Consider the following 144179-nt stretch of genomic DNA (forward strand, 5'->3'; position numbering starts at 1 on the left):
TAGAATTCAATATTACATATGTTAAAATACTCTATAAAATTGTAAGACTTAATTCATTTGAAAAAAATTATTATTTTGTTTTGACATGAATAAAATCGTACAATGTCCACAAAATTTAAGATTTAAAATTCACACAATTAATCGCTATTTCCTAATAGGCTCTTAGGATAACACGTAGTTTCAAATATCAATCATGATATACTATGAATTGCCTTAATTTTTCTTTTATAGAGTCAGTCATAATATCCATTTGCAAAGGAATATCGGGCAAGTGCCCAAAGATTCAGTCATATTCAATCCATGATTCTGTTAATGAATAAAAAACAGATTGTAATTTAGTAAGAGTCATTATTAATAAAGTGCAAGTGCATTACAGTACATCTGATTTATAGTGCAACATTCTTAATTTCTGTGCAAAATAGCATTTACAGTAAAAAAAAATATTTTGGTACAACATTTTTTAAAAAAATGTTACAAGTTAAAATATTTGTATAATTTTCCTAAATGAGTTGTATAAAAATGCTTCAGTGCCTATAATAATAAGTATAAGTATAATTATTATCACAGTATAACTCCACGGAGTTGTATGGGACATAAATGAATACATCATACTGCTAGTGCAAATATTTATATGCTCCACTTCCGTTTTGTTATAGGCACATAGCATTAACATTTTGAATTTTTTTTTTTATTATTTATTTTCATCAAATGACTCAATATACCACTTTAGTTTATCATGATGGTACAGACTTATTATTCAATAAAATACAACTCTTATGTGACCTATATGTTGTTTCTAGGTGTTTACTGTTTGGTGTTGAAAATTAAAAAATTATAAAATTCAAGTAAAGAAATGGATCATTGAAAAAATTCTTCATATCAAATGTACATGTAAATCCTCCTCAATATTTAAACCATTCGGAATTTTGGTATTAAATAAGAGTATGTACTTAGACTCTAATTTGCGCAACCTTTTCTCTCTATCGCCTCCTCTCAGATTTTTGGGAATTTGATCTATTGCAAAATAAGTCAGGTCATTGATGTTCCCCTTATGTACTTCATTAATGTGGCGAGCTACCACATAGTTTTTATCATTATTTTTAATTGCTCTCAAATGTTGAAGTATACGAATATGAACCATATGTATGGTACTCCCAACATACATTTTCGGGCATGAGCATTGTAGTACATAAACAACATATTCACTTTTACAGTTCAGTGAGGTTCTTATCTTCCATGGACTACTCAACAGAGGAGATATTACTTGTCTTTCATTTTTGCCATGCTTACAGGCCTTACACTTGAAGCATTTGTGGAAACCTGGGGTGGTTTGTAACCAACTCTTTCCTCCCTTCTCCACACTTGGACTTATTTTAAATAAATCCTCTCTCATAGATCTTGCTTTATTAAAGGTTATCATAGGCCTTCTCGATACAATATCATGTAATACCTGATCATGTTTGATTAGGTGCCAGTGCCTACACAGGCTATCTCTCACATTAGCCTGGTAGGCACTGTACCCTGTAATCATTCTGATCTGATCTTGTGTTCGTTTTTTCTTTTCAATTACCTTCACTTCATCTGGTTTTAATAGTGTATCTCTGCATATCCTGTTTACTTTTTCTTTAGCCTGATTCAAGATTTTAGGAGTGTATCCTCGTTGTAGAAATCTCCTAGTTAGAGCTCCCTGAGCTTCTACCAGAGATTCTGTGTCACTGCAATTTCGTTTCATCCTTAGATTTTCTGCGTAAGGGATACTCATTTTAAGACTTGGAGGGTGGAAGCTCTCTGATGCAATATCGTATTGCCTGCAGTTGGCTTACGATAAGTTTGTGTGTGTATTTTACCTTGAGAGATAAACACCTCCAAATCTAAATATGTGACACTAGTATTACTTATGTGCTCAGTAAACTTCAAATTGAGATTATTTACATTAATTTGGTCAATAAACTCATGTGCCGATTCCCTGGAGCCGTTCCATATTATAAATAGATCGTCTATGGGTGTCCCACTCAGTATTGTAGTCAACTTTGAGCACCTGCTCCTCCCACCAGCCCATATGCAAATTAGCATAGCTGGGGGCGAAGCAGGTGCCCATCGCAGTCCCTTGTAGCTGCCTATAGGTGTCGCCACCAAACAGGAAATGGTTGTTACTGAGACATAGTCTACACATTTCAATCAGCATGCTCGTGTATTGATACATGTTGATAGGTCTTTGATTTAGAAAGTGTCTAATTATATATATATATATATATTAATATATTATCTACTGGCGGTCGCCAGTAGATAGTTATAGTTAGGACCGTGTTTCCATAGGAAATCTGAAAATTCTATTTTGAATAACTTTGGTGCCGGTTGATGAATCCTCGCGAAATTTTCAAAACTAATGGGGCGCTCCGCTCAGCTCCTACCCTGAAAGTCTCGGGGTGATTCGTCAAGCGGGGGCCGAGAAAAAAGGGGGGTCCCAAAACGCGTTTTCTCCATGTTATTTTCCATAGGACCTTTAGTTGAAGGTACAGCCTGAACGGCTGAACAGAATGACTTGAAATTTGGCAGAGAGGTAGTCCTCAGGTCAGGCATGTGCCTTTTGCATATATGGAGTCAATCTGTACAGTAGTTCCTGACAAAATTGCAGTTAAAAGTACATAAATATCTATATGCGCGCACGGTGCCGTGCGTGAGCGTAATTCTGATTGGTGGTTACATGTCAGTCAACATTCGAATCGGTCGAAATCAGGAAGTGTTCTCCGCCATTTTGTTTGTTTTGGGTGTGACACTGAAAAAGAGAGGTGGCGAACGTGAAAAGGGGGCAGGGTAGAGAGTTCCTGACCCTCTAGCCTTTGTCAGGGGGTCCCTGAAGGACCCCGAAGGGTGAAAAAAACATTTTTTTTTTTTTAAAGTCGCGGGGTGCGCGCACGGTGAAAAACCTTAAAAAAAAATATAATACATACATAACTTAGCATTTAAAAAACCGTACAAATTCACTTAAAAAACCATAGGTTTCACACACGTTATAGTTAGGAATTAGCATTTAAAAAACCTTGCAAATTCACTTAAAAAACCATAGGTTTCACACATGTTATAGTTAGGTGGACATTTCACTCGTAAAAAACCAATGAAATTCCCCCGTTATAGTTAGTTCAGATAACTATAATTCGCGCGACCGCCACTTTATCACAAGGATGATGTCATCAGTGATGTCATGAGTGATGCCTCTGACCATGTCATGAGTGATGTAATATGTGACGTCATGAGCAGTGGTTTGCGGGCGTGCGAGTTATAGTTATCTGAACTAACTATAACGTGGGAATTTCATTGGTTTTTTACGAGTGAAGTTGCCACCTAACTATAACATGTGTGAAACCTATGGTTTTTTAAGTGAATATATATATATATACCTACACAAACAGTCCCGTAATGACTTCAGCCTTTCGCAAAGGACACAAGGGCACAGACCACAGCAGCGGGTGAAATCCAGGATTTATTTACAAGCCAAGAGCGGTCCACATGACGCGTTTCGGTCGCTGACCTGCGACCTTGATCACATAAACACGCTACGTGCAAGTAGCAACTTAAATAGGCAGGTAAGTGAAAAGTGTTGTAGTATGCAGTAAAACGGAAAAAAGTGATAGTGCTTTACGGTAATGTAAACATATATGTAACCGTGTCCGTGCACACTGGTGCTTTACTGTAATTATGACAGTTTAGAGGCAATGCCTTACTGATTTGCAGCTATATCATGTTTCCAGTAGTAGTAAAGCACCACTAAGCTGCTTCAGTGCCCTTAGAAATAGTAGAGTTAGGTTCCTGAATATGTAGGAGAACAGACTCACAGAAGTAAGAAAAATAGAAGTGAGAGCAAAATAGAAGTGAGAGCAAAAACTCACGGAGACATCGTGGTGCCAATATGAGAAAAAAAGATAGTGAGAGATAGAATAAAATATTAATGGGAATGAAGAGAGACAATAATGAAGTATTTAACACTCTCAATGAAAGCTTAGTGCTGTAAGCTCTCGGTTAACATAGCACTGATGCAGCCAGCAGTGGATGGCTATGCCCCAATGTCTGCGTAATACGTGACCATCTAGGGTAGGGCAAATGAAATAACAAAGTGTTAGTGCCTCCGGCTAGTGCAGTGGAATAGACTGCTATACACAACAGTATCAGATAAAAAGAAGTAATAACACGAAAAAAATATATACAAACTTACAGCGCGATATAGTAAGTCTAAAAAATTATTGCGTGGATTGATGTGGACCAAAGAAAAAGGGCTATATAGGAGCAAGACAAAGGGAGTCATAATAGGGTAGTATGAATACTAAATAGTTACACAGCGCCTCATAGATTACCGTACAAATTAGTGTGTGAAATAAGTGAAGAAATAGTGCAACATATTCTATAGTGACAAATAAATGTGATGGGAAGTGTTCAAGAATATATATCTCATACAAATGAATATATAGACCATGCGGTAGGATTCACTGAAATATATACAGCGTTACGAAACCCAGACGGATTTCCAAAGTAACGTAGAAAACTACATTGATAGGTTCCAATAAAGTCCGCATAATGTGTAAGAAAACATAACTCCAAAGATGGAGGAGAAAATCAGGCCCCTAGTGTTCAGGAAAATTAGAGGTAAGACAGAAAGCACTCAAACAATTTAAGAAGAATAAGATACAGAAAGTTCGAAAATAAGGCAAATAACTGAGTACATGGAGCAGTACACTCAACAGTTGGAGGCGAGCAAAGGACAGACATACTTGGGTGGAACGGTTTACAACAGGATATGTATTATAATAGAGATAGGGAAAAATATATCAAACATATCAAAGATAATTGTACAGATCTTCACTGCTATTTAAACCATAAGGGACCTTGGTGTCGAGTTCAAGGATGTAGCGACTTTCTAGTTGTCGCAATAGTTGTCGCAATTTCTTTTCTCGGTTACCACCACATCTAAGGATTGGAACATTGTCTATCACAAAGTACTGTAGGTGATCAAGATTGTTATTGTGTGTCTCTCTGAAATGTCTGGCCACAGGATAGTTAGGGTCACTATTGACAATCGCTCTTAGATGTTGTAGAATCCTAACATATACTTGGAGCTTAGTACTTCCAACGTACATGAGATTACAGCTACATCAGAGGATGTAGATAGCGAAGTCAGTTCTACAGGTGTACTTATGTTGTAGAGTAATAGGCTTGTTGCAAAAGTTAGCAGTGACTTCGGTGGTGTTGACATCAAATTTGCAAGCTCTACATGAATTACACTTGTAGAAACCTTTAATGTTGGAGAGCCAGTTGGATTTGATCATGACCTCTGGACTTCTCTTGACCAGGGCATCTCTCATAGAGAATGCCTTGCGATATGTAATGGTAGGTTTTTTACCAATTATGGGACCCAGAACTGGATCAGTTTGTACAATGCACCAGTGACGATTAACGATGGCCTTAATAGCTCGTTCCTCTCTACTGTATGTAATGATTAAACGTGTGTCAATAGTGCCCTTCTCATCATTATCAGTATTGATATCTATGCTGTCTGGATCTGTTCTAGGGTTGGGAGCTAAGAGTGTTGTTCTAGGTATAGCATTAGCCCTAGTTCTTGCTTTATGGATAGAGGCTGGGCTGTAACCCCTGGCTACAAAACGAGCGAGAGTCTCATCCTGATGGAACCTCAAGTCAGATTCTGTGCTGCAGATTCTTCTCAGGCGGAGCATATCCCCATACGGTATACAGTATATATATATCTTTATATATATATATATATCTACTGGCGGTCGCCAGTATATAGTTATAGTTAGGACCTATTTTCCATAGGAAATTCGCAACATTCTATTGCCAATAAGTCTGGTGCTGGTTGTTGAATCCTCGCAAAATTTTCCAAACTTTTGACCAGCTCCGCTCCACTCCTACCCTGAAAGTTTCGTGGTGATTCGTAAAGCGGGGGCTGAGAAAAAAGGGGGGTCCCAAAACGCATTTTCCCCATGCAATTTCCCATAGGATCTGTTGTCGCAGCTACATCCCGAACCGCTGAACGGAATGACATCAAATTTGGCAAAGAGGTAGTCCTCAGTTCAGACTCGTGTCTTTTGCATAAATGGTGTGAATCTGTTCATTAGTTCCTGAGAAAATTAGGGTAAAAAAGTTAGTGATATCTATGGCCGGGGAGGATCCGCGGACCCTACCCGCACCGGAAGCGCACCCTCCCCGAATCGAGCACGCACCCTCCCTATCGCACGCTGAATGCTAATTGTCTACATTCGAAACTAGGAACTGTTGGCGGCCATTTTCTGCCTCGGTAGAAGCGAGGCTGATGAAGCAAGGTGAATAAGTGTGTAAAACATATAATGGGGCAGAGTGGAAATACTCTGACCCTCTAGAGGTGCTTAGGGGGTCCCAGAAGGACCCCCTGGGGCCCCCTTTAAAAAAAACAAAAAACAGCGAAATGCGCGCAGGGTGCGCGCATCCTATCACGTTTGGTGCACGGATCCTCTCGCGTTGGGTGCGCGGATCCGAGGAAAAGAAAATTGAAAAAAGACAAATCATTGGTTGTATGACAACTTTCTACACTGAAAGGTATGGTGTATATTTCTGTTTTTTAAAGGCATGATTGTTATTGGTTAACAAAAACAGATTGTAAGGAATATTATATATGATTTAAGCTGATATGTTGAAAAGTCAAGCACACTTCCTGTCTTGTGTAGGAACATTGTGTGCTGAACTTGTGACCTGTGTGCTCAGTGCAGTTTTCCATGACCTGTTTCTATGGTAACAGGCAGAAGGCAGATTGGGGGAAGGGTTGAAATATATTTCATTTGGAAAGGGTTGAAATGTTTAACCAATAGAAATGTGTGTTTGCTTTTGAATTTATGTGTGAAGGATTGTGATTTGATGTTTACATGTATATGTGTGGAAAATGAAAGGGAAACTTTTCCATTCTTTGTTTTTGCTGAGAGGTGCAGAGTGCAGAGATTCTGTAAAAGAAAATCTGGTGTGTGACTGATATCTGGTGTGTGACTGATATACTTCTTAATCCACAAAACAACTTGAAAGGTGAGTTATTTAATTGTGAGGGGATGTATGTAGACTATTTTGATTTTGATCAGACTAATGTATTTCTCCTGCTAAAGTGTAGGGAGTATTTTTTTTCTCTACAATCTTATTGACAGTGTGTGTGCATGTAGAAACCATTCTGTGATAAGCATTTGTGTTTTTAATGTGTTTGCAGACAGATAACCGTGCTGTTTTTATATTTTGGTAGAATTAGAAACCAGTCATTGTTTATGAATTTGTGAAATGAGTTATGTTTCTATACTAAAATGTAGTACTCCTTCTAGATGAAGAAATGTGTTTTGGTATAGTGCAAGGGATAGTGTTGTTTATCTAGAATCACACAGTGAGTATGTGTGCATTTGGGAACCACTGTGAGAGAAGTATTTGGTAACATCGTGTATTTGCTGACAGATAACTGTTTTAAAACCTGTCATGATGTCAAGTTTTAGTAGCATTATAAGCCAGTCTTTGCTTATGCATTGATAAAATGAGTCATGCTTTGACACTAATGTGCTGTACTTTAATATATAGATTGTGTGTAGTCTCCTTACCCCTTGCACAGTAGTGAATGAGTTTTTGTAAGCTGCTAGGGATAGTGTTGCTTGTCTAGAATCACACTGTGAGTCTGTGTGCATTTGGGAACCACTGTGAGAGAAGTATTTGGTAACATCGTGTATTTGCTGACAGATAAACTTTTTTAAAACCTGTCATGTTGTCAAGTTTTAGTAGCATTAGAAGCCAGTCTTTGCTTATGCGTTGATTAAATGACTTAGGCTTTGACACAAAAGTGCAGTCCTGAAATATGTAGATTGTGTGCAGTTCCCTTACCACTTCCACTGTAGTGAATGAGTTTTGGTAAACTCCTAGGGATAGTGGTGCTTGTCTAGAATCACACTGTGAGTCTGTGTGCATTTGGGAACCACTGTGGGAGAAGCATTTGGTAACATCATGTATTTTCTGACATAACTTTTTTAAAACCTGTCATGTTGTCAAGTTTTAGTAGCATTAGAAGCCAGTCTTTGCTTATGCATTGATTAAATGAGTTAGGCTTTGACACAAAAGTGCAGTCCTGAAATATGTAGATTGTGTGCAGTTCCCTTACCACTTCCACAGTAGTGAATGATTTTTGGTAAACGCCTAGGTATAGTGGTTGTTGTCTAGAATCACACTGTGAGTCTGTGTGCATTTGGGAACCACTGTGAGAGAAGCATTTGGTAACATTGTGTATTTGGTGACAGATAACTGTTTTAAAACCTGTCATGTTGTCAGGTTTTAGTAGCATTAGAAGCCAGTCTTTGCTTATGCATTGATAACATGATTCATGCTTTGACACTAATGTGCTATACTTTAATATGTAGATTGTGTGTAGTCTCCTTACCCCTTGCACAGTAGTGAATGAGTTTTGGTATGCTGCTAGGGATAGTGTTGCTTGTCTAGAATCACACTGTGAGTCTGTGTGCATTTGGGAACCACTGTGGGAGAAGCATTTGGTAACTTCGTGTATTTGCTGATAGATAATTGTTTTAAAACCTGTCTTGTTGTCAAGTTTTAGTAGCATTAGAAGCCAGTTTTTGCTTATGCTTTGATTAAATGAGTCAGGCTCTGACACAAAAGTGCAGTCCTGAAATATGTAGATTGTGTGCAGTTCCCTTATCACTTCCACAGTAGTGAATGATTTTTGGTAAACTCCTAGGTATAGTGGTTGTTGTCTAGAATCACACTGTGAGTCCGTGTGCATTTGGGAATCACTGTGAGAGAAGCATTTGGTAACATCGTGTATTTGCTGACAGATAATTGTTTTAAAACCTGTCATGATGTCAAGTTTTAGTAGCATTAGAAGCCAGTCTTTGCTTATGCGTTGATTAAATGAGTCATGCTTTGACACTAATGTGCTGTACTTAAATATGTAGATTGTGTGCAGTACCCTTACCTCTTCTAGACTAGTGAATGAGTTTTGGTAAACTCCTAGGATAGTGTTGCTTGTCTAAAATCACACTGTGAGTCTGTGTACATTTGGGTAAGGATTGTGATAGAAGCATTTGGTAACATTGTGTATTTGCTGACAGATAACTGTTTTAAAACCGGTCATGTTGTCAAGTTTTAGTAGCTTTAGAAGCTATTCTTTGCTTATGCATTGATAAAATGAGTCAGGGGTTGACACTAAAGTGCAGTACCATGTACTATTCTCTTCACTGTGCCAGAACTGAAAATGTAAAAGTTTTACGCAGGCACTGTCCTAGCAGTATTCTGATGATTTAGTCAGTTTCCAAGTACTCATGTTGTGAACCATACATTACCACATAGACTGCTTCAAATGTCTATGCAGTATGCATGCAGTCTTCTAACATACTATACACTTGTCTTTCACATCTTCAATTCCCTAGTCAGTATCCATACAGTCCAGCAAACATCCTGTCACTCCCTTTGCACTCCTCTAGTGACCCATTCAGTACCAAGTACTAATCCATTCACTGTGTCAAAAGCCAACCACTTATAAATTCACCCAGGCACTCTCTTTGCTGTACTGTAATCATTCCGTAAGTTCCCAAGTACTCATGCAGTGAGCCAGGCCTTAGCACATAGACTGCTTCAAATGCCTATTCACTATGCATGCAGGCCTCTAACCACCTACACAGTTGTCTTTCACACCTTCAATTCCCCAGTCAGTATTCATACACTTCTAGCAAAAACTCTGTTACTCACCCAGTGTGTCTCCTTATAGTACTGTAATCATTCAGTCAGTTAGCATGTAGTCTTTTAGTGAGGTAGGCTTTAGGGCATGAACTGCTTCAAAGTAGTATGCACTATGCATGTAGTGTTTTAACCATCGTCACACTTGTGGTTCAGGGCTATGGTTTCTTAGTCAGTTTTTATATAAAATGTGTTTGTACAGTAATGGAATAGTATAAATTTGAAAGTTATTAATCTACATTTATTTGTGATTCTTTTTTACAGATACAGAACAGGAGTGTTTCTCATCCGTTTGCACTCTTCTCGTGCAAGATTGTTTGGATGAAGGGTCCTTAGGTGTTTCATCATAATTGCCGTGTCGTACGAGTATTTCTTGTTAGGATCCCCTCGCAACGGAATTCTTTTGCAAATCTTGCACGTGACCAAGGTGGCATTGATCTTTGTTTGCCCCTCGGGAAAAGTAAAACATTTCCACACCACTGAAGAAAAACGTTGTGGGCGTGGCGCCTTCTCCAAAAATTCATCCTTAGATTCTGTGAATATTTTAAAGCGACAACATTTACAGTTTTTGTAAGTTAAACTTATAAAATTTTGTTAGCCGTAAGCATTTTAGATATCTTTGATTTGTATCTTGTGGTATTTTGCAGAGAATAGCATGTTGGTGTTTTTTTAACAATCTTTCTGATTGTTTTTTTTTTGCCCGCTGTTAAGTGATGAGTACGATTGAAATCACTATTTTTAGTGAAATTCAATATATTCTGAGAACAGCAAAAAAGGCAAACAAATTACTTTGTGGAAATTATGCTGTGTTGTAAAAAATGTATTATTACATGTTATAATTTTGTTTTCCTTTTCTTTCACAGATCCAAATTTAAAAATAAGCAATTTATATGAATTTAGATTGCAATGAAAATCTGAAAAAAATGTATACCATATTTTATTGCTATTACTGTGAAGGTAAGTTTAACTAAGTCTCAATATGCAGAATGAGGAGGTCTGCAAGAAACTACAAAGTTGAAACACGTTTCTAAAAACACTCTGTTTATACCTATGTAGTTTTGAAATCTGACCATAATCAGATATCATGTGACCTGCAAAAAAAGAGATTTGAGGGCTTCATAATATTTCCCGTTGTAGCTATTGAAGGACCGCAATCATTTCAATCATTCTTGTTTGAACATCTTTGCAGACAAAACTCTGTGCTTACCTTCTATCATTCACAAGGAATTTTAAAACTGGAAATATCTCACTTTTTGTAACATAGTTATTGCGCAAGACACTCTTTCATGTTTACAAACAGAGGAAAAAGGCCCTCTGTGCACTTTTTATACTCCATGTAAATACAACCTCATTATGCACACCAGTTTAAGTTGAAAGGGTGTTCTTTAAGTGTTGTTGTGCATGATTGCACTGAATACTCATAGAACAAGACACATGTCTAGATTTGTCAGAAATCATAAATCTCGATATGTGTGTGAATGCTGCACCATTCTAAAATTGGTGTAGGAAAGCACAACAAGGAGAATTGTTTTCATTTCTCCACATTTTTATATCTTCAATGCATGCTACAATGCTCAGCATACATTGAAGGAGAAAAATGCCTTTACTGATTGTTTTTGTGCAGGAAGGTGTGTCTTCCTGCACAAAAACAAACAGCACATGACACAGATATCCTTGCACTATGGTGCAAGGGTGCCTGTGTCAACACATGGCTGCAGTTAAGCTGCCGTGCAGAGAGAAGCATAGATTTGCAACATATTTATGTCGATATGTTGCATCCCTGTGCTTCGGAAGTACTACAGCACACTGCAGTTAAAGAGGTTACTGTGTGATGCTGCAGCACTTCCTCATAGTTCTGCACTTATACATTCTCCATATGCTACTAATGCATTCATTCAGTCAATTACGTACTACACATACATTCATCTAAACTTTCACACACTAACAAATAAATTTAGCTCTTTTTTTAAACCAGGAAAGTTAGTACTTACAAGAACTTTTTTTTTTCTTCTTTCTTCTTTTATATTATTTTGGGGGTTTTCTGAACAATTTTTAATTTTTTTTGGTTTTTCTGCAAAAAAAACCCCCCAAAAAACAAAACAGGAGGAACCAAACAATGAACTTCAGGGAACAATAAACAGAAAACTAGCAAATGTGACTTTCTTGCCGGCGGCAGATCATATCGATCGACTGCTCACCGTAGCACAAAGTCGCATTGCACTTAGTGCAGAGCACTTTTAAAAATTCAAATTGAGGACGGATGTCCAAATTTTGGGCTGATGAATGCACTCTTGAAGTGCTCGGCTGCGATGAGGTGGAAGGCGCAGGAGCAGAAGTGTCTCTCATCCGTCGGCATTCTTCTCGTGCAAGATTGTTTGGATGAAGGGTCCTTAGGTGCTTCATCATACTAGCTGTGCCACACGAGTATTTCTTGTTAGGATCCCCTCGCGACAGCACTCTTTTGCAAATCATGCATGTGACCAAGGTGGCATTGGTCTTATTCTGCCCCTCGGGAAAAGACAAAAATTTCCACACCACTGAAGAAAAACGTTCTTTGCATGGTGCCTCCTCCAAGAATTCATCCTCAGATGTATGAGGAGATGCAGGTGATGCCTGCTGCCCTGCAGCCATTTTTAGTAGAAAAAAGTTAGAGCTAAGTGTAAACTTAGTCAAAAAAAATCTTCTTCTCTGCAAAGAGATGCTCCTCCAAAGAAGGTCAAAGAAGAATGATTGAATTGGGTGGGGTCTTTCAATAGTTAGAAGAGGAAGTGTAATGAACCAATCAAATCTCTTTTTTTGCAGGTCACATGGGATCCGCGCACCCTGCGCATGGGCAGCACGCACCCAGCGAGCATCCGCGAAATTGAATTAAAAAAAATTATAGGATTAGATGTAAAAATATATTAGTTTTAAGACTAGTTTAGTGTTTGTCTTCAATTAATATTCACATGAAATGCATATATATATGTTTTTTTAAATGTTAAATATTTCGCGGGATCCGCGCACCTACCGCGTCATAGATGCAGATGACGCATTGCGGAAGCGTGTAAACGTTGTGTTACGTACATCGAACGTGTCGCGTATAGGCTGGGAGTAGCGTACCTGTAGCATTGAGATCACGCACTAAACACGTACCCAACGCATACCATGCGCGGATGCTAACGCGTAGGGATCGCGAACGGTGCGCATAGGGTGCGCGGATCCAAAAACATGGGAAAAAAATATATAAAATAAAGTTTTGAACATCTACTTAAAGAAATATTTTTAAAAATATAACAAAAATGTTTGAAAAACCCAATAAAAACAAATAATATTTAGAAATCCAATGAAAATCATTAAACATATCTTTAGAGATAAGTTATAGATAGGAATTAGCATTTAAAAAACCTTTGAAATTCACTGAAAAAACCATAGGTTTCATGCACGTTATAGTTAGGAATTGGCATTTAAAAAACCTTAGAAATTCACAAAATACATAGGTTTCAGGGGTGTTATAGTTAGCTGGATATTTCCTAACTATAACTCGCGCCCCCGCAATGCACTGCTGATGACGTCACATATTATATCACTCATGACATGGTCAGTGACATCACTGATGACATCTGAAATGACATCACTGATGACATCATCCAGTGAATGTGTGTTTTTCTGAAAAGTTTAAATATGTTTTATATATTTATAGTGAAAGGCCTATGGAAGAATGAGTGGGTGTATAAGTGTGTGAATGGGTGACTTGAGTGATATAATATGTGACGTCATCAGCAGTGCATTGCGGGGGCGCAAGTTATAGTTAGCTGAACTAACTATAACAGGGGAATTTCTAGGGTTTTGTACAAGGGAAATGTCCAGCTAACTATAACACCCCTGAAACCTATGTTTCCGGAGAGGAGTATTTGACGGCAGCCCCCTGCAGCAGCCGAAATCGGTGACACCATTTACGGGACAACGGAGGACGGGTCGGAGGACTCGCCAGTACGTGGTTCCTGGCGGTGAGTTACGCGGCATTGGTGCGCAGGTGGGGAGGTGATTGACTATCGGCAGTGAGTACGTAAGCGGCGGACGCCAACCACGTTTGAAACTTCATCTGCTTGTTAACATGTCTGCCAATACAGATAGAGAACGTGAAGCAGCGGCAGATATATTGTTTGGAAATCTGCCCAACGTAACTGCAGGCGTAAGAAGCATGCACGATAATGGGACTGACGCTGATAAAGATGTGAAAAGTCTGTTGAAAACTTTGGAGAAAAAAATGAGGAGTGAGACTACCAAGTGGTGGGAGCACAAGTCTCTTTCCAAATATGAAGAAGCAGGCAAAGTCCCTCGTGGACTCAGAATTTTATTGGCACCTAGCTTTGAAGAACCTAACCCTGAGATGCTTAAGGAATGGGGTGAAAGTAATTTGATTGCTTCAATGAATCTTGTGAAAATTCTGATCAAATATGCAGCTATTGATCGGCAAAAATTACTTAAAGATATAGAACAAATCAATGAGGATCTGGCAAAATCTGATCTCAAGGAATACATCACTAAAACCAAGGCAGAAATCGCTGAAAGACTCGTGAAACATGAGGATAAAATTAAGAAACGCAAAGTGTTTAAATTTGCCCGTGATCTAATGGACTACCAACAAGGACAAATATACACATTTGCGAGAAAATTTGAACCTGCCAAAAAATTACGCTTTGAAGAGAGACGTACTGGTAAAATTCCTCAGCCAACTCACACGGACATGAATAAAGATGATGAAGCCTCAGGGACAGACGGCGAATCTCTAACAAGCGATACTGGCTCAGAAGGTGACATTTTGGTCAGTAACATGGATGGAGGTGTCTACAGCCTGGGAGAAGAGGTTAATTTTTTAGCCATCGACAGGCGCCACACGTTGAGACCGAGGAATCGGAACAATCAACCAAACGAAAAAAGAGGAATGCCAGAAGAAAAGCAAGACGGAAATGTCGGAAAATCAACACAAAAGAAAAAACAACAATGGCAGAGAAAGAGGCGATAATTGAACAAACAATAATCAATTTGTCTAATGTCGAACTATCTAAAGCAGAAAAACAGCTTCTTTCCCTAGGACTCAGCTTCTGTCCTGAAAGCTCTTTCAATTATGCCAACACCAGGATTGATATTTTCTGCTTCATTCGCAAATTAAAATTAAAAAAATTCTTTGCGGTTAAAACTGGCCTGGATACATGTCAAACAACGCAAGACAACTTGCCTGGGAACATGCTGGGTTTACAAGCTGCTGATATGCCGACCCTTTTAACTTTGCAGGAATTGAGCAATGAACAAGCGGCGGTACAACCTGATACAGAGGCTGTTTCTAACACCCAAAACAGACTGTCCAATGAAGGAATTGTTCAATATGGAGCTGGGATCAGTCCGTTTAAACCAAAGAGCACCTTCATTCCTATGATGCCCAAAGACTCAGTGGATGTATTCCATGACCGTGTGACAGATGATATTAAAAAATTGTATATCCAAACCAGAAAGAAACCAAAAAAATCATCTTATATGAACAACCAATATGATCGTCTGATGACTAAACTGGGGAAGAACAATGAAATTATCATTATGGCGTCTGACAAAGGTGGCAACATCGTACTCTGGCCAAAAAAGGAGTATATTATTGAAGCAAAAAGACAACTAAGCAATCAAGAATGCTATGGTAAATCAAACCTTAAATAGTACAACCTTGCCAAAGAATCACTAAGGAAGCAATTATTAAAATACAAAAGGGAGAGTCTTATTTCTTCATCGGAATACAAATTTTTAGACATGGACTTCCCTGTGATACCCACACTTTACTTGATCCCAAAGGTGCATAAACTAACTCAACCAGTACCAGGAAGACCGATTATTTCTGCCATCAACAGTGTCAGTGAACACGTTTCCCAGTATATTGACTTTTTTCGACAGGACTTTGTAAAAAAACTTCCCAGCTACATTAAAGACACTGGTGACTTCTTAAATAAGATCAAAGACATCACATGGGAGACGAATTTCTTATTGATTGCTCTAGACATTGAATCGCTATATACTAGCATCAATCACGCGGATGGGCTGAATGCTGCTAAATATTTCCTTGACTCAAGGGGGAGTGAATTGTTTCTTCATAACAGAATGCTGATTAATTTGATAAATTGGTGTCTTAATAATAACTTCTTTTTATTTGGGAATGACATTTTCAAACAGCAAAGGGGCGTGGCTATGGGATCCTGTTTCTCCCCCAGCTATGCCTGTTTACATGTTGGCTGGTGGGAGGAACAGGTCCTTAAAAAACAACATTGGGAAATTTTTAATCGTCATGTGGTGCATTGGCTACGCTATATAGATGATGTTTTTGTGATTTGGAGAGGAAATGAGGAAAGTGCAATCAGTTTTATTTCTACCATCAACCAGAATCATATGAATTTGCACTTCACATCACAAATCAGTACAACCACGGTCGAATTTTTAGATGTTAGAGTGCTGATTGAAGATAATATACTTGAAACAACTCTATTTAGGAAGCCCACAGCAGGCAACAGCACTCTACATGCTAATAGCAGCCACCCTAAACATTTAATAGAGAGTATTCCGTTTGGTGAACTACTGCGGATCAAACGTATCTGCAGTACAAAGGAACAACTTGACAAATGCACCAAGGATGTGTTACACAGATTAAAACAAAGAGGGTACAGTGACCAAATCCTGACCCGTGCAGTGTCGAAAACACGAGACAGACCTAGAGACACCCTTCTACATGGGACAGCCAAAGAAACTGACGTAACTGAAGCTGACTCATGTCCAAGGTTAATCACTACATACAGTAGACAGGAGAGAAAGATAAAAAATATTATCAAAAAAAATTGGCCCATAGTTCTTACAGATGGTGTTTTGGGTCCTCGTCTCCCTGATATTCCTACTATCACTTTCAGAAGAGCAAAGTCTATGAGGAGCCAGTTAGTTAAAAGCTGCCCAGAAACAGGAACCACTGGCACTTGGCTGAAACCAAGAAAGGGCTTTTTTAAATGCTCCACGTGTCGTGCGTGCAAGTTTGGTGTCAATACTACACATTACACCACCCCATTTTCGGAAGAAAAATGTGTTATCCATGGGAATTACAACTGCCGCACTGAGTTTGCGGTGTATGTTTTGGCGTGCACCTGTGGCTTGCGTTACGTTGGCAGCACCAAGCTACAGGTGCACGTCAGAATTCTTCAACATATTCGGGCTATAGTTAATAATGATTCTTCCTATCCTGTAGCCAGACACTTCAAACGAGAACACAACGACGATCTCAGCTGCCTCTCATACTTTGTTATCAATGCGATTCCCCCCTTAAGAAGGGGTGGAAACAAAGAAAAGAAACTAAGGCAATTAGAATCTCGCATTATTCTAGAACTGGATAGTAAAGCACCACATGGGTTAAATACAACTGAAGATCTGCACAACTTCCTTTAGTATTATGTGGCTGTTCCCTCTTTTACACTGTGATGACCTCTCTTTGGACCTGCTATCTTGTAGATTGTTTATGAGCTTTTATAAATAGTTTTTATAAGCTTTTATGAATTTTCATGATTTTTTTACGGGTTTTGGTGGATTTTTATAGTTGTTTTAGTCACATCTCTGCTTACCCAGCCCTCACTCCTTCGTAATATCTTGAAGGGTCTTCAACTGGCTCTATTTTGTCAGCACTATTATAGAATTCCAGCTGCTTATGCTCGTTTTGCACATTTTTGATTTTTTAGATTTTTTCAGGATCTTTTAGGGAATTTTCGTGGGTTTTACTTATTGTAGATTTCCCTTTTTTCAATAGAGATGAATATAACAATTTTTTTTGAAGGAAAGGATAAATCAGGTCATGCTTTCGCACATAATTGTGGCACTTTATATTTATTTTTACTTCAGACTATGCATTAAGACATGTAATAACCACATTCAAGCCATATTCATATCTATCACTAGCATTCAGGCTGGTATGTATCACCTTCGCTGGTTCATTACTGGATTATGTGGCACTATTATTTCTGTTGTATTAGTGATATTTTATCCTATTTATTAACAGTTTTTATACCGTGATACATTCTTTTATCCATTACCAGTGTTGTTGTAAATATATTTATATTTGTATTTGCATTATTTTTTCACTTTGAATTGCACTAAGTGAACCAAGTGATATATATTTAACGATGATGCTGTTTTAATTTTATTTGTATTTATACAGATATATTGCACACATCATCTAGTAATTGCGTGATGCATTTAAGCAATTTATGGCGATTGTATAATGAAATGTACATAATCTGTCTTCTTTGCAAGTCTTTTTCTTGTGTCTATGATCACCTGACACAGGAAGTGAACTCACCCTGCATGTTTAAATGGCTTTGGCAAACTGTTACCTGTGTGTGATCAAGGGCACGGCTGTGCTCGAAACGCGTTACTAAGCAGAGGAGCAGAAATAAAATCTTCCTGCCAGCAATTGGGGTCCGTTTACTCTGTTCGCCGCTGCTGCTGTGTGTTTGTAGCGGAGGTTCGAGGAGTTCAAGGAGTTGCATATATATATATATATATATCTATATATATATATCGAGGTGCTGTTTGTGTAATTTGCTGTGTAGCTCGTGAGAAAGGGAGTGATCCTGAAATGCGTTGAGCCTTTTAATGAATAAAAGCGGAGTTCCCACAAGCTGCCTTTGTCATTTTTGAGGCGTACGTTTCCAATGGGTCGACCTCACAGGGGCAACTCTTTTTGTGGATATGAGCGGCTAGCCTACGCCATGAGGCATGACCCGCCGTACGAAGCGGACCTGCAGCGCTGGGAGAACCTGGCACTGGGCCATAGGAATGGAAACTGCACGAAATGGTGGAAAATTAATGACAGACTGGGCATTCCGCTTGTGCCCACTTGGTGAATAAGACTGAATTTTGGCAAACAACAACCCCCACATGGGAAGTATTACAGTGAGAGACTGCAAATACCAGATGCCTACTCGGCAAGAGAACACGCCCACAATTGCGGGACCTGAATTTATGCAGGTGCTCGGAGTAGAGTTGCTGTTTGTGTCATTTGCTGTGTGGCTCGTGAGAAAGGGAGTGATCCTGAAACGCGTTGAGCCTTTTAATGAATAAAAGCGGAGTTCCCACAAGCTGCCTTCGTCATTTTTGAGGCTTAAGTTTCCAATGGGTCGACCTCACAGGGGCAACTCTTTTTGTGGAGATATATATATATATGAAATCTTGAGATGTTTTATCAGCATTGAGCATTGATTGTACATTTCCAGAAAATTATATTTATATTATTTAATGTGGACATATTTTATGTCTAAAAACATAGGAAATGTATAAAATGGCTATTATTAACATGCACAAGCATTTAAGAGAATATGTTTGTTACAAACTATAGTGCTATTACTATAATATTTTTACTATGTTCAAGAACTCTATGCACTGGCACTTTAAATAGCGGGACAGACCAGCTGAGCGTCGTCATGTGATCAAGTCCGCTTGAGCGGCCGAAACGCGTTATGGCAGAAGACTAAAGGAAAAATAAAATAATTTGGCACCATTGGAGGTCTGCACTCGTTTTTCATGCGCAAGCAATCACGAGGTGATACGAGCTGGAGTGATATATATATATTATCTACTGGCGGTCGCCAGTAGATAGTTATAGTTAGGACCGAGTTCCCATAGGAAATCTGAAAATTCTATTTTGAATAACTTTGGCGCCGGTTGACTTATCTTCGTGAAATTTTCAAAACTAATGGGGCGCTCCGCTCAGCTCCTACCCTGAAAGTCTCGGGGTGATTTGTCAAGCGGGGGCTGAGAAAAAAGGGGGGTCCCAAAACGCGTTTTCCCCATGCATTTTCCCATAGGACCTTTAGTCGAAGGTACAGCCAGAACGGCTGAACAGAATTACTTGAAATTTGGCAAAAAGGTAGTCCTCAGGTCAGGCATGTGCCTTTTGCTTAAATGGTGTAAATCCGTTCAGTAGTTCCTGAGAAAATCAAAAGTAAAATCACATATATATCTGGGCGGAGCCTAACCACACATCTCATCGTGAGATCTGATTGGCTGTCAGCACTTCACCCAAGAAGTGTTGGCAGCCATCTTGGGACCAATATACATGATAGCACCTCATTAAAAAGCATTGCAGTTAATAGAAGGTTTTAAGACTTTAGTTACATTATAAATCATTTGTTGATGGTACCATACTCATTTTAGGAATTGCGGTGTGTTCTAAGGTGATTTCACCATGTGAAAAAGCCTTCTGCTGTGATATCATGAATCATATTTGAGAGAAAACTATTTTCTCATGCTTTTCCCACAGAGGTTTGGAAGGTGATCTATAAGCTAACTGAGAGCATATTTTCTGTATATTCACATTATCTTTCTCAGTCATGTGAGAATTAAGTCTGACATTCTCAGTAAAACATGTACATCCAACAAGGGCAGAGACTGTCAATTGATTCCTTTGTGTTCTACTGCAGCTTCCCAGTGTGTTCTAAAGAACAACTAGAGCGCTAACAGTCCTCCTTATGACAAACGTATGACACACCTGAAGCCATCTTGGTTGGAATAAAGTGGTAATTCTTAAAACATTTAATTTAAAAAGGAACACAATGAGGGGGTTCATTTTGCCATAGAAAGTATGATTAATGCTGCTGATAGAAAAATTAGGGCACATTTTGAGTGACTTCTCAAATCCTCTTCTATTTCATTAAAAAATTCTGACATGCAGACTGAAACATGCACTTTCAATACCAGCAGCAGACTTCCCTGGTGAGCAGTAGCTTTACTACAGTGATCAAATAAGCAACTAGAGTGCTAACATTCTGAATTTATGGCAAATTTGTGACACATCTGAATGCCTTCTTGATGGAATCAAAGTAAAAAACTGAAAGTATTTCCTACTGAGGAGACTGTAATAAATGAGGAAATTAGGAAACATCATAACAAATAAGTCTCCCAAAATGGCCACCAGAGACAAAAGAGCCCAAATGTAGCCCAAATATCACCCAGATGTAGCCCAAGTATAGCCCAATGACAGAATGTCCCAGAGTGTTCTAACGAACAACTAGAGCGCTAGCAGTCTTACTTATGACAAAAGTATGGCACACCTGAAGCCATCTTGAATAGAATAAAGTGGTAACACTTAAAACATTTAATTTACAAAGGAACACCATGAGGGGATTCATGTTGCCATAGAAATTATGATTAGTTCTGCAGAAAGAAAAATTAGGGCACATTTTGACTTCTCAAATCCTCTTCTATGTCATAAAAAAATTCTCACATGCAGACTGAAACATGCACTTTGAATACCAGCAGCAGACTTCCCTGCTGAGCAGTAGCTTTACTTCAGTGATCTAATGAGCAACTAGAGTGCTAACATTCAGAATTTATGGCAAATGTGTGACACATCTGAATGCCTTCTTGATGGAACCAAGTAAAAAACTGAAAGTATTTCCTACTGAGGAGACTGCAGTAAATGAGGAAATTAGGAAACTTCATAACAAATAAATCTCCCAAGATGGCCACCAGAGACAAAAGAGCCCAAATGTAGCCCAAATATCACCCAGATGTAGCCCAAGTATAGCCCAATGACAGAATGTCCCAGAGTGTTCTAACAAACAACTAGAGCGCTAACAGTCTTACTTATGACAAAAGTATGGCACACCTGAAGCCATCTTGATTGGAATAAAGTGGTAACACTTAAAACATTTAATTTACAAAGGAACAAAATGAGGGGGTTCATTTTGCCATAGAAATTATGATTAGTTCTGCAGAAAGAAAAATTAGGGCACATTTTGACTTCTCAAATCCTCTTCTATTTCATAAACAAATTCTGACATGCAGACTGAAACATGCACTTTGAATACCAGCAGCAGACTTCCCTGGTGAGCAGTAGTTTTACTACAGTGATCTAATGAGCAACTAGAGTGCTAACATTCAGAATTTATGGCAAATGTGTGACATATCTGAATGCCTTCTTGATGGAACCAAAATAAAAAACTGAAAGTATTCCCACTGAGGAGACTGCAGTAAATGAGGAAATTAGGAAACTTCATAACAAATAAATCTCCCAAGAAGGCCACCAGAGACAAAAGAGCCCAAATATAGCCCAAATATCACCCAGATGTAGCCCAAGTATAGCCTAATGACAGAATGTCCCAGAGTGTTCTTAAGAACAACTAGAGCGCTTACTGTCTTACTTATGACAAAAGTATGGCACACCTGAAGCCATCTTGATTGGAATAAACTGGTAACACTTAAAACATTTAATTTACAAAGGAACAAAATGAGGGGGTTCATTTTGCCATAGAAATTATGATTAGTTCTGCAGAAAGAAAAACTAGGGCACATTTTGAGTGACTTCTCAAATCCTCTTCTATTTCATTAAAAAATTCTGATATGCAGACTGAAACATGCACTTTTAATACCAGCAGCAGACTTCCGTGGTGAGCAATAGCTTTACTACAGTGATCTAATGAGCAACTAGAGTGCTAACATTCAGAATTTATGGCAAATGTGTGACATATCTGAATACCTTCTTGATGGAATCAAAGTAAAAAACTGAAAGCATTTCCTACTGAGGAGACTGCAGTAAATGAGGAAATTAGGAAACTTTATAACAAATAAATCTCCCAAGATGGCCACCAGACACAAAAGAGCCTAAATGCAGCACAAATATCACCCAGATGTAGCCCACATGTAGCCCAATGACAGAAGTGTGCAAAACACTTATTTTTTGTGTATTTGCAGTTGTATATAGTGCAGACTTGTCAGGTATTGGAATGCTTTTACATGAGCATTGGTTACATCACACAAGATCAAATTCATTTTGGTTGTAGACATGGGGAGATTAAGTGATTTGACCACAATCACAGAATGTTGAGCTGAAGCAGAAACTCCAACCTGGTTCCCCAGTTGCAAAGTGTGCAGCTCTGGAAGTAACACCACATCCTCTCGCCAAGGTGCAACATTTAATCAAGTGGTCAACTGGATAAAAAAAACATAAAGATTACAAATAATTTAAAAGTTCTTTGTCGCTATTTGAAAACTCAGAACATATGTCCTCATTTTAGTTTTTTAGAGCACTAACCATAATTTTGATGCAAATAAGACCCTCTCATATATGTAATTTCTAAAGGAAATACTCTAGGTATTACAGTTTTGATTACATCAGGATGACGTCAGGCGTTCCACACTTTTGTAATAAATATAGAATGTTAGCAATCTAGTTGTTCATTGGGATACTGTTGAGAGGCAGAGGCCAGGGGCACAGACTCAGAAAATTGAAGGCAGGTAGGAGAGTGCAGAGGCGACAATTTGACCACACTGGGCAGGCAGGAAGGGCAGTGGCAGCACAACAGACTATGGAGGGCAGTGGAAAGGGGGGCAGGGGCAACAAACCAACAATACAGGACTGGCAAGAGAGGCTGTGGCAATATAATAGACCATTGTGGGCAGAAGGAAGAGGCAGTGGTAGTACAACCATACATGCCAACAGACCCGTTTCAGCCAGGAAAGCTCAAATGGGCTTTATTTGATCTGTCTCCTGTCTACAATCTCCTCTTTTTCAATGTAACTCAAAGGGGAAAATCAATACCCCAGTTTTTTTTTCAAAATCTCCCTCTTACCAAGTTCAAAATGTTCGCAAGTATGGTACATTGAATCATGGTAGACAGGAGGAATTGGGGTAGGGACATGGACTCGGATAACAGAGGACAGGAGGGACATGGAGAGGTGCACCAAACTGACCCTACAGGGCAGGCATCAGGATTTGCAGCAGCACAATACACCACACAGCGCATGCGGGACGGGAGTGCAGCACAACAATCCATAGAAAGCAATAGGGAGGGGACAGGACCATGCATATGGACAACAGAGAACAGATGGGAAAGAGGCAATGGTAGCTAGCTGACCATAATGGACAGACAGGAGAGAAAGCTGCAGCATAACAGACCATAAAGGGCATTAGGGACGGATCAGGGGCATTACAATGGAACAGACAAGCCAGGAGGGAGGGAATAGGGGGTCTGCACATGGAAACAGAGTGCTGGGGGCAAGGTGGCAGGGCAGGAGCAGCAAGATGACCATGGAGGTCAGGCAGGATGGGCACAAGAAACAAGACACACCATGGAGAGCAACAATGAGACTATGGTGGCATACACACAGATCATGGAGGGAAGGTGGGAGGGGGTCAGGGGCAGCTACCTGACCACACAGGGAAGGTGGGAGGGGCCATGGCAGTGCAGAAGACCATGCATGGCAAGTGGGAGGGTTAGTGGCAGCACAATGGCTATGATGGGCAAGAAGGAGGGTGCAGGGGCATGCACAAAGGACCATGGAGGATAGAAGGGAGGGTCAGGACCTGGGCACAGACAAGAGAGTTCAGGGGAAGGGGCCTCACAACAGACCGCGCGGGGCAGGCAGGAGGAGCAGTTGCAGCACAACAGATCAGGGAGGGCAGAAGGGTGTGGCAGTAAAATGGACCATGGAGGACAGGAGGAAGGGGATAGGGGCATGGCATGTGGACAGGCAGGGTGGAGGTGGCAGGGACAGGTTACAGTCATTTGACAATGCTAGGCAGGTGGGAGGGGAGTGGCAGCTCAACAGAACACTCAGAGTAGATAGGAGTGGCAGGTCCATGGAACATGGTGGGCAAAAAGGATGGAGCAGAGGCATGCACAAAGACATCGGAGGGCAGGGGGAAGGAGAATAGGGGCAGCAAGCTAAGCACAGAGGCTAAGCAGGAGGTCAATGATGGGCCATAGAATTGGGCAATGGAGGGCAGGAGGAGTGGACTGGTACATCATGCTAAATGGAGGGCAGTGGCAGCACATCAGACCATGCATGGCAGGAGGGAGGAGGCTAGTCCATGGATTCAGACAACAGAGGATAGAGAGGAGGTGGATGGGGCAGCAAGCTAACTGTTCAGAGAAGGTGGGTATTAGGAACTTTATTGTTTTTAAAATGTGTGTCTGTGCGAACTACTTAAAATATGAACAAGTATGCAGCATAATCTCACTTTTATTCAGGAAGAAGAGGACGTTTGTGACTGTGACTCCGGGCTCACTTGGCAGAAACACCCCCTGACCCTCCACCCCCATCGCAAAATGTAATGCCTGTGAAAAGGGTAGGTGGACGCAGTGTTATATAGAACATAGTCCTGAGAGCACGATTGAAAATGAAAACTAGATGTAGTATATGGTATAAACTATGCACCAAAAAGTGTGGTATAAGATGAACCGGGCGTGAAATATAATATGCAATACTTTGTGCGCAATGACAGATTCATTGGAGAGCGCGAGATAGCACATGCACTAGCGCGTGCTATGCGATATGCGCCTTGGAGTGTAATATGCACAGGGCAGTGTTGTGTAACATAACTAGTCTTTAAAATTGTAATATAAAATATGTGCTGGGGAGTGTAACGTTGCATATGCACTGTGACAAAGATATGGATCCCAGATTGTAATATGTATGGCATAGCGCTGTGCGTTATAACATACACATCAAGGAAGGCACGTTAGATGGGGCAATATAACCCGTGCGAAGGCAAGTGTGGCATGACATATTCACGGGGTGGTGTTACAGTGCACATGGGCTAGAGAGTATCATAGCATATGCACTAGCTGGTGGAATACAACACAGAGGTGTAAGGCAATCAGCGGGCACTGGTGGGTGTAACACAGCATTGGGCTCAGCCAGGAGCATGCTGTGACTCTCAAGTGAGGTTCGTCTCCTTTTCAGAGAGTAAAATAAAAAGTATTACACATCCGGCGGTGGATGTGTTTTTTATTAACCGTGAGGGGGGTTTCTTGCATAGTTTGGTCGAATTTTTTGTCGAATCCCCTTTGAATGGCTTGGTGTGCGTGTATATTAAATGTGCCCGTCAATAGCTACCCATGTTTGTATAAATAAATGACAAGGGTGTCTACTTCGAGAGTACCCACCGGCGGGGGCGCCGGGATTAGGCACGGTAGGGCGTCAGACACATCAGAGCTTCACTAGCCGTGTAAATACATTCCATGTGGATTCATTCTATGCATAGTCGCCTTTTAATAAATATCACGCAAATCGTCATGGTGATAGGTACATACGGTTTGTCCAGCATGTCCTAGGTGTTTCTATAAATATATATATTTTTAAAATAATAACAAACAAAGGCCGGCCCTGGGGGATGGGGTCCCCGGAGCCATAAGTGGCCTGAGGAGAGGGGCAACGCAGCCCCTCCTAAAGAATTTAAGTAAAAAAAAGGCCATGACCCGGGGGTTGGGGTCCCCGGGGCCGATTAAGGCCTTGGGAGGACCAAATGTATTTTTTTCAACCAAAAAAATTAGGGTGCAGGCCCTGGGGGAAGGGGTCCCCAGGGCCAGTAAATTAGAAAAAGAAGGGGGGCCACACAGCCCTCCTTCTTAAAAAAATAAAATAAATAAAAGACCGGCATCACGCTGGAGGCCACGCCCCCTCCTTGCAGCACTCTGCAAACGCGCCCCCTGGCCAGTTGTAAGTTGGGGAATTAATTCCCCTTCAATACTGAGGGTCCCTGAGGGCCAACTAGCCCAACAGGTATCTCCAGTGTGCGCTAGGGAGCTGCGTTGCAGACAGGTGTTCTGAGGCCACGCCCCTTTTTACACCTCTATGCAACGCAGCTCTGTGGCGCTTACTGGAGGTACCTAGTGGGCTAATTTGACCCTAGGGACCCTTAGGATTCAAGGGGACTTAATCTCTCAACTTAGAATGGCCACAGGGCGCGTTTACACAGTGGAGAAGGGAGGGGACGGGGCCTGAGGTGACGTGTGCAAACACGCCCTGCGGCGCATTTTAAGTTGGGGAAATAATTCCCTTTCAATCCTGAGGGACCCTGGGGGCCAACTAGCCCACCAGGTGCTTCCACTAAGTGCCACTGCTCTGCGTTGCAGAGAGGTGGTGCAGGCCATGCTCCTTTTTACACCTCTCTGCAATGGTGCTTACTGGACGTACCTAGTGGGCTATTTTGCCCCTAGGGATCCTCAGGATTCAAGGGGACTTAATCTCCAACTTAAAAAATTGCCACAGGGCATGTTTACACAGTGGGGAAGGAAGGGGACGGGGCTTGAGGTGACGTGTGCAAACACGCCCTATGGCGCGTTTTAAGTTGGGGAAATAATTTACCTTCAATCCTGAGGGCCCCTGGGGGCTAACTAGCCCACCAGGTGCTTCCAGTAAGCGCCACTGAGCTGCGTTGCAGAGAGGTGGTCCAGGCCGTGCCACTTTTTACACCTCTCTGCAACGCAGCTCTGTGGCGCATACTGGAGGTACCTAGTGGGCTAGTTGGACCCTAGGGACCCTCAGGATTCAAATTAACTTAATCTCCCAACTAAAAACGGCCACGGGGCTTGTTTACACAGTGGTGAAGGGAGGGGACGGGGCCTGAGTTAACGTGTGCAAACAAGCCCTGTGGCGCGTTCTAAGTTGGGGAAATTCCCCTTCAATCCTGAGGGCCCCTGGGGGATAACTAGCCCACCAGGGGCTTCCAGTAAGCGCCACTGAGCTGCGTTGCAGAGAGGTGTTCTAGGCCCTGCCACTTTTTACACCGCTCTGCAACGCAGCTCTGTGGCGCATACTGGAGGTCCCTAGTGGGCTAGTTGGACCCTAGGGACCCTCAGGATTCAAATGAACTTAATCTCCCAACTAAAAACGGCCACAAGGCTTGTTTACACAGTGGTGAAGGGAGGGGACGGGGCCTGAGTTAACGTGTGAAAACAAGCCCTGTGGCGCGTTTTAAGTTGGCGAAATAATTCCCCTTCAATCCTGAGGGACCCTGGGGGCCAACTAGCCCACCAGGTGCTTCCAGTAAGCACCACTCCGCTGCGTTGCAGAGAGGTGGTCTAGGCTGTGCCCCTTTTTACATCTCTCTGCAACGCAGTTCTGTGGCGCTTACTGGAGGTACCTAGTGGTTTAGTTGGACCCTAGGGACCCTCAGGATTCAAGGGGACTTAATCTCCCAACTTAAAACGACCACGGGGTGTGTTTACACAGTGGGGAAGTGAGGGGACGGGGCCTGAGGTGACGTGTGCAAACATGCCCTGTTGCGCGTTTTAAGAGGTAGTTTTAATCCCCTGCCCTATTATATACTAGGGGCTTACAGAGGAGGTCATGCTGATCACAGGGGGACCCCAACGCATAGTGTTCCCTAGTGTATGTATGTGTTTTCACTGTATTCTGATTGTCTTTTAACATAGCACTGGCTCTAGGACTGGTTAGTCAGACTCAGTTACTACCAGTATCCGTCTGAAAAATTTGAGGGTACAGGATGATTTTGCAACAAGGCTTCTTTCTGCTCTTCTGTTTGTTCTTTCTGCACGTTATCCTTCTTCCTGCACTTTTCTTCGTCTTTGAGGACTTCTGTTGCTTCTTTCTGCATTTCTTTTTTTTCTTTCTGTGCGTTTTTTCTTCTTTCTTCACATGTCCTATCTCTGTAGGCATAGTTAGAAATTAGCATTTAAAAAACCTTTGAAATTCACTGAAAAAACCATAGGTTTCAGGCACGTTATAGTTAGGAATTAGCATTTAAAAAACCTTAGAAATTCACTGAAAAAAACATAGGTTTCAGGGGCGTTATAGTTAGCTGGACTTTTCACTCGTACAAAACCATTGAAATTCCCCCGTTATAGTTAGTTCAGCTAACTATAACTCGCGCGCCCGCAATGCACTGCTGATGACGTCACATATTACATCACTCATGACATGGCCAGTGACATCACTCATGACATCACTGATGACATCTCAAATGACATCACTAATGACATCACTGATGACATCATCCTTGTGAGTGGCAGACCTCCTCTTCCCCTAATATAACCTTTTATACACACATTCAAAAATAGAAACTACAATGTTCAAAACAATGGACATACCAATACCAGTTACAACAACCTATTCAGTAATTCTAAGATACACATCCACTCATTCACCAACAGTCCTATACAGTCACTCATACATGTACTCACTCATCATATGTACTCACACACCTATACATCCTGTTACACAACGCCACTCATCCATAGAGTTACTTACACACATAGTCACTCATGCTAATAAAGAATCAAACATCCATTTACTTGCATATACAGTTATACACACACCACCACACTTACTTCTACAGATACTTACACATACTTAGTCTTTTAAACAATCACTTATAGAAACACATACTTATTCATACAGGAACTCTTTCAATCTCTCACTCTCACATATACTCACTTATATACACCAATAGTCACATATACTAGTTTAAAACATATGTAGTTACTCATAAAGACACTATTGAGACAGTCTATCACTCACTAACACACCCATGCACACACTCATCCACCCATACAGTCCTGCACACATGCTGTCTTCAACACATACAAACAATGAGTCACTCATTCATGCACTACGTAATACCCCCCACCGAACCATACAGACACTCAGACACTCATACTGATACTCAAAAAACCAACTAATACCTATATAGACACTCATGTAGCTACTCACCAACCCATGCAGCCACTTATGCACAAAGTGAGAGACTGATACAGATATTTACACATTTAAACATTACTCACTAAGCCATGTATTCACTAAGATACACTTAATCAGTCAGCTATACAATCAATTTTATCAAAAACAAATCATCCATTTAGACACTTATATACCCATTTATTCTTCCATCGACCTTGAGATATACATATATAAAACATATGTAATTTTCAGAAAAACACACATTCACTGGATGATGTCATCAGTGATATATATATATATATATATATATCTATATCCATATATCCATATATCCATATATCCCCTACTGGCAGTCGCCAGAAGGTAGTTATAGTTAGGACCTCGTTACCATAGGAAAATCGTAACATTCTTTTCCCAATAACGTTGGCGCCGGATGATGAATGTTCGCAAAATTTTCAAAACTGGTGGGGCGCTCCGGTCAGCTCCTATCCTGAAAGATTGAGGGTGATTTCTCAATCGGGGGCCGAGAAAAAAGGGGGTCCCAAAATGGGTTTTCTCTATGTTATTTCCCATAGGAAATTTTGGAACAGGCTACAGCCCGAACTGCGAAACGGAATTACGCCAAATTTTGCAAAAAGGTAGCCCTTGGTACAGAAAGAGACCTTTTTTTTAAATGGTGTAAATCCGTTGAGCAGTTCCTGAGAAATTCAAAAAATAGAGGTCAAAAAATCAATTTCCCATAGGAAACTTTAGACACAGTTATAGCAAAAACCGCTGAACGGAATTGCACCAAATTTGGCAAAAGGGTACTGCTTGGTTCAGCAAGCGACCATTTAAAAATGGTGTAAATCCGTTCAGTAGTTTTTGAGAAATTAATAAATAAAGATAATGATATCTATGGCTGCGGTGGATCTGCGCACCCTCCCGATCACGAACTTCTTTAACTGGCTGTCAACACTCCAAACCAGGAAGTGTTGCAGCCATCTTGTGCTTCGGTAGAACCAGAGGCACAAGACAAGAGAAAAACAAATGCGCAAAACATGAAAAGGGGGCAGGGTAGAAACACCCTGACCCCCTAGGCCTGCTTAGGGGGGGCCCACAAAAAATGATATATATATTTTTTAAATCGCGGGATGTGTGGAAGATCCGCGGATCCGGTCACGAAATTAAAAAAAAAACTAAGCGTGGGCTCCCGTGCTTCGTTTAAATAAAGCCCCCGGGTGGGTCAGATTCCAGGGGCAGAAAAAAAAAGAGTGGGGGGCTCATGCAGCCCTGGGGACCACCACCCCACGGGGATTTGCTCAAAGATTTGCGGGGGGACATGGCCCCCGCCAGCCCCAGGGACTGCCACCCCCGGGGCTTTGATTTTTAACATATTGGGGCATCCAAGCCCCTCCAAGCCCTGGGGACCGCCTTGCGGCTCCCGCCCTGCCATAGCAAACTGTCCCTTGGTTTTTGGAAGAGAGAGCAGGGAAACCTGCTCTCTCTTCCAAAAACTAAAGCAGATTGCTTTTCCACACGGGGAGCTGCATCTTAGCAGCTCCCCATGTGGAAAAGCAATGCCAGCTCCCGCAGAAGGCGGGGAGCCAGCGGGACTGTGGGGGGAATTGGGGAACCCTCCACGCTCCCCAACGGAGAGGGCTAGTCCCACGAGATGGGGTCCCCGGGGCTAGAAGTGGCTTGGGAGGGGGGCCACGCGGCCCCCCTCCCCCATAAAAATTTTTCAAAAATGAAATTTAAAAAACAGGAGCTGCGTTGCAGAGAGGTGTTCAGAGGCCACGCCCCTTTTTACACCTCTCTGAAATGCAGCTCTGTGGTGCTTACTGGAGGTACCTGGTGGGCTAGTTGGACCCAGGGACCCCCAGAATTGAAGAGAAATTAATTCACCAACTTAGAATGCACCACAGGGTGTGTTTGCACACATATCACCTCAGGCCCCGCCCCCTTCCTTCACTCCTGCCCTATTATGTACTAGGGTCTTCCAGAGGAGGTCATGGTAATCACAGGGGTACCCCAACGTATAGTGTTCCCTAGTGTATGTAGGTGTTTTCACTGTATTCTAAGTGTCTTTTAGCATAGCACTGGCTCTAGGCCTGGTTAGTCAGATTCAGTTACCAGCAGTACCTGTCTGAAAAAGTTGTGGGCACAGGAGTACTTTCTGCTCCTCTGTTGGTTCTTTCTAAACATCTCTTCTTCTTCCTGCACTTTTCTTCGTCTTTGTGTCTGTATGGTTCGGTGGGGGGTATTTCTTAGTGCATAGATGCATGAATGAGTGACTCACTGTTTGTATGTGTTGAAGACAGCATGTATGCAGGACGGAATGCGCGGATGAGTGTGTGAATGGGTTAGTGAGTGAATGACTGTCTCAATAGTGTCTTTATGAGTAACTACATATGTTTTAAACTAGTATATGTGAGTATTGGTGTATGTCAGAGTGAGAGATTGGAAGAGTTCCTGTATAAATAAGTATTTGTTTCTATAAGTGATTCTTTAAGAAAGTAAGTATGTGTAAGTTTCTGTAGTAGTAAGTGTGGTGGTGTTGGTATAACTGTATATGCAAGTAAATGGATGTTTGTTACTCTGCATATGTGACTATGTGTGTGAGTAACTCTATGGAGGAGTGTCGGTGTGTAACAGGATGCATACCTGTATGAGTACCTATGATGACTGAGTACATGTATGAGTGACTGTATAGGACTGTTGGTGAATGAGTGGATGTGTGTGTAGATATTGGAATTACTGAATAGGTTGTTGTAACTAGTATTGGTATGTCCATTGTTTTGAAAATGTTAATTTCTATTTTTGAGTGTATGTATCAAAGGTTATATTAGAGTGAGAGGAGGTCAGCCACTATATCACAAGGATGATGTCATCAGTGATGTCATTTGAGATGTCATCAGTGATGTCATGAGTGATGTCACTGACCATGTCATGAGTGATGTAATGTGTGACGTCATCAGCAGTGCATTGCGGGCGCGCAAGTTATAGTTAGCTGAACTAACTATAACGGGGGAATTCACTGGTTTTGTACAAGTGAAATGTCGAACTAACTATAACGCCACTGAAACCTATGGTATTTTCAGTGAATTTTTAAGGTTTTTTAAATGCTAATTTCTAACTATAACGTGCCTGAAACCTATGGTTTTTTCAGTGAATCTCAAAGGTTTTTTAAATGCTAATTTCTAATTATAACATGCCTGAAACCTATGGTTTTTTCAATGAATATATAAGGGGAACCGGAAGTTAATATTATGCACTTGCACTTTAAAAGGGTAAAAAATGCCCATGAGCGCTGTCATGCGATCAAGATCCAGGAAGGATCGAAACGCGTCATGGCCGACTGAGCACTGAAAAAAAAAAGACACTTGAAGCACTGAACCGTGGTCCGTGTCTGCTTTCCGTCACCCATAGGGACCTTTGGAACCGGGTAGGAACAGTTAGCAGCTTGTGAGCATATATATATATATATATATATATATATATATATATATATATATATTCACTGAAAAAACCATAGGTTTCACACATGTTATAGTTAGCTGGACATTTCATTCGTAAAAAACCATTGAAATTCCCCCGTTATAGTTAGTGCAGGCAACTATAACTCACGCGACCGCAATCCTCTGCTGATGCTAATACTGTATTTAGACACTTATTTGCCCATGTCTTCTTCCATTAAATTTTAGCTATACATATATTGCAAATATTTTTTTTTCATAAAGACACATATGTCATCAGCAGAGGATTGCGGTCGCGTGAGTTATATTTTATTTTATATTTATTTTTGCATTTGTACTGCGCATCGGCTACCCAAAAGAGTTTCCCGGCGCATTTAGCTGTTGCAGGTGGAGAGAGAAGGTATTGTTTTTATTTATCGAATAACCAGGTTTTTAGCAGCTTTCGAAAACTGGAATAGTTAGGCTCATTTCTCAATGAAATAGGGAGAGAATTCCAGTGAGACGGGCCTAAGTAGGCAAAGGATTTGCCTCCTATGCGGGTGCGTTTAAATTTTGGAATTCTGAAACGGCCCTGGGTGGCTGATCTGAGGTTCCTGGATGGAGTATATGTGTTTACCAGTGAGCAGAGGTACCTCGGGGCTGTATTGGCTTTTATTTTATACATGTAGGACAGAGCTTTAAATTTCACTCGATTTTCAATGTTCAGCCAATACAGTTTGCGCCGGAATGTAGAGACTGATTCCCTTTTAGGTATATTGCACAGTAATCTGACTGCCGCATTTTGAGCCATTTGTAGACGATGGAGATTAGCTTTATTTGATCCTAGATAAAGGACATTCCCATAATCTAAACGGGATGTTACTAAGGCGTTCACCACTGTTTTCCTAGTTGACTCTGGGAGCATCCAGCAGATTTTTCTCAGCCATCGTAAGATGGAAAAACAAGTGGCTGCCACACCCAGATTACACACTTGTGAAACAGGGTTTGGGAGATTGCCCATTTTCTCTGGCCAATGTTGATGGCTCCATAGATGTTTCTGTTTCCCTAAAATGATCACCTCTGTTTTTTCACCGTTTAGTTTTAGGAAATTTTCCTTCATCCAAGTTGCGATGTTGTTCAGTCCAGTTTTAAGCGCAGAGATGTCATTTATTTTTTGGGCCGTCAAAGAAAAAATAATTTGTGAGTCATCTGCATATGAATAGATCGTGAGTCCCGACTCCTCAACTAACTCAGCCAAAGGCTTAACGTAAATGTTGAAGAGAAGTGGACTCAGGATAGATCCCTGTGGTACACCATGACTGAAAGAATGGATCTTGGAGCATGTGTTTTGAGAAAAAACTTGAAATGTCCTATTCGAAAGGAAGTCCTGAATCCTTTTCAAAGCATCCCCACTGATACCTACGTTACTCAGAGTGTTTAAGAGCACCTCGTGAGAGATGGTATCGAAAGCAGCGCTCAAATCCAAAAGGATGAGCGCTACTGTTTCTTCATTATCCAATTTCTGGCGAATTGTCTCCGTGACACCCAGCAGCGCAGTTTCCGTTAAAAAACCTGCCCTAAACCCAGACTGTGATTGGTGAAGAAGTTGGTAAGTGTTCGCATATTGTGTCAACTGAAGGTGGATGTGTTTTTCTAAAATTTTAGATAGAATTGGGAGTAAGGAGATGGGACGGTAGTTTTTTATATCCATTACATCCGCATTAGGTTTTTTCAGCAGAGGGTGGATCATAGCATGCTTCCATATGGGAGGAACTTTAGCCTCTTTAATTGACATGTTAAGTACCTGCGTTATAATAGGTATCACCGATGGATTTAACTGCTTAAGGATGTTAGCTGGAATAGGATCCTTAGGAGACCCCGATTTGATAGAATGTAATAGGTCTTGAACGGTGTTTGTAGTTAATAGAGGCCCATCTTTAAGTTCATGCTCGATCTTTCTTCGATTGGAAGGTTGTGTACCCTCTGATGCAGTAACTTTTGGCCGCTGGATCCTCCTGACCTTGTAGGCATGAAACATGTCGACCACCAGAGCAGAGTAGAGTAGTCCCTGACCCATTTAGTCAAGACTACCACCTCTCTTTTCATTTTAGCAGGGTGGTTTACTGACCAAATAAAATCATTTATTCAGACTAACCGACCCTTTTTAACCACACTCACTTAACGTCTACACCTCCCTGGCCCTCACCTGCACTCACCCTCGGCAAGGAACAAAAGATCTCCGCCAAAGAGCCCCATCTCTGGGTGCCCGTCGGGAATTGCAGCGCCGACCCGACGAGGAGCAAAACCCAGATGATGAAGCATGACACCTAGCTTGCTGGGTGTGTGAGGGTTTTAGTTCCACCAATGTGGGTTCCCCAACCCACACAGTCCTATACACTTTAGGCTTATTGAACACCACCCCCCACTTAGTCTAATTCTGAGGAGAGTATCCTTCATTCTCTCCATTACGAACAGAGGAACTGTATACCCTTTCCGTTTAAGCAGTAACTTTTGGCCCTGGAACTTCCGTATCCTGTAGGATGATATCTTGATAGATACCTTCCACTTTATTTATGAAGAAGTTTGCTAGTTCTTCACATTTGGATAGGGATAAAGTGGGTGGTTTGGCAGTTGTGTCTGAGCCAGCCAATGATTTCACTGTGTTAAAAAGTGTTTTAGCACAGTTAGAGGCCTTATTGATGGTTTGATTTACGAAGGTGGCACGTGCAATCTTACATTCCTTATGATATTCGCTTAGGGCTGCTTTATAAGCTGCTTTATCTATGGGGTTATAGTTTTTCCTCCAGTGTCTTTCGAGAGTTTTACAGCTAGATTTTAATATTTTCAGAGAAACAGTATACCGTGGTGCTGGGGTATGGTGAGTAATTTTGTTTTGTTTACAGTTAGAAAGGCATAGGTCCACAGCTTTAGTAAGCCAGCATTGGATATCATTTGCTAGTGGGTCTATTTGTTGCTTCATCGATGGTATATGTGCCTCTAGACATCTGTTCATTTTCTCTACATCTAACCTCTTCCAGTTTCTTGACGACTTCTTTATGCGAGTTGTGTCATTTCTTTTGTTGGTATTGTAAGGTGATATCAAGGAGAATTTTATTAGATAGTGGTCAGACCAGATTGTAGGTAATGCTGGGGAGCAGGTAATTGTATCTAAATTGGTGAAAATAGGATCTAAAAAATGTCCTGCTCTGTGAGTGGGCCCTTCATTTACCAATTTAAGGTTTTGAGAGGCCATGTCCGCGATAAGTCTTATACTATTTCTACAGGTAAGATCTTCTAGATGGAGATTTAAATCTCCTAGCACGGTAAAATTGGCCTTATTTGTTATCTGGAAAGAGATTTGTTCCATCAATGCAGAAATCCAATTAGTCATCAAATCGGGTGGTCTGTATATAAGTATCCAGAAAAAGTAAAGTAGGCAGATAGGGTAAGTTTAAAGAGGGCAGCTTCACCTGTTGTAATGGGAAGTTCTTCAAGAGTGCAACTAAAGTTTTTTTTGAAGATTACTGCAATTCCCCCCCCCCTATTTTATTAGTACGATATACTCTTACTATAGCATAGTTCGAGGGTAGGGCTATTGCTAAGTTAGGTCCTGAACTTTCCTGGAGCTACGTTTCAGTAATAAATACTGCATCCGGTTTTTCATTAAAAAGGATGTCAAACATATTAGCACTATGTTTGGAGAGAGACCGGCAGTTTATGCTTATCATGTTATATGTTATAGGATCAATGCATTTTTTCATCTGATAGGGATTTTCAGTACATTTGGCATTGAGTGTAAAGCCGCAACAATTGCAGAGAAATGGTTCCAATATATTGTGGGCTCTGGCACACTTAATCATTCTGGTTTCTCCGATGGTTTTTAAGGTATCAGTGTCATATGTATAGGTCCTTATCTTACCTAGTTGTTTCTGTGGGGAAGGGTTGGATGGTAATTCTCCTGAATCTCTAGCAGGGATTTTGGCCCTCGGCCCGGGCCAGGCGCAGACGGGCGCAGACGGGCTTGCCTTTGGCGCGCCTTCGGCACGCCGCCGGCACGCCCGCTGCGCGCGTCCGCTGCGCGGACCTACAGAGGAGTCCATTTTATTTCAGCAGCGCCACAACAACTAGCCCGCTGCCAGGTCCGATTACCTCCCAAGATGGCGGCAGAAATCGATCGGCAGATTCTGGGGGTGTTTTCGGCATCCCCTGTCCAGAGCCTAATCGTCTGGATCAGGTAGGATTAAAAGAGCAGCAAATCAGGCTTGACCTCGCTATTAGGGTGTATTTAATTAAAATAAGCGGCTCCAATGTCAGCGCGAGTTTTGTTTCCAAATTCAATTCGGTTTTCAGGTAAAACAGTTATAGTAACCTTGGTTATTAGAGACAACTAAAAAACTCCCGGCTTTACGCCTCAGGAGTTACACACACACAAACTAACAGCAAGGGAAAAGCAAGTGCTAAAGGGCGTCTTTTATTTCAGCAGCGCCACAACAACTAGCCCGCTGCCAGGTCCGATTACCTCCCAAGATGGCGGCAGAAATCGATCGGCAGATTCTGGGGGTGTTTTCGGCGTCCCCTGTCCAGAGCCTAATCGTCTGGATCAGGTAGGATTAAAAGAGCAGCAAATCAGGCTTGACCTCGCTATTAGGGTGTATTTAATTAAAATAAGCGGCTCCAATGTCAGCGCGAGTTTTGTTTCCAAATTCAATTCGGTTTTCAGGTAAAACAGTTATAGTAACCTTGGTTATTAGAGACAACTAAAAAACTCCCGGCTTTTCGCCTCAGGAGTTACACACACACAAACTAACAGCAAGTTATAGTTGCCTGCACTAACTATAACGGGGGAATTTCAATGGTTTTTTACGAGTGAAATGTCCAGCTAACTATAACATGTGTGAAACCTATGGTTTTTTCAGTGAATTTGCAAGGTTTTTTAAATGCTAATTCCTAACTATAACGTGTGTGAAACCTATGGTTTTTTCAGTGAATTTGTACGGTTTTTTAAATGCTAAGTTACTTTACGCCGTTCGTGGCGTGCGCGCCCACTTCACGCAGTTCGTTCCGTGCGCGCACCGTGCGCGCACCGTGCGCGCACAGTGAGCACGCGGTGCGCTTCGCGCACCGCGCGCCCACTTTACGCAGTTAGTGCCGTGGACCATGCCGTGGGCCATGTACGTACGATGCGCTTCGCGCATCGTCCACACACGGAGGACATATTATGCGCTTCGTTGTGAAAGGTTATCTATTAAATGATCAAACTTTAGATATGCCATGCACAAAAGGAGCCCGTCGGGCACCTTTTGCACACGGGGTGTGGAAAATGTGGATAATTTTTTTTAAAAAATTTTTTTTACCGTACGCGTACGGTAAGCGCAATCGGCGTTTAAAAAAAAAAAAAAAAAATGAATTTTTGGCCTTGGGGGTCCTTTGGGGACCCCCTGACAATGGCTAGGGGGTCAGGAACTGTCCACCCTGCCCCCTTTTCATGTTCTCCACCTTTATTTTTCACCTCCCTCGGACTGCGAGAGACAAAATGGCGGCCGACACTTCCTGGTTTCGACCGATTCGAATGTTTACTAAGATCTAACAGCCAATCAGAATCGCGCTCGCGCACGGCACCGTACGCGTACGGTAAGCTTACCGTAAGCGCACGGTAAGCGCACGGTAAGCTGCCACAGATATATATATATTGATTTAAATGCTATTTTCTCAGGAACTACTGAACAGATTTACACCAGACCTACAAAAGGCACTTCCTTGACCTGTAGACTACCTCTCTGCCAAATTTCAAGTAACTCTGTTCAGCCGTTCGGGCTGTAGCTGTGTCTAAAGGTCCTATGGAAAAATGCATGGGGAAAACGTGTTTTGGGACCCCCCTTTTTTCTCAGCCCCCGCTTGACGAATCCCCCCGAGACTTTCAGGGTAGGAGCGGAGCGTAGCGCCCCATTAGTTTTGAAAATTTCGCGAGGATTCGCCGACCGGCGCCAAAGTTATTCAAAATAGAATGTTGCGGTTTTCCTATGGAAACAGGGTCCTAACTATAACTACCTACTGGCGACCGCCAGTAGGTAATATCTATATATATATATATATATATATATATATATATAGCACATCCAAGTTGATGAAAATCCACTGCACACCAGTCTTCAATAAAATATACACAGTTTTATTGCGATTAGCAAACACCAACACGTTTCAACTCTTGAGGGTCTTGCTCGCAGTCAGGGAGCAAATTACAATGCATTTCAGGACGTGCTGTTCAGTAGACACACCTTCTAAATCTGGCATAATACACGGAAAAATTAAAACTGTACCCTTTGCCAGCCGCTTACGATGTATTTCGGCAGTCTTTTGGCACATTCTGTATGGGGATAGCTCAGTAACTATGTCCCCAGTGATTAGTTAATCTCTGACGATGTTGACCGGGTAAACACCAATTCCAGCTGGGCAGCGGCGGTTCAAGCAGCTTCAAATTAATACAGTTGCACACAAAGTTCCACCAGTGCTGCCCTACTCTTTCAGGGCTGTGCTTCGTACATGAAGGCGTATCTATTGAACAGCATGTCCTGCAATGCATTGTAATTTGCTCCTTTGGAGCAATATGGATAGCCTACTGTAGGCGAAATGCTTAGGAGTACTGTATTCATTGTACCACTGGCACATGCTTTTATTATAATACCTGGTGTGTTTTCTGTGGACATTGTCTATTTTAGGTTAGATTGTTTCAATGTGTACAAACACACAGGCATTGTTGTTTGGCTAATTACAAGACATTTCATGGCAGGTTGGGTGACCGCTACGAAGTATTAGACTCAAGGCCCAGTGAAGTTTTCTAGTCCTAAAACATCAAAAAGGCCATATTCCAACCATATCTATATATCATTCTGCCTCTGTTATGATCCCAAGCCACCATCTTTAATAAATGACAGTAGAAGGGAAAACAGCCACTTTGAGAAAGTGGTCCTTCACACAAAAAAAATCATAGTCCACAAAATCTATCTGAATAATTTGTTCTATAATCTTCTTCTTATCCTCAAACATAGAGGCAGAAACCACTGAATTATAGTGGGTACAGCTGAGCCTCTCATAATTTGAATCCTCAGTGTGATCCCTATAAAAATACAGGTCACAATTTGCAAGAAAATTATGGCAACATTCTTCCATTGCAATGTTTACGTGAAGTCTTCTTTTCCCTTTTCATAGACGAAATATCTACTTCCTGTCACTTCTCCAAAACATATTATTTTTGCCACACAGGCTTTCACTGCAAATTTGCATCTACCACCGAGATAATCATGCAGCAGCATGCTCTGAGATATCTGAAACACCACCACCTATAGTTAACACCTCCCTCATTAAAGACACTGTTTTCAGGCTTGCATTTCTATCTAACAGCCTAATGCTTTCAAAGTGTTGTAGCTGAATCCCCCATTTCATCTGTGTTCCCTTCTTGAAATCTTGCCTGTGGTAGTGCTGCCACTGGGGATCTGTCTGGTTGTTGTAGTGTTGTTGACTCCAGCTGGCCATGAAGTACATGGATTACTAATCATGCAGAGGCTCGAGTTCAAAACCTGGCATCTGCAACTCAATGCTGTGTGGGTCCGCAAAGAATAAGGCTGTCTCTTTCCATGGGATGTGACTAATGTTGTAGTGGGAGGTCATACCTCTCCAAATAACTCCCTCCCATCTCTGGTTTTCTAGACAGTGCCATTTTTTTGTGTACTTTTGTTTTATTGAGAATTAGAACATTCGTCATGTACAGATATCGTGATATACAGTTCGTCATTTAAAAAGGAGAAATGCTGTATAATATGCAACAATACAATCAGGTATTACATTTTCATGAATTTCCTTCGTGTCATTTCAAGTTATACAGTTGGTGAGATACATAGTTCTCCCCAATAGGCATTCCAGGCCCTCCACTTTTTATCCCACTTCGTAGAGCATCCTCTTGTTTTGCAGACTTCTTTTTCAGCTACCGTACATTTGTCCATTTCCGCCACCCAACCAATCAGCAACGGCTTGTCTGCAGCCTAGACAGTGCCTTTTTGGTCTTTAGTGCAACCTCTCTCAGTAGTCGCTGCTGAAAAATGCTTGTCACACACAGCGACTGAACATTCCAGAGGCCCTGTCCCTACCAGTGAATCCATGGTACAAGGCCAGCATGGCAGCATTTAGCCAACGACAATTAATCGCAAAGAAGTTGGTTGTTTCAGGGCATGTGCTGAACGTGCAAAGAGTCATGCCGTTTTTAGGTCGAGCCTGAGAAGCGCATGCACTACTCTGCGAGCCATGCTGTACTGAAGTGTGTACTTGAAGCCCTGCCCACTCCCCACCCATATTTGTCATTGGCTTGTATCATTGTCCTTCGTAAATGATGGCTTCTTATTTGTTAATAGGCTTTTAGCCCCTCCTTGGTCCTGCCTTGTCTTCATTTGTAACCCCCAATGAGGGCTGGCCCTTTTACTTTGGTTGTTACATGGTACGTCTTCTTTAGTCTGAAAGCACTATTTTCTTTAATGAGTTTCTCTTGCTGCATGAGGGCACGAGGGTCTCTCGTGCGCAGTTGTGACCACTGGCTCATTTATTTAACTCGTAGCAAACGGAGAGCTCTTTGGGGGCCATGGGAGACAGAAGGGGGCAACTCAGCGGTGCCTTCAAGCATTTGCAACGCAATAGGTCTCGCATTTGCAAGAGTTTAAGCTAGTGGCATTGCAAATGACAATGCCTTTTATTTACCAGTTTTAAAAACCACACATAAATAAAAGGCATTGTCATTTACAATGCCAAAAGCTCAAACTCACGTAAACGCGAGACTTATTGCATTGCAGATGCTTTTATTAATTTTATTACAAGCACTTTCTTCCCCTGCAAAACGCGATTCATCTTTTTCCAGAGCTTGAGCAGAAGCGCTGCAGTTTCACGCTCTAATCCAAGATGGCAGCTAATTACAAAAAACCATTCCGATAATCTTGGTCGTGGCGACCACAGAAATTAACTGATAATTCAGGCTAGGTTTTATGGAGGAGCAGACTGGTGTAATTAGCCTAATCAAGGCGCATTTTTCTCCTTCGTGGGCGCTGCTCTGTGAACTACTTCGGGACTTGAAGCGTTCGCACACTTTGCCCTCTCACTGTCTCCCAGACAAACAGCCCTGATGGAGGCGAATCTGCCACATTGTTTGTCAGCCACAACTGTCTCCGGCAGCTGAAGTTTCTACATAATAGCCGACGAGCAGCTTACTTGCTGAGAAAAGATGGTAGATGCTTTTCTGAAGCATCTGTGAAATATGCCCCATGTACCAGTTTTTGTCTACTCGCATATAATGGGAAAATCGGCATGGATACAGACAGATTTGTGGACTTAAACTGGGTAACAATAGAAAGTGTACAATTTCATGTTTCAAGCACAAATTGCAAATGTAATGGTGCTGGTTCTTTGATGTAAATTTGTATCAAAATGCTCAGTGGCAGGGTAATTAAATGAAAAATGGATTTTACTCTAGTACAGTAGTTTGTGATAGGAGTTTAACTAAATGGATCGCGGTGGGCCAGAAATATTTCTTGGTAAATCGGACTGGTTTTCCAACTAAACCAGAATACATTGCCTTTACTGGCCTTTGATAGACTGTATGTATAGAAGAAAGAAGTTGCAAGACTAGTTTTCAATTAAGGCCACTGTAGAAAAGTCCACACCATAAAGTCGCTGGTCCGGTCTGGAAGCTGAACCGTAATCCAGTTTGGGTGTTTTGCTGTTTTGCTTTGGTCTGATGTATGGGCAACTGTTTCTGGAAGCCACGATGTCACCACACACTGGAATATGTGGTAGGTAGGTACCTTTGAGAAGCTGCCAACTTCTCAGAAGGAAAAACTGAAGGTGTAAAAAACTTATTTGCTGGTCAAATACTTCAAAGGTTTGAAGACAACTGGGAATCCAGAATCGAATAGTGGAGTACTTTAGGAAAAAGGAATCCGTATTAGCAAGTTGAGGGAGTGAGAAAACAAGTGAAGGAACACAACTTTGTTGCAATTCACTCTTCGTTCACACTAAAGCCTTTATACAGTAAAAGAACAGGAAAAGGAAATGACATCAAATACCACATGACAGAAAACACAAAGGGTTGGGAAAACCAGAAAGGATTGAAGGTAGAAATATTCGTGATCGAAACGGAAAAGAAATAGGAATGAAAACTGGAACCGGAGTAGCTGCGGAGCTACTTTAAATGGCAGCTGCAAACCCTCAGGCAGGTGATTGCCATATTGGAGCTGAAGAAGCAAGGAGCCCAGGAGTATGAGGAAAGGCAGCTGCAGGCCTCATGCTGTGTTTCCTGTGATTCGAGAAACATAGAACCACACAAGGTTCCGCAGTTCTTGGCCGCCCAGGCATCCAAATTGCTGAAGATGCAACAGGCACAAAAAGGCACTAGTTTACAACTAATCACCTCAAAATGGCCTTATGGGAGGGAAGCACCCAAATGGCAAGGTAATAGTTTGTCCGGGGCACCTAAATATCCTGGTTTCACAGCTGTCTTGGAGATGCAGGTACTTGCACTACTTTTCTGTGCACCTAATATTGGCACTTGAAATGATGTTGCACATATCTACAAGCTTGACGAGTTAAGTAGAAATGTTTTGAACACAACAATAATTCGCCATAATGGTTCTAGTTGCAGATCTCTAAATATGGTGGGCAGTATACCTCAGGTGGCAGAGAACAGAGCCACTGCCAACCCAGCCAGCTGGTAGGCCATTATTCATATGCAAAAGTGCCATATTAGAGCTAAAAAAATAAACCGGTGCAGAGGTTCAGGCAAATACCAGGTGTGCTGACTTGTCACAGTAAAGGACTATTGCTGGAAGGTAACTATTAACTCATTCCCAAGTCAGCTGGGAAAAAGGCTATTGAAGTAACACATGAGTCACCAAGGCATGGTGTTGACAAAATGCTCTCTGAGAGGAAAAACTACACTTTCCCTTTCTAAATGAACTGATGGTTGAAAAAACATGTCTGGCTTTTTCCATGTGTGTCAACGTTTAAGCAAACAACTTGTACTTCAGCCAACCTGCCTCAAAACATCAGGGAAGACGTAGCCATTGACTGCTTTGGACCAATTATCACTAAATGTTATCTAATGTTTTTGATGAAGGATACCTTCAGTTTTCTGAGGTCATTTCCCTTTCCTGCACGTTGGCACATGGTGAGACTCTGGAGCTCAGCAAAACTTTCTCCACAAGTGGAATACGAGTGACTGTGGGATCAGACATTGATCTCAGATTTAGATATTGAAGAATTTGCACAATGGATTCATCATTGGAAGGCCATGCCTCGTTAGCCCCAGGCCAAAGGCATTGCTTCATTGACACACTTAAGAGAGCCTCACAAATTTACAGACTGACCCTAACGCTGATTTCTTTGGTAGTCAATTGCCGAGAGACTGTTGTGACATGCTGCATGCCACCTTGGGCATATCCCATGCAGAATTATTCTTCTGCAAGAACACCCAAACTGGAATGCTTAAAGGAATGATGCATGTGCTGTCATTGAGGGATAATGTGAAACATTAGGATCAACACATGAAACAAAGCATGAAAGCATACACTGACAAAAGGGGAGAGCCAACTTATCATGCTCTGGAACATGGGATGTCATGCTGAGAGAAGGAAACATTTGTGCTGGGATTTTTTTATTTAGTCTGATCCCTGGGGCGTAACCCACATTTTAGACTCCGAGATCACAGCATTGAAATGGGCAAGCGCTGATGCAAAATCCTTTGCTCATCCTTTTGATGAAGGTACTCCTCCTCTGTGGTGTCCCCCCTGGGCGAAGAGACTGATGCTGACACTCTCACATGAGGACCCTCCTGAGTATGACTTCATTCTGGCGCTTCAAGTCCACTTTACCTCTTCTCCTGTGCCCCTATCGCTAAAACCGCGATCTATCGCTGTGTGAAATTAAATGCATATTGATTACTTTTAATAGATTGTCCCTGTAACTAGTAGTACTCAATGTTTTCTGTCCATGCTAATTCTGCCTCCCGGATGCCCCTATCTCTAAAACGGGACGTGTTACACCTTAGCATCTGACACCTTAATTTCTAGTGTGCTCAGCTGAAACCATTTACATTGTTGATACTTATGAAGCGTCTACAGACGCTTTAATTAGCTCATCTATATACCTGCTTGTATTCCTGGTGAAAATGCTATCTTTTTATAGATACTAGGAACCTCTGTTGATAGGGTATAGATTTGCATTTTGCCTTTCCTTGGACAGCTTGCCTTCCTTGGCGGTGTAGAGGAATCCCATTGTTCACAGACTCTGTGTCTTACAGGTTACTAGTTTTTTAATGAACACATTTCAGTCTCAACTTAAACGTGAAAAAGAGTTGTATTTGACAGAACCTGGTACTTTGACCATGAGTCGCAGCAGCTTGACCTGGAAGTGGCGACCTGAGCCCAACTGGACTTCCACTTGACAAATCCAGGGCCAAAGGTAATAGAGGTCAGACAGATTTACACGATTCAAATTTTGAAAATATATGATATAAATCATCTGGGTAGGAGGCCATAGAAGCAAATGGTTGGGTAGGGAATGGGGAGTTCAGGGAAGTAGGAGATAAAGATATAATGCATGAAAATAAATGACTCAGGAAGTAGAGCACGGTTGCTTAAGTAGTCAGCAGAGAACCTATTGGATGAGGGCTGCAGAAAGGGGTACACTGGTTCAGCCACCAATGACCTTTTGCTAACCATAATGGGTCATGATTGGGCATGTTCCAATTGCAACTGGACTAGTGGACATTGGTGAATGCGCTTTTGGAGCACCCTGCAAGGTTGAGCTGGTTGGTAAGGCCGTCAGAACCTTCCCTTCCCTCTTATTCAGAAATCTTCCTCCACCTCCACTCGGATAAGCTGCAATGAGAAGCAGAAGCCTACCTAAACCTTGTTCCTTGAAGAGAGCGAGGTTATAGTAAGTGAAGATTGGAAGCAGAGAAAGTAAACAGACAAATGTGCACCTGAGGGAACTTTCTCCACCACCTAATGTACAATCAATATGATAGAGACATATGCAGGTTTATAGCAAACTGTGTCAAGTGTACCAATGATGACAGATACAAGTGTTTTCCCAAGTAAGGGAACTTTGATATCGAACACCTAACACCCATAAACAAAAACAACCCAGAAATGAAACTCCACCGGAACAATGATTGTCTTTCCTGAACTGCAATCAGGAATCCTTGAAACACAGGCAAGAATCTCAATGTAGGGAAATTAAAGGCACCCAAGAGAAATAAACATACCATATTAGTCATATGAAGGATAAGATCCAAGCTTTGTTCCCCCACCACCTACCCAATACGTTTTTGCCAAAATCACTCATTAACTGCAGGAAGACAGAGATGAAGACCTCCTTGAGATTCTGAGGACCCCTATTCTGGCTGATGGAGCCAGGGGTGTTCCAGGGGTAGGGCCGGTTTTCAGTACATATCTAGTCAACTGGCATTCATGCAAGTACAGCACAAGCAGTAGGCTGTAGTAGTAGTAGTTCATTGTTTTAGTCAATAAAAACCATAACAGTATAAATATATCCATACAATAAAATACAAAATGAAACAGTCATAATAGCGTACAATCTGAAAAGGATATGTGAAATAAAAATGTATATTACTTAAGAGAATTCATTAGCTAAGCGGTAGGTATTAATTTCATATGATATCAAATACATTGCAATCATATAGTGTCTGCTGCTCTTGTATGCTCAGTTTCTTGTGTTAACAGAATACCCACTACTCCTGTCTCACCATATGCCCTGTGCAATGCACCCTCCTGTCTATCGCATGCTCTGCACAAGGCACCCAATCCTGGGGGTGTCTCTCACATGTTTTTGCAGACAGCTGCGTAATTTAAAAGGTCAGAGCGGTAGAAAGTATCATATAAGGTTCTTAGTGCAAATATTCATAAAGTAAAATTCAACCCAACATTTCTGAGCAAAGAAGTCTAGCATAATTTGTTGTTGAGTAAAGTGCCTTGTGCAAATATCCCTAAAATAAATCATGTCCTAACATCTCAGACACTGGGGGGGTATTTAGCAAGATACACTGTTGCATACATGTAGCATGGTTCAGGGGTGCTGTTGACAGCCATATTGACAGCCATATTGACCCAGTAGGATAGCGGAACTGTTGATCTTGTTTGTCATATCCCCACTAGCAGTCAAACTGGTAGATAATTGTAATCATAACTAACCATAGGTCTTTACATGGGCACCCCAACCAGGCTAACTCCCCCTTGACCATACTAGTGGGACTGATGGCTATAATAGTCGGTTATCTGTTTTTGGCCAATCTTGGGATCTTGTGCATTGGTGACTTACGAGAGCAGCAAGGCTCTGAGTTTATCTACAAGCTTCTCAAACCTAGCGAGAACACATGGACTAGCTTGAGAAAAGGAGAGTGGAGATGCTTCATTGCAGGTGCGAATCCCTTGAGCTAAAAAGATTGCCTTTAGCAGTCTCCTCCTAGATAAGTCGATCTTGGGACAGCAGCACAGGAGGTGCAGCCATGATTCGTGTTTATAGTCACAGTGGCTGCAATCTCCACCTTTGCCCTGGTGTGCCCATGCTAGGTAAAATTCAGTTACTGGTAAGCCTAATAGTCTCATGTACAGAATCGCCCTGAAGGTCCTTTTGTTCATTTCTAGTAGATATGATTGAGGGTTACCATCCAGGTAAGAGTTGTTCATGGGGAGTAGGGTAACGGAGTTCTTTAGTGAGGTTAAGTCCTGGACTCTCCAGTTTGTCTTCACATGCCTGTTTTTATAGCCTTTTTCCATGCTGTACAGGGGAGTTCCCCGTTGTTTAGTGCAGTTTGTTCAGTTTGAAAGGACATGATTGAATCCCAATATAACTACTCAGCTGAGGGCTGATCTGGGTATAGTTCCTCCACATAGCTTTTCCAGGATTCATGGAGACACAATATTCCCTTGAAAAGTTGGTATTTTTAATTTGTTGATGTAATCCCAGAAGCAGGCCTTTATTTTTCCTTCAGCAGTTTGAATATATTTACCCCCTATTTTTGGGCTTAGGCGTTCTTTTGCTCCCAAGTAGTTTTTTGTGTGTAATTAATTTGCGTCATTTTTTGACTGCCTGTACGGTTACGTATGTGCACACACAGGGCAATCCGCAGCAGTCTTTGCATGGAGACAATAGTTTTATTGTACATGAATTGGCCCCTCCCTTGCCCGTTGTTCTTTAATTTAGTCTTTGCATGGTGATGATATAACAGGGAGGCTCTCAAATCTCCTATGAGGGAGTCGCATAGTTGAAGGGTACTCGCTTGGCAGTTGTTAGTTCCTTCAGAGATCTGCTTTTCTAACTAAGTCGTCATCTTTGGAGTGTCTTCTGGACTCCATTTAATTCTCCTAACGGTGTTGACTGATTGTGCCCCTGTTGAGGAGACCCTGGTATGAAAATATAATCAATTGTTGAAATTCCCTTATAAGTGGAAGGGAACTGACATTGCAGAACGTGTGCCTCACAGCACTGTTGAGCCAAGGGCAGTTTCTAAGTTGTTAAAAAGTCCTTCATCCTTTCTTGTTCTTTTGAATGTGCAAAAGAATCACTTGAGTTTCCTAGCTCACAGATGTTAAAGTCACCCACCAATAGGATTTCATGGGCTGGGAAATCCGTAAGGAGATCTTCTAAGCCGTTGCAGAGGTCATCCACCATATGCCCATTCCTGTTTTTTGGTGCATTGAGATAGCACCTGCGAAGCGACAAGGGTGTTATTTTGTGGTTAGTTTTTGTACCTGTCATTATGACTGCTTGAAGTGCTGCAAAATTGAGTTTATTGGGGGTGACCTTAATTTGCATGTGTGTTCGACAAAAATAGACAAAACCCCTGAAAGGCGGCCAAAGAAACTGGGAAGGGAGGCTGACTTAAAGATTTTGTAGACTTCATGTCTAATTGAAAGTGTAAGAGCCCAAGTTTCTAGCAGAGATAGGCGGTCACTTTTATCAAGATAAGCTAGCGCTTGTTTACTTGTCACAATGGTCTTGAGGCCAGCAACATTTTATGATGTTATTAAGAGTTGAGACGTGCTCGGAGTGATGATAGGGATACTGGTCCATGTCCCCTATAGTGACTGAGCCAACCACCCCTAGTCATTATGCTAATTCCAAGATCGATCTCAGCTCACCTGGCTTTGATTTTGCGTGCATGAAACCGTTAAGGTGGTTGCATTCTTGGGTGCTCTTGGGGTTCTATCATAGTTCCCACCAGTAGTAGCCCTTAATATACTTTTTTTGAACCAGATTGTCTGCAGGGTAGTAGGACATGGGGTATTTTGGTTAATTCAGATTTGAAAGCTCTATTCCCCAGTCTTTGAAAGTTCTTCCTATGTTTGTCCAGAATGGCTTCTCTATGTTTCTTTCAGGTTGTTACTTTGGCCTCCGTGATTCTGTTTTGTGACATATGTGCAAACCTTTACCCAGGCTAGATCATCTGAGGTGAGATCTTTCAGTAAGGGAATATGATTGAATAGTTGTAAGAAGGTTCCTCTATTGAGTGTGTCACACTGGCCCTTTGAGCGAAACTGAGGAATAAAAAACAGCTCAAAGCCCTCCTGAGGTTCTTCACACTTTGCTCTGCCCAGTGTGAAAGGTAGAGACTCTGGGCCTCTTTGGTAAGTGTGCACCGGGGGCCTGGCAGTAACTGGGTGGGGTTGTCTTTTGTTGCTTAAGAAAGGCTCAGCATTTAACAAATCCTTGGGGAAATAATTGGTCGATTGTTCCTTTTGGTTGCAGCTGCTATCTAAAAGGGACCTGGCAGTGGCCAGGTTCCATACAGTCCTTTTAGTCTCTTGTCAATGTTGGGGCTTGTTTGTTGTGATGAAGTGCAGGTGATTATGTGGGGGTCTTTGGCCCTTTGTTCATTCTGGTAGCTGCTGCTGTTGAAAGGGGACTTAGCGGTGGTGGAGTCCCATACCTTCCCTGTAGTCCCTTTGGTCTCTTGACCATATTGAGACTTGAAGGTATTGGAGGCCGACGGAGTGAGTACATTTGGCGGCAGGCCCTTTTCGTGGTGTTCATTCTGGCTGCTATTGGATGAGACACTAGCTGGTGAGCATTTGGTCTCGGCGCTGGTATTCAGTCCGGCTGTGCCGTTCCTTCATTTATTTTCCTGGAGCTCCTCGTTCAAGATATTATCATGTGGGACTACAGTATTTGACTTTGTGTGTGGTACAAATATGGAAAAGAGCTTCTTAGAGCCAAGTCCTGGGTGCGCGGCTGGGATATTTGATGCCCCTAAAGTCAGAGATCTCCTTTTTAGGTCTCACGTGGCGTTGCAGCGCAAAGCGCTGCTCGCTCAGCGAGAGAATTTGTGGATGAGGGGTTTTCAGAAAGGTACTCAAAGGTCCGTGAAGTGAGTAATGTACAGTTGTAAAGCAAGCTCTGCGAGGCGCTGACGTATGCGAAATGCTGTGGCATTTAAAGAAACCGATTGTTTCTAGCATTGAATTTAGAAATTAAAGTCAGAGCCAATAAAATGATACTTGGTGCGTCATAAGTGTGAACATGAGCGCGGGGATAAAGATTTGGATACCGTCTCATGGTTTGAATACTTTGTAAGTCCTGCCCACCACCCTGAGGGACGGAACATGGTTCTCTTTGTTTGCCATAAAACTTTCCCACAAATGTTTGCCTCCGTTTGCCGCATATCACTTTCCCAGATGATAGCAAGCCATGAGTGAACGCTGAGCGTCCCGTGCAGAAACATCTCTGCAGAGAATCAACGAGATTACAAATGAGGGCAGCAGCCACGGGCGTGGACCATGGGCGACCATCTTCAAAGGAGGGGGGGGCTGCAGCAAACAAGGTCTTTTACAGCATGAGGGGGGCACCGGCCATGGTTTACCAAATTTACAACATGATATTTGCATCCTTTACAGCAGGGGGTGAAGCACCACCACATTTGAACACATTTACCACATTATATTTGCACCCTTTACAACAGGGGGTGCAGCACCGCCACATTTTACCACATGATATTTTCATCCTTTACAGCAGGGGGTGCAGCACCAAGATATTTTACCACATTTATCACATCATATTTGGATTTTTTTACAGCAGGGGGAGCGGCACCCGCCACATTTTACGTCATTAACCACATGATATTTGCACCTTTTACCACAGGGTCGTTTCACATCCACTGGTGATGCAGGATCTTAAGCCAGTGACTTTACCACAAAGACGTGCCCCAGAGGGCTTTTACCACCGGAAACTCCATCCTTAGCGAAAAGCATGTATCCCAGAGTGCAGAGAGTGGGGAATAAAACACTTCCTTCCGCAGCCAGCAGGGCCAGAGTTATAATAAGGTCTAAGGGCCGGGGATATGGACGCGCACAAACACAGGGTGAAGGTAGAAGTGCTGAGCTCTAATGGCTCCGTCCATGGTGCCTCCTTCAGGAGGGTCTCCGTGGGCTCTGGGTGTTGTGGCCCACAGGGGGCGCAGAAGAGCACTGTCAGTCAGAGCGTCAACAAACCGTGGTAGGCGGACATAAGGGGAACTGCAATTCCCATGGAGCAATGCGCACTGACGCTCGTGCCGTCAGCACGCTTGGCGCATCGACGGAGAAAAGGAACATCCGGCATCAGCCGGGTGCCGGTTATTTTGAGTTCCTGGTCGGAGTGCGGAAGGAGTGCGGCGTTCTGGTAGGGGTGCTCTGCACCAACCTTGTAGTTCCTCACTGACTTCTTACGCACGTTGTTCTTCGATATTCCAGTGTTAGCAAGGCGGGGTGAAGCCTTATTATTTCATATCTGATTTCCGTGGCCCCGTTGGATGCCGCTCTATGGCGTGCGGGGTCGCAAGTCCGTAGGGACGGTTTGTGTTCGGACCTTACGCCCATCAGCTCGGGCCCGCCTCTTGACATTACTAGGGCGAAGGGCTGTATCTGATTTACGAGCGAGAGTATCTCGCGGCTGTGTTGTTGACAATCCCATACGTTGGAGTATGGATGCTTCAGGGATCTTGTGGTCTCATCTCTGCATATAGTAATCACTGCCTAAAGAAGTATTAAGACAGTGAATACAGGGTTCGTTCAGAAACCTTGTAGGGAGCCCGGGAGAGCTAGCATTATCCTGTGCCCTGCTGCATTTCATGTGTTTATTTGTACTTGCAACAAGGGTGGAAAGGTGACTGCTGGCATACGTCCTTCCCCCCTGTTCAGAGAAGAATCCAGAACTCATGGTAGGTCAGGCAGCCGAAGGAACTAATACGAGTGGGTGATAGGAAGAGTGTTACAACACCTGCTGATTGGTGTCTTCTCTGTAGGGGTTCCAGTTGCCTTGATAGCAGGTCCTCCAGGTATCCTGTTTCCAGAGTGCATTATTTCTTTTACAGGTATAAAGGGGGAGCTAGGGGAACGTTGTGATAAGAAAGCTAGGGGTTGACCTAACCACTGCATATTGTTCTTTCTCTTTCAGATCTCCCTTCCTGCTGTCCCCTTCCTTTCCTTCCCTCGTCTGATCACCCTTCTGTGTCTGTTCCATATATATATCAGACCAAGGGGTTATCGGGAGGTTGACCCCTTACAGCATCGTGCGACTCTGAGGACAATTGGACGGCGACACTGGGTGCAGGTCAGGGCTCGAGGCCTTGTTACCCAATGGGAGTGAGGGCCGTGGCCAGGGCACCCGTGACACACAGGCTCTACTCTTTCTACACTCTGGACTTTACCACACAGGGCCCCTGCCAGCTTTTACCACACGTCACCAGCAGGCCTTACACCACAGGGGCAGGAAGATTCCCTACGGCATGTGGGGCTGGGGTCATCCCTCCTCATCACACGGGGCCCACCAGGCCTTTCACCAGAGGGGCAGGAGCACCCCCCCTTCAGCATGTAGGGCTGGGGTCACCCCGCCCTCATCACATGGGCTCCACCAGGCCTTTCACCAGCGGGGCATAAGCACCCCCCGCCCTTCAGCATTTGGGGCTGAGGTCGCCCCACCCTCTTCACACGAGCCCTTATTTTTACCACAAGGGCCTCTTATCTCAAGGTTCCCTACCTGACTCAAGGCCTCTTCCAGGCGCCATCTCTTCTTCTGGGAGCTCTGCCCCCTTTTGGGGGTGGGGGCTTGAGTGACCTGTGGGTTTCAGGACCTTCGCTCCCCCAGAGGGCCCCCGGCAGCCCCTCCAAGGACAGCCGGTCACCTCTCTCTACCCCCCACTGTCCATCTTCTACCTCACTCTGTTCCTCACTGTCCAACTCTGTTCCTCACTGTCCACCCCTCCGTTCCTCACTGTCCTTCTTCTTCCCTCCTGTTCCTCACTGTCCTTCTTCCCTCCTCAGCCCCTCACTGTCCATCTTCTTGTCTCCTCTGCCCCTCATTGTCCTTCCTCTCCCTCCTCTGTCCCTCACTGTCCTTCTCCCTCCTCTGTCTCTCACTGTCCTTGTTCTCCCTCCTCTGTCCCTCACTGTCCTTCTTCTACCTCAGTCTGCTCCTCACTGTTCAACTCTGTTCCGCACTGTCATCTTTCCCTCCTCTGTCCCTCACTGTCCTTCTCCCTCCTTGTTCTCCCTCCTCTGTCCCTCACTGTCCTTCTTCTACCTCACTCTGCTCCTCACTGTCCAAATCTGCTCCGCACTGTCCTCTTTCCCTCCTCTACCCCTCACTGTCCTTCTCCCTCCTCTGTCCCTCATTGATATTGCAGTCTCTCTCTTCCATGTCTCTTCCTCTCCAGGACTCTCTGACTGAACCCCGCTCCCCATGTTTGAAGGATCCAATCACAGGCCTCCCCTGCCCTCCCAGCCAACCAATCGAGTGCGTCTGAATCCCGCCCTGTCTCCTCCTGCTCCAGGCTCGGGGCACTGCGCCTGCGCAGACACAAGAGGTAAAAGGCAGGAAGAGCGGCCGCCGTCACGGGCTCCACAGCCCCATAGCTGCTGCACGCGCCCTGCACGTGTAGCATGCAACACAAAAGACCAGGTGCGAGGAGTGCGACATGCATGTAACACCACAGACCAGCTGCGAGGAGTGCAACATGCATGTAACATCACAGACCTGGCGCAAGGAGTACGACATGCACATGCATGTGACACCACAGACCAGGCGGGAGGAGTGCGACATGCATATAACACCACAGACCTGGCACAAGGAGTGCGACATGCACATGCATGTAACAGCACAGACCAGGCGCGAAGAGTGCAACATGCATGCAACACGACAGACCAGGCGCGAGGAGTGCCACATACACATGTGATGTGGTTTTAGGAGTACTTCAAAGCAAGTTTGCTCAACCTTTAGAACAACGTTATTTTTAGTACAACAGGCCCAATCTACGTTTAATGGGACAGTACCAGCACTTCTCAGCATGCCTGCTGAATGTTCATCCACAAAATACCAACACTTTGCGCAAGACTGCCTTACTTTAGCGGAGACTACATGTACCTCTCTGTAGAGCTGTTACACTTTTAGTGGCTGAGTAGCATAGCACTACCATTGCTCATGGGCCTTGCAAAGAAGATTTGTGTGTGTATATGGGTGAGTTGGCTAACCCTGTGCCAAACTGACCTGTGGGGTTCAGGACCTACGCTCCCCCAGAGGGCCCCCGGCAGCCCCTCCAAGGACAGCCGGTCACCTCTCTCTACCCCTCATTGTCCATCTTCTACCTCTCTCTGTTTTTCCCTGTCCAACTCTGTTCCTCACTGTCCTTCCCTCTGTTCCTCACTGTCCTTCTTCTTCCCTCCTCTGTTCCTCACTGTCCTCCTTCTTCCCTCCTTTGCCCCTCACTGTCCTTCTTCCCTCCTCTGCCCCTCACTGTCCTTCTCCCTCCTCTGTCCCTCACTGTCCTTCTTCTCCCTCCTCTGTCCCTCACTGTCCTTCTTCTACCTCACTCTGCTCCTCACTGTCCAACTCTGTTCTGCACTGTCCTCTTTCCTTCCTCTGTCCCTCACTGTCCATCTCCTCTGTCCCACACTGTCCTTCACCCTCCTCTGTTCCTCACTGTCCTTCTTCTCCCTCCTCTAACCTTCACTATCCTTCTCCCTCCTCTGTCCCTCACTGTCCTTCTTCTCCATCCTCTACCCTTCACTGTCCTTCTCCCTCCTCTGTCCTTCACTGTCCTTCTTCTCCTCTGTTCCTCACTGTCCTTCTCTCTCTTCTCTCCCTCACTGTCCTTCTTCTCCTCTGTCCCTCACTGTCCTTCTTTTACCTCCTCTGTCCCTCACTGTCCTTCTCCTCTGTAACACCACAGACCTGGCGCAAGGACTGCGACATGCACATGCATGCAACACCACAGACCAGGCGCGAAGAGTGCAACATGCATGCAGCACCACAGACCAGGCGCGAGGAGTGCCACATACACATGTGTTGTGGTTTTAAGAGTACTTCAAAGCAAGTTTGCTCAACCTTTAGAACAACGTTATTTTTAGTACAACAGGCCCAATCTACGTTTAATGGGACAGTACCAGCACTTCCCGGCGTGCCTGCTGAATGTTCATCCACAAAATACCAACACTTTGCTCAAGACTGCCTTACTTTAGTGGAGACTACTTGTACCTGTCAGTAGAGCTGTTACACTTTTAGTGGCTGAGTAGCATAGCACTACCATTGCTCATGGGCCTTACAGAGAAGCTGTGTGTGTGGGTGAGATGGCTAACCTTGTACCAGATGGTAATTATCTCATGGCTCAAATGCAAGCTTTTTTGATGGGCAGTTGTGCCTTATTCATGCATTATCTGTGGATTAAACTTAAAGTTCTGGGCATAATTCTGGGCATATTTTCTAGAGGTAAATGTTGTCCTGCTTTATTACTTGTTCTCAGGAGAAAAACCACTTACTTGCAGAAAAAAGAGAAGTGATTCACTAAGCTTTCTTTTTGTGAATAGGTTAATTAAAAACAACTAAGACAAAAGTGATCAAATAAAATAATTTGTGTAGAGAGCCTGGATAGTTGGGTATAATTCAGACAGGAGACGGTGAATATGTATGTGGTGTTTATAACATCGCTGTGAGATGTCTGTGTCACTCTCTCAATGGAAATATAACAAATGACATTGCCATTAGACCAGGACAATGAAGAGGGACAATCTTGGTTCAACAGCTCTCTTTTGTTGACTAGTTTTGGTGAAATGTTTTAATAAGGGATTTGGTAATGAATTGTTTTAATGTTTTTTCAGGGAATACATCTTTAAATATAGTTGACACTATGCGGTGTCCCATGTTTTTACTGACACTTACATGACACATTAGATCACCTTCAACCAACCCCCCACCCCCCAATCCATGTAATGTTTTTTTACCCTGAAGCACATTTTAGAATCTAAAATAAGTATCCAGAAAAGTTACATGCAGTTCAATCAGATTTTTTTTCGTATTTGCAAAACATTTCTGCAACTCCATAGCTCGGAAAATATTCCCAGTACAGATCACAGCGACCCTTCCTTTAACAGCGGCAGCGGACCTTTCTTTAGACGCCCCTCATTCAAACAAAGGGGCGTGGCCTCTATTAGTGTGAAAATGCTTTTTGGGGCGCTTGAAAATAAGCATTTGCAATACAACAGGTCTCGCATTTTGTAAACTTTGACCTATCGGTATTGTAAATGACAATGCCTTTTATTATTGTAGGTTTTTTAAACACCTAAATAAAAGGCATTGTCATTTACAATGCCATTATCTCAAAATCTCACAATTGCGAGACCTATTGCATTGCAAATGTTTGTTAGAATGAGCTGTTTCTTTGACGTTTTTTTCAGTCTCTTTTTCGCTCTCCTAGAGAGAGTGGTGTTTGCCGCACCATTCCCAGATATGAGATTCTTGGACATATTGGAGGGAGGCACTTATTCCACAGTGCATATGGAGATGAGAATAGGGTGTTTGTCTCCCTTGCCAACCTTGATGGTACCTCATTGACCATGGCTGGCATTAAGTTGTAGCCTATTAAATTGGCAAGGTGTTCATTGTAGGAGTTGCATGGTTGTTATTTATTTCATCCTTATGTGCGTTGTTTCGTGTTTAATTCTGTCTATTATGGGTGAGCAGGGGTGCCGTTTTTTCTCCCAGAGGGGCCAGAATAGTCTTTCCAACTGGTTTATTGTGGGCAACAGGTCTGCCAAGTGGAGAGCCAATGATTGTGTTAGATCTGTCTGTAGCTCCATTTTTTGCAATTGCCATAGGAGAGCCCTGACTATCGCATCTTGCAGGGTGATAAGGGTGACCAAGGAGGGGCTGGTTACAGTGGGCGCTGGGGCTTGGTTTGGGCAGGAGGCCCTGTCAAGTTGAGCTCTCGCAAAAATAGAGGTTTGAGCTAGTGTCCCTTCAATTCGGGCCTCAATCGTCAAGAGAAAGTGGTCTGAGAGATTACCTATTTCTCGGTTGTTAGGCTTTCTCTTTTTACCCTCCTAAGTGGAGATGGTACAATAACTATGGGGGCGGGGGGGGGCAGTGGGCTCATGCTCTAGTGGTTGTTGCTGTACCTTGGACCAGATCAGACTTGTGTGAACTTGAGCGATCACTGTTTGCTTACTTTGCCACACTTCTTCTGTCAGGGTGAATATGGAAGCTGGGCTGATGGAAGTGTAGACATCGAGCATGGGCCATATAATGTATTAGGGCGCACTTTCCCTGTTTGCGCCTGGTGCACCTTAAAACAGGTGCACTGGGTGCAAACAGAGAAAGTGCACCCTATTACATAGAATGCGCTGCCCCCAGGGCAGCCGCGGACTCGTGGCGCATTCAAGTGAAATACGGAGCGGCTTTAAAGCAGACTGTGTTTCATTGCGCAGGTGGCAACCTCCTATGCTTTGAAGGGGGATTAGATATCCCCTTGCAGACGGCTGTTCTCAGTGACTTCACTCGCCTACAATGGGATGTCTGAGGGGTCCATAGGACCCTCTTTACCCCCTGCAGAGGACTGCTCTCAGGGGTGCACTGACAGTGCGACACCTTTTAGGGTGTGCACTGTTAGTGTGCCTCCTGACAGTTTCTTTGCCTCTGCACCCGTGTTTGTAATACGGCACGGGTATAGAGGCAAAGGGATTCCCTCATTTGCATGGGGCACACCCCCATGCAAATAAGGGAATGCCCCCTGCAGACAGTGCTTTGTGTAGCAGCATAATCAGTATTACAGAAGGGGCCACACAAGCGTCTGCCGCCCCTTCTGTAATTCTAAAGTGCCCTGGGTGTACAAAGCAAGCGCAAACGCCTGTTGCGCCCCCAGGGCACTCTCTGTAACACGGTCCCATATTTGTTGTTCATTAGCTGAGCTCAGCCCTGGGCAAGAGTATGACCTGCGAGTCTTTCGTCCTTTGGGTGGTGGGATGTCTCGGCTGTGAAAATTCATATAAAGTTTGGCTGAGGGACGTGTGGTAGTAATAACAGGCCCCACTGCGCGGTCGCAGATTTTATGGAATAATTCCCTTATTGACCCTTTTGGATCATTTGAGACATTTGAGGAAGATTTTTTGACCATGGATGTTCCGCTTTGGTATCTACCTTTCACCTCCAAGTCAGCAGCCTTGTGAATGGATGATATAAGTGAGGCTGCGAGGGAAGGAGTGGTGGGTGGTGAGGAGGGGCCCTCTGCTTGGGCTTTTTTCCGGAGCAGCATTTTCCTTATGGGCATTTTGTTTGTGGCTTATTTCCTTGATGTTAAGCTAGGACGCTAACCTCTGATTTCCCTCATGGGGCTGTAGGGGCTGTCGGTTCCTCTGTAGACTGTTTTGCTTCTTAACCGCAAAGCTGAATGTAGCACAGTGTACAGTTCGCGGTTTCGGTACTTCCTTCATCAGCCCGCTCCTTTCCCTCCCCACGTACACCCTCATCATGCCTCACCTGTTGAGCCGTTGGCTCCTTGTGTCTCCTCCTTGCAGCCCAGACTGTGGGAGGTCTGTAGAGGAGGCATGTTGGGAAGGGTTAGGGTTTAGCAGGGGTCCAGAGACGTAATTGATGAAATGGAGAAGGGATGATTACTTATTGTAGTCCTTTTTTCCACCAAGATTCAGTCTTTCTTTCAGCGACCAGTCTTCCAGACGGGAAATATCCATTGCAACGCAATAATTACTACACATGCTTTTACAACGCATGCCATTTCAACAAAACAATCATTGCAACGCATGGAATTACAACGCATGACATTACAATGCAATTACCATTACTACGCATGCTATTACAACAAATAAGGTCAGTGTTTTGGTAAGCATTGACTTTTTAAATGTTTGTTTATTTTTTTGCTGTCTTTCAAACCTTTTTTTTTACCTCATGCCACATTTTCTATGGTAGCATTATTCTAATTATTATTCAATTGTGTAGTTGATTCTTTTAAAACTAATTATAATTCTATTATTTTATAGAAATTGGTAAATATTTTTAAAAGGTTTATAAAAGTTATTAATTGATTATCAAATTAAAATGATTTAAAAAAATACTTTTATAGAGCATTTGACACCTTTTATCAGGCACAGGATTTCAGGGAAATAGGGGTTTTGATAGGGTAGTGTATTAATGCTCGGGTATTAATTATAGTACGCAAGTATTACATTTTAAAAGCGCAGTTCTTAAATTTAAATTATTTACAGTTGAAGGAAAATCTAATTATAAAAGGTCTTTACAACTTTTCTTTGGCACGGGATGCCAGGGGAAAAAATGGGTTTTGGGTGAGAAGGTGTATTAAAACTTGGGTGTTATTTTTAATTATTTACTATTAATTTTCAGACCCCAGTATTAATTTAGTATTGCATATTTAGTAAGTTTTATCTTTTACCCAAATTATTGTTAAAAATTTTCAAAAGAGTTTACACCCATTCTCAGGAATGATATGGCAGGTAATCAGGGGTTTTGGGTGGGGAAGTGTATCAATACTTGGGTATTAATTATACTGGCCAAGAATTAATTTTTAAAAACATAATTAGTAATTTCAAACTTTTTGTAAATAAATCAATACATTTATTAAAGGGTTTTACAGCTATTATCTGTAATAGGATGCCTGGACAATGGGAATTTTGGATGGGGAAGTGTATTAATACTTGGGTATTGATTTTAATACCCTGGTGTTCATTTTTTAATAATTTAAAACTGCTATTTAAAACATCTGTAACTTATTTTTTTTAAATATTGTACTTTTGAAAAGAAGTGCATTGACATTTCGTCTTGCAACTTTAGTATTATAACATATTTTAAAATGATTTTAAAGATGAGGCAGGGTTATTTTAAATTTAAATGTAAAATAAAATGTTAAGTTTTAAAATGTAAAATATTGAAAAGAGAATACTGCTTGTATGTACAGAGCATGTTTTTAAAACAAATAGTATAATAAAAAAACTGATTTCATAATAATTTAGAATTTTAAAACATAACAAATAAATAGGACACTTAAAATTATTTTCAATTATTATTGCTTTATTTAAAAATTATAATGAAGTAACTTAGATTTCTAAAAATTACATTCACAAACAGGTATATTTATAAATCAATTAAAAAAAATAGAAAGTTTGACAAAGAAGTACATTAACATTTTTAAAACATATTTTTCTAAATTTTTCTGAGGGTTTACAATTGTATTAAATGGGGCGAAATTGTATTTTTTTTTCCTTTTTCCCTTTACAGATGACGTTCCCAGTTGATCATGTCTTTCTACAGTTGGTGGAGCATCGCAGTCAAGATTGGATGCAAGGAAGAGTTGCGTTCAGGTAAGTCAAACTTTACTGATTATTTCGAGATTGTTGCAGGCCAACTTTATTGTAAGGAGATTGGTGGGATGTATTTAGATAGATGTAAGTAATTAGAAATGTGTTTTTATGTTTTTAACAGCAATTTTATTCCTATGCAGGTAGCGGTTGTACGCTTACATTGGGGTGATTGTTTTTTTTATAGACTGTTGGTTTAAAAAAAAAAAAAGAGAACTCTATGAAGAGAGGTACTACTATTTCTTTTAAACCAAAGTGTAAAAGAAAATAAAGTAAAACTTTTCTTGTTGAGGTGCAAACTTTTTTTTCAAAAGCCAGCATTTTCTAGGCTCTTCGAGCACGTGCAATTTGGAAGTACACAGATGGCATGCAATGCCAGAACAAACCTTTTGGGATACTTTGGAGTACTTTCGAGATTTGTTTTTGGGCTTCAGTATAGTTTTTGAAGCATTACAACATTTTTGCCTAGGATTTTTAAACACAGTGTAAAAGATATCGAAGGAAAGAGGATTGCAATGTTGGATTTGTTGTTGCGTTCTTTGGCAATCTTTTAAACTCTTTCTGGATTTTTGTGGGGGGAATGCATTTTTTTTAGTTATGATGGATATATTTGCAGGCTTTTAATTGCAGATAAAAATGGCTATGCCAATCTGTGACTTTTTTTTATAGTAATGCACATGCTTTTAATTGGATTACGGAAATGGATGACAGTTTGAATATTTGGGGAGCTGCAGACTCTCGCTGGACTTTGGAATTTTACAGAAGAACAAGAGCCGAAGAAGGAAGACAACTGAAGGTAGGAACCCGTTTTTTCTAATGTATAAAAAAGTTTTAGAAATAATTTCCATTTCAATTTAACAAAAAAAAACCGCAAAACAGAAAAGTAATATAGTGCAGGTGTTAGTGAGAGTTAGAAGTGTAATATGTGTGCAATATTGTCTAGGTAGTCTGAAGCCATCATCACCGAAAACTGTCGGATCTGTCCCAATAATCCCTTGGACATTTTTTTGTTCTTTTGGAAATTCGTGTGTTTAGACTACCAGTCAATGATTGCGCTATTCTCATTTCTTGGAAATTTGCTCTTTCTTCAAAATTAAACAAAAATTATACAAGTTTGGGTGAGGTTTTCCGATTGATATGTTGAAGGAGTTGTGCCATCCCTCTATGGCATTATTGGTCTTTGCTCCTTCCTCTAATCAGGTTGTGAAACAGTTCCACCATTTGACAGGAAACCTTGGATTCCTCCTGCGACCTGGCCTGCTTAGATGGCCAATCCAAGTGTCTTCGAAGTAATTTAGTAGGGTGCCCAATTTTTCTTCATTTGCAGTAAAATAGTCTGATTCAGTAATTGATTTGTAGTTTTCATCTACACAGTCAGGTGGAACAAAGCAGAATTCTGTTCGTTTTTTAAATTCAAATTGCAGTATTCTGTCGGATATGTAATCCTCAACTAAGGGTGGTTTTTACATTTTTTGCCAATATGCCTGTGAAAAGTGACAAAAACATTTTAGTTATAGTGTTAATCATTGATAACTCAAAATCAATTATCACTTTTCTAGGACTTTTGTTTTGTGTTTTAGATTTTACCACTGTGAATAATTCAGTTTATGTCGAGGATTGCATATCAGGGAGTAAACAGTACACATAGGGGCCTATTCCGATGTCGGACGGACCATCCAACATCAGTCAGGACCTGTCCGTAACTGACCGACCTGCTGTCGTCGGTTACGGCCCTGCTAGTACGATGCGACCGAACAGGGTTCGGTCGCACTCGTATACAAGTCAATGCAGGCATGCATTCCGAGCGGAATGCATGCCTCTGTCTGCCTTTTTGTGCCGGAAAAACTGGCATGAAAAGGCAGTGAAAAACTGCCATCGTACTCCCTCGGTCGCAAAGAGGCGGACGGGGGAGTACTGGGAGATTTTCGGACGGCGGACGGGCTCTCCTAGCCTGTCGTCCGCAATCCGGAAATCCATGTCGGATTCCTTTCCGACTGAGCCCATCGGTATGGCGCGGTCGGAAAGGAATCCGGCCATAGGCATGAATAGTGTATATTTGGCTAAATGGATGGGGTGTGGATTTAAACATCCCATCCATCATCCAAATATCACTAGTCTCCAATTTTACAAGTTTACGGTGTGTGGTAAAGATTAGTGTTCTTTGTAGAGGGTTTTTGTTGTCATGCAATAGAAAAATGTTATTTGTAACAATGACAGTTCGTTCAGGAGGAATATTAATATAAGAGTATGTTTGGGGTGTTACACGTTGGGGGTTACATGCCTGTTTTTCTCAGTGTATAATCTTTTGTAAATTTGGGATTGTAGGCATACAACTTGCTACATGCATACAAATGTGTTGTGAAACCTCCCTCAAAACTGCACCACAGGGTTCATTGGAGGTGGATGCCAGGTCTTTTATTTGATTTATGTTCTCTATAACCTCAATCTCCATTGCAGAGGCAGTGTGGTTATGCTCTGTGGTCCTTTCAACAGTGTCCCCAAGAGTGACCGCAATGCCTGAGCACATGGATGAGTAATATTGCACACACCTCCAATGACTCCTGGGCTCAGTTAGTCACTCCTTACAATAAAGGTAGCCAGTGTGTTTTAGGAGTCTATTTCCTCTTTGGGATTTTACATAGGTGGCTTCTCTTCCTGATAATTTAAAAAAGTAATACACGTGTATTAAAAATAATGTACAAGTATTAAAATGAATACCTTTGTATTCCCCACCCTAAACCCCTATTTCCCTTGCATCCCGTGCCAGTGCGTGGGTTACAATTGTTTTTAAAACACAGTTTTCTTTTGCCCATTGTAGGAAATTGTAATATCTGTTGTAATGTTATGCGTTGTAATGTTGTGCGTTGTGAATACATGCGTTGTAAGGGTAATTTATATATACCCCTATTTTCATGCGTTGTAATGGCTTGCATTGTAAAAACATGCGTTAATATGGTAGTCGCGTTGTGTTGTAAGGTAGGCATTGTAATGGTATGCATTGTAATGTCATATATTCCATCCAGACAGCTGACGGCTGATTGAGTGTGATGGGCACTGTGTAACACAGGTGCATGGTGGGGGAGATTGAGCAGGAACTCACCAGGTCACTCACAAGCCACCCCCAGGACAAGCTGGGCCATCTCCGTCGGGTCCTGGGCTCGCACTTACAGTGGTTGAGTACAGCCACCTGCTCACCCCCCCCACATCCCTACACCTCTTTTTCCGGGAGAGGAATGAGTTGCATGGAGGTGAGGCACTTCAAAGAGAAGTGCGAGCAGAAAATATATGCAGGGGCAACCTGGACGCAGCAGCTGTAGGCAATGGTGGGAGGGCAATATTAAGCAGCCTTCTAGGGCTTCTGAGGTGGATTGCAAGTCCGGGACCCCCAAATTGTCAGCAGAGAGGTAAGCCCTGCTGTGTACAGGGATTGTGTGGCAGCCGGCAGTACAATTGAGTTTGATTTCAAATCAGACCGGGCCGAGCGCAAGCAATGCAGAAAAAATTGAAGTTGGGCTGTGGCAGCTCATGCTACCATGGTTGTTGTTGAGGCTGAGCAGCAGCTGCTCCTGTTATAGTGATCACAGCTTACCGTAGTGTCAACGTTATAGTACTACCCCTGGGAGATCAAATGTAGGTTTTTGGAAGATCGGGTCAGGTTCCGGAGCTGCAGAGTCAGCCGCCCGGCATCTTGGTGGTTCCTCACTGCTCCGCTTCCTCGGGCAACTCCTCCCCCTACATCTGCACGGCACATAGTCTGCATCAACTGCACTAAACCAAACTCCACGGAAGCAGTGGGCACAATGAGCTGCTCTGTGGCAAGAAGTGGAACATCTTATGGTAGTGAGACAAGAACAAGCACCTGATAGGAGACTGACATAACAACACCTCAATTATTGAAGTGTACACATGAGTGGTTAGGTGCATATTGTGACGATTACTTAGGATAATCTGCGACTGACTACTAAACGAAGAGCTAAATGCCCAGACTGTGCGCCATAAACTAAAAAATGGACTCTGTTCCCTCGTGATATGGTCAGTGATGATCCCAGTGTCCTTTCTAGTGCATACCTAGATGCCCTTCTGTCCTTGATAAAACACCCATGCCCATATGATTGGTGTATGGTTATGATACATGCTACTTAGTCTCTGTGTAACCTTTTGAATATCGCCAGATAGGTTACCAAAAGATAATCACCAGAGATTTAGAGAAAATATACAGTTTTTTTTTTTTTAAGAGTTTTATATTGTGCTGGCTCGACCCGGAGGTATGAGAGCGCTTTACAAGAGGATTGTTGCGTTACAAGTTACATCAGTTACAAAAGCATAGTAAGGTACAGTAAACAAAAACAATGTTGAGAGAATTCGTAGGAGGGAGGAGAGGAAGGAGCCATGGCAGGGAGAAGAGGAAGAACTGTGCCCAATGTCCGGCTGGGTAGGTGATGGTCAAGGGGGAAGCCAGGGCCAATCTCCTCTATAGCTGTCTAGCAGCTCCCCCGGGCATCAGCCATGTTGCTCAGGTCTCAGCGTTCAGGAAAAACAGTTTTGATTAGTTACATAGGCTACAGTTGCATAGTCAAGTAGTGGAAGAACATGTCCCCACTAGAGGATAGAGGTAAAAGAAGGGGGGTATAAAAGAAATCAGAGTAGGAGTTGGGGGCTGCCATTTAGGCTGCCGAGGAAACGAAGGCAGAGGCGGCCACCACGTCATGTCCAGGCCTCTGTAGATCCCTGTGGAGGCGTTGATGCGGTAGTTGATCTTGGCCATGATGAAACCCTGCTCATGGGAGGCAGCAGACAGCTCGGACCCCCTGGACGCCATTTAGATGCTGAGTCATGTCAGGTAAAAGAGGCGTGACTTCCTCTTTCTCTGGAAGACAAGGTCAAATTACGGAGGGACTGCAGGAAGGTGATCAACGACTCCCCCCCCCCCCCCCCCCCCATGTCCTCCTCTGAGTAGTCCTTTGCCAGGAGTAGAGAAACTAAGCTGAGTTTAGCATGGCGGACTCCCGGGTGCACCGTTAGGCCGTCCAAGTCCGCCTGACTGCGGGCTCCATTTTGGGGTCAGGCGTCGATCCCAGGGCTCACCGAGGGCACTACTGTGTTAGTCCAAGGTGGGGGACCCCCAGCTATTCTTACAATACTCCTGTTCTCAAAAAGGTTCTAGACCCTTCTCGGGGTGGAAGTGCTTGGGATGCCGGGTGAAGTGGGAGCACGCCACATCTCACCAGCGTGTGTGGAGCTCTCACCTATTGCTCACCGGTGGCCGTTCACTTTCGGCGTCCCATCCGTGTTGCTGTTAGTCACCACGATGAGTGGCCCTCCGATCAAGATGCGGGCCGAGGGTTGGGGGCGTTGTTTGCGGGGTAAGACGGAGGTCGGCGGACTCATGGTGCAGTTCCTTCGGCACCGGACGCGACCTCTCAGCTCTCTAGGTGCCATCTTAGCGTCTTCATATGGGGGGACATCACGGCTCATTTCTCCGCAATGCTAGATTGGAGACAGGCGATATAGATTTTCAGGTGATCTGTCAGCATTCCTGCTGCAGAATCGTTGTTCTGGATGTGAAAACAATTCAACGGGATGCCGCTCAGGAAGCTGGAAAGAGGGTTCAGCACGGAGCATCAGCGAGTAGTATTTTGAATATTGTAATCCTTCTTGGGCTGATGTGAACATATTGTTGCATGTTATTATGTCAGGAGAAGTCAGAGAACGGTTAGACACTCAGGCTAACTGCCCAAAACATATCACTAGGGACAGTGATGGTTAGCAGATGCTGCTAGAAATGTCTTGTTGAATGCATTTAGGGAGGTTTCCCAAGCAAAAATGGAATAGATGAATATTAATAATTGCAAAGAAAATAAGGGTGAGTCTCCTGCTGCTTTCTGGGAGCAGTTGAGGGATATATTTGACTGTCATTCTGGTATGGCAAATTATGCAGAAAGTTCCTTGTTCTAGTTTCATTACACCTGTACTTGCTCGTCATATTTATTTTTGGTTTCCCTAGCTTCCTGTGCCTCACTTGATTTGCCAGGTAGTTAGCAAAACTGTCTGTCTGCTCTTTCTGTATTCTGCCTTGGTTTCCACCATTCACTCTTTCCTGTAATCCATTCCTGTTTCTCAGAATTCAGTCCTGCTTCACCAGTGCCCTTTGTTCAGATTTGTGTTCCTCTTGGTCTTCTCCCTTTGTCCTCTCTTGTGTTTGAGTTCAAGTCTTGACATCCACATGCTTGATCTCTCAATAGGTTTTCTTGGTCTTCTTTGTTGCAAACCAGTTTTTGGGATGAGCGTATCAGCATTGGTGAACCAGAAGTCAGTTGCACAGAGCCCACTACCTTCTCACGGAACCAACAACCAATCTACATAGAGAGTACTTGCCTGCAAATTCTGGACCAGAACAAATAGGGCACAAACCTTTCTCTATCTTGAGTTTGTTCCCATGTGACCACCGCCTCAAATGGGGAAATGAAATGCCCATGAACCTAATCATCTTCAAATGTGAAGAGGAGTGTCTTAACTTACACGTCCATAGGAACTTTATTCGTGAATGTGATAAATACACCACTCATGTTGCTTTTTGAATTTTATTTTAAGAAACTCCAAAATGGGCGTTAAAAAGATGCACGCATCCAACAGGATTACTTTTTTTTATAGAAGATGCCAAATTAAACATGTTTTTCAATGCAGTGGCAATACATCAATATGCTATATTAATTAGCACAAGAACAAGCACAGTTTAAAAATCTGAACCCTTTCTTTTGATTCCCCAAGCAACAGTTCATACCCACCATCAGTTCCATAAATACCACTTATATGAATTAGTGTCACAAGTCTACATTGCAGGTTCCAGAGGTATCTATTGTTCTCCCTGGTAGTACAGTTTATATTATGCATGACTTTTCTCACTGTAAGGGTGAACCCACCCCTTTTTACGGATCCTCATATAATCCTCATTTTTCTTCTCTCTCTGCCTCCATTAGCCCTCCGGCACCTATCTTTTAGGGATGCATAGATTGTGACCTAAATATCTCTACATCTTGAAGTGCAGGTCACCAGTGTTGCATAGGTATCTGGCACATTATCACATAACGCCATGGCTTTAAGCCGTTGCTTCTTGCTAGGTAGTGGTCAGCGCCTCCAGCTGTCCTTTTAGTCGATATTTATGCTATTTCAGCAAGACACCTCACTGGGGCTGCTATATCTTTAATTTTTTTTTTTTTTTGTTGAAACATTTTTTATTGTTTTCCAACACAACAAGACAACAATCAACTCTCAATCCCCACCCGTCCAGGAAATACCACACATGTAACAGCATCCCCGACTCTCCCAACTGCTATATCTTTAATACAGCCATAGTGCCACTAAAGCAGTTGGGGCCAAAGCCACCTCAACCATTGCTTCCTCAGGTCGTATCCATGCTAAGGGCCTGATTCCCAAAGGTCAACTTACAATTTTTTATAAGTTTACAATTGTTTGATATTTACAAACTTATTTTACTAGTAGCATCTTTAGACTGCGGAGTGTCTGCACATAAAAAGATAGAGGACGGTCCTATGCTAAGAGGCCTAGCATCTTATTTGCCCAGCACCAACAACTAGATTCAAACAGAACAACAAAACAGGAGGATAAGTAAAATGCAATGCATTGAAACTTGTAGCGGTGGGTTAGGATGATGGGCACAACCCCAATGGATAAGCAAGGAAAAGAATGAGGGTGAAAATATGGTAGAATTACAGCTATAATACACTAACACTTCCACAACAGTGTCAGTGTGGGATCCGATGTCTTTGTCGTTATCGGTAAAAGTTGCGTGCATCAAAGAGATGAGTACTATAAGTTTCTAAAGTTCTTTAAGGCAGAAACAAATAAGTGCGAATGAAGAAGAACACTATTGCACTGCATTTGATAGCTCTGTAGCCTGTGCTGTCTCATTTATCCACAGGACTGCATGTGTTTCCATGCCACGGTAGGGTAAGTTGGAGGCAGGTGGTTCAGGAATGATTTTAATTAGATAGTAGCTGCGGTATGTTGTGTTTTGCTCTATGGTATTTATATTGTTATAGCACACGTGGGGCCAGATTTTCAAAAGTCACGCAATGCAGCACAGCCCCCAAAGAGGCTTTGCTATGTTGCGTGACAGGGACGGAGCAGGAGAGTGCCATATCTTCAGATATATGGCTCTCTCCTCCCCTTTCCCTAGTACTGGTGCTGATTTCAGCTGCTGTGCGCCACGCACACACCTTGGCGCCATAGCACTAAGGTGCATGCCTGAATCTAGCATAGGTTTTGTAAAGGAAGGTTACCCTTCCTGTGCAAAATACTATGCCTAGACAAGTTTTAAAGCTGGTCCCACTTTGTATGTGTGCTGCACAGTGCTGCATGCATGCAAAGTTGGAAAAGCATGGGGAAATGAAAACATTTCTCCTGTTGGCGCCTCCTTTGAAGTGGCGTTAACTTTTGGCGCAAAACCCTGTCTACAATTCTTTGTAGATAGGATCTTGCATCAAAAGGCATGGGTGGTTGCATGGGAACGCCCATGTATGACCCATGTAACAACCCCTCAGCGCTAAGTAACACAAAGCAGTGTTTTGCGCTAGCTACTTTTAGGGTGCTTTCCAGAGCAAAACAAGTTTTGCGCTGGAAAGTAATTTCCTAAAAAACTATTTTGCACTGGTTAGCATCACTTTTGTTTGAAAATCTACCCCCAAATGTAAATTTAGCCATACCTGATCAGTTGATTATGACATACCAATTACTGCTGAAAATATTTGATTGAAAAGACTAAGGCCTTATTTAAGCTTTGGTTTGGAACCCTCTAGCCTGCCAGGTTAGCAGAATATCTGACCTCCAGTCCAAGGTAATCTTAAGGATTTTGGGGGCCCTGCGTCAATTGTATCTTGGGGGCCCATGTTTGCAACAGCTTTAAATTTATGATCCAATTTCAGCTCTTTCTTGCCCTCTTCGGCCAGGTCACTGACAATGTACAGGGACACTCGTCCAAATTCTAAATTTGTTTACTTCTAATATTCAGGGATAGTGACGTGTTTTGAATATTGTAACAGCTGCAGCTCACTAATATTTTTTTTGATAATCAAATTTTTATTAATTTGGAGAAACTAACAAGAGAGAACAATACCAGCATTATTCACAGTTATCAGTGCAGAGCAAAAATGTAGCAATAGAGCACCAACATACATGAGTTGATAAGCAAGGAAAAAACATCGCTGCATCCACCCCGGTCCTTGGTTGTTCTGCAAGAGTATCACTCTTCTATCACCCGACCCATTTACCCCACATTCTGCTAAACTTTTTCGGGCATCCCCTAGCTTCGTACAGGGGTCGTTCTTGTGCCGCGCACCAGTCTACCACCCTGTGCCAGTGCGCCATGGCGGGTGCAGCCGAGTTCAGCCAGTTGGCTGCAATGTCCCTTTTAGCCAACATCAATGCCGTGTTCAGAAAGAGTTCTTCAGCCCTGGAACCATCCAACCCCTCGGTGATACCCAGGAGCAAATGTGTTGGGTTAAGTGGAGCCTCCCATCCCAGAACTAATATTACTGCAGATAATAGCTGTGAATTCTTCCCTTTTCCTCATATCCGAGGCCCTGTTTTGATCTAAAAGAAACTTTTTTATGGCTGTTGCATGAAACATACACACATTTTTCTGCAAAAATGTCTGTAATAGACTCTCACACATCACCCACATTAAAACTAAATTAAAGGAAAACCATATTTAAAGCAATCTGGTTAAGAGTTATCCAAGGTCATGAGGCAGGAATGTGTAAAGAACAGAGCTTGATCTATATGGGGGGGCTGAAAGGCTGGGGTCCTGGGCCTGAGCCCACTTTGCCCATGCCTTTAAGCGTCTCTTCTCCATTCATCTGCATAGAACCACCCACCAAGTTTAGAGATGTGCACTTACCTGGGTGGGATCTCTGTCCCTTCAGTTCATGCACTAAAGTGGCAGATCAATCAAAGACATTAATGGATGTCGAGCGGCACTGTGTTATGTTTTTACCTGCTTGTCATTTATTTTTTGTTTTACTGGCTTACAAACTTCTAAAGCTGGAGTCTATTTTAGTAAAATATAAAATCAGTGGTACTGATGCACAGGGTGTTTTTCCCCTTCCTCTAAGGCCTGTTGTTTTAGTTTTCATGACCGCGACTTCCATGCATTGCATTGGTCGTTGTCCGGAGTTCGCATTCATTCATCCCAGGGAGGTCCAGGCAGCGCTTCCCCTTCAGCGCCAGTGTTCACCAATAACCTATTGCAGCACTGAGAGATACAAAGTGGAACACCACTTCTTTGCTGGATTCTATGGTAATACTCTGAGGAGCCCTTAAGTTTTCTTCACCTACATGCGACCAAGAGCAGCCCGTGCAGGTAACAGCAGTGGGCCGGGTGAGGGGGGGATTTCGGCAGATGACCACTATGGAAAATTAAATAAATAATTAATTTTCCCTCGTCGTCGTCTGTCGAAATTCCCCCCAACCAGTCCACCGCCCCACTGCTCTTACCTGCACGCACTGCTCCTGCATGCGACACCACCCGCTAATTCCTTATCGGCACGGGTACAAATTCTGCTGCCAGTGGATGGTTTTAGCAGGGTCTATGGAGAAATTTTAGGGCTGCTGCATAGCAACTCATTCTGCTTACCGCCATCTTGGACCTCATCCAACCGTTTGTCAATGCTTCATGCCACTGCACCATATTTTGAGCACCTCTCCAAACCTCAGGCACGTCATTCAACAGCCCCCATATCATTAATTCTGCAACCAACATCTTGTTCAATGCTGCGCTGTAAAAATGACACTTAGGGCCTTATTTATGAGAAGTGTCGCATCGCTGCGACAAAGCAGCGGTGCGACATTTCTCAGTGCGCCCTCCTCGCAACACCATTGATGTAGCCATATTTACTGTACGTGCATCATGTCACAAGGAGTTAAACATCCGTCAGTATTACTGACGTATCTGTATGCGCAAAAGTGGAGCATTGCTGGGGTGTGCCTGAAAATAGACGCAACTCCAGCAATGTGTCCTTTTACAAGCGGCAAGCCCCATGTGAAAGGGCCTCGTCACCCTTATGCCTGCAATGAGGCAGGTGTAAGTTTTGACGCAATGGCGTCCTAGAAGTGGCACACTGAAATCTTATAGATTTCAATGCGCCACTTCTGTGAGACTTTTGATGCGGGGGAACGCCCACCCTGCATATATCATACTTGACGCAGGTATAATGTAGCGCAGGGGTTTACGAAGTGAAGCATCTGCCTAGATGCGTCACTTTGTAAATATTGCGCAACATGGCACATTATTTACGCTGCCTCAGTGTCACAAAAAGTGACGCAACAGTGGTGTAAATGTGACGCAGGGCTTCATAAATAAGCCCCTTAGGATCTTGATGCAAATCGGAATATTTCACAACCCTGTCAGGCAGAGCTGACCTTTGCTCAGAAAGCGCCCTAGGAGAAAAGAAATTTGCCACCACCTCCCGTTCGTCCTCTTTAATTGTCTATGTGTTGAAAGTCTGGGAGGAGTAGGAAGATTATGTAGCGACATGAAAAGAATAAGCATTGGCAAAACCAATAGGTCTTGCCTGTGGGACGTATTAGCCTTGCAAATGGTTTTAGCCATGCTGTACAGCATCCCTGCTGCTGTGCTGCATGGCTAAAAAAATAAAAAAAAGTAACCAAAATCACTATGAAGCGGGGGTCACATTATTTTATAGCCGTGCAGTGCTTTTTTTAAAGTACTGAGTTGGATCAGTGAACTAAAATAAGGTAGCACATAAGCATTGGCAATGGGGGGTAGTAGTTGAAGGCAAGTGCAACAAGAATGGGGCAGGACAGAAGCACAAGGGATGGGTTGTGGGGAGAAAGAAGTACACTAGGGAGATAGAAGGAAACTCATGCACTCCATTAGAGTGTTTACTCCATAAGAGAAAAGTAGTGCTGGAAAAGCAAGCAGTGGAAGGACACCAGTAATGCGTCCAATTGTCAATTATTGTAAGCACTGGGTGGGCTTGAAGCCTATTGCAAGCTGACAATAGGTCTTTTCCAACTGACAGTTTGTGCTCTCTGGTAGGTGAGACCTAAGACAAAAGGTCTGGATGCCAGTAGCTTTCAGAAAAAGAGTTTAAACTCACTTTTCTTTGTACCCAAGTCAAAGGGAAACTACTATGGGCATCCCCTTTACCCCTCTGGAGCTCAGCGCCCTGGGCATGCGCTCAGACACTCATGCTAAAGGCAGGCCCTGCTGTCAGGGGTATGAAACACAATATAAATGCTACAATACACAGTGCAGGAAGAAAATGCTCAGCATGAGAGCTTATAATCAAAGAAGATTCCAGGATAAAGCTTCAGAAAAGTTGAAAGTGTTCTCAGTTATCTCAGAGGGGATAAAGGCAGGTCAACAGAGGCAAGTCCCTCCAATCCTTAAGAAATTGCCTGATGCAGGGAGTGAGCTCGAAAGACCCAGAGACCGATGTCACCTGGTGACCTTTGTTAGTTGTGTGACCTTTGCAGCAACATAATTCGCAGTGCGGTGTTTAGATTCAGAGCTTAGATTCAGAGCACGATGGCTGCTACCTCTTTTGAAGTCAGCAGCCTGTATAACAATGTAGTGTCCATCTCAAATACAGTACCAAGAGTACTGTTACCATCCAATTAATATACGTTTAATTTGTTTTACAGGAGACATGTTTTGCAAATATGCAAGGATAAAATTGAATTTTAATTATCCCCATATTCATCGTCCAAGTAATTTTTCAGAATAGGTAATTGTGGAGAAGTGTGGGTCAATGGTTAGAGCGGCAGACCCTGATGCAGAGGTCTGGCCCGGGACCAGGGTTCAATTCCCGCCTCGGCGGGTCTTGGGCTCAATTTCCTCGGACCTGTTAATTCTCGCCTTGGTGCCTATTCTAATCTTGGGTCCCACTCTGCAACTCTGGACAATAGCTTGCTTAATCTCCACAACGGCCCCAACAGCGCTGGGATGCCTGGCTTCACCTTGGGGGTGCCCAGGAGTGGACATTTCACAGGGAAAAGCCAGGAAGGGTTCCACAGTGGTATGAGTTACAGCGCCAGGAGACCCTAATTGGGTAGCAGTGCGCTTTACAAATACAAACACATTTACATATTCACATTTATTAGCAATGTTGACTAAAGTTATTCGAAGTGAAGCTATTAAGAGCCATAAATGGGAAGCAACTTACAAATGATAAATGTCACGAATTGTTTTAAACATTTTTATTATGACCCTGAATGGAATGCTGAGATTGGCTCAGGGTGCTGCCATTCTCTCCTGTCGTTTGCTTCCGTTGTAGTTTCAAGAGCACAAAGGCAGTTGGCATTTTACTTTCCAAGCACTGTGTCAGAAAGAGGCGACGAGGGTCTTATTACCCACATGCTGTGTTAATGTATTCTGCAGACGCAGTTCACCACCATTAACCCCCTGAGCTCCCCCTGGCTCTCTAACTACAGTTATTTTGTAAGTTTAATAGATAGGGATGAGTTTCCACAATGTTTAATGGTAATAGTTTGGGCATTGAGGAATAGAATTTTCATTGTCTTGCAAACATAATATGTGTTTGTCAGGAACTAATTTCATTTAAACATGTTTCTTGGCCTTGAATCGTTTAATTTTTTGATTGAGGACTTTTTTGTCAAATTACCTGATGTCATGATGTACTTCAGTCCTCGAATTACATGCTGGTGGCAATGGTCAAGTTTGAGATTGTATGACAACAACAGTCATCAAGATTTCTGCATTCAGCATGTGTTTGTGATTGTGGCCTGGCATTGGGATTGCTCACTCTAAACACCACCACTGGCTGTATGGTTGCCATGGTGGTAGGGCATGGCGAATCAGCCACCTTTGAGGCCGCCCAGGTTGGATGCTCCCATGAGCCTTTCTGTCATGGTTTTCCCATAGAGTGTATGTTAGCCCCGGAGGCCAGGAGTAGAACACCATCCACCATGGATGCCGCTCCCTCTGCCCAAGGATTTGCTGTATTGGTTTACCCATTGACTGTTTCGTGGGTCTGGTGTTTAGACAAGGGGAATGGACCGCTCTGCGCACCACCCATTATGTATTAAGTGTGTGGAGGCCATGATGGCTGACCCTGCAGAACTGTCCAACTGTGGACTCTGCACATGGTGGACTGCATACCTCTGCATTGAATCTTGAATTCAGATGTCTTTTTTCTGGGATGAACAGTGGATGTCATTATATTTCTTATTGCAACATGATTTATTCTATTCTATTTTAGTTGGATGTACATTGCTGATATATGGATGCACTTAAATGTGTCAAAAGTGCCAACTATACCAGCAATACCATTTATTTGTGTGATCACCAGCACTTCTTTCTCCAAAGGATCAAAGACAAGGGGTCAGGGTGAAATGGCTTGGCACACTGTTTTACCTTCTTGACTAACAACACATCTTTATAATGTCATCCTTTTGTGGGGGACTGCGGACCCAGCACTTACCCTGCCCATAATTAGCATCTACATTGTCCTTTGCTGACTGAAGCTAGTGGATTGCCCTCAGAACAGAAGAGGTGCTATTCCACCACCACTTGTTCTCCCACCCTGACATCAAGCTCATTAACTGTCAAGTTGGTTGCTCTGTAAGGCTAATCTTTGCTTGCAGTGTGGACTGGTGGAAGGTATTGAGTTATAGACTAAGACATGTGCAGCATGAGCTCTACCTTGGTAGATGGGAGTTCCTTGTTTCATGACTGAACCCAGGAGGTATTACTTATTGCTTACTACTGTGCAGATGTGTCCATTCACAGAGATCTGTCATGGTGGCCCACCTCTCAAATACTGAGTGTATTGATGGTGGAATCATGTGGTCCATTGGCTATTACCCCATGTCATGGCAGCAGTAAACTTTAAATATGGTGGGCGCATGTCTACCTAGGTGCATGGTATGTCTGTTGTGATTTTTCCCTTTTAATTGGTCCATCTGGCAATGGAAATGGCATTCCAAATGCAATTGAAACAATCAAGTAGCTGTAAATGTTGCAACTCTAAGGGTCTGATTTTAATTTTGATGGATGGAGAAGTGCCTTTTGGGATGGAAGAGAAAACTACCTCTGTCATTCTGATGGTACTCGGTCCATCAAATTTAGAGATGACCACCACCCCGTCAGTCATTTCTGTATCTTGATAGGAACCGTCATCACACTGGTTCCCTTCAAGGCGCAAAAAGTTTGGTGAATCTCAGTTGTTGACTTTGAAGATGATTGACCAAACTTTTTAATGTTTTTTGTTTTTCAGAAACTAACTTCCAAACTGGGAGTTTGTTTCAGAAAAAGAAGAAACGTATTATCCTCTCAACCTAGTAATTTTTCCCGGCATGTGGTGGCCATTATTGTTTTTTTCTGCCCCTCACTGCAAGTTTTTATGTGCGCTGTGGGAGGAAGCTGTCCATTGATAGAGCCAATGGGCGCTCCATCGAAGAAATATTTAATAAATGTGGTGAGCGGGCTGGACATACCATCGCGTTTGCGATGGAGTACAGTGAGAAAATTCCTCTTTTGCATGGTCACCCCCATTTTTGTTGAATTTTATTGCTGGCATTTTGACTCTGCAAACTCGGTCACTGCAGTCCAGTGTATGTGCTGTGACCGCTAAAACATGTAGAAATTGGCTACTTCCTTTTTGGCGTATTTAACACTTATTTGTGACAGTAGCATATGGTATAGAAACTACAGCCATGGCATGGGAAGTTAAGTATTGGTACATATTGTGCTATCCAATGGTCTGACAAGGAAAACATGGCTTCAGGCCTACCAGTGTAGCCTGACTGTTGCAGTTTAAATCTACAGCCCGGCCTGTCAAAATAACCCCCTTGAAAGGAAAAAGTGGCACTTCTTAAGCCCATAAGGTAGGGTGCATAATACATTCAGAAATCTAATGTCACCATGTCCCTATAGACACGAGGCTGCGAAGCTATTTTCACTGTGGAATGCTCTGGCTATTGTAGGTAAAATTAGAGTGCAGATTTAAATATTAGTTCTTCTATCTCGAGTTGAGGACCAGCCAGAAAAATAATTCAACAACTCTTTTTAATATTTACTCAATGGTGAAGTCAGATTTTTTATTAATATTCAGGAAAAGTAACATTTAAAACTTTAGCTTTTTCCGCCCTGAAGCTCCTGGAGGCTAAACTACATTAGCTCACCAGCACCTGTCAATCAAGTGCTTGAAATTAATGAGGCGTGAATCTGCTCCCAGGACAGGGACAGGCTTAGGAGTGGGATGTGTATTGTTCCCCTATCCATTAGGGTGGGACCAGGAAACTTACTAGTTACCTTCAAAAGTGCCTGCCAAGACACAAGTACATGTTAGGTGATAACTGGAAAGTCTCAGTCTTTGTCACCATAGACTGACTGGCACCAAACCCAATTGGTCAAAAGCTACCCCCAGAACTGGTTTTGAGTTACTGCAGAGGAGGGAATTGCTCATTACTCGAGCCACACCTTTGGGTGTGCACATAGGCTCTGCATAATGGGAGATGGGTTTCCCATCTTGTGTTTTGAGAGTTAGGGTCACTGTGGTATTATTTGCAGTATAGCAAACAGGAACTGCTTAAAAAGTGGATAGAGTTTCCAATGGGAAATTTTACTCTATTGGTTAGAGAGTGCCCATGAGTCACCTCACCCACTAGCCAGTATCAACAATAAATGTGGCACTTCAAAGAACCCACCTCAGAACACTCACTGGACCTGCGGAAGATCAGAAGAGAACTGGGCTTGCTGTCTGTGACTTGAGAAGAGCCCTTGAAGAACGGACCTGCTCCCTCTTGTACCGAGGACAAAGAAGTGGACTCCAAGGGTCAGTATGCTGGCCTCCTGTGTGGCACATACACACCAAGCTACAAGAGGCCTTTTTCTTGATGTGCCCAGCTGACCAGGAGTAACAGGACCTGGCTAGCACCCTGCTATTGGCGTCTGCATGACACACTGAGATTTACTAAGTGCCTCCTCACATGAGTACTTGTGTGGCTCTTTCGGCACCAGAAGAAAGTTTGGAAACTTTTGAAAACTTCTTTAGTGGTCGAGGGTTTCAGCGGGATCCACCTGAAAAAGTATCTAATTGGTAGTTCCACTGCTTCTAATTGGATTTGAGCTTCATCAACTCAAAGGTTCCACACCTCTAAACAAAACAACCAAGGGGCCCATTACGATGTCGGTCAGGCGACATCATAGCGGAAATGGGACAGACTGACAAGGAGTCGGCTGTCCCGCTTCCATTATTATCTTTGACCGCCTCCACGGCGGTCGTAAAGTGTATTTTTTCTATTGCGGCTTGTGATGCGGGCTGCAGCACAAGCTGCAATAGAAAAAAACACACTTTTAAAACATGGTGCATGGATGTTTGAGGGGGCACCACAGGTGCTCTCCAGGCCTCATAGCAGAGGCCACGGGGGCCCTGCTAGGGGCCTCCAAAGTCACTTTCTGACAGCCTTTCCATGTCGGAAAGCCCAACATGGAAAGTCTGTCGGAAACGGACATCATAACTCAGATGGAGGTACCTGAGCAGGCACCACCGCCATTTGGGGATTATCTGTCCAACCGACACCCCGACAGGATCTCCGATCATGTTGGGGGCATTGGTCTTTCCCTCAGCCTGCAGTGGTCTGACTGTCCGCATTGTAATGCTGAGGTTAGAACGCAGCTTCAGATGTTTGACGGACCGCCCAGCTGTCGGTGATGATCCGCCTGACATCATGATGGGTCCCAAAGGCCCATTCTGAGTTTTCAGTGAAAAATCACCAAATCTCCAGAGGGCCAACCAGCTGGATCAATCTGCTTCATGTATTTTGACTTCAATTCCATGGTGTGGCTAAATTTTCAGCCCTGACCCGCACAGGGAGGAACTTAAATGGCAGCCCACCTAATGCAACTAAGTATTGAAGCAGTTCCTCATGGGAACAGTGTATGCCAAACCTAGGTCATCCCTCGATTTTTCAGCATACTGCTTTTTTAGTTGCGATATTTGTGATTCACACCCTCGTACTTCACGGACTAAGCTGTGCCCCTGGGGGTTGAGCTCAGGTTTAAGTTACTGAAACCTTTGACTGGATCTAAAATGTTACTGACTTCATTACTTGTGCTGGACTGCCATCCAATTCAATTAATAATTCACTCTCATTTAAGTACCATGTCTGACAACCTGTACATGAGGCCACAAATGTGATAGACTGTCCACTGCAGGCGATTCTGCTGTGATAGCGGCATGGGACCCACCCGACAGAGACTAAATGAGGTCCTTTGCCTTTCTTTAATTATCTCAGCGTGTTTTCAGTTTTTGCAGCCAATATGTACCCAATTTCTCTTCTGTGGCATAGTTAATCCCTGGATAGATCTAAAATGAGATTCTCTAAATAGTATCAATTCAATTTTCAAAAACGTCTACATGTGGGGTAGATAATTTCAAAAGACTAAAAAAGGCCAAAACTGAACTGGGAACAGCAAATCATTCGGAAAAGTGGTGCTTGCATATAAACTAGGTTTTCCACTGGGGTTTTAAGATTATATATATATGTATGAAAATGCACACAGCTTGAACTTTCGGAATTTTGTGCTGGACACAGAGTTAATGCATTGAACATATTCCCAGTAGGCACAATGCTATGCCAGACAATATTACTTGCGTAATACATTATTTAAACAGAGGACACCCAGAGGTATATTTTCTAATACAAATCCAATAATGTATAAGGAGGTGGAAATGGAAGAGCCGACCTGCGAATGAGAAAATGAGAAAAGGAGAGTCAGATGGAATGCGTTGGAAATTTAGTTTATAATTTATTTACTCGAAATCTAATTGCGATCTTCCCTTCTGACTGTCTCCCCTTAGGGATGATATGCGTTGTAAATGTCAATTTGCAATGGATGAAACCACGCATATTCTTGCCAGAAATATTGGGTGCAGCTGATAACAGAACACAACTCATATCACAAAACTATTTAAAAGCCCTCAAGACAGATTCATTTCTTTTCCAGGTGCCTCGTGCATGTAAAATCAGAACACTAGGCAACTACCGTATTTTACTAAACAAATAGCGCTCGTTTGTTGCCTCATCTCGTATGTTGATTACGGTCTTCCTCATATTTCTGCCTGTCAGTAGCCCAACACAAAATGGCGTATGTACCCAAGTTTCTTACAGATTTATCAGTCCTAAACCTGATTGGAGGACTCTAGAAGGGCATATGCCCCTCCCTAACGCTGCAGGGGCTGGAAACTCCCGAGTAAAACTCGTGCTGCCTGCCTACTACAGTTTAGCCTGCTACAATCACAAAACATGGGACTCAATCTGTCTTTTTAATAACAATTGGAGAAAAGCCTAGGTGTTACTGGCTCTGAAAAGTGAAATTTTTTGTTCATCATTACTAAGTATGGCGTTAGAAAATAAATTTGTACTTTACTAAAATGATATGTGTAATTGTTTACAAATAGAGGCTTTCAGGTAGCCCTCTTCACCCACGTTCTACTATAGGGCCATGTGTATTTTTGTTCTATACAGCAGCATAGAGCACAGGGCAATGGTTCAGCCCACTTTTACCAGTGGCTAACTTCTCTGTGAGTGATGGCATTCTGCTCTTTCACAAAGACCACAAACACACACAAAGTAGTTCCCTTAAGTTTCAAGGATTACTATAGCAATGTATGTATATTTTGCTTCCTCCCGCCACAGCATACAGCATGGGATAATATGTCAACCAATTCCACCTATTGGCTGTCCTGCACTGTGATTGACTCCATTTTGTCGGTTTACGTGTGCAGAGCTGCCATAAAAAGGGTGCATTTCAGTGCCAAGGCTGCAAGTCCATTCCGCCCAAAAAACAGTATTAACAGTAGACCTGGGCTAAAATTCCGTTCCGCTCGCGGAAATTGCGATAATTTGACATTTTCGCGTTCCGTGGAGAGCGCGAAAATGTCAAAATTTCCGCAATCCGCATTTTACTGTAGATTTTTTGCTTACTCGCGCTGTAAAATAATACATTCTCGCGTGGGCGCGATCGCCTTACCTGAATCCCCGCATTCGCCGACATGTTTTCCCGATCAGGTCGCGTTCTACACGAGATGTTGGATTGTTGGTAGCGATTTGCGCTGTCTCGCGACAGTTCGCGCCCGCAGTAACGTCATTCATCGCGCGATCACGTCTTTCTTCTCGCGATCATGCACCGCGAGACAAGTGAAAACAAGATGGCCGCGCCCGCGAGCAACCGCATGGGTAAGTTGGCGAGCCGCGACAACGCAGAAAATACCGCGAACGGGCGGGAAAAAAACTTCCGCATCTTCGCGATATTCCTGCGTGTTTGCGGGGATTTTTAACATTTTCGCGATAATTTGCGAAAGTGAATTTCACAAATTCCGCCCACCCCTAGTTAACAGCCAATGTCTAGTTCGGATACATTTCTAAAAGACCTTCAATAATTGTGCACAGCCGCACAAAAGGAGGCTGGTTCTCATCACCTGTTTATGGAGATGGAAAAGCAAGTTGAGTTGAGACTGTGTGTAGTTGCTGATATCACAAAGGCAACCCCTTTCAGGAACAGTACATTAATGGTGGTAAGGGTGAACATTCGAATGAAGGGCACTCATAAAAACCCTCAACAGAATAATTTTGCATGGCAGATTCTTTCACTAGGGATATTCTTTTTGACCTGAAAGTAAAAATTTTTTTTAAAAAAAAACAGTTTATAGTGAACAAGAAATTAACCTTGCAATTCAAAAGTAAAAATGTTTGAGAACCCGAAAGGGGCAGGCTCCCACCCCAGTGCAGTCATAGCTCAGTGGTCTTTGTCAAAACCATGCTTTCTTTATCTAAGCAGGGCACTTGATGTACAAGAAACCAGTCTTCCCAATGACATTTTCCAAAGAAAACACAAACATGACGCCAGAAACTTTGGGCGGTGTGACAAACTGATTTTCTTCTAAAATTACGGCACACTACAGACAGGAACGTTTTGATCAAAGTGAAAGGCCACAGACCATCTTGGAGGATGGCATTCTACACCATTTGATTGGAAGGGCAATTGAGCCAGTTTCTTGTTTAGGGACAATGATATGGACTTTATTATATTTATGGTTGTAAAGCCTTTTGGTTGATGTTTACCTATAAGAAGTTGTACAAGAAGATTGCAGTCATCGGTTTCAAGATTTAGATAACACATTCTGCCCTTGGCAAGGCCCAGAGCGTTACTCACTGCTATAGACCTCTGAAATGCCTGTTCGCGGAGCAGTGTTAGTCGGCATCACCACGGATCTTTACGGTTTGCCATAAGCAAGAGGTATTTTAAATCACCCTCCTGAAAATTTAGCATCAAAACAGTGCTCCCAGTGCTTGCAATGTTCCGGGGACCATTCGACATTCTGAAGGTATCCTTCTGATGCAGTGATATTTCAATGAGTGGCTGATTTATGCCCCATCCACCTCTTCAGTCCATACAGAACCCTCTGAGGATGTGTGAGGTGCTGCAGCAACATGGCCTGATTATCAACTAGAGGAAAACTACTCACTCTGTTCTGTGAAAAACTTGAACGTCAAAGCAGCGGCATTCAGAATGCACCTAGGAGGGATATTGCTCAAAGAGGCAATACCCCAGAGACATCAGGACACATTAAGAAACACTTGAGTTGAGAAAAAGCACCAACAATCTCCTGACTCAGGGTGCAGGGGCAAATTGCTGCAGTTAATCTTCGTGGTTGGATATGGGCATCATTTCACCATAAGTCCTTGGCAAATGATGTCACAATGGGTTCAGGAGTTGCAGAATTTCAACCAATTGCTGCCAGTAATGCCACGGCTCAGATAGTGTTTATAATTGTGAATCCGTCATCACCATCTGATTTTGGGGTACGGTTGGAACCACCTGCACCGGTATTCCAGCACAAGGTCACACTGGAAACTCAACAACTGGAACCTAGACCTTCACCCATGCACTCATCAAAGTATCAGGAGCTAGTAGCTGTCTGCCAGAGATTGATGTTCTTCTCAAGTTTTTAACAATTGTGATTGTGAGTGGGGAACTTCTGCTGCATAGCGCTGCCCCAACTGCAGGCTGGATGTCCGTCTGGATAAATAGATATATGTCTTTTGTAAGGGGCTCCCAAAATACCTGGACTGGGGTGGGGTGGAGCACATAGACTGGAGGAGAAGGCCAACCAAATTCTCAGTCCACATGCAGAATAGTAGCGCTCACTCAGAACATCGGCGTGATGTTCTGATCCCTTCATTATTTTGTGGCATCTTATTTTCATCTCATGACTTAATTCCTTGGTATTGTATTGCTTTTTGTCTAAGATAACGATGATATATTGTTTACTAGATATCTCATATTCATTTTCTTTTCACTTCATATGTATTGTGCATTAACTTGAGAACTTCCAATATGGCGCCCACACTTTTCACTTGTCCTTTGTATACTTCTATACACTATTTATGATTGTCACTTTTTGTTGTGATCATGCAATCAAGGCCTCTCTGTCAAAATTCGTCATGCTTGTTTTGTGAATAAAACTTTTGGCTTTGTACGCACTTTCTTGAGTGAGCGCATCTATTCTGAGTGTATATATGTATAATTTATATATACAATTTTATTTTTATTATTGTATTAATATTATTATAAATTATTATTTTTCAAATTCATAAAGTGCATGACTGCCGTGGCGGGGCTTCCCTACGCTGAACATAAACAGAAAGGACAGAGGACTAGCAGTTAGAAAAGCCAAGCCTTCAACAGCTTTTTGAACTTTACAAATTAATTGCATAAGTGCAGCATATATGTGTAGTATAATGAGGTTGGAACGTTTGCGGTGACCCAAGGAGGCTTGGAGACTTTCAGCAAGCCAGACACATCACTCCTCATCCGGCACGACACCAGCCCGAATGGACTCTTTGCCATCAAGTTTTCCCCACGCAACACCTGCCCAGTAATGGTGTATTCTGGGAGCTGTAGTGTCTACAACGCTGCAGCTGGTGGGCGGACACATGATTGGGGGCTGGGTTTGCTCCTATCTATGGGAGGACTGCAGGACTATTTAAAGGCGGGGATTTGGCACCAATTCTGGTTAACAGCGGCATCTGAAGAAGGCCCGATGGCCGAAATGCATTATGCTTAACGTTGTCTATTAAAGAGCTTCAACTTGGATTCCCCGTGTGGCCTCTTCCTTGCGCTCATCGGAGGGGTTTGTGTGGATATTACCGCGTCGGCCAGAGACGCGTTAAAGAGGCCCCGTTCCATAAAATTGTTGGTTGCTTCACTGGCTCCTGCTTCTGCAGTTTTCTTCGTTTGTCCAAGGTATTGGAACTGCACCAACCCACCTCTAATTGCAGGTAAAGCAAGGGCCGCTGCCAGGAGCAGCCCATGACTTCACGAGGAGTTTCTCATTCATTGTAATGAAACTCACGGCCCGGCAGACTCCTGTAGTATAATGAGATTGGAACGTGTGCGGGGCCCCAAGGAGGCTTGGAGACTTTCAGCAAACCAGACATATCATGCCTCAGCCGGCACGACACCAGCCCGAATGGACTGTTTGCCATCGAGGTTTCCCCATGCAACACCTGCCTAGTAATGGTGTATTCTGGGAGCTGTAGTGTCTACAACGCTGCAGCTGGTGGGCGATCACATGATTTAGGGCTGGGCTTGCTCCTATCTATGGGAGGGCTGCAGGACTATTAAAAAGGTGGGGATGTGGCACCAATTCTGGTTAACAGCAGCATTTGAAGAAGGCCCGATGGCCGAAATGCATTATGCTTAACGCTGTCTATTAAAGAGCTTCATCTTGGATTCCCCGTGTGGCCTCTTCCTTGCGCTTATCGGAGGGGTTTGTGTTGATATACCCAAACGTTTTGCTTCTTCTTCCTATTTTATCCTGGATTGTCTTTGTTGGTTTTAGGACTCTGGGCACTTTACCACTGTTTTTCAGTGCTAAAGTGTATATGCTGTCTGTGAAAATTGTGTTATGGATTGGTGTTTCCTTGATTGGCATATTTGATTTACTAGTCAGTACCTAGTAAAGTGCACTGAGTGTACCCAGGGCCTGTAAATCAAATGCTGCTAGTGGGCTTGCAGCAATGGTTGTGCCACCCACACAAGCAGCCCTTCAAAGGTAACCCAGACATGCCACTGCAGTGTCTGTGTGCAGTCTAGTACTGCCATGTCGACTTGCAAATTGCACCCACTTGCCAGGCCCTAACCATCCCTTTTCTTACATGTAAGTCACCCCTAAGGTAGGCAAAGGTTGGGCATGGTGAAGTGTATGTGAAAGGTAGTACATGCCCTGATGTGTGTGGCGTGTCCTGATAGTGAAATACTGCCAATTTTGTTTTTCACTATTGAAAGGCTATCTGGCCCATAGGAAAGCATGGGAGTTAATTTATCATATCTTATAAATATAACTTCCCATTGGGACCAGAGAGGAAAATAAAGTTTACTATACCTGAACTCAGAATCTAGAGATGCATCTTTTAGTAAAGGTGATTTTTACATTCTGTGTTTGAAAATACCACTTTTAGAAAGTAGGTATTTTCTTGCTTAGCTATTCTGTGTGCCTCTGCTAGGATGGGGATTGACTGTCTGGCTTTGGAGTGACAGGAGCTGGGGAGGTGCAGTGGCTCTAGAGAGTCTGATGGGTCAGAGCTGAGCTGAATAGACCTGGGCTGCATTTAGAGTGGTGGGAGGAGATTTCCTTGCACCTGAATGGGCCTGGTCTGCCTTCCACAATGCTGTCTCCACCCCGTGCCAGGAAGCTGGGCCAGACAGGACAGAACTGGTTTGGACTAAGCTCAGACCCTCTCTGCCTGAGAGGACAAAGGCATTTGGGGGTATAAATATTGGGGCCCAGATCTTTAGAACTCTTTTGGAACCAAGAAGACTGCCAAAAAGAAGAGCTGGAGAAGCTGTGAGGAGGGACTACCACTTTGCTGTTTGCTTTGCTGTGTTGGCCTGCAGTGGCTGCTTCTGTCTTGGACAGTGAAAGGACTGGACTGAGCTTTCTGCAACTTCCTTTTTGTGAGTTTCTCCAAGGACTTGAGGTAGAGCTTGCCCCCTGTTGAAGAAGTCACAGGAACAGCAAAGACTTCAAGTTCTTCTGCCATCATTACTGGGCACTGTGTGTTTTTTGCTGCAGCAGAAGAAAAAGCAACCCAATGGCGTCTACGACGTAACTGCTGACTCAATGCCCTGAAGGCACCGCATAGGGCACCGCCGCAATGCTGCACTGCAACCCTGGTCTCACGACGACGCCACCTGATGCCACCACCCATCCGCTGCTTGCCCCGTGACCTGTGGGCACCGCACTCCACACCGCCTCGCAACGTCACCCTGGTACACCCCACAATGCTGCTCCATGCCGACATTGATGCTGCTGCTTGCACAATGGTTCGAGCGCACTCAACCGACGACAGTGCTTCAGCAACGACGATGCTGCTGCTTGCACTGTGACCTGCCAGCACCGTGATGAGCACCACACCACTTCAGACCTCAGCCCTGGTCTCACCGATGCCGCTGGACAACCGTCACCGAGCTGCCTGCACCACGACCTGAGGGCAACGCACGCCCCACTTCGCACTGCAGCACCCAACGCCTGCTGGCGCTCCCGACTTAAACCGTAAGTAGCTCAATCTGCAACGTCTGTGACTTCAAGGGCCCGACGACTCCTGCACTGACCTCCGGAACCGACGCCTGCGGACGCTGGCCTTGTGGGGCTCATTGAGAGGTCACAGACGCCCTACATTTCTAATGGTCCTGTTTTGCCGCTCTTCTGGAAACCGTAGCTGGCCGGGGATGCCGCGGTCAGCCAGAACTATTTGGATTTGTTGTTTACGATGCCGTGATAACCTCAGACAGACCTATCGACTACAAAAAAATGTATTTCAAGTCTATTTTTGATTATTGAAGATCTCTGAGAACTGTATTGTGGATTTTTTAAATCGTTTTTTCTCTTGTTTTGGATATTTAAATATATTGGATATTTTTCTAAACTGGTGTGGTGTCCTTTTGTATTTGCTTTCACTGTATTACTGTTGGTTATGTGCAAATGCTTTACACACTGCCTTAAAGATATGCCTGACTGCTCATGCCAAGCTACCAAGGGGGTGAGCAGGCATTATTTTAGGAGTGTAACTCCCTCATCCTGACTAGAAGGAAGGGTCCCTCCTTGGACAAAGGTGCAAACCCTTGCCAACTAGAGACCCCCATTTCTAACATATATGTATATATATATATATATATATATATATATATATATATATATATATGTATCTATGTATATATATATATATATATCCTACTGGCGGTTGCCAGTAGGTAGTTATAGTTAGGACCTAGTTTCCATAGGAAACTTGTTTTTAGTTTTCCCAGTAACTTTGGTGCCGGTAGACGAATCTTCACAGAATTTTCAAAACTTATGGCCCGCTCTGGTCATCTCCTATCCTGAAAGTTTCGGGGTGATTTGCCAAGCAGGGGCTGAGAAAAAAAGGGGTGTCCCAAAACGTGATTTTTCCATGTTATTGCCCGTAGGAAACTTTAGACACGACTACAACCCAAACTACTGAACGGAATTACACCAAATTTGGCAAAAAGGTAGCCCTTGATTCAAAAAGAGACCTTTTTTGTTAAATGGTGTAAATCCGTTCAGTAGTTCCTGAGAAATTCAAAAAATAGTGGTTGAAAAATGAATTTCCCATAGGAAACTTTAGACACGGCTACAGCTCGAACTGCTGAACGGAATTACACCAAATTTGGTCAAAAGGAAGTGCTTGGTTCAGAAAGTGCCCTTTTTTTAAATGGTGTAAATCCATTCAGTAGTTGCTGAGAAAATTCAAAAATAAAAGTTTCGATATATAGAGGCACGGAGGATCCGCGCACCCTCCCGACCACGAGCTTTATTCTAATTGGCTGTCAACACTCCAAACCAGGAAGTGTTGGCAGCCATCTTAGGCTCGGTAACCGAGGCACAAGAAAACAGAAAAACAAAAGGTGAAAACTAACAAAAGGGGGCAGGGTAGAAAAACCCTGACCCCCTAGGCCTGTTCAGGGGGTCCCACAAGGAACCCCAGGGCCAAAAAATGCATTAAAAAAAAATAATCGTCGAGATTCACGCACCCAGCGTGAATTTCGGCCGAAAATTTTAAAAAACGAAGTGCGGTCTCCCGCGCTTCATTATTAGTTAGCCCCCGGGTGGGCCAAGTCCCGGGGGCATGCAAAATTGAAATTGTGGGAGCCCAGGCAGGCCTTCGCAGCCCCGGGGACCGCCACCCCCCGGGGCTTTCATTCGATACTTGAGGGAGGCTCACAGCTCCCCCGCAGCCCCGGGGACCGCCACCCCCCTGGGGCTCTCATTAAATATTTGCGGGGGGGGCACCCTGCCCCCCGCAGCCCCAGGGGCCGCCACACCCGGGGCTTCTTTTTAAATGGGTTGGGGGCCTCCAAGGCCCCCCCAAGCCACGCCCAAGCCCCGGGGCCTGTCACCCTACAGGGTTGTTATTGGGTTTTTTTGCCCCGGGGACCACCAACCCCAGGGCTTTTTAAAAAAAAAAACTACACCTGTGTGGGGAGACTCGAGCCCCCCCACACGCCCTGGGGACCGCCACCTCCCCGGGCTTTAATATTCAAATTTGGGGGTCCGTGACGGACCCCCGAGCCCCAGGGACCACCACCTCCCGGGGCTGTGCATGTGATGGGAGGGGGACCGCACGGCCCCCCTCCTGGAGCCTGTGATGGCCCTGGGGACCGCCAACCCCCAGGGCCGGCTCCTGTAGTGTCCCGGGATGCCAACTCCCGGGACACTGCTGTTTGCTATTAGAGGGCGGGAGCCTTGTGGCTCCCGCCCTGCCATAGCAAACTGTGGTTTGGATTTTGAAAACGAGAGCAGGCAACCTGCTCTCGCTTTCAAAATCCAAACCACACTGCTTTTCCACACAGGGAGCTGCATGTCAGCAGCTCCCCGTGTGGAAAAGCAATGCCGGCTACCCAGGATGCGGGGAGCCGGCAGGGACCGTGGGGGCATTGAGGCTCCCCCACAGTCCCCAAAGGAGAGGGCCGGCCCCGGGGGATGGGGTCCCCGGAGCCAGAAGTGGCCCGGGAGGCAGGCCGAGCGGCCCCCCTCCACTGTGAATATTTAAAAAAAAAAAAAAAAATGAGAGTCTAGGCCTGGGGGATGGTGTCCTAGGAGGGGGGCCACGCAGCCCCCCTCAATAAAAAATAAATAAATAAAAGAGGCACAGCCCCGGGGCATGGGGTGATCGGAGGCTAATAATAGAGGCCTCAGGAGGGGGCCCCCCCCCCTACTATGGCCATGCCCCGGGGGATGGGGTCCTCAGGGCCGAAATTGGCCTCCGGAGGGACTCCTTCCTGTTTACATTTTTTTTTTAAAAAGGGGCAATGCCCTGGGGGATGGGGTCCCCAGGGCCCAAAAAAAGGAAAGAGGAGGGGGACCACACAGCCCCCTTCTTAATTGTTTTTTTTTTTAAATAGCCGTATCTCGGCTAGGCCCCGCCCCTCCCTGCAGCACTCAGCAAACACGCCCCCTGGCGCGTTATAAGTTGGGGAATTAATTCCCCTTGAATACTGAGTGTCCCTGGGGGCCAACTAGCCCACCAGGTACCTCCAGTATGCACCAGGGAGCTGCGTTGCAGAGAGGTGTTGAGAGGCCACACCCCTTTTTACACCTCTCTGCAAGGTAGCTCTGTGGCGCTTACTGGAGGTACCTGGTGGGCTAGTTGGACCCCAGGGACCCTCAGGATTCAAGGGGACTTAATCCCCCAACTAACAATGCGCCGGGGCGTGTTTACAGAGTGGTGGAGAAAGGGGGCATGGCCTTTGTCTACCTCTCACCAATCCCACTACGTGGGGCTTACTGGAGGTAAAAGGTAGGCTAGATGACCCCTAAAGGACCCCCAGCAGTGAAGGAGACTTCAATCCCCATCCAATAGCATGCCAGGTGGCGCGTTTGTAGAGTGGTGGGCAAAGTGGGCGTGGCTGGTACGAGTACTTACCAATGCTGCTGTGTGGGACTGACTGGAGGTAATAGTTTAAGAAGTTGGCCCCCAAAGATGTCCTTGGGGGCCAACTACCCCTCTTGTTACCTCCAGTAAGTCCCACACAGTGGGTTTGCTAAGACGTCTTAGCAGGCCATGCCCCCCTTTCACTAACACTCTGCAAACGTGCCTCCTGGCAGACTACGGGATGGGAGATGAAGTCCAATTTAGTCCTCAGGGAGTTTGGGGGCCAAGAATCCCTCCTGGAACCTCCTGTAAGTCCTACGCAGCGGAATTCCTGAGCGTTGGTTGGACGCCCAGCACCCTTTCTCCAGCACTCTGCAAACGCGACTACTAGTTAGAGTAGCATATTTCTCTACCTCTGACTTGGAGGTAGTTTTAATCCCCCTGCCCTATTATGTACTGCCTTACAGAGGAGGTCATGCTAATCACAGGGGTACCCCAACGCATAGTGTTCCCTAGTGTATGTAGGTGTTTGCACTGTATTCTAAGTGTCTTTTAGCATAGCACTGGCTCTAGGCTTGGTTAGTCAGAGTCAGTTACCACCAGTACCCGTCTGAAAAAGTTGTGGGCACAGGATGATTTTGCAACAAGGCCTCTTTCTGCTCCTTTGTTGGTTCTTTCTGCACATGTCTTGCTTCTTTCTGCAATTTTTCTTCGTCTTTGTGGAATTCTGTTGCTTCTTTCTGCATTTCTTTTGCTTCTTTCTGTGCATTTTTCTCCTTTCTTCACATGTCCTACCTCTGTAGGCATAGTTAGAAACTACCATTTAAAAAACCTTTGAAATTCATTTAAAAACCATAGGTTTCAGGCACGTTATAGTTAGAAATTAGCATTTAAAAAACCTTAGAAATTCACTTAACAAAACATAGGTTTCAGGCATGTTTTAGTTAGAAATTAGCATTTAAAAAACCTTAGACATTCAATGAAAAAACCTTAGGTTTCAGGGGCGTTATAGTTAGTTGGACATTTCACTCGTACAAAACCAGAGAAATTCCCCCGTTATAGTTAGTCCAGCTAACTATAACTCGCGCCCCCGCAATGCACTGCTGATGTCTCATATTACATCACTCATGACATAGTCAGTGACATCACTGATGACATCTCTCTCTCTCTCTCTCTCTCTCTCTCTCTCTCTCTCTCTCTCTCTCTCTCTCTCTCTCTCTCTCCCCCCTCTCTCTCTCCCCCCCCCCCCGAAACGGTCCTTTTTTTATATAACATTTCTTTTTTGTTTATTTTTCTTCCAACATTAGCACAAAACAGAGCACAGATCAGCCACTGTTGCTGGCTTAATACACCACAATATTACTCACAACTGCTCATAGAAGGAAGGAAGCACGCTCATGGGTAAATGTATGATGTGATTTCATATGATAAATACATAACTGAAAGTCCCTCTGGTCCGACACATTTCGAACAACAGCTCTTTCTCATGATGAGAGTGGTTTTTGAATTTTGCCATTCTATAGTTTCAAGAATAACATTATTCATGGAGCTCTGTACTCCAACCCAGGTGTTTTTGTTTTTTTCTAATTTATTGTTTTGTAACAGCAGCATCTATTTTATTAGTTCTGATGTACTATTTGTTGCACTGTAGCAGAGTGATATCTGCCTCTTGTCGGAGTGTGGATTTCATCAGTTACTTATGTTGGTTCTTTTCATCTGTTTTATGGCACTACTTTGATACTGACATAAACAGCAGGATGTTTATGCATCTGTAGCTGTAAATGTAATCTTGAGGAACCTTTTTGCAGCACAGAACTCTTTATTAATTCGCTCATCCTAAACAATTAACTTTTTAAAGCTTTTTTTTAGATTAATTCCTCAGATTTATTCAATATTACTCAACATCCTGATGATGACCAATGATTACTAACTCGAGGTCGAAATGTCAATATTTTGTCCCCAGAATCCCTCATAGCAGAATGAAATGCAATCTAATAGACGTATTCTCCTTAAATCCGAGATGGTTAATTAGTCGGATACTATGCGTCAATGATCGGTTGGAGTGGGGGGGGGAGGTGTTGGGTTGTCTAATCTGCGCTCAGTTTAATACTGGTTTACAGTTTGTTTTTCTTTTCTGGTTCATTCTTAACTGGTACACGGTGAAATTTCAATTGGATCCTATTGATGTATGGGCCATTTGGCCAATGCTGCACCATGTATAAAACCTGAATAAAATTGGTTTTCAATAAACAAAAACAAAAAAAAAAGAAATGTCAATAATTTACAGTTGGTTGTTGCCATTTTTATGGACTCCAACCATTCACTATTACTTTTGTTAGAGATCCTTAAATGAATCTAGCCACTTAGATGAATAAAATTACTTTCATACCTCAACTTAGAATACAATTCTTGTTTATAATTAAATTACTTTGGCACTATCGCTGAATCACAGCTGCTCTTCACTGAGCACTACACCGTTCTTCACTATATCACGTTTCTGAACTTATGGATGTAGCATGCTATTGAATTCAATACAGCCTGTGTATTGAATTCATTCCTATCGTAAATGATGCTGCTTTGTTCTCATATTTGACTTAACTCATCCAGGTTCCTTTTTAACTTAGGTTACTCTATTTTCTTGTATGCTTAATTTTATGTCACTCCTTAACAGAAATAAGCCAATATCCCACTAATGTTCTGAGAAAAGACATGCCTGGGGCCAAATGTAGAATGCATTTTTATGTTTGTAAAGATGCGGTTTTGGAGTTTGAGACTGCAAAAATGTTTTTGCTGATGCAAGACTCCAATTTTAGTGGTTGGTGAATTTTGGAAGACTCCTAAAAAGGATTGTGACCCCATACAGATTTGTTTTTGGTACAGAGAGTATTGTAGACATCCCTTCCGAATAACGAATCACTATGACATGTAACAATGTTTTGCGACAAATCCGTTTGCAAAATGTTGATAAAGTACCCACTCCCGCTTTAGGGTGGTAAGCCATTCGCAAAATGGGTATCCCCTTGTGAATGTAAAAAACAATTTGGGCTGAGGAGTGGACAATGTTCCAGGGTACCACTGCCAACTTTCAAACAAACTTTAAAAGAACACTTATTTTTTCCTTTTTTTAAAAAAAAACAGAGCATTGCCTCCTTTAAGGAAAGCAGGCTGTTTAAAAAACAAATAAATAAATAAAACAATTTACTTTAATGTAAAACGATCACAGACTTGGTAGTCCACTGATCCTAGCAGCCCACCATCCCTTTGATGACCATGAATCTGAGCCTGTCTCAATTTGCAAACTACTACATTAATATTCATGAGGTTGGGGCAGTTTTGCAAAATGATCTATTAGTGCATAGGGTGGTTTGTAAAATTCTTTATTGGTCACAAAAAAATGCTGGTCACAAATTTTGACCAGTTTTAGGAACTAATAATTCATATATCTGGCTCTTGGTTCACTTCCAGGGCTAACTGCAATGATCGATAACCAATTGAAAGAAAAGATGAGGAGATTTCTTTTGTTCAGGATTCCACCAATTCTGTGAAATATATAACTGCACACAACACCAAAATGACTTGATATCCACAAATACAGAGTTTTGTGTCTACTTTATTAATTGGGAGGAAAAAACTATTAAAGTCTTTGGGCCTGATTATGATGTCGGGCGGACGTAACTGATGCGGAAGCAGGACCGTCCGACTAGGAGTTGAAGGTCCCGCTGGCCGCATTACGACGCAACCGCGTTCACAGCGGTTGCAATGTGTATCTTTTGTATTGCGGCGTGTGCTGCAGCACAAGCCACAATACAAAATGTACACATCTGACATATCCCTGCACTATGTGGCAGGCACCATGCGATGCCTGCCACATGCAGCGCCCATATCTGAGGGCCAGGGAGAAATGGGGGGTCCGCTAGGTGCCCCCAAAGTCCCTTTCTGCCAGCCTTTTCATGGTGGGCTCACCGCCATGAAATGAGCCGGCGGAAAGGGACATTGTAATCCCTTTGGCTGTGCCTGAGCAGGCACATACACCATTGTAGGGATTGTAGACTGTCTGACGGGCTCCTTGAGCCCGTCAGATGAGTGTCGGTCGGTCTCACCACCAACCCTACATCCACCTGCCATCATAATGCGGCGGGTGGTCTTGTAGGGTCTTTGGGCGGTGGGACCACCACCGACAGCGGCAGTCCCATGGTTCAGAAAACGCATTTGTTGCACGATTAAAGAGGCAAAAATTATATTCTTTTTCGGATTAATAACTGCATTATATAGATAGCCAATAGATTTGTTATATGGGGTAATGAAACTAAGACGAAATATAAAGGAACATACAGCTTTAGTTCAGGTAACAGAGGAAGAGTGATGAAGTGTGATGACTGCCCAGGCTTTGATTAAGTAATGCAAATATTATTGAGTCAAATCTAGCAAAGTACAAATCTGTGAAACAGTAGTCACAAAGAAAAAGCTATAGATTCTGTATATTTAGACCAGGCTGATCTTTAATAGCTTATTTTAAGGCTTGAATGTTATAACACAATCCAGCAGTTTCTAAGCTCCAAGTAGTAGGCTATATTTAAGGCTCCCTGTTTTCCGTTTTTACTGATTTTACAGCTAAATACAGACAGAAAACCGTTTATTTTCTTGTCTGTATTTATATTTAAATTTGGAAAAACGGAAATTGGGTGCTTTTAGAGTGATCCTAAATACACTTTGCCATGACTGCCAAGCTAATAACTGTGTGGATTGATATGTAAGGGGGTTAAAAAAGGGGGTTAAAAAAGAAAGGGATTTTAGTAAAGAGGCTTAAACAGCAGTAGATATGCACAAGGCTGATGCTGGAATGTGCATATTTTCATATAAGTGCATTGATTTATCTTCTGCATGTGTTCGTATCACTGAAACCTGTCAGGCATTCAAACATGACTGCATATTTATTGGTTAAATACATGTGGAAATATACTAGTTTTGGCTTTTACCTTTTCACAAAACCTATTATAAATATGGATAAATACAGATAAAGTTGACAAAAAATAAATATGGATAAATACAGATGGAAATGTCAAAAAAATAAATACCATAAAACCGGGAGTCCTAGTTATATTATATTAAAGTCCTATGCACAGCTAGCATTCTGACATTATTTGTCCCTCGCTACGCAATAATATTTAAAATTTCAAAAGCCACTTAAAATTGCAAAAATATTGCAATGTTTAAACCAAAGGAACGTTTTATTGAAAGAATTGTGGTTTTTGTGCTATGAATTATTTAGCTTCAATGAAACCCTACACATTTCAGTTTAATTTTCTAACTGTGTCTGTAATTTGCTCGGCAATTGTCTGACCCATAAGCAGATCCCCTTAAGACCATCTTTGGAAGGTCAGGGTGTCAGGTTACTATTATTTAAAGCACATGTGAGAGAAATCTGACACAGAGCAGCAGGAAGCTGGGCAAATGTGTCTCAAAGTCAGCGTTGTAACAAAGCAATTATTGAGAAATATTGTGCTCTCATTGTCAAATAGCATCCCTCTCGTGCATTCTCAGTTTAAAATTAATAAATAAATGCAATATTTCTATTTATAGGATATTTTTTCAATTTTATGACAAGCGTGTTCAGAAGATAGTCATGACTGTAAATAAAATGGATTTATACTGCATCGGCAGCCTCACTTAATAAAAAATACTACTGCAAATAGAACTTCGGCCTGCTTTTTTTTTTCAAAGAAAACTTGTAAAATGTTCCTGTCTGATTTACCTGGAGCGAGAAAATCCGAGTGCTGCTAATCTTAAATAGGCAGCGGGGACAGGGAAAAAGCTGGTTTACTCAGGAATGGTTGTAAAAGCCTGCTCTGACCTTCTCTCCTGCTCTGACCTTTCCTGGTCCAGGAGCAGTATTTTCTCTGCCTGCAGGGAGTTTGGAAAGAGTAGTGCATATCCTGAACAAACCTGAAACTGCACTTTCCTGGAGTGGGGCTTTCATTAAGCACTTAGGGCCAAGTCACCTTGCTGTGCTGTGTTACAGGGAAAGGGCAGAAATGTGCCATATTTAAAAGAACTCGACGAATTCTTCTCCTGAGAATTCGACGCATTCCTGTCCTTTTCCCTGTGCTGATGCAATTTTGGCTGCCTGGCGCCAATACAGGTGCAAGGGTACCTGCGTTGCTGACAGGATTGTTTTTGTACAGGAAGGAACACCATCCTGGACAAAAGCAATCCTGAGAGGCAAATTCCACTTTCTGCGTGTGCTGCAGACTGCAGCCCACATAGAAAGAGGAAGTAACGAGAAGAAATAAATATATTTCTCCTTGTTATGCCTCACCTGGTGAGGTTTATCCTTTTGGCACATTCACAGATTTACCAGCTCTCGTAAATCTGGGAATGCATCAAAAACCATGGGAGTTGCATGGGAACACCCACACAACACACATGGAATGCCTCCCTGCCGCTGAGTAAGGCATCTCAGGGATTTGCAAGATATATGAAGCCACCCAGGGTCACTCAAGGTGGCCTTGCGTGGCTTCATAATTGTCTTTTTTCAGTTGCATCCCTCTAGCACTGCATTGCGTGGTGTGAGAGCGATGCAACAGTGTTTGTAAATATGTCCCTTAATGTTACCAGCATTTGGATGTATGCGCTGGGCCTAACTTAGAGACACAATCTCACTCTATGCACCTGCCACATACTGTGCTGTACCTAACACCCTTGTGGGCTACACCTGTGCTCTGCAAGCAGTGAGACCTCCTTACACAAGCGTGATTATAGGTGTGTTTAAATAGGCCTTGCCTGTAGAACTACAATATGCAGTACTTCCTGTTTTACATATACAAGGCCCTTATTAAAGTTAGAAGTGACCTGCATTAGTGAAGGGGTTTTATGGTTTGACTGTGGTGTGGGTCTGAGCATGCTGTAAATAGGAAGAGGTTTTGCTGAGTTAGTTTAAATGGGGGGCTCTGTAAGAGTTACTTTAACAAAACCCAATTACAGTGCTGCAGAGATCTTTGGTCATGTTTTAATATATCTAAATAGGAGTGATCAAATGCTACTCCTAGATGGAAACAACGCAAAATATTTGAGATATGGAACATTTGTAGGCGACATCTGACAGGAGCTACCAGGTGGGAGCACAGATGTGGCATCTAGTGTGTCCTAGGTTTCAAATTATTGATGTCAAGCTCTTTTATTGTGTACTGGATCGGACAAAGATGTGGAACAAACCAAGAAGTAGTTTGATGACACCCAAAAGGTGTCATGTTTATGGGGTGGGAGAAATCCTTGCACATATCTCACCCTAAAATGTTTCTGGAAAAGGGTATGAAGGATATCTAGTCGCTAAAGGTGCTGAATGTCCTCAAACACAGGAGTGTGTATAGCTCATTAATTCATTAAAAGTGTATCTGGTGAGTGTAGAATCCTTAAAAGGCTCACTCACTGTACATGCTAAAATAGGAAGGACATATGTGGAAAAATTAGTTAAGGCTGGTCGTCACGTTTCATTGTTGGGTAAATAAAGCAACTTTTTCAGGACCCTAGAACAGATAACAAGGCGAGCGTCTAATAGAATGTGCACCTTAATGCAAAATACAGATAAAAACATACCATGTCCGCCAAGAGTCTACAATTGGGAGCAGAAATTTGGTAGTAAGGTTGATGGCGCTCACGAGATCCCTTAAGCAAGCGGAGGAATGGAGCAATTATTTCTCTCACTGGAAGGGAAAGTCAGAAAACGTCTGGGCAAAATCGCTGACACATTACTGCAGGTCAGTGTAGGAAAAGGGAATACTCCGAGGAAGCTAACAGGTTTTGATTCATTTTCAGGGGCGCTACATAATTAATTGACAATTTTTAGGCATGGTTGGAGCTGCTAGATTTTACCCTGTGGAAATATCCCCAATTTTTTTTCATCTATGGAAATTTCATCAGATAAAAAACCCTGAGGAGGCAGGTGTAGGCCTATTATCACTCACAGGATTTTCCTCTTGTTGTTTCCAATGGAAGGTGCTGTGTCCAGTTAGCCCTTTGCCATCACATGAGAGGTGGCTGCAGTCACTTCCTCCACCTCACTCAGCCCTCTTCACACCAACTCTCTCTGGCTTCATTTCTGTCATTAAGTACGCAGATCGCTCCATGCTGGCTGGACCCCCTGTTTAGATTTGTGCGTTTAATTTAGCATTTCAGTCCTTGTAGTCAATTAAACTGATTGTATAAATACTCTTGTGACATTATTTGGGCAAATGGAAAGCTCTTTACTGGAAACAAAGGGTACCGACAACACTCTTAAGAGGCAGCCAATGCAGATGGCTGAAGAAAACATCACGCAGAAGACACCAGATATAATCCAGCCTTTTCTACTCCAAATGAATTAGATTTCTCTTATTAATAGGTGTCGAATTTAAAAGCCTTTTCTGCTGTCATTAAAACTCTAGCTCACCACTGTCAGCCTGCCAAATTCCAGATCTGTTTTCACCACAGACCAAAGTGACGTGTCGTGGAATTGCTATCTACTGTTGGTTAAAAGACAAATGATCCACCAACTTAAAGGTACCTCAAAACACCCCAAGAGACACTTGTTGAGCTATGAGAACATTGCCCATGTCCCTGCAATCACCTCGCATTTCATTTTTGGTGTTTAGGATAAAGTTTGATGATCTGCTCCAGTCTTTAAAACTCTTAATGCTTAAGAACTAATGCAACAGCAATATGGATTTTTTTTCTAGTTTGCAGAATAATTTCCTGATTGACAGAACCACCACCCACTTCCTGCATCTAGAGCATTCCTGTTTTAAGTCCATGGACAAAACATGGACATCTAAGATGATGCGTGGCTGGTTCATCAAGTACTTGAGTGGGTTAATCATTACATGAGCTTTAAACCTGTCTTTCAAAGAAGTGTATTCATTATTTTTATTGTGAAAGCTTAAATATATATTTACTAGAGAAATCAACAAACCCATTGTAAAAAACACAACCCTACATGTACAAAATAAGGAGCGATATTCATCCTGAAAATACTGTCCTTAAGGAAAAATCAGTCTAAGATAATAATTAATGGTATGGTAAAGCTATTAAAATAGACCATGAATTGTAATATATCCATAATCTATGAATATTGAGGCCACTCCAATAGTGGGCTCCAAACAATCCTTTAATGTCACCACCCATTCTTACCCTTTACCTCTAGCCCAAAGGTGTGAAACTATGTTGTTTGCCGCTGCTGTCACACCAAGCATATTGCGACTTTTATCACTGTCACTGATTTCATGGAGGTCTTTTCTCCATGAAAACAGTGGCGGTGAGGAAAGAAAGGGGGCCGTAGAGGGACTCCCCTGGCCTCACGCCTTGTGGATGCACCCAGTGGGTGCACAACATGTGTGCCTCTGTGTCATGCACACCCAGTTCCAGCACGTCATGGACTTCACAGTGCATGCCGTGCAACTACCTTTGACATTCCCTTGGTGGTGCCTATTTTATAGGCACCACCATGGGAACCGCAAAGGGATTTCCCGCCAATGACTAAAAAAGTAATTATATGGCGAGCGGTTCTCACTCGGGTTTGGCGGTTCGGCGATGGGGCAGTCCCACCTCCGCACCGTCAAACTTGTAATCTGCCCCTCAGAGTCATCTTTATATTTTTGTTAAATAGATGCAAGGGAGGTCATCTTCACATTTTTTTTAAACAGATACAAGCGAGTATAATATTATGTGTTAATGACCTTGTACGGCCAGTGGCATAGCAAGAGGGGATGGAGGGGACTGCACGTGTTTTGGGGACGGCAGCTGGAGCGGCAAATGCAGGTATCATCTGCAGCACCGCCCCTGCTCTTCAGCATGGCCGCGAGGTAGCAAAGGCAGAGACCGCCATGGGCGGCAAAGTGCCTAGCTACGTCAGTGTGAAAGACTGCAATGTAGGATTGTCTGCCGGCAAGATAATATTTCCAGACTGATGGAGTTCAGTAATGTCTCTGAAACACTTGATAAACAGTGGTTCAAGACCAATAACTAAGGTTGTTATAAATAGTTGATATAGAGTGAGTGACCTTTCTTTAATATTTTCTTCAAGGGATTCTTGTGTTGTCTTGTTTTCACAAACAATTGTATAATGTGGAGGGTACTTGAAAACGTTTGTCTCAGGGAAATCATATTGTACTTGCAAAGTGCTAAAAATCAGACTGTTCCCTCCTTATAAAAATAGGCAAATGTATTTACTCCTTTCTGGGCCAAATAGTACAAAATTGTTCCTTATAAATATTAAGAAGCAATGACTCTCTCCATAAAAGGATATACCTAAATAATTGAGTGATCTTAAACAACCCACACCAGACTTTTTATGCTATGTAAGCAGAGAGGATAATCTTGAATTTGACTCTTTTGTAGTAATTTGGATCTGTATTAAGGAGAAAGTAACCAGAGAGTTTCCTAAGCGTATATGAAAAATGGTGGATGGATGGATGGGTTACTGGAGAAAGTATATGTACCAGGAGTCACCATTCTTTTCCTCATAGTGGCCAAAATATTAAACTAAAAATCAGGTGGGGCCAATTACTGTGTATTTATGATGCAAGAGGTATCCATATCCATACTTGTTTCTATCTGTAACAAGACCTCTTTTGGACCAGGTCTTTGGAGCTCCCTACCATTTGCCTTGAATACATTTTCATTCTCAAGGTGTTAGAAAATCCTAAAATCTGTGCTGATCTTTCAGAATTTGGGGTAATTCCATTACCCTGAGTGCTTCAAAGGCATATATCTGAATTGAATTGAAAGTAAACATAAATTGCATGTAAATAATTACAGTCTGTAGATATACTATTAATAAATTCCATGCACTCGTTAACACACGAAAATTCACTTCATATCTTCAGCAATTTGCTGACAATTTTCATGGAGATTCGGAGCAACTCAAGAAAATTCTGATCTTCATGATATAAGCATTTTTGCACAGTTTGTGACCGAATAACAAAAGTAAATATGCATGCGTTATGATGTGTCCACTTTTTTGCTATTCACCATTTCTAAGTGGAGATTTACCTCTTGGTGTAGACTTAAGAGTTTCCACCCCCTCAAGTGATGGGCTGGAACACTCCTAGGACTATATTTATGACTTTAAAGCTAATATTAGTAACTTTAGACCTGATTATGGAGAGCTCTGCTGTTGGGGCAGACCTCTCCCAGTAGAAAACATAGGGAAATGTACTGTTTATTTTTTAATAAATACTAATAACCTGAGACTACTTAAAAAAACATATCTAACATATTACCTCCTAAAATTAACTTTGCATTAATTTGTAAATTAATTTAAATATCATAATTCTTTGCTAAATAGTATGTTTTGAACCATATTTTACATTAAAATCGCTCAGACTCATATTTCTATTTAATTTACAGCAAACTTGCTCATAATTCATGATTTTATTAGTAGAGATGTTTCCTTAATATCTTAGGGTCCTACGTGAAGCTTTCCAAAGAGAAAAGTTCATTCACTTTGGGTCGTTCATGATAGATCTGTGAAGTGTGTGCAAAGAAAAAGGTGGAGGTTCCCAAAAGTGCTATTTCCATTATAATTTTACGTTACTTTGCTTTTTGATACAAAGAAAGCAGCTGAACAAAATAAAACCAAACTTGCCACAATTTAAGAACACTACTCAATCATTGTGCTTTTGTTGATTTGATATAAATCCGTTCAGTAATGTTTGGGAAATTAGTGTTAAAGTGGTGCTTGGGTTGGGCATGGAGTGTTTAGAGCTTTAGAGATATTTTGACAGCTGGAAACTGTATGTTTGATTTGCTCACATCTTTAGCACTGTTTGATGATTTTTCAAGAAATTTAGCAAGTATTTAGCTTGTTTGGCTTACTATTTGTATTTTTAAATTTGAGCAGATTCAGGACAATTTTAAAACGGGGATAAAAAATTTGCTAACTTGCCAATAACTATGGCATAATTTGACACATCCATGTGAAATGTGGCAGATACTGAGAACGTTTAATTTTCTGTGTGTGGGGCAAGTTTTGTGCGCACCGATAAATGGGGGAGGGCAAAGTTGAAAAAGGAACAAAAGCAATTTCATATGCTAATAATGTTGGTGTTTTGTAATGAATTTGCTTGAGACTTGGCATGCCTAGTTCAGGAATCTCAGGTTTCATGCAGATCCAAGAAAGGAGGGGGGGGCAAAAATAATTGACTAATTGCTCTGGTGCATTACACTTGCTAGACACTTCCCACTTAGGTGATACTCTCACATGGGTGGTCAAAAATGCAGCAGGTCCCATTTTAACTCGCCTAGGAATCTTTGAGTTCTGCTCTGGAAAGACACCCTACAGGGAGTTATTACAGTCTTGGAATGAAAGCACACCTTTATTCAGGGAATTGCTGTTGCTTAGTTTGGAGTAAATCTGTTTAGAAGTTTAAAAAACAATTTGAATTACAAAATGTGTCAGTAAGCTCAAAAAGGTTAAAAGATATAGATATCTCAAGCATTAGTTTGTGGACAACCCTCCAACCCAGGTCTAGATTTAAAATTTAAAGCTCCCATTGAACTGTTTTATCTCCAGTTGTTCATTTTAAGTCTGCAGTACCAAAGATTGTTCTTCAAATTTAATAAAACATGGTCCACAAATAAAATACTTAACCAGATTACAGGCCAAGCCCTATGGCCAACCTATACTAATGTGTATTTAAAGGCTGTGCATTGGGGGTTACCAGTCTGCAGTAGACTAGAAAATTATTAGCAAATGTACAATTGTTGGCCCTGCCAGAAGTGTGCTGGCATCGATAGATTTGCACGAATCTCCATATACTAAGGGAAAGATAAAAATGTAATGTAAGGGGGATTTGCAGAGCACTGCTTGTCACCCATGAGAGTATCAAGGTGCTGAGTAGGTGAGTGTAGAGGTGTGAGGAGGCTGAGTCTCAGTACAGGCAGTCTCAATGGTCTCGCAAGAAGACTAATTGAAAAGCCAGGTCATCAGCTTTTTGCAGAATTCAAGAAGTGAGGAAGAGGCCCTGGTGTGCTGGGGAGGCTGGTTCAGGATTTGGCGGTTTGGTAAGAGAATGATAAGCATCTTGTTCTAATTCTGTAGATGTGGGTGTGTGCGAGTGAAAGTGATTCTGAGCGAGGTTGTCTGGTGGGTTGGTGGAGGCAAAGCCAGTGATTGAGGTATGTGGGTCCCATGTTGTGCAGTGACCTGAATGCATGTGTGAGAAGCTTGAACTGGCAGTGCCTCTGGATGGGGGGCAAGTGGAGCTCTCTGATGAGTGGTGTGGGTACAGCGTAGGCGGTCTAGGACGAGTCTGGCAGTGGTGTTTTGGATGGTTTGAAGTCTGTGAAGAAAACGGGTTGGGATGCTGGTGTAGAGTGCATTGCCTTTGCCTAATATGCTTGTGAGTAGGACCTTTGTGATGGTACATCTGGTGTCTAATGGAAGACACTTGAAGATTTTACGTAACATGTGGAGGATGTGAAAGCATAAGGATGTGACAACGTTGACCTGGGACGTCATGGGGAGGTTGGTGTCCAAGATGAGGCCTAGGTTCTTATCGTGGTTGGTTGGGGTGGGTCTGAGTTCAGGGGCCACCAAGTTGAGTCCTAAGGTGAGCTCTTATTCCCGATGATAATCACTTCAGTTTTGTTGGTTGTGAGCTTGTGCGGTTTTCCTTCATCCAATTTCCCGCACTAGTCATGAATTGTTTAAAGTTTGTCTTGGTGGTGATGGTGTTGTCTGAGAGGGAAAACTTGATCTGGATGTCGTCAGAATAGGAGATGATGTTGATTCAGTGGGATCTGACAATGTTAGCCAGTGGAGTCATGCACATGATGAAAAGTGTGGGGCTGAGTGATGATCCCTGTGGGAATCCGCAGATGAGGTGCTTTGGTTCTGATGTGCATGGCAGTAGCCTGACTCATTGTGCTCTTCTAGGGAGGATTGAAGCTATTCATTTAAGTGCTGGTTCTTGTATTGTCACTGTGTGTAGTATAGTGATGAGTGTGTGCTGGGAGATGGTTTCAAAAGCGTCAGAGAGGTCGAGGACAATGAGGGCAGCAGTCTGTCCATGGTCTGGGATGGTGCATTTGCCGTCTGGGACAGCGATGAGGGCTGTTATGGTGTTTTGGTTGTTTTGGAATCCTGATTGCTAGTCGTCCAAGTGTTTGTGGCATTCCAAGTGGTCAGAGAGTTGTCTGTTGATGGTCTTCTCGATGACTTTGGCCGGGAAGGGGAGCAGCGAGATGAGTAAGTAGTTGCTGAGAGTTTTTTTAGAAGGGCCGTGACTTTGCCGTTTTTCCAGCTATCGGGGAAGGTGGTTGTCTTCAGGGAGGAGTTGATGATGTAAGTGAGTGCAGTGCTGATTGTGGCTCTTCTCAGGTTGTCGATATGGTGGGGTTTTGGGTGTGTGGATCCCCCTGAGTGGACTGAATTCATCATTGCTGCAGTGTCCTTCATGGATAGAGGGTTCCATGCTGTCAGTTGGTAGTCCTTGGTTGATGAGGATAGCAGACTGGGACTGTCAATGGGGGGTGGCTGGTGTTCGAATCTGCTGTAGATCTTGGTGATTTTTTCTTGGAAGAAGTCGGAGGTTGTTGCACAGTTAATGTGTAGGGGTGATGGTGTTGGTTGCGGCTGTTGGGTTAGTGAATTCCTTGACATAGGCAAAAAGGTACTTGCAGTTGGGGATAAATTCGATTTTCAGGGTCAGGGCATTTTGCTTCCTCTCTTTCACCTGATGGTGATAGTGTCTAAGTACAGCTTTGCAGTTGTTTCTTGTGGTCCTGCTAAAGTCCTGCCAAATTTCATAAAGGTCCATGATACAGAACCAAAGATATTAGCAAATAAAAACATTTTTCACCTGTGGTTTAACTTTTGCCATTTTTCAGTCCTGCTTGAAACTTGAGATTCCTACACTGGGCTTAAAGTGTTAGGAGTCTGCCAAATTTAATGTAGCTTTGTAAACATCACCAAACATATTTACAACCCCCAACTCCCATTAGCTCTGCCACTCCTTGATGTATTCGCATGCAACTCAATATATCATGGAGAAACTGAACATGATAAAGGCCTGGCAGATTTTTTGCAGCTCTGAGATAAGGCAGTAACGGTATTCCATATGAACGGTTTTGTAATCCCACTTTAAGTGTGCTTTCCTTCCATTGAACTGCATAAAAGTTGACATATGAAGAGCTTGACAAATTTCATGCTGAATCATGAAAGCCAAAGGCCATATGCAGAGAGATGCATGTGGAGGGTTTGGCACAGGACCGGCAGCATGCACTAGCCGACAAAGGCAGGGTGAGGAGGTGGCTGACAGCTGGTAGAAGGTTCGGTGCACAGTCACAGTTAAGTGCAGTTCTTAGTGTCTAATTCAATAGAAAGATGTGTAAGCTATCATTAGGACCATAACCATAACTCGGACAACAACCATAAAAAGCATAACTTCACACCAAATGCAATGCTCATAACCACACAATATGTATACTAATGAATAACAATACCTAAAACGCAAATGTAATTATCACAACAGATACTTAAACCAATAAATAATACTACCTTCATAGTCATCTATTCTTTTTTGGTTAATGTAATGCTATGTGAAACATAATACATAAGCGTTTTATAACATTTGTAATTGCATCTGTTGCGTTTAGGGTGGTGGAATCAGAATTTCAGATGGTGTGCAAGCTCCTGCTCAGTAATCAGAATTTTGGGCCTGATTTAGAGTTTTACCAACAGTTTATTCTCTCACAAACGTGATAAATATCCCATACACTGTATTAAAAGTGCATTATATCCTATTCCACTTGTATCAGGGTTGATGTAATATATGTCACGTTTGTGACAGAATAACTCATCCTCCGAACTCTAAATCGGGCTAACATTTTTTAAGAGGGCTATTGAAATAATATGGATCTGTAAGAGACAGTTTTAAAAGTAGACTTCCCTGGTTTTAAGAAACAAAAACAACACGATCGACTTACAAATTAGTGGAATTTAACCTTCCTCCAATTATTTATTGAACAAGTGAATTATTAGCCAGTTAGAACCTTCTAGAAGACCTTAAAACATCTCACAGCAAGTCAACATCTTCAAATTCTTTACCACTAGGAGGATTAACAATAGCCTCTTCTATTTCATTTACTGAGAAATCCTTATATATTGAATCTGCCCAACTTACAAAGAACCTAGCGATTTCCAGCGATTCTGCTGTACTTGACCTAAATACACAGTGATCTGTGTGGTAACATATTTGCTAGTGATTAAAAGAATCTGTAAAATGGCTAGTTTCTAAGTCAATAATCCTGTGAATTTGGTTTTTGACCTTTTGCTTCCTGGAACCTCATGGAACTTTTCTATAAATACTTCCCTTCATATAGCTGTTGGCCCATCGAAGACTAAATAATAAGCAACTCCTAAAACTGATCATTCAATACCATTATCGCTTTTTCACAGAGTAGCTTATCATCTCTATGGTGTAATTTACGAAATATCTGTTCACATTTGTGTGAGCAAAGATTTGAATCCAGAGAGATGCTGTTCTTGCTTTATATGCCTCATAATGTATATAAGCTTAGCACACCTCTGACCATGGATTTAAAAGCTTCCAATATAATGGACTCTTCTGTTGAACCTTAATTTTCAGAAAACAATTTGGAATAAATGTTCTAATCTTTTCTAGGACTTCAACATCTAGGAGCAAAGTTTTATCAAAATACTACTTACGAGACATTATTAGATCTTTGGTGATATGCAATGCATCATGACAACTTAATTGTCTAAAAACAACAAAATTGCTTCTTTGAGGAATTCTATAATGCCATCTTAACCAATCAGGACTGTTCTCCTCTCAGATCTAAACTCCACCCCTTTTTACCGTACACCCTTTTGACTTTCCAGCACCTCTTCCATTTTTCTCCCTCATCTCCTTGTCCTCCTTGTTCCTTACCCCTCCCAAATTGAGACACCACTGCTCTACCTGCATTGTGCCCAGACCTCGGTCCCACCTCTGCCACCTGTTGCCTTTTTATGGCACTACTAGGAATGCCTTCATCCCCAGACTCAATACAGCTCTATACAACTTGTATCCAGTGCCCTCTGGCCCAACCAATTCCTTCAGTTTACGGTATGTCATATGTGTCATATGTCATATATGTGGGAATGTCCCTATGTAGGAAATTCCTCCAAATGTAATAAATGTTCTTTTTACAACTCCCCTAATAGACTTTTAACTCAAAAGCATGTTTAGTCCTTCACGTCGGAGTTAACCTTGATTATAAATGGATAATTTAGCAGCATTAAGCAGATTTCCTGAGTCTCTGACTATGTTAAAAATGAAGATCCAGCCCCGTGGCTAACAGTTTCAGCCTGGCTTGAGATATAATCATTGCATGTACATCATCTTATAAAAAACATAGATATCAAGTGGTGTTATCTCATTTCTCCTGCTTGATGCGTCCACAGTCGTGACAGAGAAAATTCTCATTTTATATTTATTATTTATCATGATTATCTTGGACAAGATGGATGTGAGAAAAATTTATTTTTTGAGCCAAATGTTTCGAAAATCTACCAGAACTGTGCATTCTGTTTCGAGGATTGAAAAGTCACACGATGTACATGGCGTATAGAAAGATAGCTCCCATTGTCTGGTTGAGCATGACCCATTATAAGATTTTTTTTTAAAATGTGGTATCGTTGAGCCATCCCCTTTGTACTCCGGAAAACCAATAACACTCAGATTGTTCCAGAGGACTCTATTCTGTAGATCAACTTACTTTTGTTTGGTAAATGCCAATTGCTCTGTCAATGAACACACATGGTTTTGGATCTCCAAATTGGAATTTTCTACATCTAGTGGCATATTATTATGATTCTTTAAATTCTGTAAACGTACACATCAATATCTATTGCAGGGTATCTTCTTCTTCCTCATTCCCCTCACTGTTACCGGTGTCTGAATTAAGGGTGCCATTTTACACTAGAGGATAACAGAAGGTATTAGACAAATGTTATAGTTATTGCTGATTGATTGCGTAAATGTGTGGCTCCTGAAAGAAGTGTCTTAGAGTGTCTTGGCTTCTCATTATGTAATCCGTATTTTCTTCCTCATAGTCCCAGAATCATCTAAACCTGCAGCTACATAATTTACTTGATCCTGAACCTTCCCTGATAATCCCCCTATGATGTTTCTTTGGGGAAACTGTCTCTGTTTCACATTAACTCATCATAGTCATAGTTTTCTCAAATCTTTAGATATCACCAGCTGGAGTGGAACCTTGTGAATGTTGCTTCTTTCCCAAAAATATTCTCAGCTTGCTTGGCTAACCCTACTAGTTGGTAGAGCTTGCTGTGGTGTTTGGGGGATTTTTCAGGGTAGGCTATGCAGATAGTTAATTAATATTGGATATTCAACACAAACTCAGGTAACATGGTTGGCTAAGAATAGGCTTCCCTCACTGGGCTCAACCTTTAAACGTCCTTCTTCTGCCCCTGTATTGTTTCACTCTGAAAGATCCTGTTTTTCATGTGTGTCTTTTTTATGATTCACAGCAAGAGCTGCTTAGCTCATCTGCGTTAAGACTGTCTTCGAATTACTGACTTTATAGTTATCTAGAGGGTTTTCTCTTTATCCCGTAATCTTACCCAGACACTTAGATTCAATTAATTTAATTCAAAATTAAGGGAGCACAATTCAATATGCCAAAAATAAAAGATTCCCTTAAGCACAGTAAATTACCAAGATGAGGCTATCACTGTCTGCCCTTCTGCCGAAATGCCTGCCAGCCCCCCGCTTCCTAGAACAACTGGTAAAGGTTTAATGGCGATGAAGCCAGTGCAAGATCCACTGCACAAGTACAACCTGACAGCTTCTACCCTGTATACTTGCTTCTGCTCCTCATCAACAGCTTTAATCAGTGCTCTTCTGGGTTTTCAGCTCCCTTGGTATCTCATATGTGGTCTTTTATATGTGGCCTCTTTCTGTATCCATAGCTCATCCTGTTACTTGTTTTTCGTAGAGGGACAAATAATACAAGTTCACAAATTGAGCACCACTAATTGGTAATGTCAAGTGAAACACTGTACTTCTGGTGAATGTCGAGCCATTATTGTGCCATGGTGAAGTGAGGGTGGGGAAGTAGACTTTCTGGTGCTGCATCTTCTCCGCGGTTCATGTCCTACAGAACCAGCGCATCGCCTCTGCTGCTCAACGGCATCACTCTCAGAACAGATGTATCACCTCTGCAGCACAGACTTCCAAGAAGCAAAGACTACACATTGACCATCGCAGTCCATAAAGACCACCGCTGAACAATGTATCTCCAGTCATGATATCGCCTCTCCCAATGCAGCCCATCAGAACCCCAGCGACACATCTCCACTTATGGACATCGCATTGCACTTCACAGCTCCCCAGAATCGCTGCTGTGCAGCGCATTTCCTTGCCCCAACCTTGCATCACCTCTGCTGTGCGACACATCCTCAACACGGGACTCCACAGTTCTTCGCAACCAGGATTAAAGTACTGTGTACTGTGTTCAGTGGGCCTAAGAGGATCCCTCTAGCTGGCTCACGCTCCATCGCAATTGCCCTGAACTTGTGACTTTGTCCTTGTCCGGCACGACCAGATAACCACAGTTGACGCTTTTTGCTTTTTGGAACTGTTTTCACAGAATCCTTTAAAATTTGTATATCTCATGTCCTACTGATTGGAATTTTGATGTTTTAGTCTTGTTGCATTTATTAAAACGTACTCTATTTTTCTAATTGGTGAGGGATTTCTCTTGCGTTTTAAATTTTATTACTGTTTAAAGTGTGGCACAAATACTTTGCACATTGCGTCTAAGTTAAGTCTGACTGCTCTGTGCAAGCTACCAGAGGATTGGGCAAAGGTTAATTTGGGGTTTGCCTGGGACTTCACCCTGACAAAGATTGTGGTTGCTGCTTGAGTAGGTTTTCACCCTTCTCAGCCAGTAACCCAGTTTCTTACAAGGACCTTTTCCAATTTTCGACCAGAACTCTGGAATCTCCTCCCGTTTGTCTCGCAGAAGCCTCCTTCCTTGAAGTGTTAAAAAAGCCCTATGACCTGTGCTGATCTTTCAGATCTTTAGTTAGTGTCAGAAGCTTGAATGCTTGAAAGATGTACATTGTCAATAAAATATGTGTTCACCTGTCGATAATTTGCAGGGGTGTTAACCCCTTCAGCGCGGCGCGGATTTCCGCGCCGCGCTGAAGATTCCGTGCGCGGGCGGGGCCATGACGGAGCGGTTCCGTCATGCGCACAGCGCAACCGACGCACGTGACGGAACCGCTCCGTCACAAGCGTCGAACGGGTTAAGGAAATGTAGTAGATATTAGTTGTTTGTGGCTTGGATGCATATTCCTATTTTTGGGCTAATTCACTTACAACACAAACATTTATGAAACATGAGCACTCTTTTTCTCACTCTTATATGCCTTTGTGGATCAGTCCTAGAACGTCTAACTTCCTATTAGTAAAAGAGCCTTAAAAACAAAACTGACAACCTAGAGTTTGCAAATGGTTATTGCCAGTCCTTGGCAGTTGGGAATCATTGGATGCTTTGTGAGAGCAGGACATTCCACAACACATTGTTGCAAAACTCTGCAGATTCCAAGGAGGGGTTTGCTCTTTTGTCATGTCCAGGCTTGTGGTTCACAAAGGCAAATTACAATTCTCATTTGTCGATTCTGAAGGGCTTCTTTAAAATAGCACAGTCGTCTGCCGATGCCTTGAGAATACACATTTCTTTTGTATATGAAAACCACATGTTTCTGTGCAGGTTTTGCGTTTCAATCTTTGTAGAGCACGCTAATAACCAGTGGGACCTGATTTGCACTCTAGTAAACCTGAAAAACATAAAAGCACACAAGTGCTTGCTAAATCCATATGCCCTGTTAAAAAAAAAAAAAAACAACAGTTTACTGCCAATATGGTTTTATCCACAGTGCGCTTGGCCTACATACAGGATGCTTCATGCATTTCATATTTCTATTCCAAACACGTCCTCTCCAAAGATTACATTGATCCGACAATTACTGGAAGGACAACTTTCACGAAAGTGTTATTGGTACTAAAGCTGCTGCAGCTTAAAATGAGCGCACCAGGGACTGACTGTGAGAGCATCGCATCTTTGCTGTCAGATAGGTAGCTCAAAGCCTGTTAAGAGGTTTGAAAGCTATATATTTTCTTAAGAGGTAGGACCAGACAGCGGTGTCTAGTGTGACCACTTACATTTTCATATTTTTAAGTGACTGTTTTAATATTTCGGAAAGACAAAACCTAGGAATGGAGCGATAGATAAAAAAGTAAAAAAAAACAAATACGATAAAGGAACGTCAGTATTGAGAAGCATTAGGATAGCTGTACAGAAATTGAAGTGTCACTAAATATTGCTGAAGTGAAATCTGGCATGTGTTATTCATTTTGTACATAATTTTTTTAGCCTAGCCAGACCTGCTGTATAGTTTTCCTAACAAGATTATAGATTGTTTTATTTTATTTAGTTATGACAGGTTTATGTAACACAGACATAACCCGAGTGAGTTTCAGAACACTGCATAACATACATATGTGTAACCGAAAAGATGAGCAAAATACAATTTAGATGAGTAACATCACTGTACAGTGATTAGTACTATAAAGTACAACAGTTGGATGTGTGTAAACATATATCACCAATTCAACATCTTATATAAACAAACTAAATAGGAAGGATAATGCAATTTAGAATAAGTGACATTTGTTGGATACTTCGATACATAACATGTTTTTTTTTTGGTACAGTCCTTTTTATGAGGGCTCATCCCACACCAGGGCTTTGGTTTAAGGATCTTAGAGTGTGCCCGTGTGATTGAGTGTCTGCACAAAGCACTTTATGTACTGTGGGACTTATTTATGAGAGGCTTATGCTGTCGGAGTGTCACTTTTTTGAATGCTCTGGCGGCACACGCTTCTCAATCATATCCATGAGGCGAAGTAAAGCCACTCTACGTGGGTTTGCATGGCTTCATATATATGGAGTAAGATAAAGCAGTGCAAGTTGCTGCCTTGCCTTACTCTGCCTCAATGAGGTTTTCCATGGGTATTGAGGTAGGTTTTCCCACGCAGCACCCATGGTTTTTCACTCTGCCCCTTATTTACTTAACCACGTGATCCTAGGGCAGAGACAAAACCTTACACTTCCCCAGAGCAAGTGTAGCAAGGAGAAATATTTTTATTTTAAATATTGGATTTTAAATCCAACACCTTCTTCCCCCCTCCGCAAGTCGTTGTTCCGACTTGCGGAGTAATGGTATGCGGAATTACAATGCGGTCGTTGTAACGACCGCGTTGTAATTACCTGCAGGGAAAAAGTTTTGTGGTAAATGTTGTTTACCTATATACATATCTCATCAAACCGAACCCTGTGGATCTTATTGTGTGAGAAAGACTGTCTGCGGCATGGACGAAGGGTACAGGTCTAGCAATGGAGGAACGACCTGGGCAATGGACAATTGAGGGCAATCGGGATTGAGCGAAATGCCTGAGATACAGCAAATGACTTTGAGAAAATATTTTGCTCCTGATGTAAACCAAGTGCAGCACATCGAGGGTTTCATTGCTTAGGGTGGACGGATTAGCCCTGTGCATGTTTTACAATGATATCATTACACAGACATCTTCCTATGTGAATATGCCTATTCAATCAATCAATCAGGGAATTGTAAGCAAGCTATTCACCCGTGAGGGTCTCAAGGCGCTGGGGGGGGGGGGGGGCACAGATCTGTTTAGCCGAAGAGCCAGGTCTTGAGGGTCTTCCTGAAGGTGTTCAGGGAGGGGGCGCGTCTGATGTCTGCCGGTAGCTCGTTCCAGGTCTTGGCTGCAATGTTAGAGAAGGATCTTCCGCCTGTTCTGGCTCTGTGGATGCATGGGGTTTCCGCCAGTGCAAGGTTGGAATATCAGAAGGTTTCTTTTGGGTACGTGGAAGTTGATTCTGTCGATGAGGTATTTGGGTCCGTTTTTGTGTAGGCATTTGTAGGCGTGAGTGAGGATTTTTTAAGTGACTCTTTTCTCCACATGGAGCCAGTGGAGACTTTGTAGGTGTTGACTGATGTGTTTGTGTCAGGGGATGCAGAGGACGAGTCTGGCAGCGGTGTTTTGTATTGTCTGGAGTTTGTGGAGTAGGGACTAGTTGATGCCGGCGTAGAGTGCGTTTCCATAGTCCAGTCTGCTGGTGATGAGTGCGTGGGTGACTGTCTTCCTTGACTCAGGGGGGTTCCACTCGAAGGTCTTGCAGAGGATGTGGAGGGTGTTGAAGCAGCTGGAGGTGACGGGTTTGACCTGTCAGTTCATGGTGAGTGATGAGTCGAGTACGATGCCGAGGTTCTTGGCGTGGTCTGAGGGAGTAGGTGGGCTTCCGAGGGCAGTCGGCCACCAGGTGCTGTCCCATGCAAAAGGGGTGGTACCAAGGACGAGGACTTCTGTCTTCTCAGCGTTGAGCTTCAGGCAGCTGTTGGTCATCCAGACTGCGACGTCTTACATTCCTTTCTGGAAGTTGATTTTGGCAGTGGTGGGGTCTTTGATGAGGTTGAGGATGAGCTGGGTGTTATCGGCGTAGGAAACGATGTTGAGGATGTGTTGTCGGACGATGGCTGTGAGGGGGGCCATGTCGATGTTGAAGAGGGTGGGGCTCAGGGATGATCCCCGTGGGACTCCGGGATGATCCCCGTGGGACTCCGCAGGTGATTTTTGTGGGGTCGGAGAGGAAGGGTGGGAGTCTGATCCTTTGGCTTCTTCTGGTGAGAAATTATCAGATCCAGTCCAGGACTGTTCCTTGTATGCCTGCGTCGTGTAGGCTGGCGACTAGTGTGCGGTGGGAGTTGGTGTCGAAGGCTGCTGATAGGTCGAGTAGGATGAGGGCTACGGAGTGGCCTTGGTCCAGGAGGGTGTGGATGTCATCTGTGGTGGCAAGTAGGGCAGTCTCTGTGCTGTGGTTGCTTAGAAATCCGGATTGGGACGGGTCGAGGACGGCGTTCTCTTCAATGAATGGTGTCAGATTCCTGTTGACTGTTTTCACTGCAACTTTGGCTGCGAAGGTGAGGAGCGAGATGGGCCGATTTTTCTTGAGGTCGGTGGGGTCAGCTGTGGGCTTCTTGAGCAGAGGTCTGACTTCTGCGCACTTCCAGTCATCTGGGAAGGTGCCTGTTTTGAAGGTGGTGTTGATGGCGCGTTGTAGTTCGGGTGTGATGGCAGCCGCGGCTCTGGTAAATGTGAGGGGGGCAGGGGTCTGTGGGGGCCCCCGAGTGGATGCTTTTCATGGTTGAGGCAGTGTCTTCGGCCGTGATCGGTGTCCAGTTGGAGATGGTGGGCTGGCTGGTGTTTCTGGGGGGCCATCTGTGGCACCTGGTGGATGGTCGATGAAGTTGTCATAGAGGTTTTTGATCTTGAGATGGAAATAGGTTCCAAGCCTGTCGCAGATGTCTTGGGATGGGGTGATGTCTGTGACTTCGCTGAATGGGTTGGTGAATTCTTGAATGACACTTAAAAGTTCCTTGGAGTTGGCCAGGATTTTGTTGTGGATGAAGTTACTCTTGGTGGCACTGATCTAGTTGTGGTAGTCCGTCATGGCGTCCTTGTAGGTGGTGTGGTTTTTGGTTGTCTTGGTGTTTCTCCAGTTCTTCTCCAGGCATCTGCAGGTACGTCTGGCTTCTTGGAGAGCGGTGGTGAACTAGGCGGCTTTCCTGGGGCGTTGTCTGTCGGGGTTGTGTAGCGGGGGAGCTCGTCTGCGCAGTCGGAGATCCAGGTGTGGAGTTCTCTGGCTGCGTCGTTTGCGTCGGGTGCCCAGGTGTGGTTGTCTTGGGCGAGGGTGGAGTTAAGTTGCTCATTGGTAACCTTGCTCCGGTTACTTTGTGGTGGACGTGGGGCTGGTTTGGGTGCCTTGGGTTTGTTGATGGCGAAGTGTACGCAGTGGTGGTCGGTCCATGACGGCTGCTTTGTGTGGCTGAATTGGATGCTGTTTCCTGCCGTGAAGATGGGGTCGAGGATGTGTCCTGCTCTGTGGGTCAGTGTGTTGACGAGTTGTTTAAGTCCGATGCTGGCAAGGTTGTCAGGAAGGATAGTGGAGTTGGGGTTGCTGGGGTAGACGAGGTGAAAGTTCAGGTCTCCAATGAGTATGTAGTTTGTTGAGGCGATGGCGTGGGGTGCGATGAAATTGGTGATAGTGGTGGCGATGGGTGTTCGAGGGCTGGGGGTCTGTAGACGAGGGTTCCTTGGAGTGTGGTTTTGGGGGTGGTCTGGATCTGGAAGTTCACGTGTTTGGCGGAGGGGAAGGTTTCGCTGGAGGTGATGAGGTGGAGGGTGCTCTTGTGGGTGATGGCGAGGCCCCCTCCTGGGTGGTTGGGGTGGTCTTTCCTCTGGATCTGGGATAGCGGTGCTGATTTCGGGGGTGGAGGATGCGTTGGTCCATGTCTCTGTGACGAAGGCAATGTCGGGCGAGAGAGAGTCGAGTAGGTTCCAGATTTCCATGGCGTGTTTGTGTACGGAGCATACGTTGAGGAGGATGCATTTTAGGATGTCGTGGTGCTGGCGTCGGCGGTGTTGGAGGCCGGGGTGGCTGTGAGGGTCTGGCAGCAGTGGAGGCAGGAGAACTGGCTGTGGGTCTTGTTCAGCGAGGCCTGTTGGCATTCTCTAAGTCTTCCAGGGTTGAGTGCGAGGACGGTTGTGGTGTCGTAGCGATGGGTAGGGGGAGGTCCAGGGTTCCTGGTGCTGGCCACGGTCGGGTCGTGGATGGGCTGCGCTCGTCTTCTGCGCAACCGTGCAGTGGCCGCCATTAAGTAGGGGAGGTGGGAGGGAGGAGAAGCTGGGAGGTGGAAGCGGGGGAATTCCGGGTGGGAGGGGCTTCAGGGGCAGCAGCGGCGAAGGCGAAAGGAACAGGCAGGCAAGAGGAAATGAAAACAGTGGTGGAAATTAGAGCCAGACACAGATGGGCACAATAACAGTGGCACAACAGGGAAAAATTAAGGAAAAGAAATGGCTGAGAGAGGTTACGGTGGTTGCAGGCAGTCTGGTTCCAGTTGGAGCGGGCAGGAGGCGCAAGAGCGGACAGCAGCCTCGAACCTCCCAAGGAGGAGGTCGGGGACTGGAGGCAAGAGATGGCACAGCAGAGCTGCGGGGAAAGAGTGGACCTATACCGAGCATTTTATGAAGTTAGAGGTTTATGAAACTGCAATTCAGGGTATTTTAAAATTGGCAAAGCTAATCTCTGAGATGAAGAGTATATTGAAAAGCAGACATAATTCGCCTCGTAGGAATTGAGAGCAACAATCTTCAGGTAGTTGCATCTTGTGATCTTCATGTACACGTGATTTGACTACTTTCTTGTTTTATTCGGTTGCAACTGAGCATAGCGCATCAATAGGAATTATACCATTGGAGGATATATCTCCAGACACATAAAAATATTATCTAGCGGTTTTTTTTCATCTTGAAAAAGTGTGAACATGTTCTTACCTATCAGTAAACTATGGCTCATACCCGCAGAGGGACCTGGGGACAAGAAGAATTGGGTTGCGGTGGGGGGCACTGAGAACTATAGCTAAACCTAATATGAAACCCCACAGTGTGATCAGCTCAATCAACCAATTGGCTTATTTCGGATATGGAAAAAAGACCATAACATGCAATTAAATATAAAACATGATTACAAATATACAAATTAGCACACACAGTATACAGTAGTCTTGCTTCTCCCACAACATCCATTTTGCGATTAAAATAGCATACATAAAGTGCACGATGCAAGCTAATGTTTAGTGCCGAACAATAAAAACCCATGCAGTCATCCTTAAGTACAGCTGTAAATGTGAGACCTGTAGTGTTGTGGGCCTTGGGCCCACATGCTACTAAATGAATGACAGGGAGTAGGGTTCGTTAACTGGCCACAGCACGTGCACCTGGGCACTTTTATTGGCAGGGTCATGTCACTCGTGATGCCTGTGGTGGATGGGTATGGGGTGCAGGTGTGTCCAGCCCTCAAAGGAGTGGCTGGGAATACAAGTGTCTGCTGAGAGAGTAGAACGTGTCCAGCATGACACTACAAGACGCTATGCATGGCATGAGACCAGAAAACATACCTGAAGCAGCATAATAAATAGTTAAAAAGGTTTGTGCAACGTGCGTCATTCATATTTTTTTGCATAAAACTATGGTGACCTAATTATAAAAATATCATAAATATAAACACGCATGCACATATTCTAAAACTACACGCATTAATAATCAAGCAATGACTATTTCATAATAAGGAACAGGTAAAGTCCTGTGTAAACAAAAAGCCAATTGTCTGTTGATGCGCACCTGCTTCGAAAAAAGTTATGTTATACTAATCATTAAACTGCCTCAGTGCACCTTAGCAGTAAATTTCAAGCAGCGAATAAAATAATAATAATAATATTCACAGATAGCAAACATAAGACAGCTCTGAGCAGAGACGTTTTAAGGCATAGGCAAAGTGGGCTTTGGCCCAGGGCCCCAGTCTTTCAGGAAGCCCCATGATAGAGGCAGCTCTGTTCTGCAGGGAAGTCTTGTCCTACCGACCTTGAATAATTCTTAATCTGTTTGTTTTAAAGACAGTTTTCCTTAAATGTATTTTTAATGTGTGTGTTGTGTGCGAGTGTATTACGGAGAAATGTTGTGTTCATGTTTCATGCAACATCCCTAAAATAAGTTTCTTTTAGATCAAAACCAGATCTTATATATGAGAAACGGGAAGGTGTCTCGGGGTGCAGTGATATTAGTGAGCTGCTTCACTATCCCTGAATGTTGGATGTAACCACATTTAGAATTTGGGCGAGTATGCCTCTGCACTGTGAGTGACCTGACCGAAGTGGGCACGAAAGTGCATAATTAGATCATGACTTCAAAGATGTTGGGAACAGAGCCCCCAAATACGTTTGGCCAGAGCCCCCAAATCCTTAAGATGTCCCTGGCTCTGAGGTATTCGACTTGCACATTCTTAGCGCTGCCCGGTATTGTCTTCTGCCTCTATTTCTCAGCGCTTTTACTAAATATTTCATAATGTTCTATACTGTGGAAAAAAGGTACATAAACTGTGTCTCCGTTTCCACGCTTTCTGTGCAGTGAGGACCAAGTTCTGATGAACTGGGTCTTTCTGTCTGCAAACCTTTGGTAGAGCCTTGAGTTGGAAAGACATTTTCAATTTCATGGCCAAAAGCCAACCCTAACACTATGTACACTGTGGCTCTGTATGATACAGACATTGCTCGAGGCTGGCTGAGAGCTTGGCCACGTGGTACTGATAATATGTTATATAAATCAAAGAGAGAGAGAGGAAAAAAGGAAGCTGGTTCAATTCCCCTTAGTACAAATGTAGAAAATCAAAAGGAACTAGCCCCACAGTCGAGGGGGATATGTGTATGTAGATATGAAAAAACAGAATAGTCTCTTTAGTCAAGGGAAACCATTTAGGTTTTTAAGAAAGGCCTCACCCACGAACCTAGTTGGTGGCATGCTTCATCGTCGGCCCCCACTCGTGGTACCGAATGTACCCCAAGTGTGCTGCGACGCCTGCAATTGCAGCAGAGCTGGTTTATTGTCAAGGTGAGTGTGCAGTGATGGTGTAGTGCGTGTATATTTAAAAGCTGTCCCTCTGGTCCCAAAAACCAATTTGAATTATTTAATAATGGGCCATGGGCAGCATTAAAAGGAGGCAGGGGATGGCTAAGGAGGTATCAATGGCCGCCACCATCCAGTGGGGTCAACATGTTTCAGCCAGTGCCTTGAAACTGGGGCTGGCTTTCATCAGGACCAAGAAAGTGGAAGGTGAGAGGACAGGTCTACCAGAGTGTGTATGTTAGACGGCGACCTCAGAGGAGCCTGGAAGGGGTCCTGACTACCCTGAGACCCACCCTCGAAGTATCGTAGCCGGGCACTGGCGGGAGACTCCCCAGGGGGAGGAATCTCGTATCTAGGATCGTACTTCTGGCACCACACGACACAGAGTGACCACACCGGGTATTCTGAGAAATCAATCTTTATCAAGTAGGTTATCACTGCAAATATGTACAAGGTGAGCACGGGCTCAAGAGTCTCGGAAGGGGTAGGGGGTAGTGGGACAGTCTCTGGTAAAGGTTCAAAGCAGGGACGTATCCGGCGCACAGCTCACAATCCTCGAGCTAGGGGATACGATGTTGTCGTCGGGGTCCGGCGGGACCGTGAGAGTCTGTTGGAGCCGCGAGTCACTCAGCGGGCTCAGGCACAAGTTCGGAGGTCTTACGATCTTCAAGGAGCCGCGAGTCACTCAGCAGGGCTCAAGCACAAGTTCGGAGGTCTTACGATCTTCAGGGAGCCGCGAGTCACTCAGCGGGCTCAGGTACAAGTTCGGAGGTCTTACGATCTTCAGGGAGCCGCGAGTCACTCAGCAGGCTCAGGTACAAGTGCGGGGGTCTTACGATCTTCAGGGAGCCGCGAGTCACTCAGCAGGGCTCAGGAGGGTCCAAGTTCCAGGAGCCGCAACCACGTCGGCAGGCTCTCGTTGTTCCAGCGTCGAATCTGCCGGACAGACCCAGAGCACCCCTTGTTATAGGTCGACCCCTCTTTGATGTCCGGAGTCTGTGCAGGCAGGGGTCTTGTCACCTGGGGGTCGCTTGTCGGGATTTCCTGCTATTGTCTTTTGATCCTTTCAGGGCCGGGTCGGGAGGAGTCCCAGACACCCAGCAGGCACGGAGCCAGCCCTCAGGGAGGCCGGAGGGCCGATCGAAACCCATCGTCCCGGGGGAGTTCAGAGGTGCGATAGAAACTGCTCCTCCCTCTCTCATCCCCTGGAAGCGTGATGTCCTCCAGCCGGAGTGGCGCCTCTAGGCCCGGGTCGCGCTGGGGCCGGGCGGCCATCTTGGTGCATGAAGTGGGCACGCGGGCCCGGGGTGGCCGAAAGGAGAGAGGCCATGGACGGGGATGTCCGGGTCGGTGCGTGTGTCCTGGTGGGGAGGTTCGGCTGGGCCGTGTGCCTGGGCTGCAGGTACCAGGTTTCGGTGGTGCGGGGGCACGGAGGGCCATTCTACGAGGCCGGGTCCAACACGCGTCCCCCCCAGCTGAAAGCCGGAGAGAACTGCCCATCAGCTTGGGGGTTCTCTTCGCTGAGGCGGAAGAACCGGGAGAGGCCGTCAGCATTGGCGTGGTCCGTACCAGGGCGGTGTTCTACGGTGAAATCCATCCCCTGGAGGGAGATTGACCACCGCAGTAGCTTGGGGTTTTCTCCTTGCATCTGCATGAGCCAGCGCAAGGGCCGATGGTCAGTTTGGACTCTGAAATGGGTGCCGAACAGGTAGGGTCGTAGCTTTTTGAGTGCCCAGACCACGGCAAAGGCTTCGCGCTCTATGGTGCTCCATCTCTGTTCTCGGGGCAACAGCCGCCGACTGAGGAAGGCGACGGGCTGGTCTAGGCCTTGGTCATTCACTTGTGACAGGACGGCCCCAATGCCATGCTCGGAGGCATCGGTCTGGACTATGAACTCCTTGGCGTAGTCGGGAGCCTGGAGGACGGGGGCAGTACACATGGCTTTTTTTAGGGCCTCGAAAGCTTCCTGGCAGGCAGCCGTCCACTGCACTTTCTTTGGCTGTCTTTTAGACGTGAGTTCTGTGAGAGGACCGACAAGGCTGCCATACCCCCGAATGAATCTTCGGTAGTAGCCCGTGAGTCCCAGAAAGGCTCGGACCTCCGTTTGGGTGATGGGTGGTTCCCAGGCCAGGATGGCGTCGATCTTTGGCTGTAGAGGGGCGACCTGGCCGCTCCCGACCTGGTGCCCCAGGTAGACCACGGATCCTTGCCCGATCTGGCACTTGCTGGCTTTTACTGTGAGGCCTGCCTGGCGCAGGGCGGTTAGCACCCTCCGGAGGTGCTGGAGGTGCTCACTCCACTCTGAACTGAAGACAGCGATGTCGTCCAGATACGCCGCGCTGAACTGTTCTAGCCCGGCCAGGACCCTATTCACCAGTCGCTGGAAAGTGGCCGGGGCATTTTTCATCCCGAAGGGCATTACGTGGAAGCGGTAGTGCCCATCGGGGGTGGAGAAAGCGGACCGCTCCTTGGCCCCTTCGGTGAGCGCAATCTGCCAGTATCCGCAGGTGAGGTCGAATGTGCTGAGGAACCGGGCTGCCCCTAGTCGGTCAATGAGTTCGTCGGCTCGTGGAATGGGGTGGGCATCGGCTCGGGTAACGTCATTGAGCCCCCGGTAGTCCACGCAGAATCGGAGCTCGGGGGCGACACCGGGGGCCGCTGCCTTCGGGACCAGGACCACGGGGCTGGCCCAGGGACTGTCAGAGGGCTCGATCACCCCCAGGGTCAACATCTTCGAGACTTCCGCTTGAATGCAGGACCGGACCCGGTCAGGAACCCGGTAGGCTCGGTGTCTCACCGGCGGGCTGTCCCCGGTGTCCACGTCATGAACACACCAGTTGGTGACCCGGGGGGTCAGGGAGAAGAGGTCGGAAAATTGTCTTAGGAGCTGGCGGCAGTCCGCTTGTTGCTGGGCAGTGAGGGCTGGGGAGAGGTTCACTCCTTCCACGGAGCCATCCTGCTCCTTGACACACAGGAGGTCCGGGAGGGGATCCGACTCATCTTCGGCCCCGTCATCGGTGGCCAGCAGGAGGCTTAGTTCTGTCCGCTCGAAGTGAGGCTTGAGGCGGTTCACGTGCAGGACCCGGAGGGGATCCCGAGGCGACTGGACGTCCACCAAGTATGTGACTTCACTCTTCCGCTCAACCACTTTGTAGGGCCCAGTCCATCGGTCCTGGAGGGCGCCAGGCTTCACGGGGGCCATGACCCACACCTGCTGGCCCGGCTGGAACTCGACCAGAGTGGCATTCTGGTCGTACCAGCGCTTCATCTCTTCTTGACTTGCCTCCAGGTTGGCCTCGGCCAGTTCTCGGAACTTCCTGGTCTGGTTCCGGAGGGCCAGGACGTATTGGAACACATCTCGGGGGGTGGTCTGGGGTGCTGCCTCCCACCCTTCCTTAACCAAACTGAGGGGACCTCGGACGGGGTGTCCATATAGTAATTCAAACGGGCTGAACCCTAAGGACTTCTGGGGGACCTCCCGGTAAGCGAACAAGAGGCAGGGGAGCAGGACGTCCCACTTACGCCGGAGGGGCTCTTCTAGGCCAGCGATCATCCCTTTCAAAGTCCTATTAAACCTTTCTACTAGGCCGTTCCCTTGGGGATGGTACGGGGTGGTGAACTTATAGGACACCCCACATTGTTGCCACAGGGACGTCATGTACTTCGAGATAAAATTAGTGCCGCGATCGCTCACGACCTCGCGGGGAAAACCCACCCTGGAAAAGATCCCCATCAGGGCCCGGCCCACCACGGGGGCCGTAATGGTGCGTAGGGGAATAGCCTCAGGATAGCGGGTGGCGTGGTCCACTAGGACCAAGATGAAACGGTGGCCTTGGGAGGTGGGGGGGTCCAGTGGTCCCACGATGTCGATTCCGACTCGTTCAAAAGGGGTCCTGACGACCGGGAAGGGTTGGAGGGGAGCCTTGTGCTTCCCCCCACTCTTCCCACTAGCCTGGCACGTGGGGCAGGACTTGCAGTGGGCTTCTACCGCCGCTCTCATTCTAGGCCAGTAAAAATGGGTCACGAGACGGCTGTAGGTCTTGTCCTGACCCAGGTGGCCGGCGAGGGGGACGTCGTGGGCTAAGCCCAGGAGGAAATCTCGGAAGCGGAGGGGTACCACCAGTACCCGTCCGGATCCCAGCTCCACCGACTTCTGCTCACTGTACAAGATGTTATTTTCCCAATAGATTCGGTGCGTCCCGGTCTGGTCACCTGCGGCTTGGCCCTCGGCCTGGCGCCGCAGCCCGACCAGGGAAGGACAAGTGGCTTGCTCCCGGCAAAATTCTTCCCGGGTGGGCCCGCCCTCGTGGCGCCAATGGGCCAACTCGGGTAGATCTCCCAACTCGGGGACCGGGGCGGGGTCGGATGGTGCGGGTTCGTCGCGGGCGACGGACCCTTCTGATGGGGGGACGGGAGGACCCTCGGCGGGGACTGTACTGGTCTCTTCGATCGGGGTGCTTTCGACTTCTCTCCGGGGAGTGAGTCGGGCTGACATAGATCGGGTGGTGGCGCACACCCACTCGGGGAGTCCCATCATTCCTAGGTGGGCCTTGCGCTCGACGTGCTTCCAGGGAGAACTCTCCAGGTCGTTCCCTAAGAGGCAGTCGACCGGCTGGGAGGTTCTTACGGCCACCTTGAGTTTACCTATCACCCCTCCCCACTCAAACGGCACCAGGGCTACCTGACACATACTTTCTCTATTGTCTGCGGATATTACGGGGCAAAAGACGTTGGGGAGGATCTGCTCCTCGGGGACTAGGTGCCTGAGGACACCGGTGATACTGGCCCCGGTGTCCCGCAGGGCCTCTACCTGGTGGCCATTGATCTTGACGAGCTGCCCGTATTTCTGTGTGTTGGAGGGTAGGAGGCTACCAGGGATCATCTCCCTATCTCCCAGGGATACTAGGGCCATCGCTGCGGGTTCCCACTCCTCGGCTTCCTCAACCTCCTCCCCCAGGGCTACGTTGGCTATCTGTCTCGCAGGGGTGGTAGGGGAGACTTGGGTGGCCATGGGGCACTCTGGGTCATTGGCGTAGTGCCCGGGTTTCTGGCAACGGAAACATGTGATGGTCACCCGGTGTCCCCGTCTCCCAGGGGGCCCTGTCACCGGTGGGGGGGGCGCCGGGAAAGGTGGAGGTTGTGTCTTCGGGGGGCTAGGCTGGGACTCTCTCGGCCCTCCCTGGTTCCCTCCCCCTCTCTGGCGGGGTGGTCCCTGACTGGCTCGGGGGTACTCTCCTACCATGCCCCAGGAGACCCGGGTGTTGGTCCAGCGGTCGGCCTCCACAGCCAGCTTCCGGGGATCTGTGAGCTTGCTGTCAAGCAGATGCTGACGTAGTTCTATGAAGCAGTTCGCAGCTAGATGCTCCCACAACATGAGGTCAGTGAGTTCGGCAAGGGTGGTGACTTTGCTGCCCTTGATCCACCCATCGAAGGCCCGACTGAAAAAGTTTACATACTCCACCCAGGTGGTGCCCGGGATCTTCCTGCAGTCCCGGAATCGCTGACGGTACATTTCTGGGGTGAGGCCGTATCTTGTGAGTAGAGCCTCTTTCATGTGGCTGTAGGAGGTCTGCAGGGAGAGGGGTAGGTCGAGCAGGGTGTCCCTTCCTTCGCTCAGAAACCGCCCCCACAACCCCGCCCCCCAGTCCTTCTGCGGGATCCGATGGGAGGTCATGGCGACCTCGTAGGCCCTAAACCATAGCTGAATGTCATCGTTTTTATAATATTCCTTGACCACATCCTTGGGGATGTGGACCTTCTGTTCCGCTGGGGAGGCCGTCTCTCGGTTTCCCGGGGGCCTCCCTTCCTCGTTTCTGGCCTTGAGCTCGAGTTCCTTCAAGCTGCGTTCGTGCTCCAGTTGGAGCTTCCTTCCTTCGTGCTCCCGTTGGCTAACTCGAGTTCATGATTGCGGCTTCTCTCTCTGTCCGCGAGCTCTTCCGGGGATAGGCCCCCGTCTGGTACGATGCCTCGCACCTGATTGCTACTGCTTTCACTTTGGGGGGGTTCGGCTTCGTCGGGGCGCTCCCCCGTGCCTTCCGGGCGGGAGGCCCCGGTCTCCACCCAAGTTTTCAGTGCTTTCTGTAAATCCTCTTTAGTGTTGAGACCAGTGGTAGCGATTTTAAGTTCTTTGCAAAATTGCTTTAGCTCTTTGTGTGTGTATTCTTCTAGATGCTCCACCTGGAACACCCTGTTGGCGTTGGTTTCTGCGGGGCTCACGGTGCTTCCTTCTGCCATCTTTGTCGGTAGCGCTTCCGTTGTTCACGGTACGATCTCTAGGTGATGGGCCCGAATCCCGTCACTTGCCACCAATGTTAGACGGCGACCTCAGAGGAGCCTGGAAGGGGTCCTGACTACCCTGAGACCCACCCTCGAAGTATCGTAGCCGGGCACTGGCGGGAGACTCCCCAGGGGAAGGAATCTCGTATCTAGGATCGTACTTCTGGCACCACACGACACAGAGTGACCACACCGGGTATTCTGAGAAATCAATCTTTATCAAGTAGGTTATCACTGCAAATATGTACAAGGTGAGCACGGGCTCAAGAGTCTCGGAAGGGGTAGGGGGTAGCGGGACAGTCTCTGGTAAAGGTTCAAAGCAGGGACGTATCCGGCGCACAGCTCACAATCCTCGAGCTAGGGGATACGATGTTGTCGTCGGGGTCCGGCGGGACCGTGAGAGTCTGTTGGAGCCGCGAGTCACTCAGCGGGCTCAGGCACAAGTTCGGAGGTCTTACGATCTTCAAGGAGCCGCGAGTCACTCAGCAGGGCTCAAGCACAAGTTCGGAGGTCTTACGATCTTCAGGGAGCCGCGAGTCACTCAGCGGGCTCAGGTACAAGTTCGGAGGTCTTACGATCTTCAGGGAGCCGCGAGTCACTCAGCAGGCTCAGGTACAAGTGCGGGGGTCTTACGATCTTCAGGGAGCCGCGAGTCACTCAGCAGGGCTCAGGAGGGTCCAAGTTCCAGGAGCCGCAACCACGTCGGCAGGCTCTCGTTGTTCCAGCGTCGAATCTGCCGGACAGACCCAGAGCACCCCTTGTTATAGGTCGACCCCTCTTTGATGTCCGGAGTCTGTGCAGGCAGGGGTCTTGTCACCTGGGGGTCGCTTGTCAGGATTTCCTGCTATTGTCTTTTGATCCTTTCAGGGCCGGGTCGGGAGGAGTCCCAGACACCCAGCAGGCACGGAGCCAGCCCTCAGGGAGGCCGGAGGGCCGATCGAAACCCATCGTCCCGGGGGAGTTCAGAGGTGCGATAGAAACTGCTCCTCCCTCTCTCATCCCCTGGAAGCGTGATGTCCTCCAGCCGGAGTGGCGCCTCTAGGCCCGGGTCGCGCTGGGGCCGGGCGGCCATCTTGGTGCATGAAGTGGGCACGCGGGCCTGGGGTGGCCGAAAGGAGAGAGGCCATGGACGGGGATGTCCGGGTCGGTGCGTGTGTCCTGGTGGGGAGGTTCGGCTGAGCCGTGTGCCTGGGCTGCAGGTACCAGGTTTCGGTGGTGCGGGGGCACGGAGGGCCATTCTACGAGGCCGGGTCCAACAGTGTATAGCCGTCTATGTGCGGCGCACGCTGAGGTGGTATTCCTCTTATTTCCAATCCTGTGAGAGGGAAAAGACAAACATACACAAAACATACCACATATAATATTAGCCTCAAGCAATATCAAGTAACATGAGTGACATGGTATACCGCGGTGGAGGTGCAGAGCGGTACGGCACGTGAGGCAGCATCAAAAGCGTGCTATAAGTGGCAGTGCACGCTAAAAATACGCAGTAATGTGTCAAGTGGCTCAAGGACACGGTAAAAACATGGTGAACAAAAAAACTAGAATGAACCCATGAATGCTTACACCAAAGATTAAAGGGACAGGCTCCATGAGTCAGGAGTAGGGGTATTTTGTCACAGCTACCATCTGGACAGGGTAAAAAAAGAGAGAGAAAGGGACCAAAAGAGGGGGAAGTAAATAAACGTAACCGGCAAAGGAATCAAAGCCGGTCAGAGAATAGATCCCACTTACTTGTAGCTGACAGAGCTCATACCGCAAACCAGTGTGGCCTCTATCCGACTCTCTTGACTATTAGGAGCGAAAACAGCGTTCTCACCACCACTTTCCATAAACCCACTGCCAAGAACTCCTTGCTACACTTCAACAGCTTTCACCCCAGACTGCTGCGGGAAAACCTACCATTTGGCCAGTTTCTCTGCCTCCGCAGAAACTTTAGTTCTACTACTGATTACAAACACCTAGCGGCTGACCTGTCAGTGAAGCTACATCAGAGGGGCTACCCACGCAAGGTTGTTGAAACAACGAATAAAGGGGCTTGCAACCAGAACCGCGATGCCCTGTTGGAAGACCACGCCAAGGCGGATTCCACTGCCCCCCTCACCTGTGCTACCACCTTTAATACTGCCAGCAATCAAGTGATGAAGATCATTAGAAAAAACTGGCTTATCCTGAATACTGGTACTAGAAACTGGGATCCACCTCTATTTGCACACAAACGAGCTACCAGCTTAAAAGGTCGCCTGGTCTCTAAATGGCCTAAACTCAAAGAACCTATCCGCAACACTATCTGCGACAGTTGGAGCCTCCCCAAAGTCACTGGCCACTACCCTTGTGGGGATTGCAGCATCTGTCATCTGACTAGACCATCCAAAAACCTGGACTTGGAACCAGGCAAGGTGTGGTACCAACAAAAACACACTAACTGCAACTCCACACATGTGGTATACCTGATTCAATGTTCCTGCAACCTCAGGTACATTGGCATGACTACTCGAAAAGTGAGGCTAAGGATTGTGGAACACCGCAGCACAATTTGTTCCCAAAAAACAATTAGCAAATTGACCAGCCACTACGCTGAACGGGGTCATACCCCCAATGACATGTACTGCACTGTGATTTAACAATTTAACCCTACCCATGATAACATGGCGAAGTTTCTTCTTGACAAGGAGCAACGCTGGGTATACCGCCTGTCCACCCGTGTGGAAGGTCTCAATGACCAGATACCTTGGAATACCCTGAATAATTGAGATCGTCCCTCCACACTTGCGCTTCTTCTGCTTTATTTAATTTATTTTATTTTTATTTTTATATTTGGTTTCACTTTTGACTTCTTCTGTGATTTGCAGTTGACATAAGTAACTTCGCGCTACTCCTTATCCACTCTGGAGGCACTGCCCATGAACCACACATACATGCCCCTTTGTCGGTCACGTGCACGATTTACCCCCGGCTATTGGCCTCTCTGCTTATGCGCATAATACACTTGCCACATTGCTTGGCATGTGCGAGCTGAACTTCACTGCCGATGTGCGGTTACACACCTTCTGTGTGACGCGATATTCTTATTAGTCCTTTTAGTCTTTCTTTTCTTTTTGCCCGGTATATTTACCGGTCTCTGTGTGTCTGTCTTCTGTTTCCTTCTTCTTTTTTTACAGACACCTGCCTGTTAATTGCCTGCAGCTGCTCCCCACACCTGAGCGCTATCTTGGCGGGTGTGCTAGTTAAGCCTCAGCTTCCTCTGCTCATTTCCAACCACGGAGTCGGAGAGAAGCCACACAGGTTTGCGGTATGAGCTCTGTCAGCTACAAGTAAGTGGGATCTATTCTCTGACCGGCTTTGATTCCTTTGCCGGTTAAGTTTATTTACTTCCCCCTCTTTTGGTCCCTTTCTCTCTCTTTTTTTACCCTGTCCAGATGGTAGCTGTGACAAAATACCCCTACTCCTGACTCTTGGAGCCTGTCCCTTTAATCTTTGGTGTAAGCATTCATGGGTTCATTCTAGTTTTTTTGTTCACCATGTTTTTACTGTGTCCTTTTGCCACTTGACACATTACCGCGTATTTTTAGCGTGCACCGCCACTTATAGCACGCTTTTGACGCTGCCTCACGTGCCGTACCGCTCTGCACCTCCACCGCGGTATACCATGTCACTCATGTTACTTGATATTGCTTGAGGCTAACATTATATGTGGTATGTTTTGTGTATGTTTGTCTTTTCCCTCTCACAGGATTGGAAATAAGAGTAATACCCCCTCTGCCAGTTAAGGCGCCTTAGCGTGCGCCGCACATAGACGGCTATACACACTCTATTAGACCTGTCCTCTCACCTTCCACTTTCTTGGTCCTGATGAAAGCCAGCCCCAGTTTCCAGGCACTGGCTGAAACATGTTGACCCCACTGGATGGTGGCGGCCATTGATACCTCCTTAGCCATCCCCTGCCTCCTTTTAATGCTGCCCATGGCCCATTATTAAATAATTCTAATTGGTTTTTGGGACCAGACGGACAGCTTTTAAATATACACGCACTACACCATCACTGCACACTCACCTTGACAATAAACCAGCTCCGCTGCAATTGCAGGCGTCGCAGCACACTTGGGGTACATTCGGTACCCCGAGTGGCGGCCGATGATGAAGCATGCCACCAACTAGGTTGGTGGGCAAGGCCTTTCTTAAAAACCTAAATGGTTTCCCTTGACTAAAGAGACTATTCTGTTTCTTCATATCTACATACACATATCCCCCTCGACTGTGGGGCTAGTTCCTTTTTATTTTCTATACTGATAATATGTTACCTTTCCCAATCTAGTGCCCCTCATCATTACCGCTTATTCCAAGTCTTATTTGTTGAAATTAGTATCTCAGGAGTTCTGGAATAAATTGTCTCAGGATTTAACCAAATGCTCCCCACACTAATCAACTGGGAGCGATTGTGCACCTATTCAAACCAGCTAAAGTTGCTGCTGCCCTGTATCCTCCTGATTTTTTTTACGGTGTCTTGAAAGGTCCCAAGTTTTTTATTCCTCCACCACAGCACCCAGTACAATAATCATTCAACAAGCATCACTGACTCAACAGTTATATGCCCTGTTTAAAAAAACAGATGGATAGGGGGCGTGCTTTTCTTTAAGCCCCAAATAAAATTTAGAAACATATTCACAGTTATTGTTAAAACAGAGAAGTTAGTATGTCACTGTATCCACCATATCCCTAGTCGACTTGGACACTGTCCGCTTTCTGGTCCAGTGATATAAACCAGTCTTTCAATCTTTTTGAAAATCTCAATATAGCCAACACCCCGTGTGATAGAATGATGGGACTCTTTAAATATGATTTTCCCATGTTCCTTTGTAGCTTAGTCTAACATCCAAATAATCAACACCACGTGCTACTTCTAAGTCTGAATCACTCAATTTCGGATTGCTTAGAAAAGTCTTTTGGAGAATAAATGTCTTAAATAATTTTTTTAAGGGTTTGGCCATTATCTCATTCAATTAATAATAATCTGTTCACGAGGGTAACATATTTTGCACCCTAGGCAGTGTAGTTGAATCTAATAATATGTCATCTGCAAATAAAAGGGGTGCACATTTTTGGCCTCCCAGAAATTGTGCATTATTAACGGAGTCACTGAGCCAGGTCAACGCAGTAATACTATACTAAGTAAACAATGTTGGGGCTAGTAAGTAATCCTAATGTTCCATCCAGTTTACAGGGAAAGGCTAGGGGCCTGATTTAGATCTTGGGGCGACTCCTGTCTTCCTTCAGTGGCGGCGGTTACAAGTACTCAGAATGGCTGACGGAGCCCTGCATGCCTTATTTAGATGTGGGCTGGCTGAACCAGCGTCCGCATTGACAGACTGTTTACTGTCACGTAAGCGGTCACCTCCGTCGACGAGGCGGATTCAATTCGCTGGCTATCAGAACTCTGTCACCATCAGGACAGTGGGTTTGTTCTGATTTAGATTTCCCTGTTGTGCTGGAATTGTTCTTGCAGCTTATTCCTGATCGAGAGAGCCTCTGGTGGTTTGGAGACTGTTAAGTACCACTTTTATAATGTGTCACTACACGTATAGATTGTTTTTGGTTCAAAAATACATTTAAGTAATGTATTATGACCCTTTTTGTACATATAGCATAGCACAAATACAACACATACACTATTGAATGCCACCCACATTCACTAAAAACACAGCACCCACAACCACAGTAAAAACACAAAACAGTGTCAATACAGGTGTGTTCATTTTACCTTGATATGTAGTAAAATGAACATTAATGCATTACACATGAGCAAAAACGTGCACGGAAGAGCAATGTAAGAATACGCAAAGCAAATGTTAACAAACGATTCATAGTAAGACAAGTGTAAAAAACCTACCTTTGAACCCAGCGACAAGGGAGTTGATTAGCGTCGTGGTCAAATTATAGCAGCAACAGAAAGACCTGGACAATGGGGTTCAAGATGGAAACGGAAGTGGGAAATGGAAAAAAAAGATGTGTTTTAACTAATTTCCTTTGATTCCGACAACTCAAGTATGGAGATATCCCCGCCTCAGTTTCCCTGAGGGAAAGGCACATCAAGATTAGCCTTGAGGTAATCCTGGCTGGACTCCCTCCAAGAGGCGTTTTTTGCTTATGACGTCTTCCACGCGGGAGTGAAATCCTGGCCGAGTTGGCGGCACTCAGACAGTCTTTTGTCAATAGACTCGCCAACATCTAAATCGAGCGGGCAGGCGGTGAAACCGTCGGAAAAGTGACAGCGGGACCAGATCTGCCAAGGTCAAAATCAGGCCCTAGATCAATTCTCATTTTAGTCCCCATCATACTTTGGCAAACTGCTCTCATGTTGCAGATATATCACATTTCTTAAGTCAGATAGCATCCACATTGATCCCATGACCTTCCATAAATGTTCTTGCTGTAAATTCTTAACCACTAAATTCAGGTTGCCAAAAACGATGCATAGGGATTCTTTCCTTAAGTTTAAAGAGTTTTCTAAAAGAAAATGTAATCAGAAAACTTGATCTATGGTGCTAACTCCTTTATGGAAGACCACCTGACAACTTCACAGGCAATTCAACAATGTTATCTCAAATATTTTGGGGCTGTTATCAATCAAGCTGAATTTGTCATAATTTATGGGCTCATTTCAACAATTCTTTTTATGGGCTCTCTTGATGGTGCAGTTGTTGCTAGACAATTATGTGAGGGGCTTTGGTTCCACCCACATGTTGGGAATCAGGAGTACATGTTATGATCGGGCAGAAGTTGTGTGTATCCACAAAAAAAAGTGCATGCCCTCCACCAGCTGTGATCATTTTGTTTATCCAGCTGGCTGAGCTTGAACTCATGGGAGTCACACAGGACATTGTAATGCTGTCAAAGTGTTTTAGATAACAAGATCATTTATAGTGTTTGTCTTTCGTTGGCAGTCATTAACCTACATGGATTTTTAGGTCTGGCTTGACAGCACAACTGTCACCTGACCTTTTAACCTAGACCAATATTAGTCTACAGTCCTTTGCTTCCACACGAATACATATGCTATTTACTTGTAATGCTTCACATTACCATATAACATTAATTTAAAATCAGACCTATTGGTATTGCCAATGCTTGCTAAAAACGGGGACAATTTGGGCTCCAAGTCAGAAGAACAGGGCCCCTTCAAGTATAGCATTAGCTAATACTAAGATGCAATACACCCAAATAAAAATGTCTAACTTAAATGCAGAGATTTTGTCTACTCCAGGTTTCTGAACACATTTGTGACTGAACAGCGTTGATCGCCTTATCCACTGTGAATGTTGTGAGGGATAATGCAAATTTATTAAAATACCAAAGTCAAACCAGGACTCCTCAATCGTAGAATGGAACTAATCCACTTAAAGCAATACAAACGGGAAAATGTGTATGCCATTTGTCTTCCTCTATCTAAAATTCGGGTCGGACTGCAATTTCTTTAGTCCCATGGACAATGAGGTAAATAATTGCCCAAAGACTGTGTTTTGTTTACCTTGGATGCGTCTAACAGATCTGCCCACTGGTGTTGCACCCAGTACTATCTTTTATCCTTTAGTAATTTTTTATGTTCCCTACCTATTATCCCTACTGTCTTTAAGAAAATCTCAATGTTCTTTCTTTTTCCAACTGCTTTCTGAATCATACCAACAGTGAGTGCCTTCTGGTCTTAATTTAGGTCAATTAAGTTTTGTCAAAAAGACTTTTTGTCTCATTGATCAATTTATGGCAGAGAGAAATATAGTTTGGGGGCCAAATCTATCTAGACTGAAACAGAGGCAAGCCTCCCTTAGTATTTTTATTCTAGAACCTTGTGCTCGACTCCCAGGTAGTATACCTGCAAATGGGATGTGTGCAATATTCTCCAAATCCATCACAATGCCCCTCCCTCAACATTGGTAATCAATAGAATCATACTCTGAGAGTGTGTCTATTTATGCGATGCTGTATATAAGTTTTAAATGAAAATATTTCCCAAAAACTGTAGTACAAATGAGTAAATCTGTGAATTAAGATAACATCTCAAGAAAAGTAGCCTTTTGAGTATGGGTTTAAATGCTTTCCTCTGTAATATGAGTGTAATATGGAAACTGTGAGGCATTAAGCAGTGATTTCTCTGTTCAGTTAAACCTTGGCACTGAAGTGTTAAATATGTGAATGTGCATTTATTAGTGTATTTGATCAACACAACATGTTGTATTACATCACTGTTATATTCAATTTCATGGTATGATTATATAGTCCATTTCATCAAAGGTCTACCTTTGTTCCCTTTTAGTTTGCACTAAAACACCTAAGTGATACATTACATACTACTAGATTGATTTATACAACACAGATGCCGCACACTAAATATCTTAAGGGACAACCAGCTTCTCATTGCAATTTACCTAGATAGATTCCTTGAAAACCAGTGTTTTAGTTATTATTTCAATGTTCCTAATGTTTCAAACTTCCGGTACTTGATGCAAGCCAATTTCAAATCACTAGAAGCTCCTCTTCTCTTAGGTTACCAACCTGAACCAAGAGTTAGTAGCTCAACAAATTCTAGTTGAGCACAAGGGGTGTGAAGCTTTGTAAAAGCAAATTTAGCACACTGAGGTGTCTAAAAATAGAGGAGATGTACCATAAGCCCGACCAAATTAAAAAAAAACTCATTATGTGTCTCAAGTCAACCAAGTGCATAACTGAATGAAAGAGTTGTTTAAAATCTGCAGGAAAACTATGCAAGTGTGTACTTTAACATTTACCCGTATCGCATCTGACCATCCATGAAAAAACTTTTATGTTCTTCAGGGACAAGATGCTTAAAATGTGGCCACTTATCCTTAAGGGGACATTTACTATTGAACCACCGACCACTCATCCTATCCTATTTGCTTTACCTCAATGAGCATTTGACAAGTGGAAGGCTGGAAAACCAAAGCATCTAATCTACCAGTTGAACCTTCTTTGACATCAACATTAAAAGACCACAATATTGCATTAGACAAAGGTATTCCTAATATGATAAATGCCTCCTTCTAGCAAAGACAAAGTTTTGCATGTCCTTAAACAAGTTGTTTTCACAGTTTCTCAAACTTTTGGTAAAAAAATAAAACAGAAAACCTACAGCCCACCGTCTTGAACTGGCAATTTACAATTAATTAAAAAAACTCATTTCCATGAACAAAATCATGGAGGTGAAGTCATATGTCAAGTCCAAGAACTTTGAGAGCCAAATAACATCCTTCAAGATGGATAATCTGGATTCAGGTCAGGTCTGTGCTGTTTGTTTCTGTGTGATTTACCGTTATTCATCTCGTAATTAGATCATAGCAGACCAATTGTCCAGGCCACATTATGATTAAATTGACTTAGATGTTGATTGAACACAAATATTATTTTTAGAAAATTTAGTATTTGACAATTCAATCCAGAGAAAGTTTGAAGCATATATCACCATTATAGCTGAAACACTTGTCTGCCTAGAAAAAACAGAGGAGTCTGTGTAACAAGGTCATGTATTTCATTATGGAGAATAAAATATACAATTTTAGAGACTAAAATCTGTATCAGGATTTCTTTTCATGAACGAATAAACCCAAGAAATGTTATGAGATTTTGGATGCCTTTATATAACCCATAGTGTTCAGATGCTTGCATGCTTCAACACATTTGGCACTCTCGAAAATCGCAAATCATCTGAAACCTGAAGATATGTGATTTACAGCTATCACAATGATGGTCATTATCAGGTTCTATCGTCTAAGCAATCTATATTCTTAATGTTATTTAGGAGTGCACTTGATAAATCCTGCTAAACTCTCTTTTCGGTTACCTTTCTTGGCTCGCAAGGCACAACATATTTTTAATATACCATTGTTGTTTCTGCTATTTGATTTGCTTTCATGAATGTTTTCAAGATATGATCCACAATTTAATTGAATTGATCCACAGTCTGAATATATTGAACCTCGTGTTGGAAAAGGCAACATTTTGCCAGAGTTCTTGGCTAGCCCCAGAATTGTATTTTTATACATAAATACGTTTATTGGAGTCAATGCTAGGCCATTTTCGTTGTTATGAAAGGGATCCATACTGAGAGCCCCTCAATAAGTATTCACTCAAACAAATATTTATGCTCCTTGTGTTACTAAAAGATGTCTACTTTTTTAATTGCATTCTGTAGTATAATAAGCTATTTACCTTGTGTCAGCCTCAATTGGACCAAAAGGTAACAACTACCTTCTCTGGACAAAAGGCAGGGTCAATGCCGTGTGCCTTATGGATTAAGGCAATAGAACATAATTCCTCTCCAAGAAATACTGCTCATGTGTGTTTCATTAAATTTTAAAATTCCACATTTAGGGGCCGATTATGATGCGGCCGTAAAAGGCAACGACCCTCGGTCGGAGCCTTTACGGCCGCATCGTAATGGGCCGGTCGGATTCCTTTCCGACCCCCCTCATTTTGATGGAGGCGGTCATGAAGGAATCCAACCGGTCATTCTGGCTGGCTTCCGAAAGGCTTGGAGAGCCCGTCTGCCAGTTGGAATGCGGCCTGTATTCTCAAGGATGGCTCTTTCCGCCCTTGAGATTACGTTGTCAGGTTTAGACGGCCTTTCCGACATGGGAAGGCTGTCGGAACTCGACTTTGGGGGCCCCGCGGCAGGTGCCTTCAGGTGCCTGCCACGGGGTACAGGGATGAACTGCACCTCCCATTTTACTATGGGAGCAAGCATGCTTCCACAGTAAAATACAGGAATGCGACTGAACAGTGTTCGTTTGCATCCTAATGGGGTGGTCGGGAACGCCAACTGGGTGTCGGTCGGTCCCATGACCGATGCGGTGTCGGGCAGATGTGATTCCGCCCGACATAATAATGACCCTCTTAATATAATATTTTGTCCATCTTTAGTACTAGTTCCTACTGTTCACAAGAACCGCAAAGCCTTTTGGAATCCCATAAAATCTGGCTTTTCGATGTGCTCTCCATTTGGTTCTCCACTGGGCTGTAGATTTGTATTGTTGCCTAGGTTCAAGATCCATTCAAACCTCTCCATTCTATTTCTTTCAGCATTTTCTCTCTCCTCTCTTATTATAATCTGTGACTTGGAATGAGGTATCTTCCTCAATGTTAACCTTTACGCTTCCAAGGCAAAAAAATATTTTCCTTAACCATTCACTTGCTCACTGGATACTCCGGAATCTATTCAGATTTAAAAGTTTATTGGTTCAATCATCTACCTTTGCATAGCTTGCCTTTTTCATTTTTGAAAAATGTGTTTTTGACTTTCATAACAGCCCTTTGGATCCATAGCTTTATACACGGATCTTGTCCTACAACATTTAAATAGTCAATCAAGAAAAAGATGCAAAATACCTCCAGTACAATCAAACTAATTCTATTTGCCAGCCTCTTACAGAAAGATGAGATGCTTGAACATTGCAATATTATTCACTATTTCTGCATTTCTAGAACACATCCAGCACCAGCTCTGGTAAGTTAAACCTTCTCATTTTCGCTGATGGACAATGTAAAGGTCAAACCAAATCCCACTCTTGCACTAAAATCTCTGTGTCTAATTCAGTAGCTCAGTCAGTGTGCCATTTTCTGAAAACATCCACCGTAGTCTACCTCACTTCTGTATATAAGAGCCAAACCAACCTTCGTTGCATAATTACGAATCCTTCTGAAGATTACTACTAATTTGTTATTACAAGAATCCACCCAGCACAAAGGTAAAAACTCCTCCAGTACTATTTTATTGTAGCTTAGTTTGTTACTCGGATATACTCAAATCACTGTGCATGTAAATTTGAATTAACTTTCAAATTTACCGCTTCAAGTAATTGGCCTAGTCCAACATTTCCATTCTTTTTTCTGGGCTATTCCAAATTGGTGAATAGTCTCCGCTTCACAGCAAGCTGCAACTGTGCAAATTCAGGGGCATATCATCTAGGAATGGCGATGAATGACGCTACCGCGCTTAGCACTTTGTTATTCATCGCCATCTATCTCTGGAATTTATCGCCCTGGTAGAGCGTTATTAACAACGCATTGCTCCAGGGCGATCAAAATTCCAGAGATAGCGGGGGAAATTGCCGCTTTGCAGGGAACATCGCTGGTTTTGTAGCGATGTTCCCTGTAAAAGGGCGATAACCTGGCTGATATGACCCTGTGGTCATAGCGGCATAATCCACCCCCTATGTTAGGGATGGATAAGTCAGGATTTTAGCAGACGTTAGTTTTTGGAGAAAACAGCGGTTTTCTCCAAAAACTAACGTCTGCTAAAATGCTGGGGCAGCCTTGTAAACATCGCGATGTGCACATCAGCGATATTTGCAAGGCTGTACTGCCCAGTGACGCCCACTTTGCATCTCATTAGAGATGCAAAGGGAGGCGTGGGGAAAAATGGTGCTAACATGCGATTATGCATGTTAGCACCCTCTTGTGAGGGTGATCGTTTTATCTCCGCTTTTTTGTCTTTTAAAGCCAAAAAAGCGGAGATGAAGCCCTTGTTAATATGCCCCTCAGTTTGTTAACAAATTCCTAGTTAGAATCAATCTTGGGACTTCAAAAACAAGACCTCCAAAAAGGTTTGCCAATGTGAAATGATTCTTATGGAATATTTCCTGGAAAACATCACTTCACTACCACCGGGGTCAGATTATCCCTATCTTCATCTTGTGTCACTAACATCCTTCATGTAATTTCTAAAATAAAGCATTTCCAATATGTTCTTTAATATTGGGCAATCCAAAATCCTCTTTCATCTCTGAAGTCTGCAGGCAAGAGATTGAAGACTGACCTTTCTTGGCCGGATAGTATATCTAGCAGAATTCTTTCAAACTCTTGGAAGTGTCTTGTTGCCCATTTAGCCGAGAGATTATTACAAACGTAAATTGTTTTAAGAAGAAGTATATTTCATGTTAGGTTCAAATTTGCTCACAGTCCGAAAGTTTACTTTTTCCATTTCCTAACCTCCTCTATTTTACACATTTATAAGGGTCAGCAAATAGAACAACAAAACTTCTCCTCATGCCAAGATGCATTGAGTCAATGACCAGGAACATGGGAAGACCGGTCGATCTCTCAAGGAGAGTCGAAGGACACAGAACCAATTCTGATGTAGGTGTGTAGCACTACATCTGGCCCTGTTGTGCTATGGATGTTTGACTAGGTCTAAAATGCAATAAGAGCTTGTAGGAATTGGCTGTTGTCTCAGTACTGAAACAACTCAATAGCAAATTGTCTGCTTTTAATTTGAACCAGAAAACTCATCTTGAAAGACTTGCTCTCAGAAACCCTAGACACGTTGTCGTTCTTTATGTTAGCATTTTTGTAACCAGGGTCAGCGTAGTTGTTTCTGGTTCATGAAGTCTCTGGAACTCACACCTTCAGTTCTGGTGCGTTGAATGCACTTGAACATTTTGTACTCAGTTGTTTATTTTCACTGTAGCAGTGAATATTGAAGCCAAAATATCAACGGGTCACAAACTCAGGACCAAGTATTGAGGGACAAAATGTCCAGTAAGTGAGTGCACAGATAGAAGTATGATTTTTTTTAAGTAACTCCACATCTACGTACCTTGAAGATATCTATGGAAAATCTATACTGACCAGTCAGTCAAACAAGCGATATTTGATTTAAAACCTTTGTTTTGATATTGTGTTCCTAGATATTCTAGTACCGAAATTGAGACCCGGCCACATTCTGGCTTGAATATTCCCAGTCTACACTTATAATTTTCCACTACATGATTTTGTGGTAACCACTACATTTTCTCAGGCTTTTCTATACAATATTGCACATAGCAATTTACTTGTTTGCTTGGACCTGTGTGATTGTCATGAGGTTTAGAGCTTAACTTGAACCTAGGGAATATGGCCTAGTCCTAGAAAGGCCTACGTTGAACCTGGGGAATATGGCCTAGTCCTAGTAAGGTCTGGGTTGAACCTGGGGAATATGGCCTAGTCCTAGTAAGCACAACAGTCAATAGTAGTACACTGCACTCCTTTGCAGTACTGAATAAGGTACACAGTAGTGCCTCACATTAGGTATAAGAAGTACATTGCACTCTAGAATAGCAGTAAATGGTAGTATACTGTGCTCCTGTACATCAGTGAATAGTAGTGCACTGCACTCCCACTGCACTCCTTTGTAGCATCAAATAAGGGTACACAGTAATGCCTCACATTGGGTATAAGAGGTACATTGCACTCCTGAACAGCAGTAAATAGTAGTATACTGTGCTCCTGCACATCAGTGAACAGTATTATAGTGCACTCCTGTATATCAGTCGATAGTAGTATACTGCACTTCTTTGCTGCACTGAATAGGGGTACACCATAGTGCTGCACCGTATGGATTAGAAGTACATTGCTCTCTGGAACAGCAGGAAATAGTAGTATACTGTGCTCCTGCACATCAGTGAATAGTTGTGTAATGCACTCCTGTATATCAGTCGATAATAGTATACTGCACTTCTTTGCAGCACTGAATAGGGGTGCACAGTAGTGCTGCGCATCATAGATTAAAAGTACATTCCACTCTGGAACAGCAGTGACTAGTGGTGTACTGCACTCCTGCACATCAGGGAACAGTAGTGTAATACAATCATGAATATCAGTGAATAGTAGTGTAATGCACTTCTGCACATCGCTGAATGGTATTGCAATGCACTCCTGTATATCAGTCAGTAGTAGTACACTGCTTTTCTTTGCAGCACTGAATAGGGGTATACAATAGTGCTGCACCACATGGATTAGAAGTACAATGCTCTGTGGAACAGCAGTGAATAGTAGTGTAATGCACTCCTGCACATCAGTGAATAGTATTGCACTGCAATCCTCATATCAGTCAATAGTAGTACACTGCACTACTTTGTAGCACTGAATAAGGGTACACAGTGGCTCCTCACATTAGGGATTAGAGGTACATTTCACTCTGGGACAGCAGTGAATAGTGGTATACTGCACTCCTGCACATCAGGGAATAGCAGTGTACCGCACTCCTGCACACCAGTCAACGGTAGTACACTGCGACCATTTGCAGAAATGGATAATGTACACAGTAGTGCTGCTCATCAGTAAATTAATACTATGCTGTGCTGCACATTATTGACGAGCACATTAAACACCTGCACATCATTGAATAGTAATACACTGCACTCCTACAATCATTGCATAGTAACACACGGCATGCTTCGCAGAGATGTTTAGCAGTAGGTTGTACTCCTGCACATCAGTCAATAGTAGTAGGCTACACTCCTGCCTATCAGTGAATAGTAATGCACTGTACTGCTTCACAGCACTGTTTAGCAGTAAACTGCACTCCAGCACATTTGTTAATAGTAGTACATTGTACCCCTGCACATTAGTGAATAGTATTACACTGTGCTCTTGCACATTAGGGAACAAAATGCAGTACTTCAGTGTTCAGTAGACCCCTCTCTTCTTGCACATAAAAGAATAAATAGTAATACACTGCACTCCTGTGCATCACTGACTAGTAATACACTGCACTCCTACAATCATTGAATAGCAACAGACTGCACTGCTTCGCAGCACTGTTTAGCGGTAGGTTGTACTCCTGCGTATTAGTAAATAGTAGTACACTACGCTCTTGCACAACAGGGACTAAATAGCAGTACACCATGCTCCAGTACATCAGTGTTCAGTAGACCCCTCTGTTGTTGCACATAAGAGAATAGTAATACACTGCACTCCTGCAATCATTGAATAGTAACACACTGCACTGCTTCGCAGCACTGTTTAGCAGTACGCTGCGCTCCTGCATATTAGTGAATTGTAGTACACTGCACTGCTTCAGAGCACTGTTAGCAGTTGGTTGTTCTCCTTCACATCAGTGAATAGTAGTACACTAGACTCCTGCATATCAGGGAACAGTACTGCACTGCACTGTTTAGCAGTACGCTGCACTCCTGCACATTAGTGAATAATAGTACGCTGCACCTCTGCACATTAGTGAATAGTAGTTCACTGCACCTCTGGCACATTAGTGAATAGTAGTACGCTGCACTCTGGCACATCAGGGAATAAATAGCAGTACACCATGCTCCGGTATATCCGTGTTTAGTAGTACCCTCTGTTCCTGCACATCAGAGAATAGTGATGCACCGCACTGCTGCGCAGTAGGCTGCACTCCTGCACTTCAGTGAAGAGTAGGAAGCCGTGCTCCTGCATTGCATGACACTGCGCTCCTGCATTGCATGACACTGCACTTCTTTGGAACAGCACACTGTGCTAATTACGTGAAAAAAGATACACAGCACCTGAACTGCAGTAGCCATTTTGCTCCGTGCAGGGTTGCATGAGCTGTGCTGTATTAAAAGGTGGTGCTGTACTCAGGGGCTCTTCGAGACTTCGAGACCACAAAGAGCCTCACTGTGCAGGCAGCGCGCGACAGGCGCCACACGTTGCAGTCTGAGTCGGGTCACGGCTCAATGAAATGCGCGCTCCAGAAGTAACACCTCATTTTTTCCCCAAATTCAATTTTGTCCTTATTAGTCCGAAGTGACAGCCAAGCAATCAGTTGCGTTGGGAAACAGCGGGGCTATTTAGCTGAGGGTTCGACTGCTGGGGGCCAATAACACACTCATAAATCACACTGAGGAAGAGGGGTCTCCACAGGAACACAATTGAGCTTCAATACACGCCACCTTGTAATAAGTCATTTACAAACAATGGTGGCAGAATTATCTTATTGTTCTCCGTTCTCCCCACATGCAATTGTAAAGTATGGATTTCCTGCTTCCTGTGAAATATAGTGAAATTAATATGATGGCCACGGGATAAAGGATTGTACTGGCCGAATTCACTTTGGGAATGGGCTGGAGCACTGCTCTGCCTCAGTGCCAGGCCCCCACCCGAATCCCTTCCAGGGCAGGAGACTTGCTCTCCACTGCCAGGCAACATGTCGCTCTCCCACATCCTCCCACCCTCCTACCCCTCACTGGCCCCATCACAAGTGTAAGGAATTGGGAATTCCATGAGGCCGGGTCTGGTGGCTTAGTAAACTAATGCATCCACTGCAGGGGCCTCATGGTGACATGTTCAAACCCCAGTGGGTCCACTCAGCCTTTCATCCTTCTGAGGTCGATGAAATGAGCACCATTGGGTTGAGTAACAATAAGCATCTGGAATTCACCGCCAAGATACCTATGGGTGAACGTGCGCTTTACAAATGCACATGTTCTGTATTGTGAAACTTCAGCAAGATGGAAAATATGGATCTGCAGAGTTATTCCTCATTCCAAGGGGTTTTACTCTTAGTAGGAGGATATATGTGAGGAGATACTAGCTGAAAACATTAATTTCAACCACCTGGGGTCTCCGAATATATAGCCTTCTAACTCCTAATCAGGCTACTAGTGGTTTATTTGCAGGTTTTAAAGCCCAGAATTCTACGGAAACAAATGGTTTTATTTTGTGCATTAATATAAAATCACGTTGTCGAGGCCTCCTGTTAGATATTATAAGAATGTCTCCATTTGTACCATATTTGTAGCATACAACCTATGGGGCTTTAAACAGTGTTTTTGCGATGTTAATCTTGTGGTAATAAAGTGGAATTTAACCTTGAACAGCAGCAATAAATGTGTAAATGAGTTTATTAGTTTAGTTGCTCTAAATGACGCATGTTAAAGGTTCACATTTATTTTCCCTGCCCTGGCATAAATATAAATATCTATGTAGGAAATTGGGTTATTATTTGAAAAGCATGTGAGTCCTTCACAAGTAAGAAGTGAGCAACTTTCCTTTTACTTGAAACCAGTACCCCATTGCAGCACTTGACTCTCTCCTGGTAGCGAAACAGAGCAGTCCAAGGCCTGCTCAGGGGAGGTGGTGTGGGATAGTAACCTCAGCTTGCTAGTACGCAACCACACCACTCAATAAATCACTGACCAGCCAGGGCTTTTTCATAAAAAAAATGAAAAATACTTGTATTACGCATTAAATACTATGTGTTAATTTACAGCTATGTACAATCAGGTACTTGGGAATAGCTTTGATGACACTCTCAGAACAGTTTACACCCTCAGCAAGCCTTAAGCCTACAATCACAATCCATTCCCCCATTCTAGATATAATATCTCAATAGGAGGGGCTGTTAGTATCAATAAAGAAGGCTTAGCCAGGGTTGCATCACATTAATAAAAGCAGCAACATGTTATAATTCACCACTGAAGTCAATGGGGATGGTACCAACTTTCAATTGCATTAATTCTAATTTAGAGCTTTTCATTGTCAATCACTACCATGGTCAATAAATCATTACAATGAATAACATGTCCCAGAGTTTAATTTACCCTTCTACACTGCTGCTTCTGAATCCTTAGCACTAACCAACAGGTGTCATCACGCTCCAGAGCCCATGTACCAAAAGCACAAGTTCCAGAAGTGTTTTGAGAACATACTAAGGGCCTGATTCCGATAGTGGCAGTCGGACTGCCGACGGGCTGTCGGTAGCGGTCTAACAGCCCTTCGGTCCGACCGCTTAATAATGATACTGGCTGTTGGACCCACACTGTCAGACGCATGACCGTAGCCTCTGCCAGGATCATAGATCCCGACAATGCGGTGGTCCTAGGAGCGTCCTAGAATGGTACCGGCGCCGCTGACGCAGGCACTGCTGTCGGGATTTCGATATCCCTTTCCCAAAGCCTTTTCATGGCGGGAACCCTTCCATGAAAAGGTTATCGGAAAGGGATCGCAGCATGCCCCTTCCATAGTTCCAATGAATTTACGACCGCCAGCCCGGCGGTCTAATCCAAATATTGCAGTCGGACCGCTGTATGCTCTCCGGGTGGTCTCCTGATCGACGCAATAGCGGCCAGCGGTCTGACTGCCTAGGATCGTAATGATGCCCTAAATGTCTTCTGGCCTTAGTATAACCGCCTGGGATGCCTAGGGTAACCTTTTTGCCAGACGTGCAATAGCCCCTGAACACTGTACAACAACCTTAGTGATGTCCCTTCCCCTGCTGGGGCACCACAAAAGCCAGTCTGCACGCATTTTGGTGCTTCCCAGGGGATTTGGGGCACTTCTCTCCCAGGTGACATCAATATGTGATTAGTGGCTTTTCTGCAGTGAAAACCATGCTTTTTTCATCAACGACAGTCTTGCACCATGTTGTATTTTCATACCAGGTGCCCCTGCCCCTCGTTGGGGGCACCCGGCATATGCTTGCATCTGGTTAGGCACAGCATGAGGATCCCACTCCTGCCCTGTCCGGCCAGCTCCCTGTTCGGCAGCCACTACACTGTGTCGGTGCTGAAGCTGGCATGTTTCTTTTCTCCTGCTGTGTGGATCATCATCAGGAATGGCTCCAGGGTGTGGCCGCCCTCACCCCACAGACACGTGCACCGGTGGGTGAGAGAGCATCCGCCATGCAACTCAGGTATAGTGGAGTAGGGTCCCCAGGAGAATTCTGTGATCCTCGAGCCCCAAGGGATGGGCTCCCCGGGCAAATAGGAGAGCTCTCGGAAAGGACCCCATGCACACTTAATTTGCAGTAACTTAACTAAAAAAAGAGAATGTGCCAAACACTGGGGGTTCGGCCCTCCCCGGGAGAATATGGAAGAGATACGATGGAGTGATATCTGCTCATTTTCCCACCTGGTCACCCCCTAGGTACCATACTTTAAGACTGTTTTCTCCAGACCTGTAGGGCCAATTTGGATGATCTTGATCTTGCTTTGCTAGTGGTGGCCAACTCTAGGCACCTGGAGCATTCTAGCTTTTTTTATTCTTATTTATGTTGGGAAGCTTGTTTTTTTCTTCTCCCTTACCAGACCTGCCTTCTGCCTGGGCTACTTAAGCTCCCTCCTGTTTGGGTGAGTCTCCTACAGCCTTTCCACATCCAGCAAGCAGAACACCCTCCCTGACACACTTCACATATTCTACAGCCTGCTGGGTACTTGAAGGATACCTATGTGTCATAG

Source organism: Triturus cristatus, chromosome 9, assembly GCF_964204655.1.
Source record: "Triturus cristatus chromosome 9, aTriCri1.1, whole genome shotgun sequence".
In the NCBI taxonomy this organism is placed as follows: domain Eukaryota; kingdom Metazoa; phylum Chordata; class Amphibia; order Caudata; family Salamandridae; genus Triturus; species Triturus cristatus.